The 106244-nt window shown below is 39.8% G+C and overlaps 4 protein-coding genes across 6 annotated transcripts; 2 read left to right on the top strand and 2 right to left on the bottom strand.

Moving 5' to 3' along the window:
• The first annotated feature begins 8718 nt into the window (after positions 1-8718).
• tal1 (T-cell acute lymphocytic leukemia 1) lies at positions 8719-20670 on the top strand. 2 transcript variants are annotated; one of them, NM_001141996.1, is given in 4 exon segments: positions 8819-8864; positions 12743-13458; positions 16028-16122; positions 17880-20668. In NM_001141996.1, coding segments are annotated over 3 exon segments (1167 nt in total). In that variant the 5' UTR covers positions 8819-8864; positions 12743-12805; the 3' UTR covers positions 18299-20668.
• A 16391-nt stretch (positions 20671-37061) lies between these two features.
• Positions 37062-45441, top strand: pdzk1ip1 (pdzk1 interacting protein 1). The gene is made up of 4 exons (XM_031900948.1): positions 37062-37161; positions 42871-42991; positions 44235-44318; positions 45130-45441. Exons 1-4 carry the CDS (start codon positions 37098-37100, stop codon positions 45200-45202), a joined length of 342 nt encoding a protein of 113 aa, XP_031756808.1. The 5' UTR covers positions 37062-37097; the 3' UTR covers positions 45203-45441.
• Positions 45442-60482: 15041 nt separating this feature from the next.
• Positions 60483-78721, bottom strand: LOC100488386 (cytochrome P450 4B1-like). 2 transcript variants are annotated; one of them, XM_002931449.5, is made up of 12 exons: positions 78347-78719; positions 78080-78224; positions 77131-77175; positions 73813-73940; positions 71658-71782; positions 68272-68423; positions 68092-68198; positions 67364-67554; positions 66342-66475; positions 64115-64179; positions 63224-63306; positions 60483-62419 (listed from the first exon to the last, which is right to left on the bottom strand). In XM_002931449.5, exons 1-12 carry the CDS (start codon positions 78539-78541, stop codon positions 62230-62232), a joined length of 1560 nt encoding a protein of 519 aa, XP_002931495.3. In that variant the 5' UTR covers positions 78542-78719; the 3' UTR covers positions 60483-62229. The 2 variants fall into 2 exon arrangements, with proteins under 2 accessions (XP_002931495.3, XP_012817052.2); XM_012961598.3 differs by lacking the exons at positions 60483-62419; positions 63224-63306 and adding an exon at positions 65125-65187 and having other exon boundaries at positions 78347-78721.
• A 7514-nt stretch (positions 78722-86235) lies between these two features.
• LOC100488227 (cytochrome P450 4B1-like) lies at positions 86236-103893 on the bottom strand. The gene is made up of 12 exons (XM_031900947.1): positions 103587-103893; positions 102575-102719; positions 100508-100552; positions 98941-99068; positions 97533-97657; positions 97228-97379; positions 96640-96746; positions 94300-94490; positions 92844-92977; positions 90945-91009; positions 88360-88442; positions 86236-87280 (listed from the first exon to the last, which is right to left on the bottom strand). The coding sequence occupies exons 1-12, from the start codon at positions 103767-103769 to the stop codon at positions 87088-87090; spliced, it is 1551 nt and encodes a 516-aa protein (XP_031756807.1). The 5' UTR covers positions 103770-103893; the 3' UTR covers positions 86236-87087.
• Positions 103894-106244: the final 2351 nt, after the last annotated feature.

Here is a 106244-nt window from a genome sequence, read left to right as displayed (position 1 = left end):
AAGTTTTTCGGCGTCTTTACGATTTTTGCGTAAAAACGAGAGTTTTTCGGCGTCTTTACGAAAGTTGCGCAAAGTCGCGATTTTTTCGTAGCGTTAAAACTTGCGCGAAATGTCGCGCCTTTTAAGTTTTAACGCTACGAAAAAGGCGCGACTTTGCACGCAAGTGTTAACGCTACGAAAAAATCGCAACTTTGCGCAACTTTCGTAAAGACGCCGAAAAACTCGCGTTTTTACGCAAAAATCGTAAAGACGCCGAAAAACTCGCGTTTTTACGCAAAAATCATAAAGACGCCGAAAAAATCGCAAAATGTTCGTTTCCAATCGGAATTTTTCCAATTCGGATTCGAAATCGTGTCTTAGTAAATCAGCCCCTAAATGTTAGCTTAAAGGTGAGCCATCCCTTTAATGAATTGGGGAAGGCAGAATACAGCTGATCCTGTTCTAGTTATTGTTTAGCTTGTGTTTACTTGAACATGTAACTAAAAGACACATTGATACAGAATATTGATTTTACATTTGTTTCTACTTTTGAATGAGAGCTGCCATATTGCTTGCCTCATCCAAGGCATTGACCGTAGGCTGCGTTTATAAAATCACAGAAAAGATGATGCTTGGCTCAGGTACAGGATCAATTATCAGGAATGCTTGGGACCAGGGGTTTTCTGGATAACTGATCTTTCGGTAATTTAGATCACCATAGTACAATGAGCAATGCCTTCAATGATCATTTACTTTTCCACATGATACCAGATGCACCGTATGCAAACAGTAATTTACTATTCTGCTTGCTTCATCCAGCCGTTATCCGTTCATCTAAAGTTCCCTATAACCTATCAAATATCTAAATGCTGGAGAATTCAAGGTACAGGTTGGGCCCCCCCCTATTTAGGCTGAAAATAATTGAGTGTTACAGTTCATTACTATTCATTGCTTTTGAGAGGAATATCTGCTGAGTTGGGATTACTAGAGGATGTCTCTTCATGTTTAATTTTCCCATAGCTGCCCAAGCAAGGAATGAAAGAAAATTGCATGGCACCCACCCATCTATAAGTAACCAAGGTCTGAGTTTTGCGTCTATACAAATTAGCTTAAATATACTGACCCCCATCTGTAGATCTCCTTATTGAACATACGCCAGGATATGTTTAAGAAAGGTTCTTGGCACACATTTTATATATATCTTGGTCATTGATTTGACCGTTGACTTCAGTTCTAACCCAGTTCAGTATGTAGCAGCAGTAGGATATGCATTTTTTTTTTTAATGGCAAAAAATAGAATGGGTTTATGTGCTGTTATTCAGCAATCTTGTTTCCCATTCACCAAGACAAACAGGCAAAATTTTGGATGTGATTTATCTAGTGGCCTGAAGGCTCCAAATGTATATAATTTTCTAGGGAACCACTTTTTAAAACCAGCCAATCTGGTCATATATCATGGCTACCAGCCCTGTTTCACTACTCTGCATTTTATGGTATCATTAGTAATCATGGGGCCCTGTTTTTCTAAGTTAGCAAGGCCCCAATTATTAGCCTGCCGTCATGCCCCTGATCTTCCCAGCCACTCCCCAATATACCAAAACTCTATGATCTACCCAAACCCCACCCATTCTTCAGAAGCCCCACCATATCAAAATCTGCAAATCATACTTTCTATCTCGAAGGGGCCTCTCTTTGCTACAGGGCTCCTGATTGCAGTATCCCCTGTACTATTTATAGTTTTGCACCAAAAAGGTGTAAAATGTGGTTATTTTGCATACTTTTGCATACAGTGTTACATTAGCATGAAATAATTGCACAGTTTGATAAATGTGTCATTTTACACAGTGTTCTGGGGTAATATTTGACCTCTTTACACCTATTTACCTAGTGTCTAGCTATGACTACATAGAACGCAGACTATCCATGCTCAAAAGCAGTTCAGTTAGGCAGCCTGTGACAACCACCCAGAAATATGGCAGTTCCCATTTACATGTATCCCTACCAATATGAAAAACAAGGAAGATTGTAGAGAAAATAAGATCTGCTGCAAATACTACTGGAAAATACATGATGTTTTGCTTTAACTCATTAAGTGCTTAGTTGGAAACTGAAATGAAATGAAACCTTTTATATAATGCTGAAATTGTATATGTATAGTCAGTATAGTGCAGTGCCCTTACCTAAATCATAATCCAGGGATGAATCTTGAAATGTGTATTTTTTTTCTTTTTCATCACTGGAAGGAAATGAAGAGTAGGGGAGTAATTATTCAAGGTCACTAAGGAAGCCAAAAGAAATCAGAGCCACAAGAGAGTAGCCAGACTATTCTGTTATTCTCTTTGTACAGGAAACAGGATATCATTCCTGAGGCATAGGCCATAGGTGGTCTTTAAAGTTTCCACAAACTTAGCCTGTAAAGGTATCGCCAAAAGCAGGAAGTTACTTCTTTCATGCCCAGATGCCATGCATTGTCATTGTATATCACAGACACCAAGGATGCCCCATATTTCTAAGGCTGGAAGGCTCATTTACAAACATAATGCAATTTTGCAAAATGTGGGTAAAAAAATTCCACTGCAACTTACACATGAACACCAAAGAAAATTAGAATTCATTTTGGGAAATTATTCATAAGTTGCTGCATCATTTCAGGCTATGGCATTAGCTTCCAATTTATATGGCACTAGTCAGTAAGCGGGGGGGTACCTCCCCCCCCCCACAAAAGGGCACATTAGCATTATCTGCAAGTTGCAACACAGAATGTTTTTTACTAAGAAACTCGAATAAACCTGAATGTCTGGCATTTACTAAAAAAGCTGAAATGAAAAAGCACTTGTAAAAGTCAAAAAAAAGTTACAGAAATTCGGAATTATCACACAAAAAAAAGTTTCAAAAATCCAAAACCTCTAAAAGTTGCAATGCAAAAGAAGGATCCTCAAGAGAAAGGAAGGGACATCTGCTATTGACTTCTACATGATCTTGGCAAGTTCTAGCTGGTGAATTGGTTCAGATTTTTATCCATTTTGGGGCATAGTAAATCTCGAGTCGTGAGCACTCATAAAACAGCTTAAAAGCAAGAGCTAACAAGTAAAAGAATAGTGGGTGCTAAAAGAAGCAGAATAGAGGGATATTGGGGGGAAACATGGTGGGTCTAAAATGGCCTGGGACTGGTGTGGGTCCTGGCAGATGCTCGGTTTCAAGACAAGTACAGAAAACCGTTTCCCACAGGTTTTAGGGATGGTGAGGCTCAAATGGATTTTGCTAAATAGCTTACACCACTGTTAAACCATTATTTTAGGAAATGTGAGTAGTTGACTCTATGCTCCAAATATGGCTTGAAGCATTCAATAAATGAGGGGCTTTTTGTCTGAATATGAAATGCCGCTTAATGCCAGCCAATTGGACCCAAATGGAGCATTAAACCTTCCATGGGTGTTTTTTTTTTTGCATTTGAGGCAAAAGACAGAACTACCCATGCATGACCAGCATTACCAGTAACAATGAAAATACAAAAAGGGCAACTCAATCTCTAATCATTGATGTAGATATCCTACTAATATAATGTTTTATACATAAGATATTACAAGCCACCTAGGGCTTCTATGACCAGTACAACAGCGTAGATTGTAAGCTCTTTTGGACAGGGCTCTCTTCACCTCTTGTATCAGTTATTGATTGCTTTATATGTTACTCTGTATGTCCAATGTATGAAACCCATTTATTGTACAGAGCTGTGGAATATGTTGGCGCTTTATAAATAAATGTTAATAATAATAATTCAGCCTGCAGTCTTGTGCTTTTATATAGTTATGGAAATTCTTGGTGACTTCTAACAAGAACACTTAGAATTTACAGCAGGAGGTGCATTAATTCCTAAATAATATTACACAATAGTATTATAACTTTCCTTTTACATCTAGGTGCGTAGCAGTCTCTGGTACAATAATTGCTGTTACATTGTCCCAAAGTGATAGAGATCAGTCAGCAGCCGGGTAATGGTGAGATAAAATAAGTATTGTGCAACAGGAGGACTCACGGCTACTTTCAGCAGAGACATGCTGTACTTTGCAATCCATTCTCAGTACTTATCACAAACAATTGAAGAATAGTCTCCATCTCTGCTAATAAAAATGACTGAGATGCCATTTAACTTTTGGGAGACATTGGAGGGCCTTATCCTGAAGGAATCACTAGAATAATACATTCAGCATAAAGACAGACAGGAAAGCGGCACTTGTGATGCCAGTTTTCCTATGGTCTATGGATGTGAAAATAGCATCATTTCATGGGTTAGAATTTAAAAAAATGACTCCTGCTGGGCTTAATTCACTGAAGGCAATAGTAATGGAGCTCATTTCAAGATCTGTATTAGTCACAATTGTTTTTATTAATTTATGAATTTATTGTGATATACTAAATTTGAATGTTTGTAAAAGGGTTATAAGGTCTCCCATACACTAACCCTTATACTAAAAATCCTCCCATTGCACTTATAGATACCCTTGTCCCATAATACAATTACTTTTGCTCCAAAAAGTTCATTACAGCACATTCAGGTTGAAAGGTGCCTGCACTATTACTGTCACGCATTTCCTATTGAATGGGAGGCTGTAGTGGAGATTCAGGTGGATTGGGTCTGTGGAATGGCCTTCAGCCTCACACTTTAAGGGGCAGATTTATCAAAACGCGAGTTCGAAAAATTCGGATTGGATACAATAATTTCTGATGATCGCAAATATCACGAATATGCTTATGAAAAAATCGTATTAGTCACAATAATATCGTATTGGCGATCCGAAAGTCACGGAATTTTCGTGTCTGAACGATCGTAAAATGCAGGAAAACCTTTCCGACTTTGATCCTTCTGTGCATGATTTTGGAAGCCTCCCATAGGAATCAATGGCACTCTGCAGCTCCAACCTGGCCCAAGGAAAGTCACGATAACAAAGCTTGAATGAATCCAAAACTTTCGTACTCGTTGCGACAATACGATTTTTACGTGTTTTTTTTACACACAGTATGAAAAAGTCGCGTTAAATAACGAAAAAATCGGCAAAAATACGCAAGGTACGAAAAAGTCACAGAAAACACGAACGGTCCGATCGAACAAACTATCGGCCTGTTCGTGGATTGATAAATCTCCCCCTAAAGGTGGCCATACACGTGGCGATCTGACGATGTTTCGTACGACCATTGGTCGCACGAAACATCGTAAGATCCGCCACACACCATTCAGGGCTGAATCGGCAGGTAAGGAGGTAGAAACAGGAAGAATATCCGACACCCAGGAAACAGGAAATACACTTCCTCTTCAATCATAAAGTTCATTTCTTTTTCCCAACACATCTCTTCTTTACTAGGCTCCAAGGAAATATATTCAATTAAGCTTGTAATGGGCTTCCTGGATAGGCAAACTGGTTCTTAATTACTATCAAATTCTATTTGACTGCAATGCCAAGATTTGGATACACTCTGCCCCAGGGATAAGACAGCTGCACAGGATCCTGGCCCTTTCTGAGGGAAGGGATGAGCAGCAAGAAACTAAACAAGTATGTGACAGCAGCAAAGTGAGGCTGGATTCTTAAACATAAGACTTTATTGGGGTTATGTAACAAAAGGCCCTATGTTTGTCAGGTGCAGTAACCTATAGTAACCAATCAGCATGAAGCATTTACTTGTCACCTGTTTAAAAGCAAACATCTTTTTAATTGCTATGGGTTACTGGACCTGTAAACTAAAAATGTCTTTCATTACATTTCCACCATATGCGAGGCTTTAGTTGCCCTGTAATCACTCCATATTAGGGAAATACATTTTATTTAAACTTTCAATAAAATTTATTTTCAATACTTCGACTTTTAAGATCAGTCTCAGCAGAGTTACAAAGGACAGTGTGGTCACAGACATGAGGGAAAAAAACATGTATTTCATGTATTAACTTTTCCTGACCTTAGTGTCTGCACGTGCAGAAGGTGATCAACAGGAAGTGGTAAAACCCATATATCTCTTCCATATCCTGTGGAATTTGATTAGTGGATTATCTATGGATGGACAGATCCAATGTCGGACTGAGATGGCAGGGCCCACCAGAAAACCATGGACAATAAGCCCACTCGCAAAACTTTAATTCCTCCTCTCCTCCTTCAAACTCTTTATTATCCTAGGCTCTTTTCTATCCATACTATACTCTATTCTTCCATATATCAAGCTTCCTTGTTCCCATACAGAAATAGGGAATGACCATGAAATAGGCTAAATAGTAAGAAGCAAGAGGGCCCACTGACACCTGGGCCCACCGGGAGTTTTCCTGGTATCCTGGTGGGCCAGTCCGACACTGGACAGATCATTGGCCAGTTTGGCTACAAACAATGGTAGTCAGATAGGTCAGTAAAGGTCCTGATGCCATCTTTTTTTCAGTTGTCTCAAAGGGGTTGTTCACCTAATTTTTAGAATGTTGTCGAGAGTGTTAGTGGGAGACAATTTGCAATTGGTTGTCATTTTTTATTATTTGCAGTTTTCAAATTATTTAGCTTTTTGTTTAGCAGCACTCAAGTATGGAATTTTAGCAGCTCTCTGGTTGCTGGTGGCCAAATTACCCTAGCAACCAGCCAGTGGTTTAAATGAGAAACTGAAATATGAATAGGAGAGAGTCTGAATAGAAATATAAGTTATAAAAAGTAGCAATGGCAATAAAATTGTAGCCTCACAAAGCAATAGTTTTTTGGCTGCTGGGGTCAGTGAACCCAATTCAAAAGGAGGGAAGAGTAAAAAAGGGACCAATTAAAAAGTTGCTAAGAACTGGCCATTCTATAACATACTAAAAGTTAACTTGTTATAATCGTTATAATATTAGAACATTAACTGACCAGGCCTTTAATAGCATGTCCCATTTACATTATTCCCAAATTACAATCACTTCTAGTGTCTTTGGATCTTAAGGGTAACTGGGAGATTAGTTGCCTGCGGGTAAATCTTCACTACCGTGGGTGACTTATCTCCCCCAAATGCCAGTGAATAGCTGGTGGGAAGACATACATGACAATTTGGTTTCCGAAAATGGGCGGTTTCCTCCTGCAGGAGGCTATTCTCCCTATGATTGTAGCTCTAACTGTGTTGTTACCTCTGAGTATTCTCTTTGAAGATTTTATATATATATATATATATATACATACAGTTACACGTGAGCATAACAGCACCAAAATACTCATTTTCTTTTGAGCCTTTATTTATTACCCTTTGATGTATGTGGAGAATAGAGCCTCAAAATAACAAGATTAGATTATGATCCTATATTGGTAGTAGCCCTGTCACTGTCCCAGAATTCCCAGAATTGCGTGATCCTGTCCCTGTGCTGTTCAGTATTGCTCAGTTTATTATGTGTTTTCAAACATTCCTACTGATGGGAGTCTACCAAATAATGTGAAATGCCCTTGTAGTGGCTGTGAGTGTTTCCTGTTCAACTCTTAACCTATTGTTTTCTTGGAATCAGAATGCTTGGACATGTCCAGTGAATAATTCCCAGATAGCCTTGTGGTGGGGGGGAGACGACTAGATTTTATCCTTCCCAATAAAAACTTCTGTTTCAGCAGGGTACAAGCAATTTCTATGTGCATGGAAGTTTGGTTAATGTTAACAACAACAAAAATGTTACTATCTTCTCAAATAATACACCCTCAGTTTGGGAGAGGGGCAAACAGAATGTCTCTATAGAGCATTTTACATTACATTAACATTTATTTATAAAGCGCCAACATATTCCGCAGCGCTGTACAATAAGTGGGTTACATACATTGGACATACAGAGTAACATATAAAGCAATCAATAACCGATACAAGGGGTGAAGAGGGCCCTGCCCAAAAGAGCTTACAATCTACAAGGAGAAAGGGTTGAGACACAAGGTTGTGTCTCAACCCTTTCTCCTTGTAGATTGTAAGCTCTTTTGGGCAGGGCCCTCTTCACCCCTTGTATCGGTTATTGATTGCTTTATATGTTACTCTGTATGTCCAATGTATGTAACCCACTTATTGTAGCACAAGTCAGGTGCGATTCATGGGGCTCCATCTAGCACCTTCCTACTACTGGCCTGCAGGTGACATAGCTGTCTCTATGGGTTATGAGTAGGTACAACCACAGGGGGCGCCCTTACCCGTAGAGTAGGCAGACCCACTCTGAGAGTTGTAGTGCAACAATTGTTGCAGACTAGACATCCTTATGGGTGCATTCTCTTCTTAGAGCAAGTCTACAAGGCTGAACAATAGGGGCACAATAATGCTGCGACCTAAAGGGTTAAAGCCCGCTTTCAGGGTTTTGGTATGGCGTGCCCACCTCTAACGACACCCGGCCAATTTACTGCAAGTCATTACATTTAATTAGGCGCTGAGTAGGTGTTCCCATTCTAATAAAAGGCGCAATATAATCACCTCCGTGAGAAATAAAGCCTAGAAATAGCAGTTTGTCACGGTGCGTTTATTGCTGCTATTCTGATGCTTCTCTCTCTCTGTATATATATGTGAGCATCTAAGCACAAGCTGAGAAATAAAACTCCTACAAGGCATCTATTCCTATGCATATTGCCCCGCCATATTTTTCCTCTTTCCCTCGATAAAATTGCCAAATAATAATGAATCATTTCATAAATAATGGGCTTAGGGGCTTATCAGGGCAGGCTGGCCAGTGCTGCCGCCTTATCTCTGTAGGACACATTGCTGAAGTGTTCCTCTCTCCATACTAAATAGGAAACGAGACAGGCAGGGGAATAGATCCAACTCTCCTACAGCAGCAGCAGCAGCAGCAGCCACCCAACTACTCCCCTAAAATCCACCCACTGCAGCCATGAATAGGCCACAAAATGGCTCCACTCACTTTTCCAAATGAAAGGCAAACGGTGAGTAAATCCTAACGTGACTTTTGTTTTCTGCAGACAGGGGTCGGGGGTGCATTATGTGGGGGGCGGAGGTGGGGGTCGCTCTATGCTGGGCTGCTTTGGGACCCCCAGGAACCCACAGAAATGCTTCACAAAATAGCATTTGACATTTCATTTTCGTTTGATGACATGTGGAGTGGAGCTTTAGGCAGAGAAATGAAGGGGGGCGCAGCCATTTATTTTCCTATAACTGTACCGTTAGAGAGCAGTGCGGCACAGGCTAACGAATGGCTGCTTACCTTCATTCGGGAATGTATATTTATGTTATATGCTATTATACATATGTATTTGTTACTTAAATATGAAGAATAGTATTGCCGAATTCCACATAACGTCATTTCTTCAAGCGTTTTATTCACAGCTTGGCCTTTCAATTTGTATATATATATACATATATATATCTTTATATATATATATATATATATATATATATATATATATATATATATATATATATTTACACACACACAATCAATATGTCTATCCATTACTTAAATCTGTTTTAGTTTTCAGTACAAAATAAAGCTACGATTAGAATTTACCAAGGAATCAAATAGTTGCAACCCGTTGTGTAATAAATAGAAATGTCTTCTGGTGAAATATATACCTAGACTTGGATCAGTTTCCCTTAACATTTACACAATTGCTTAAAGGGTTTGCCAAACTCGACACTAAATAATAATTCTTACTGTTCTATGTTATTTAGTCATATAATATTTCATCTCAATTTAGTAATTATTTTTGGCGCTAGAGCAGTAAACATATGAATGAATTTATTACATCTTCAAAGAAAAGGTCAAAAGTATTGAGAGATTTAAACCTTTTTTTAAAGTGATATACTAATAGTTTGTAATTGAGAAATTAATAAGATACAAATATCTGTTTATGCGCGCTGACTTTGTTTAAATAGATTTTGAATACGGAGATTTACTCAGCTGTACAGATGTTTTGGCTGTTTTTGCAATTATTTTGTTTTCGTTTTGGTGGAATGTATTCCTTTCCATAATCTTTTTCAATTGTTTTGTTGTTTACTTAAAACCTATTTATTTATGTAGAATTTACATAGGATACAGTTAAGCTTCACTTAACTTAATATTCATCGCTCTGTAATGTGAAATTATGAGTAAATTCGCTTGTAGTTAAGGACCAATCTTGCAGGCGGGTGTGGGTGACTGTACAAATATCAAGAGCGTATTTTTACTGAATAGCTCAGAATTCTATGCAGCTGGATTGGTATATTTTCTTCTTCCACGCCGTTCACTGATGTGAGGGGAACCGATCGATTTACAAAACGAATTATTTATACGATCTTCCATTGTCGGAACATGGTGTATTCACTCCTTTGTAGTGTCAGGCAAGGCTGATTGTGTGGCATTTAATGGAACATGTTCAATTGCATATTAAATGTTACCGTCTGTACAATGGAGAGCACCAAAGGTTTCCCTGCCCCCAGCTCACCGCAGTGTTGGCTAAAGCCAAGGTCAGTACCAACAGGCTACTATTGTGGACACGGCTCGCCCTGCACTGAAGCCGAGATATACTGTATGTAATACTGTATGTAATACTGTATGTTAGACAGATGATTGATATAGATTGATAGATTGATAGATGATAGATAGAATTTTTACTATATTAAAATACAGGAAAATCCAAATTTAAGAGAAACAGATTGTTTAATTTGTGTGTATGTATTATTAATTCGCTGGCATCGGGCTAGGGCTCAGAGCACTAGCATTATATATATTTATTATGTGCCTATAGATATACCAGACACACATACTGAATCAGCGCCATTCACTGTCACACACGGTAACATTAAGAAAAGCACACAGAGACTTTGCGGTTAAAGCTGCGACCATTGTGCAAATACTGACTTACACTATTACCAAGCGCACACAGTCTCTGTCTCCCCCTCACACACAGTCACACACACACTCACACACACACTCACACACACACGCATTTACACATACACACACGCAGTTACACACACACATACACACACATACACACACACACACATACACACACGCATTTACACATACACACACGCAGTTACACACACACATACACACACACGCTAGGAAAGACAGGAACACACAGTCACACAACTGAGATCCAGAGCGCATTGTTTGGGGATTGCTGCTAATGTTGCTAATCGCATTTCTACAATATTGACACTTGTGTAGCCGTCTTACCTATAGCAACATTCAAAATCCAGTTGAACAAAATGTAGCAAAATTGAACGTTTATGCCATTCATTTAGGAGAAAGGAAAGCAGCAGGCGAGGCCGAAGGAGAAAGCAAACTGTTACTTATTGTGCGCATTAAAGTCGCCAGTTTTTCGGCTGACAGTTGCTTGCCTAATTGTATTGGTGCCAGACAAGCTAGCATTTCAATAGGGTAGGCCCTTACTAGAAAGGCAATAGGTAACTGGAAAGTATTTCCTGTCCTGAGACAAAATGACGCAATGACTAAATATTGCTGTCTGATGGTGCGTTGCTGCTGCTTTACCCCCATTACCGCTTCTTTGGTTACTTAATTTATTTTTATCGTTTCTGTTCTAAGTATAACTGTTAGTTCAGACCCCATCCTGCTGCAGTGACCCCTCCACTCAATTTTTTGTACAAGGCGGATTGGGGAGTCCAAGTTCCCATCACCTGTGGGTGGTATTAGAGAAGGGAGAGAGGGTTCCGTAGGGGCAAAGGAAGGTTCACCCTAGTTGATATCACAATGGCTTCTTACCCCTGCCTGACTGTGTGCGCTCACTGCTATCAAATGCATCTTATTTGGGATTTAGCTGGTAACGTTTGGGCTCAATAACTTATAACTTAAATTCATGAGTGTGACAGTAATATTTGGATTCCTGGGTTTAACAACATTTAGGTTCATAGGTGTCAGTATTAGATATGTGCATGGGCGTGTGGCAGACATGTTTAGGTGCACAGATGAGTGACAGTTATATTTGGCTGTGTGGGTGTAACTAATATTTGGGTGCACGGATGTTTAACATTAGGGTGCGTGTATGGAGTTGGATACATGCAAGTGTGACAGGAATGTGTTGGTGTAAAGGTGTAAGTCATATATACGTGTAGGGGAGCATGGTGGTGTGACAGCTTTATTTTGTGTATGTGTGTTTAAATTATTATTGGGGTGCATGGATGTTTGTTTAATATTTATGTAATGAATGTGGCCGCAATATTTGGCTGCATGGATGTGCCAATAATATTTAGGTGATTGGGTGTAACCAAAGTATTTAAAGAGTGCAGCTAAAATGTGTGTGCATGTATCTACCAGTAATGTATAATGTATAGGTGCACATGTGTGATTAATATTCGGGTGCATGGGTGTGACATTTGGGTGTGTGGGTGAGAGATAAAGAAAACATGGGGGTGACTACTATTTACACATTTACCTGCATGAGTGTGACATTAACATTTGGCGGTATGTGCTGGAAACGTATGTTTAAATGGGGAGTGTTCCAGTAATTTTTGGGTATGGGGGGCTGGGGGGGTCTGGAGGCTATTGGATAACATGTACCGGGCTGCGTGAGCTGAATGTTTTGTGTGCATGGAAATGACAGTAATATCGGGGTGTATGCAGGTGTGTCTAATATTAAGGTGTGACGATACCAGTGAGTAGTGAGTACTTGTGCCTCAGACTGCTGTAGCCACAGACGCACAGGAGTAGACATACATCGCATACTATTGTGGGGCAGGTAGGATAAGATGGGACTGTGCTCGCTTGGGGAAGACAGAAATAAATGATAATGGAGACGAAGATGATGATGTACCCTCAGTTTTCACATTGCTGAACCTGTGTCTCATTTCCTGCCTCCAGGTAATGTATCTATAGGAGGGGAGAGCCGTGCTGTAAGCATTGTGTGTCCCTCTGTCCCTGAAGATGATGGAGAGGTTGGGGACAGACATCGATGGCACCCACGATGTTGCATCTCCCCCAGCACAACAAGACGCAGCAGAGCCAGAGAGAACTGTGGAGCTGAGTGGGGTGAAAGAAGGGGCGGCCCCCAACTCCCCCCCCAGAGCTGTCCCGGTGATTGAGTTGCACAGAAGGGGGGAGGGATCGGGGAATATAAAGGCCAGAGAGCAGGAGCTGAGGCTGCAGAGCATTAGGACCACTGAGCTGTGTAGAGCTCCCTTGACACTAGCCACAGAATTGTGCAGAGCCCCACTGACTCCGACCACAGAGCTTTGCAGAGCACCACTTACCCCAACTACAGAGCTGTGCAGAGCCCCACTAACCCCCACCACAGAGCTTTGCAGACCCCCACTTACCCCAGCTGCAGAACTCTGCAGAGCATCATTGACACCAGCTGCAGAGCTGTGCAGAGCCCCAAGCTCAGTGACTGGACCGCCTCTTACTGTCACCACCGAGCTTTGCAGACCCCCGATCCCCTTGCCGAGCACCGGACCCCCAGCTGAACAAGCTGTAGAAGCCCGGATGGTGCAGCTGAGTCCCACGGCTTCCCTCCCTTTGCAGGCGGCGGGCAGAACCATGCTGTATGGGCTCAATCAGACCCTGGCGTCGGGTAACAGGTCAGTAGGAACAGTTCTTGATTTGCATTACTAAATATAGTACCCCTCAGTTACTACAGCTAATGTCAGTCTCTGATACTCTCTGTAATGTCTATCATTAATTACATCCCACTATATACTCCATCTAATCTCTGTCTCTAATTCTAATACAGTTATTACATCCCATTGTACCCTCTCATTAATGCCCATCTCCAAAGGTTTCCCCACCGTGCTTTCTTACTAATGTGCACTTCTAATTATTACACCCCATAGTATTTTCTCATAAATGTTTATCTCTAATGCTGCATCTCAGTACACTGAGTCTGGTCAATCAAAGCCCCTCAGCCTGAATTGTGTAACCAGCATAGCATTTTTGCTGAGACAACTAATTCAATTAAACACTGCAGCATCCACTAGCTGACACCCACTAAATGGAACCCAAACAGCACAACATCCCAATATATCCCAGTTTATGTAACAACCAGCACAACATGGGCATCCAAACTCAATTCAAACACATTCCACATTATGGGGGCACAACCCAGGCCATGCATGTAGCTAGAATACAGTCCACCTTATTCACTAAATCTCTTCATCCAAAACAGTATTATAGCATATTGCATACAATGCATATAACTAGCAACCATATTCAATACATGTGACCCACATAGCATCTTAGTATATCCCATTAAAAGCATCCAACTGAAAAACCAACCAACCAACCCGGTATCCTAGTATGTTCCATACAGTGTGTTACCAAACAACATATTGTACATTACAGCCCTACAGCTTAACTTGCAGAACATCCTAATGCATTATACTCATTAAGGGTTGGATGATCGAGTGCACTCTGCTTACATTTAATAGAGCATCCTAGTACATTATACTCATATAATAACACATTCTAAAGAGCAATCTAGCACATCTCACTGACACCTCAGGGTGCATACCAATGCATAGTACACAGGAATGCCATCCTATGTATCACACACTGCTCAACTTGCAGATCATTTTTGTACATTTCATACCCACACTACCTTGCAGAGCACCTCAGTGCATTGCATGGAAATAATTCACTTTACAGAGTATCCCTTTGCAGTGTATGCAGATATCACATATAGCATGGCATGGTTGCTTGCAGAGCATTTCATAGCTTCCTAGCGACCTTCCTCTACAGATAATCCTTATACAGTACATCTCTACAGTGCTCTGTGCCCTTCACAACATCTTATAAGGTGCCAATCATGTCATGTCAAATTCTGTGAGATTTTAAAGAATGCTTTCAAATCCCTACCCCCATATCATTTCATCCTGCAGAGTTGTTTTTCTAATTTCCCACCAACAAAATCCATTTATACGCAGAGCAGATCTGTACATCTATAACATATTAACCCTTTGCTTGTTGATGTGGCTTCTTGTCTGGGGACAGTCCTGTCTCTGGCCAGCTGTATCATTTATATATTGCAATAGCATGAGATGCTTGCTGTGTCATTGTATTTTACCTTTAATACAGTAATTCCTATCAGACATACTTAAAAACAAATTTCTGTGCATTTTGCATAAAGGTTCTCTGAATTCTGAGTGAAGCCACACTTGAGTGATTACATCTGTGCATTTTAATAACACAAAAAAATTTAATTTTATACTATTTGTTATTTTCCATTTCCCATAGTTTCATTATTTTTTCCTCTAACATATAAAAACTTAATAAGTCAAAAAAGATGCAAATATTTTCTGTGAAACAAACTGCAGGTCAACAAATCTTTCCAGAGGTTTACCAACTTTAAATTATCATTATTGTTAATTATTATTACTTTTATCAATGTTTTTATAAGATTATAAGTGTTCCACAACCCTGAATAACATAAGGTTGTATACCCTACTTTTGACTAATGAAGGAGATAAACAGAGATCTGTTAAAGAGGTTAAAGAGAGATCTGCCTGTTTATAATTAATAAACTACTAATTTTACCTGCAACAGCTTGGGAGGCTTTATTATTATATGAGAAAATCTAGATGTATAGAATTTGTCAAGTATCTGTAATTTCCTTACCCTGTGTAGCAATCAATATTGATAAATAACCTATAGATATATCAGGTTTTTGCTGCTCATATGTAGCTGAATTTAAACACATTTAATATTTTTTTCCCCACATCTTCATTTCCCTATAACCCCCTACAATATGGATTATATCTACCACTTCCTGTATCCTGGTCATGATTTTAAGCCCTCTTCCTGTCTCCATTTCCTTTTCCTTGTCATAGCTATATAGCTAGCACTTATTACTTCCTTTATACAAGACAGCATTTTTCACCTCTTGCCCAAATACAAATACTGTGTGGTTTGGGGATTGAGCTAATAGTGCATTTTAGTATATAAGCTTATCAGGTAAAAAAATGATTATGATATTTATTATGTTTCAGAATTGAATATACAAAAAAATATATCTTCATGTTCTCCTTAATCTGAATTCTGATCCTTCTTCTTTATCATCTTTCTGTGCTATTGTGCTTATCATTGTATCATATGTATGCCATGAAATAAAAAGAAACACAAATATCATGGGTTTTTTTTGTTTTGTTTTTTTAGTGGTTACTTTGATGACCCAGAAGCCTACCCCATGTTCACAAACAATTCCAGAGTTAAGAGAAGACCTGGCCCCTATGAAGTGGAGATTTCTGAAGGTAAAGTATGTGTTTAGCGTGGTCTTACTAATGCAAGAATGAGAACTAGGGCAATCAGATGGGGCCCCATGCAGAAAGTAAATGTAGGAAAAAAAATTACAGAAGACCCATATTGTGTAGCATTTGTTAGCACGTTTACATTTATTTACTGATGTAGCCCACCAGCAATTGATAAACTGCAAGTCAGTATCCACTAGCCAAAAGTTTTAAGGGTTTCTGGGAGCTGTGGTTATAGAACAACTATTAACTAAAATATGTTGTACACTAATGCACATAAGATAGTATGAAATGCTTCTGATGGATTAGTGTTCCCTTATGGGAGAGATGTACAAGGGTTCCAAAGTGAGGCCAAGGAGAAGGAGAACCAAGACTTAACAAAGTCTGCTAGAAATGCCAGCCCAAGGCAGCCACAGCCCTTTAGCAGGGAAGATCTGTACCTCTAAAGATGCCCCCAGCAGCTCCCCATCTTCTTTTCTGCTGATTCACTGCACATGCTCTGTGCTGCTGTCAGTCACTGGGACCTACTCGCAATATTCTGTATTTATAAAATATATCTAAATTTGATGATACAAGGCTGATTAATAATTAATTCAGAGTCAAATTACATGGCATAGAAGTACTTTTATTGTAGTCTACACCAGTGCTGTCCAACTGGCGGCCCGCAGGCCAAATGCGGCCCGCGACCCCCCTCTGTGTGGCCCCCCCACCTGTCTGGCTGCTTTGATGGCTTACCTTTGAGTAAGCATTACATGGTATCAGTACTGAGATTAACTGCCCCCCTGCATGGTTCTCACCTCAGATTCAGGCTGTAATCCCTCTGTATTGTTTAAAAATGTAATCCCCTGTGTTTTTCACACCTTTTAATACCTGCATTGTTCAACCCCTGCATTGTTCACACCTCAGGCTCAGACTGTAATCACCCCCATTGTTCACTTGTTCACACCTCAGACATAGGTACTGTAGGCAGAGTATGGCACATACAGCCAGCATAGGGCAGGTAGAGTATGGCACACACAGGCAGCATAGGTCAGGGAGGGTATGGCACACACAGGAAGGGTAGGACAGGCAGAGTATGGCACACACAGTCAGGGTAGGGCAGGCAGAGTATGGCACACACAGGCAGGGTAGGGCAGGCAGAGTATGGCACACAGAGGCAGCATATGGAAGGCAGAGTATGGCACACACAGATAGCATAGGACAGGCAGAGTGCTGCCTGTGTGTACCATACTCTGCTTGCCCTATGCTGCCTGTGGGAGGTGAACCTGGCAGGGGTTTGTTGTGGGAGTTTGTTAGCAGTTGGAAATAGCCATTAAATGGTCCCTAAGGTGTGTAATTATGTACTGGGGGTTGCTCTGCTATCCACAGGGGAGGAGGAGGCATATGGAATTTAAGGGTATATCTTGATATGACATAATTTTCTTTCACATAAAAATGACTGTTGATATCCCCACAGTAAGGACCAAGCATTTGGGATTTTGCTGTGCTACCACTATTGTGATAAAATAGGTGTGGTTTGAAGTGGGTGTGGTTTTAAAAAGGGGAGTGGGCAAAACTGGCTTCCATTAGTGGCCCTCTACCATGTATGCTAGAGAAATTCCGGCCCTAGGCACCGTAGAAGTTGGACAGCACTGGTCTACACTATATTATACAATTGTTGTCTTTGTTTCATAATGATATGGATTACATTACAGTCATATCTAACAGGCCAAGTTGAAAAAAATAAAATAATAATGACAAGTAATCATTCCTTTTGACAGGTCCCCAAACAAAAGTGGTCAGACGCATCTTTACCAACAGCCGAGAGAGGTGGAGGCAACAGAACGTAAACGGGGCATTTGCTGAACTTCGCAAGCTCATCCCTACTCACCCTCCAGACAAGAAACTTAGCAAAAATGAAATTCTTCGTCTGGCAATGAAATACATCAACTTTCTGGCCAAACTTCTTGATGACCAGGAAGAAGAAGGCAACCAAAGGAATAAAGGAAATAAAGATAATGGGATGGTTCAGCAAGAACTTCTTCAAGACATGCTGTCCCCAAACTCTAGCTGTGGAAGTTCTTTAGATGGTGTGCCAAGCCCTGATAGTTACTCAGAGGAACATGATACACTGGACTCCAAGCACAGCAGAAATCTACATCAAGCTATGCTACCTGTAGATGGCAGTGGGCAGCGGTGATTAAATAAATATCAGCATCATTTCCAGTATTTCCTCATGGGTATGAACTATGACCCACTGGGTATGGACCATTGTTTTACTGGTATTGATGCACAATTTGGGATGAAGACAATATATGAATCTCTAAGGTACTCTATTTAAAATACAAAAAAAATCCATCTTTATAATGTACAGACCATCTCTTCAATGCAACAAAATCCGCTGTGCAAGAGGACTCTCATGTTTATAGATAAGGTATATTGTATTCCAGTGTAAGAGAGGTTCCTTCTATGTATATGTATTGAAACATGTAACCGTTTCATAGCTATATGCTTACTGGATACAAAGTTGACCAAGTTAAACATTTAGCATAATAATTTCTCTTGATAGAGCCTCAGGATGGATTTTGGAACCATTGAAAAAAAAAAAAAAAAAAAAACAAGCAGAAATTTTTTTACTTGGTACCTGTTGAAGAGAAGGTACATATCCATTCATTTATATTGCAGTTGTTAGGTTCACATCAGTATTATTTAATAAATGTTTGGCACATTATATATTATTTGCAAGTTGTAGTTAAAAATCTGCATTTATAATGTATTGATTTTTATATTTTAACTGTGTTTAAAGCTAAGAGAGAAGCCACAGTGTTCTGTTTTATCCATTGACTCTGTAAATGGGCTGTGGAGACTTTTGTGGGTCTTTATTTCCTGAAAAAAGTCTCTCTCATTATTCACAAGATCCTACATTCAGTAGTCCACAATTAGTGCCAAAGACCCTAAATTGATGCTATAGTTGCCATTTTGAGTGCAAACAGAAGTAGTCCTCCTATGGATCCAAATGTTTTTGAAGTATTGGTGTTGTTGTGTGGCCCTATCCTTCTTATAAGGCAGGATCTTGGCTGCATTGGCCTACGGTCCTATATGTTATTGTTCAACACCATAGATCACCTTCCCCCATGTATCATTCTTAGTTTCACTCAAACTTCAGCTTTTCTCTGCAAGGTTACAACTGTTTTTTCTTGGTTTAGGAACGCTGATAAATAATTTACCAAGTGTTAGTGTGTTACACTCCAAAACACTACTCAAAATGTTTCCATGCCTTGACAGACCTAGAATGACCAAGTAAAGAATATTATCTTTTTAAATTATACTTTCCATGGAGTGACTTATATCCTGCTAATCTCATGACGTCTTAAAAATATTTCCCAATCTTGTGTGATAATACTTCAAAACATAGTAACACATACCTGTACATACAACTGTAACTGATGGCACTCCAGTCCAGCAATTGTGCTAATAACTTTCTTGTTTATTGAGATCTCTGCACACAATGTTTCGAGGGATGCAGGTATATAAAGGGAAATCCTCTCCCCTTAATTTTGCAAATAAGTGCATATTAGTAAGAAAAAAATACTTGTCATAGACAAGTTCTGAGCAGGATCAAACAACTAGAATATTTGAATATTTAGATATAGTCCATTCTCAAAGAAAAAATCCCATTCGAGAAAATATAAAAGTGGCTGTAAGGGAAAAAACATGTGATCAGTGATTACCCGCATTTGCCAGAACCCACAGATTGCCAGTCTGGGCCTGGGAAGCAGTGTCCGATAAACAGGGGCATTGTGACTGCCACGATTCTACTCGAGTATGCAGAAGTCAATTGTTCCCTGTGCCATACGCTTAAGATTAAATGGGTGAATTTCCTGTGGTTTTTGTTTTAACTATGAGAAAGTCATTCATCACATAACCAATAGTTCCAAGGGAACACCAGAAAGCCTCAGTTGTGACATTTGCATTCTAGTGGGTATCGGTTTTTTTTGCGAGGGCAAACCAAAGTCATTATTTTTCTTTGCCAGCCGTGGGCCTAATTGACATAGGAATTCTGATTATTTATGGCACTTCAATGACAATACTATGAAAACCTTTTCATTGTGACATATAGGGCACATTTTGCTTTCCTACATACAGGTAGTTTTTGGTCATGCAATAAAAAAGGTACAGTGACCTTAATGGATTTATAAAATAATTATTGCCTTGTTACTTATGCAGATGAATGTTTTGAGATTTGCTTGGCTGTGCTCAGTTGGTCATTGGAAAGGTACATATATTTTCCCTCTTCTTTCGCTTATGCTAAATCTTGATGTTAATGACAGCACTTTTCATTAATGTTGTACTGTTAGAGTAAGTCTTGAGTTTGGTTTCTGCATTTTTTGCAGAATGTAAGTAACCAGGCCTGGTACCCATTTAACCCTTCCCTTGGTCCAAAGATATGGGAAGAGTTAACTTTGTAAAGCCGTTTAGGCAAACAGTCAATGTGCTATTTAGAAAAAAAACACATTTTTTGTTATATAATGTAATATTGAGAAAATTCCTAAATAAAATTTCTGAAACATATTTTTTTCTGTTGTAGTCTCCTGTTTTATCTCTAACCTTTGTGTATCTTTATGTCTATTCATGAAATATATGAGGATAATGCTTTAATTCATAAATTACTCCAAAAAAATTCCCAAGTAAAGAATATGCTGCATATGATGCTTCAATCGCATCCAGAAATTACATAATCTACAATGTCAGCAACATGTGGCAATAATATGCCTATTTTTATTTTAATCTTGTTTTACCACTTGATAGGAGATTCAAGAAAGGGGTTAAAATAGGGGGCTCAGGCCAATAAAGAAAGGCTGCAGCCCCTAACTTGAGAGAAAAAAAAGAATAATATCTGTTGGTGAACGGTGGAAGTTCAGCAGCAACTGGAGGTCCCCAGGTTGTTTATTCCAAATATAGATTCAAAAATATCAGTCAGTTAACAGATTTCATAATAACTAATTTGTACTTTTACCAAGTACACACAGACTGGACTGTCAAGACCCCACTGTGACCCCGATACTCATGAGCTTGCATAGTTCTTGCATTATATTTGTCCTTGCACATTATCTATCACCTGCTTTGCTGCAGGGTGTCACTAGGGGGCACATTAGAGGCATTGACCATTCATGAGAATCTACATATCATTCTATTCCTGCACATTGTCCATAATGCAAAACCAGACTGACAGCTATAGCTTGCACACAGAGAACCTTGGTATTACTGGCTGCCATAGGGCAGATGTTAGTTGCATGATGTGATAACCTAACCAAGTTGGTTCCAGGTTTAACTACTGCAAAATTGAGAATGAAGGGGGTACAGTTACACAGGATGGGTATATTAAAGAGGCAAAAGTAGCATTTGCTTAGGACCCAAATGCCAGTGGGGCACCATGAGCCAATGACATTGCATTAACATTTGAACACAGAGGCACCCAGAAATGCCAGCCCATGGTGGTTGGTGTAATGGGACAGCAATACTAAAAATTATAACAATAAACAAGCACAACAAGCATAGTTTTGATTCTGAAATAAGCTTTTGATACTAGAAGTCCTATTTTCTTCAGGGTACTCTGTTTTACTTACGCACCCCAAAGTAGTTATATTTCTACTGATGAAATTGACCACTGTGTGTGACTATGATTAGGGGCATTAGATTGTAAGATCCCCTGGGGCAGGGACTGTTGGTGTTGAACAATCTCTGTAAAGTGCTTAATAGGCAGGTCTCAATTAGACAGGTTGAACCTGGTGTCTTTTTTCAACCTAAGTTACTATGTTACATGTTGGCCCACCAGTGCCTAATAATAGCCTTGCAGCTATCCTCTGGCTTTTCACAATAAGGTCCTATTGGAATTCTAAACAAATTCTAAATTCTAAATAAATAAATTCCGGGAGGTACTTTTGTCAAAATAAAGTGTTGCCGAGTATAGGATTTTTGCTTTTAATATAGTAGCTTGCACCTTCTTCAGGTTGACTGGCTTTACCTTTTGCTTTTAACAAGGAATTATTTCTGCATTTGTACAAATATAGCCTTGCCTTGGAAATAAAATATTAAAGCATTGCAATGTTTAAGCAGAGGTCACCCCAAGTCCCCTGCTATTAATTTATCTTATTATTGACTAATTTGGGAATGTGGTGTCAAAAACTGGGGGAAATGGAAAGGATGAGCATTCCCAGCCATTGCTGACTATAGGCATACCTCCCACCCAACTTCATTAATACACGAAAAGCCAGTGGGAAAAGCTGTTTTATCCTTCCAATTCCCGACTGTAATCAATATGTCTTTCCTCCTGAACAGCTACTTATCTCTATTGCCTCCATATATTTTCACTCCATGACAATGAACAGGGAAGCTAGCTGGGCTCCAGGGAAATACCCTGGTAATTGTATGCTGCTCAGAGCAGCTCCTATAAACATCAGTATGCATATGAGCTCAGTGAGTTCACCCACTGCTTTTTATATGCACTGATAATAGCAGAACTGGGAATCAGAGATAACGGCAGTTCATTCACAGAGCTTCTTTAGCAGAAATACAAAATAAATGGAGGGGGGAGTGTCTGCACGCCAGGTAATCACACTCTCATAGGAAAATATTAAGCTATTGTTTATAATGTGTCATATGGAGGACTAATATCTTCATTTTTGTACATTTTAATGCACCAAAATTAGATTTTTTAAAGAGAAAGTCAAACTGCCCACTATGTGTGACGCCTCAGCATATTGTTTGTTATAAATTAGCTCTTGTGTATATATATATTACGTATAGCAGTGATGCAATATGTATCCAATACTTAAGTAACTTCTTGTTTACAGCTCCAGGTAGACTGAGCTACATCTGACCCAGACTGAACCCAAATCCCCCAGTGACATCTCAGGCGTACCTACACCCGGCGCAGCGTTGGTACACCACTGGCAGATAAGTGCATATTTGCTCCCATTGGCTGCTGAGGATTATATAATAAATGGTGCAAAGTTTGCTACAGGTCTAAATACCCACAGCAACCAATCAGCAGGTAGTTTAAAAGCAAACAACTTGTTACTTGCAATGGGTCAATGCACCTGGGCAAATTTTCTGCTTTTATTCCACAAGGGGTCATGCCCCTAATAAAACTCAGTTTCTGAGAATAGTGATTGTTATTGAGCCCCATACAATATTTTATTCTCTGCCTGTGCTATCATAAGGATTAACCAAATGACCAAGGCAAGAACAGCTTTTTTAATGGGCTGAATCAGTGATGTTACAAGAGTACTCACGAGTGCCAAACAAAAGACTTCTCCATAGTGTCAACCAAACATTTAATAGTCAGTGTGCATCTGCTGAATAGAAGACTCTGCTTATTTCCATAACACAGAGCTGGGATTTGGCAGAGCTCTTTAAAAGCTATTTGTAGCCCAAACCAATTTACAGTGCTCAATTAATTGTTGGCCTGTGACCAGCAGGACAGATGCAGGTATAGAAATCTGAAATCTGAAATCTGACTTGTGGTTTCAGATGAAAATTCTGCTTTCCATGACTGTTCTTTAAAAGGTGATATAAAGGTTCAGAAAATTCCCAGTCAGGCAGAGCTGAGAAAGGAGCAATGACTAGAGGGGTCTCAAAGGACCGGACTCTATTAAAGGAGCTAAAAGGTGGCCTTTTAACTGATTTTTTTCTATTTAGTGAGTCAGTTTTATGAAAGTAAAGCTGTTTTTGCAAGATAGAAAAATGAATTTTCTAGAAATGCACATTTCAATAAAAAGTTTAAAAAGAAAAAAATAAAAGGCAGGAAAAATTTGCAGACACCGCATTTCATCACATTAAAATAAAAATAGTTTACCTGCTGCATCCCCCAACCATTGCATATGAAGGCTTTTCTTTTGCACACTATTACAAAATGATAATTTGGCACCTGAGATGTAAATCCCAGCTTTCTAAAGCTAGGAGGGGCAGTTCAGGATTATGAGTGCTGTGGTCTGTGGAACAAGATGGCTTTAAAGTTTTTCTATTAAGTATTCAGTGTATCTGAGGATAATCCTTGCACTAGAATAAAATTAATCATCATTTTTCACCAGTAACTTGTAGGGCTCATTTGTAGTTTTTTAATCAAACTGGACAGTCAAGATCTGGGATCAGAAAGATTTTGATTGAGCAGTCTAATGATGGTATAGTAAATACACCATCCATAATATAAAGGGCTAGGTACAATTATTTTGTGACTACTTTACAACAGATAGCTATAGGTTCCCATCCAAATCCACTGGTAGAAACCACTTTTGGAACATAGGGGTATCAGACTTTCTGCTGCAACTAAATTATACATTCCTGGAATCCCAAAATTCCTAGGCTCAAAGTCAGAATAATAATATTGGCACTGTTCAATATATACACTAGTTGTACTCTATATAAGCAACTGGAATAGAACCCCAAGAATATGAGTAAATTAAATCAGATAATTAAGGTTATTAGGTCTCTCATGCAGATTACAGAAGGGTAAGGGATAACATCCTCCATGGATCTTGTTGTTTAGCTTTTAGATTTGGCTTGACCTTGGCTTTAACTGCTCTGTTGGCTTAATAGGGTTAATTTATGGTTAAAACCCTAAGGGAAGGCATAAAGTGCAAAAAATGGTCAAAAAGCACCATGATTATTTTCATAGTGTATCTTGCTCCATTCATATTTGCTGCGTGCATCCTGAGGAGAAACGTATTGAGTGCAGGAAAATGCCAAAACTGTAGACTTAATTGTTCCATGTATGGGCGCTGCTCCAGTATTCCCGCCTTTGGCATTGGTAAATGAACCGTGAGGTCTGCATTTATAACTGTGTCTTACCTTATATTCTTTTTTTCTTAAATATTCTTAGCTTATTTGCAGAACAAATGTTTTTTTTCTTAATATCAAATGGCATGACAGTTACAAACACAGTGTTTAATTAACTTAAAGTGCAAAAGACAGGTGCAATTCACCATGTTTTCTGCCCTGCTCTTTAAAAATTGCTGGAGCACAAAAACCTGTGTTCTCCCATGAATACAGCCCTACCTGCATTCAGCATTGCTGACAGGGTGGTGTTCTCCCACCTGCCTCCTTCCCATACCCTAACCTATGAGACACTGATCGAAAAAAGAGCCCTGTACTTACCACCTGCCCAATCCAGTTTTAGGTTCAAAGAGCAAATGACTAGTAAGTGACAAATAAATGTGACAAGTAAATGACCCCTACATTCTATACAGCATTTTTAATTTAGTATCCTCAACCCTCAGTATCTTGTGCGTCTCACTTTTTAAACGTGAACGTGAGCCAGATCCAAATTTTATGCAGGATAAAACAATTTAATTAAAGTTGCTAAGTTTGCACCAGAGGATATATTTATTAGGGATGCACTGAATCCAGAATTGAAGGATTGTTAGAATTCAAATCACTTTTGAATATACCACAAAAGATTTAGCCACATGCTAAACAGAACCTAAAAAATAATTTTCATTTTTAATTTTTTTAATCTGCTGTAGTGCAGGACCAAATATTTGCTGAATCCTGCAAAAGAGGCTTGTATTTGGCTGAATCCTGAACTGAATCTTGGATTTCAAGCAACCCCAAGACAGAAATCCCAAGTCCAGAGTACTGAAGGTGAATAACAAACTGTTCGCACCCACGTACCACTTGCATCTTAGGATCACAAGGAAACAAGGGCACCAAGGCCTGACACAAAGATCAGACAGTGTTATTCCTGCCTCTTTTGACTAAGCTGTTCAGACAATAATTGTTACTTAACAAGACATTTCAGAATCCTTCTAATTAAAATAGGTTAAAAAGACTCAAATGAGCATCTTGTGAGTTTAGCAAACTCCCCACTAGGGACATAGATGTCACACATGAGGAGGATGTGCTGAGAACAGTAGGGAAAACAATCAGCGCAGCTAGCCAGGCTTCCCTTGGGATTTGTGCAGAGAATAGCAGGAATGGAGAGTGGGTATTTGATTGTGTCACACAATGTCTGGGAAAAGACTTGCCCTTTAGCTACTGGTGTGAATTGACTTCAAGGACAGTACCAGCCCAATACCCTGGAGGAATGCCTGATCCTGAGAGCAGAGAGAGAAGCAAACCTCCAGGAACTGTTAATTAAAAATACCAAAGCACCCTCTGAATGATCCTGATTAGTGTACTGATACCACAAATTGAGGGTAATAAATTCAATGACTTTGACAAATAGCTTGTCAGCAGGAACTGGTCATTGTAAATTTTCTAGTAGACAAACAGAATTAAAAAAAAAGAAAAGAAAAAGATGAGAACAAAGCATGTGTACCCAGGCTTCTGTGTGTACCTGTGCATACACGTCTCTATATACTCTGTAAAGCTACAGAGCTTTAGTTATTTAATGATGTTTTATTTGTATTTGTCATGTTTCTCCTGTAACTAGCTATACATGGGAGATTTAAGCTACTGATTTGGCCCCTTCAGATTAAGGTATCCATGTATGGGCGATTCAAGCTGACAGTTTGGGCCCTTCATTCTGATTCCATGTATGGACCCTCTGATGGGCCTACCCAACTAATATCTAGCCGAAAATAGGGTAGATGTTGATGGGGCATGTTTGATTTTCCTGTTTGATCAAGGACTGCATTAGCTCATTGATGTGGTCCTGGCTCCTACGGCCCATATTCCCATAATTGTAATCTGATCTTTTGGCAAGAGGCAAGAACTGGATTGGCCTAATATCGCCTACCATAAGTGGTCATATTGATGAAAATATCTGCTCCTTTGTGACCTTGCCAAACGAGTAGATCTTATAGTGTATGGCCAACTTGAGTTGGCACCTTATCTGTCCAAATATGTCCTCCCCCCCACAATGAAAATAGTTACCTATGGGGCAGGTTTAAAAGTTCAGTTGTGTGGGGACCACATAGGCATATTTATGCAGTCCTCTCATGTTGGGCCTGCATAGGTGTCAATTATGATCCAATGGATCGGCACAGTCATGCCCAGCATGTAGGTGGCCAAATTATGCATTGGCCCACTAGTATGGCCACCTCATCAAGTGAGTGAATTTTTTTTGTAAAATAACAAGCAAATAACAGAGTAAACAGACAAACAGGATACAGCGAGTTTTTGTTAAAGAAAATAAATGATTGGCCACAGAATGGGAAAGCCTTGTCAATATCAAAATGATTATTACCATGTCTAAGCATTGTACTGAATGTTTCATAATATTTTCCATTATATTTTATGATAGTGAAATATATATAATATTATTAACAGTTTGTTGTAGCAGCTTTATGGTAGTTGTTCCCTCCTTGAACATAGCAACATAACAACCAAATTTAACAACCATATCACTTTGGGAGTTTCAGTTTTATCTGAAAATATAATGTAAATGAGTGAGGTTTATAGAGGGAGAGTTATTGGGAGCTGATGGGTGACATGTATGGGAGTGGGAGCAAGAGGACCCCGGACTGAATTCTAAACTTGACACCATTGACATATTTTTATACCACTGGGATATCCAGAAATGAAAGCTGGTCTATTTAAACAATACAGTGGTTTAAATAAGATGTGCTACTGAAACAATATTTTGTGTTTGCATATATTGAAGAGCACTTCAACAAACACATAGCACAATTCTGTAGTACAGCACTGCCCATGGAAACCAAAGTTTCATGGAAATGAATATCAGTTTACTGCTGATTTGACATCATTTCACCCAAGGGACCCATCTGCTAGAGGAATAAAGTTAAAACATTTACAACACATGTGTTTGTCTTTGTTTAATGGTTTGGCTCCATAAATTCTAGAATCTTCAATAGGGTGACCACCTGCTTGACAATGTGAAGAACAAGCTCAACTATTAGCTGTAGTGCAGGCTAATTAGTGCAGCGCTCCAGATGAGAGATGTGCCAACAAATAAACCTTCAAATCCTGTTTCCCAAATAATCTAAAAGATAAATATGATTAAGTAGGCAGTATATGGTTCACAAGATTATTCACTGTATGCAAAGAAGGCCATGGGGTAAAACTGAATTTCAAGGGACATTAAGCAGTGACTTGTGAAGCAGCCATGCTACTGTGCATTTACACAGGCATTTACAGTGTTTTTCTTGTTTCTTTTTACCCCAGGAAGAGCATCAACAGTTGTAAGTTTAGCTACATGATGCTTTGAATATGTCTGAACACACTGAGGCCAAATCTTGAGTCATTTATCTGCTGATCAAATATCACCCTCATAGTAGTATCCCTTTCAGAATAGGACAACAAATCCAAATGTTTAATGTTTGGCACCCACTTGTTAAGTCGCTGTGTCTCCATTTCAAACTGCAATCTACACACAGCAGGTTTAGAGGTTAGTGAGTGTGCTAAATCAGGGTGACTTCCCAGTCCTAAGGCAAGTCCTGGGCAAGTTTTGGCTAATACTGATGACCTTTCAGCATGTATGTAAACCTTTTCTATTTTAATAATTGTATCCATTGTAGAATTAGCTGTTGCCTTCCACTGCCCATCCAGCCATATAGGTGTTCGAGATGTAATTAGAAAATGCCACTTGGTAAATACAGCATACATCCCTGGCCAATGTACTTCTACCCATTTCTCTACAGCACATCTGCACTTTTAGAGGCTTTCAGAAGCTCACATTTGGTGCTGGTCAGAAGGTGTAAAGGAGAAAAGTCAGCCCAACTCCAATATTGACATATTGTTTTCATTGCTCTGTTTATAAAATTGCATGTTATAAGTCTTAAACTTTATTACTCATGCGCGTGTTCTCAAATTTGGGTTAAGTTGTGGCTAACATATGGATTGTATGTGTTCTGTGCTTGGCATAAAAACCTGCTGTGGACACCCTGAAATTACACCTATGTTCAGGGTGGCATCAGCTCTAGTGTTTTACCTCCATCAATAGGCACACTTGTGCACAATTCAGTGGATGAGTCAGGAACATGAGAAACATGTTTGGATGCTAATACTTTTAATAAATGCTGTCATACATTTGTTGCGTACATTTTAGCACACACCTCCATTCACAAATGAATTTTATTAAGTATCGCCAAATATGTATGTATGTATGTATACCTATGAAACCTACTTAGAGACAGTTATAAGAAATGGTCAGCATTGTCTATTTTAGTAGCCATGACAAGTTACTGCTGCTAGTAGCTCTGTGTGGCTTCACCCTAAGGGCAGGGTACACGGGGAGATCTCCATTGTAGCGGGCAACTAATCTCCCCGCAATGCCATCCCACCTGCTTGAATGTAAATCGCCAGTGGGTTGGCATACATGTCGCTGCAATGTCCCACAGATGCCCAAAGTTGTCTTCAGAGGAAACCTTGGGGCGACTGTGGGACATTGCAGCGACGTATATGCCATCCCACCGGTGATTTACATTCTAGCTGGTTGGATGGCATTGTGGGGAGATTAGTCACCCGCGACAATGGAGATTTGTCGCGGTGCGACTAATCTCCCCATGTACCCCTGCCCTTAAAGTGACCAGACATGGCAGATTTAAGCTGCCGATTCTGGTCCTTCAGACCTTTTAGTTATCTGCCTGTGTACTGGGACTCCCTACAGGCCTACCTGACCAATATCTTGCCTAAAATTGGCCAGATGTTGACCAGGTACATACGATACCTGTTGGATTGGAGACCACGTTGTCTCACTGATTCAGCCCTCGCTCTGACAAATCCTTTTCCCATCATTGTAATTCAATCGTTTGGCAACCTCTCCAAACAGGTGGATCTTATACTGTATGCCCACCTTTAGCCACAAGCAGAGCATAAGGAAGGGTATAACAAACAACATTTAAAAGGGTTGTTCACCTTTACATTAACTCTGAGCATCATTCTGAGACACTTTGCACTTGGTTTTAATTTTTCATTATGTGTGGTTTTTGAATTATTAATCTTTTGTTCAGCAGCTCTCCAATTTTAGCAGCTATCTGGTTGCTAGGGTCCAAATTACCCTCACAACAAAGCAGTTATGTGTATAAGCCATTAATATGAATAGGAAAGGCTTGAATAGAAAGAAAAGTAATTAAATATAACAATAACACTGTAGCTGCACAAAGCAACAGATTTTTAACTTCTGGGTAAGTGACCCCCATTTAAAAACTGGAAATAGTTGAAAGAAGGTGGCAAATAAATCAAAAACTATTAAAAATGAAGACCAATTGAAAAGTTGCTAAAAATTGCTCATTCTATTACAAATTAAAAGTTATTTTAAAGGTCAACCACCCCTTTAATACTATTCAATTGGAGTACTCCTACTATACATATATTTAATGTTCCATGTCAAGTTTTTGTTACCCTAGAAAAAAGTAAGGTTTCACAGTTATCTTTGTAAAATAAAAAATATGATGATTTTCCCTAATTTCTAGATATATCCAGTAGGCAGCATTCAAATCATCAAAATCTGATCTGGCTGCTTCGCTATAATACTGTTAAAGGAACAGTAACACCAAAAAATGTATATATTTTAAAGAAATTAAACTATAATGTACTGCTGCCCTGCACTGGTAAAAGTTTTGTGTTTGCTTCAGAAACATTACTAGAGTTTATATAAACCCTGGTGTGTAGCCATGGGGGCAGCCATTCAAAAGAAGAAAAGGCACAGGTTATATAGCAGCTAACAGATAAACCCTGTAGAATACAATGGTGTCTTATCTGTTATCTGCTATGTAACCTGTGCCTTTTCTCCTTTTTTCCAGCTTCAATGGCTGCCCCCACGGCTACACAGCAGCTTATTTATATAAACTATAGTAGTGTTCCTGAAGCAAACACCCCAGTTTTACCAGTGCAGGGCCACAATACGTTATATTTCAATTACTTTAAAATACTTTCATTTTTTGGTGTTACTGTTCCTTTAAGAGCTTCTTCCCTTAATTCTATTGTCCCATTGAATACTGCCAAGTCTTTTTAACCTTGAGATGAAATCTGGCACCTTAATTCCAACGAGTACTACATTTTTACTTGTCTTTGGCCCTCACTTTGGACATTTAATAAATCTTCAGGTCTGACCCATAGCTCAGCTGCCTAGGATTCATTAGCAGAGACAAACAAATTTGATCTGAGCTTGATCTGTTTGTCTCTGACTCAGTGCTTAAAGAAAGGCTTTTCAGACTCTTGCCATCCTATTCAGCAAATGTTGTATTGCCATCAGGCCTGCTATTCACCTTAGCTGTTCTTGGGTTAATAATGTGGCCCTTTGTTTCCTACTCAAATGTACAAGGGCATGTAATTGAGTGCAGTTGTTTGTAGTTGTTGGCCACGTGCTAAATAGTTTGATCTGTGACCAGAGCATTTTAGTAACAGTTTGAGAAACAGCAGATATAACACACATTAGCTGTTAACAACACTGACAGCGGGACTGCTCATAAAATACAATGAATACAAACTGTGGCTCTGTTTGCCTTGTCCGTGTCAGGTCCGACCTTAAAAGCAGAAACAAAAATACTCAGGGGCAATGTACAAAAGTGCACTTAGTGAAAGATACATGGTGCTCATTGCCACAGTATAAGGACTCAGTCCAGTTTTTTTATTATAAATCATAAAGGTGTTTCCCACTGCAGGGAGCCAAAGAACAAGAGAATTGAAGTGAGTCGAGGAACTACAAAATTACATTTCATTACAGCAGAGTTTATAATTTTCATCTGTAAAGCTGCCATTTTGACTGAAATGCCGTATAGGAGCATGCAAGAATCAATAAACAGGATTACATGATTAATAATCACCCTGTCCTGTAAATACATTTTAAATGTTGTAATATTTAGTTATTCTGGAATTTAATTAAATGTTTTTATTTGAAAGATTTAACAAATGCTTACAGACATGGGTACCACAGCAATCGTGCATAATGCAAAATTGTACAGCATACATTATTTAGATTTTATTGTGTCTTGAAATTGCAGAGGTTTTCAAAGTTCTCAGGGATCAGTTCCCAACCTGGTGCAAAGAGCAGGAATGTTTTGTTGTGCCTTACCTGTGCCCCATGGGTGGCACCCAAAGGTGCAGCTCTTTGCTCACCCCAGTGAATACATTAATGCAAGAATTCACCCACACTGTGGCCCACACCAGGCACCTCTTTGAAGTCTGTTGCATTTGGTGAAAGCCTAGCAAGAGTTTATTAGAGGGATGCCTTGCTCCCAACAACCATGTACTTTGCAACTTGAACCCGAATTTTATCCAGTACAACGTGCAGGGCACAGATTGCACAATCCATATGTTTTTTTTTCAGGCAATTTGCACCTGATAACTGCATGTATATGTGCCTGGCAAGTGATTTCAGTGTTAATCCATGGTGGTCTGCCTTGAGATCATAAATCCTGCATTTATGGACTACTTAAATATATGCTGTTTAAAGCCCCTGACATTGCCTTTACATTCCAACTGGAACAAGTTGCATGTTCTGCTAAAATGCTTTGCTTACAGATCATATTGCACATTATGTTTGGGTTAACAGAACACTTGAAAATTCATGGACACATTTAGAAAATCCAAAAAGATAAACATGCTAAATTGTTTGTATTTTTATTTTTGTCGTTCTACTTGAAAATAAATAAAAACAAAGATTAAAAAAAAAGAAAATCCAGCTAGAGGCCTGCAATGATTGCAATTTAATTTGTATGCAACATGTATTTAATAGATGTGTCCCTGCAATTCCAGGTGATCTTGTAACCCTAAAGCAGTGATCCCCAACCAGTGGCTTGTGAGCATCAAGCTGCTCACCAATCCCTTTTATGTTGGTCTCAGTGCCCCCAAACCAGCTAGCCCTTATTTGGCACCTCCATGAACTTTTATGATGCTTGTGTTGCTCTCCAAGTGGTTTTACATTTGACTGTGGCTTGTGTAATTCCCAATTCAAAATTCCATATTGAAAAAAGAATTCTGAAGCAACGCTGATCAGCAGGTAGCAGGGGAAGATATCTTCCATTAAATTACACAGTAATCTCCTTGTTGCAGTGACTTCACACAAGGTACACCACACAATCTTATACATGCACCTAATGTGGGTCACCTGCCTGGTGCCCCCCCAGCGTTGGGCCCTAAGCATGCCTCTTATTTCCCCTCTTCCACTGTGTTCACCCCTTATTAGTTCATAGCCCTATTACAACACTTCTCCTCAGCTTATATCCTGTGCATTCGATGTACATTTATTGGTCCCCCACATACATTTCTCAAGCTATTATTAAATGTTTTTTAAAAGGATCTTTTCCATGTTTACATAAAACAGCAGCATCTCATGTGGGAATGCTACAAAAGGTTCAATAAACCTTATCTATGAAAACATTAGGTTGTGAGAAAACAATCATCTGGCTGAAATGCATTATCTCCTCTTGTTGTGTTACAGAATTATTCCAATTAAACTCTCCCTGGAGGAGCTAGAGTCCTTCTCTATCTATTGTATATAGCTAATGAATCTTCATCAGCCCCCATCAATAAATTGCTAATAAGACCCCGTCTCAGGAGCTGCAGGCCACACATTTTATCTGGGAAAGTTGTTCTATGAATCTATAATTATAAATTATAAAGGAAACAACAATTTCATTTAGGAGGAGCCTAGAAACAAGCCCCGTTTTTGAAATGGTGAGGTATAGAAAGGCCTGGATACCGGGCATAGCATAGGAGGAGGGCCCACATGACGGGGCAGACAACTGGAACACCGATTGGGCAGCTTGGGCACAGGGCTAGCAAGGGTTAAAAGGGGGGGCTGAAGGAGGCGCCAAGCAGTTGCGCGGGAAGCCAGCTGGGAGATAGGATAGGGCAGCAGCGGCGCGAATCCCCACCCACCCTCCCCATTGGTCAATTTTTTCAGCCAAGGTAAGTATAGCAAGCTATGGGATAGGTTCAGGGCTGGTAGGAACCTTAGCAGGGCTCAACACAGGGAGGCTAGATGGGCTACCCATGGTAGCATTTTAGTCACAGCTTTGGCGGGTCCCTTGCCAGTCTGCCGGGTATGTTGGTGTGTTTTGGACAATACTGGACCCTTGGGGCAACCCCTAAGGTGGGTACCCACGGTGGGGTTGAATATGTTCAGTTAATTTCCCCAGGGCTTGGTCCCTTGTGGTTTGTTTCGGTTTAACAGCTATGGTGTGGATATTACAACGCTAGGCAATCTCACTGAGCTAGGGGCGGATAGTGAGCATTCCTGGCATCTGGAAGGGCAGACTGGCAGAGGGCTTTACCAAGGGCTACTGATTGTTACCAATTGTTGTCAATTATTACAAATCGTTACAAGTTTTGTACCATGTTGTTAATGGCGTTTTTTCTCTTCTGTACGTAAACAATAAAAGTATTGCTAAATGACTGTTGTACAAATAAAAGCTGTGGCCATATCATCCAACAAAGGTGATGTCACGCGTGTTTTCTTTATTAAGAACGGTTGGAGGGAGGAGTGAACAATGGGTCATGCCCCTAGTCATGTCTGCCCTAAATATATTAATGAAAGAAAAAAGCTCAGTTGTGAATCTTTTGATTTTTATGCCAGTTAGCCATAAATTCCCTGCTTTTAGGGTTGTATACAGTAAAACCTATATAATTTATAGTGACTAATGTACCACCTATTGTAGAATATTAGGATACTATGGGGCCGATTCACTAAAGGTCGATAAAACGAGCGCTAGCAGCATGCGTTAAAAATTTTATCACTTCTTAATTTTTGGGACTTAACGCTCGATTCACTAAAAGGACACTTGTCATAATTAAGAAGCGATGTTCTTTGTGTTATTTAAGTTGTGATGAGTGATTTTCTTATGTTTGAGTTACCCGTAAAATATATTCAATTGAACTTATTTGTTATTCATTTTGCAATCAGTTGTTGCGTATTTATTGTCACCTTTTGTTATATGAAAACCAGTTGCTGTCTGATGTGTTTATTTATACGGCTGTAATGCAATCCTTGCATGTGTAGCTCCCTCTGCTGGATTTAAACCTGAAAGAACTCCAGTGCAGCGCCATTGCACCAAATGAGCTTTCAATGTTAATACTAGGAGGATATTTTATAAACCTGCTGCACCATCCAATTCAATCACTGGCATATCATTTTTTTCCATCCCGCACAGCTGAATACTATTCAAATTTACATCATTTATATGTCAGAAATGTTGTTGTTTAGGGTCTTTCCCATACTGACCGTAACCCAATAGGATGGACAATATATACACAACAGCACAGCAAAGTAACCAGTTACTCATTAAAGTGGTTTGTAGAGAATGATTTGCATACAGATAGATTTGCCTGCTAAGACACAGAGAAATGGAAAAACAGAGATTATCTGTGGGATTGATGACCAACCTGGTTAAAAAAGTAACCTGGCTACTTATTAAATAGCTGTAACAAACAACTAAGCAATCTTTTAGCAGAAGTACTGAACTGACTGGCACACTGCATCCAAACAGGGAATTGTAGGAGACACATCTGATATACTGAGCAAATAGGAGACCAGTCAAAGGGTCATACTTAGTATGTCTTTTACGATTTCACTTAGTGAGTCTTTTAGGATTTCAGGTGGTGATGATGCTGAATATTTAGGAAAGAGAAAATGGGGGGTTTTAGGGTGTTTTAGAGACCCCCACATGATATGAAATTAGAATTAAATTGCCCAGGGGCCAATGATGATATTTACTAACCCTGCTCCAGAATGTCCATAATAACCAGCCATGTGTGTCCAAACCATATTTGCTCATTGCGCAATAAAACCAAATGTATTTCCTGCAATCCTGCAAGCTGTCTAAAATATCTATAAAACACATCAGTGTGGCCATCATTTTAAACCTACTGATAAAGAATGTTGTATTGAAAGTTAATAGATAATGCACATCAAATTATATACAGAAACATCATGCATGTTACACGTCATACATCTTAAACTGTTTAAATTGTAATCACAAAACAACATGATTCATGCTTAAGATGCAAGAAGCAAGGTCTCTATTAAACTGATGCGTTTTGAAAAAAACATGTTTTCCCATGACAGTATTCCTTTAAGTACACAGAGACCTAAACAGCCCCCCACCAGTCAACTAAATAGTGACTGCCTATAGCATCTTACAGCAGCCCCTCTGGCATTTGCCAGAATCCACAGATTGCCAGTCTGGGGCTGAATTCTAATATGCCAAAGTGTGCAAACCAAAAGGTAGAACCAGCATATCAGCACATTGCACATATAGACGAGCATCAGAAAGCACTTAATCAAATGATGGTTTGACTAGCACAATTCTGTGTAAATATTTGCACTTAGTGGTGCACCTCATGTTCTTAATTGAGCCATTTACCCTTGATTTGTGGCAGCACAGCTTTCTCAGCAGGAAGGGAATAGAAGTATAAAAGTCTCACTCAAAAAGGTTTTGGCCCTATTCTAGCCTTGACACTCAGAGGCATGCAGACAGGATCACTCTCACACATAAATTAGGCACAGTTGATACTTTAATGTATCAGCTGCTTTATATCGAAAATATATAATACATTGTCAAGATGTTTAACAGCATCTTAACAAGACATTTATGCATACAGGCAGATGCAGCACTTTCCTCATGGGAGTACAGGGCCTTCAAACTGGAGAACTGAGTTACAGGAAAGAATATAGCAATGGGTACAAATATGCCATAAATTTGCTAATTTTTCAAGGAACAGATTACAGTGATCTACAGGCATCTAACTAATCACTACTTATGCAGGTGACACAGAATTACAGGATTATAAAATGTATTTCCAACCCAACATAAGACTCCAGACTACAGTGTTTTCAGTAAAAGCCCACAAATGTGCTTCTTCATGGGATATTAGTGAATTCTGATACTTTTCCCCATTATCTCCTCAGGGAAGTGTTTGCTGAGTAAACTAGCACAGGAACTGTGCATGAAGTTAGGGAATCCAGGTCCCGCCCAGAGGTGTACCTTTCAGATTTGGCATTAACTATATCCGAAGATTCCTTGTTTTCCACAACAGTGTAATGTTACATTCCATTTCAGATCCAGGACAGGCAGCAGTGGGATCTATCGGCAACTATGTTATCCCTGCAACATTTGCTCCTTATTCTTTTTTCCTTGGGGCAGGTCTCTGCACAGCACGGTATGTTACATAGCTTTGCATCAGACTCTGTATATTGTTATCAGGTCATAACAAAATGATTGCACTGCATTTTATTGAAACTCTGGATAACCTATGAGAGTCCTTGCTAAACTCACTTGCTGTATGTTTCACTGGTACAATGGCATGTTGCTCCTACATATTAAGTAAAATGAATGTTCACCATAAACTTTGCTTTAGTAAGTTGTAGTTATATTCAGTGTCAAACACTCATATAGTCTTGTAGCTGAAATGGTCTTAATTCATTTATATTTAAATATATCCTTGTGTGAGGAGGGTAGGTCAGTGGTTTAAAAGAATTTAATAACACCTGTGCTATGGAGCACATGTTGTACAAATTTGGCCTTGCTAAATATTTTTTATTACAATTAGCCACACTGCACAGCAGTCAGTATTAGGAAATGTGATTTCTGGTACCAACTAATTATGGGATTTGAAAACAATGGGTGTTGCAAGATTTGTTTTGCTGGGTAAAAGTGGGTCACACCCATGTCTAAAGAAGTCTGATTACAATGAATCAGATGGGAAGCATTTGTTTATTAAAGAAACCCAAGCATTCTACCATATTAATGGACCATGTGGCCACTCTGGACACTGTTGAAGTCGAGGCCTGCACCTTTTGCATGTGCCCCTGATGAAAGCCCTTGGTTGTAAGTGCCAAAACATGTTGTGTGGTTTTTTTTTTATGTGTGCCAGTGAGGCGCGCAGTCAGAGATTAGAGTCATTGGAGGGTGGGAATAACAAATTGCCACCCCAGGGATTTTAAAGGAGACATATCCTATAAAAATTAAGAATGTACCAGTGAATTATACTTCTCTTGATATAGGAAGGAATGTGCTTAAAAAAGTTGTATTTCAGACTGATTTATTGAGAAATTCCACCACAACCCCACTAGTCCCGCCCATCTGTTCCACTTCCTGCTGGCTGAATCCTCTGGATGAGCTGGGGAGTCGGCGGCTCTCAGTACACTGCACTGTAGGATAGGAACCAATCAGCAGCTAGGCTGACCTGATAGGGAACTGAAGCCTGTCTTTGCTTGTGTGAGTGCAGGGCTGTGATTGGCTATCCCCCTCCTACTGTGTGTCTGGCAGTGACCATTAGGACACGCCCACTCTTCATTTCAAACTCAGACAGAGAAGTGATAGGATCTATAGGGAGCTCCAATAGGGGGCCATTTTTACAGATAGGATTAATTTTTAGCACAAAATGAAACCAGCACCGTATATTATTCATAATTGCCTACAAGATTAGGGGTTTTCCCATTTAGCCTATAGGTCCCCTTTAAATTCCTTGCCCTGGAAAGTGGCTTGGAATAAACTTTTACATCCTTAGTAACCTGTTCACTGTAATACTGCCAGTTCAGTTTCACTTATTATAATTATCCCTTTATCCTGCATGCCAAAATAACTACACAAGTCTGCCCAAAGCATACAGTCATCTGAGTTAGAACTCTAACTTAAAGTGATTCTGTCATGATTTTTATGGTGAACTTGTTATTTCTAAATTACACTGTTTACATAGCAAATAATTCACTTTATAATTTAAAATGTCATTCTTGAACCAACAAATGTACTTTTTTTTTAGCTGTGATATTGGTGTGTAGGCAGCCATCTCAATGCATTGTGTCTGAGTCTGAGCACATGGCTGTGGCACCCTGGGAAATGAAGGTTATGGCTAGCTCCATGTGAAATTTTAAAATTAAATTTTAAAAAATCTGTTTGTGTTTTTGAAAAATTTCAATGCAGGATTCTGCTGGACAAGTTATATTAACTGATGCATTTTTAAAAACACGTTTCCCATAACAGTATTCCTTTAAATATCTGTTAGCCGAGAGATCTAATTCTAAAAATTAGGGACTGGAGAGCAAGAATGGTGACTATCCTGGAGCATTTAATTGTGCCCATACAGACTTTTATTAACCCCATTCTTGGTGAGAATAACAAATAAAATGAGAGCATTATGCTAAAAGATAGGCTAAAAGAGTTTTTGTAGTTGCCTTGGCTGGATAATTAGCCAGTGACTCTAAAAGTGGCCATACACGGGCCAATTCTAGCTGCCAATATCAGTCCTTAAAAGGAGAAGGAAAGGCTAATAAAGAGTTCATCTCAAGCTGCAGGCATACCTTCAGTTGTCTCAATAGTGCCCTTAAGTCTCCCCATATTTCGCCTGTTCAGAAGATCTGAAGCCAAACAGGAAGAAAAAACACTGAGCCGTGTAAAAAAAGTTCCCATGATGCCCCACTCCTGCACAGACACCGAGACCAAGTGTACATGCTCAGTTAGTTAGACTATGAGTCAGCTTCCTGCTGATTGGCTCAGATCCACTTTCCTAAGTGGGGGAGTGAGTTCTTAGCATTCTTAAGGGAGGGGGGAGCAGGAGAGGGGACAGAGGAGAGAGCTGTGTGTCTGTGGCACAGGAATTACAGACACAGCTAATCTTTTTACAGAGAAGTCAGTGCAGCGTTTCTGTGAGTGCTTATGGCTGTATTTACATAGACCTTTCTGATAAAGCCTACTTAGTTTTTACCTTTCTTTCTCCTTTAAGCCAGCCATATACGCAAGGATGTTATCATACGAAACCTAGTTTCGTACAGTATTCGGTGTGTGTATGGCGGCTCGAAGAGGCAACTGAAATCGCAAAGGTTGCAGCTATCGGTTGTCTCATCGATCAGCCAGTTTAAAAGATTTTGATTGGGTGCCATTGAAGGTGCCCAAGCAAAATTTCTGTTTAGGGCTGAATTGGCAGGTAGAGGTAGAATTTCTATTGTTTCTACCTCCATATCTGACGATTCAGCCCTGAACGTCAGTGGAGGGTGGGAACGATCTTTTGTGTGACCAATGGTCGCACAAAAGATCGTTATTTCTACGTGTATGGCCACCTTTAGACCAAATCGGCAGCTTATTGGCACGTGTATGGGCAGGTATTTGTGCTGAACATATCACAATAATCACTCTTTAATATAGAATTAGAATATAAGGGTCATGTTTGCAGTAACTCAGTATGAGTAACATGCACTTTTGAGCCATGGTACCATCAGGGGAATCTAAGGAAAGGTTTTTGAACCTCTGCATCAGCTAAAGGGAATTAGCATTCCCTCAAAGCAGAAAGCATATGCAGCCAAAGCAGTTTGCCTAGAGCAGTGATCCCCAACCAGTGGCTCATGAAGCTCACTGGATATTGCTCCCAGTGGCCTCAAAGCAAGTATTTCTTTTTGGAAAGCAGAACCTCCTGTAGGCTACCACTCCACATAGGGGCTCCCAAATAGCCGATTATAGCCCATATTTGATACACTTTTTTTATGCCTGTAGCTCCCTAACTGGTTTCACATGTGAATGTGGCTCAAGGGTTAAAAAGGTTGGGGACCTCTGGCCTAGACCATGTCCAGGAGCTGGGAACACAATGCCCTTTTTGTAGGTTTCATTCTAAGAGAATAATTATCAAAGCTCAAAGTTCTTTCATGCATATTGGCTGCGATCACACTTTCAGCAAGGTTGTCCAGGTTCACTGATCTCACAGTCAAGTTTGCAGTTTGTTGCTTTTCTAATTTTGCTGACCTTGTCCATAGGAAATAATTATTTTTTTTCCCAATTATTCATCTTTTTATATTTTTGTGGGGTAGTGGAGAAGATTGGGATTGCCTTTGAGCAATTTGGGCAATTGGGAGTGCACATATAGTAAATAAGTACATTATAGGTAAGTCAGAACTTTCTGATAGTGGGATCTGCTTAAAAAAAGCACCTTTTGAATGAATGTACAACAAGAATAAAATCTGAAATGGTAGAGTAAATTATTTGCTATGTAAACAGTGTATTTAGAAATAAAAGTATACCCTAAATGGACAATGTAGGTTTCAAACCACAGTTGCAGGCAAGGATGTGTACTTCACATTTGATTCTTGCCTTTGAATGAGAACAAGCAGTCTACATGGGGTTATGTAATAAAAGGCATTAGGGGGCAATTCACTAAAGGTCGATAACGACAACATATTGCATGCTATTTTGTGGTAAAAAGCATGCAATAAATAAGTACCGATTCATCAAAGTCATTTACATGCATTAATCCGCATATCACATGTGCAAAAAAAGCATCATCGCAAAGTGTTATTTCTAACACATTGCGTTAATTAGCAAATAGAAATAATACTCGCATGATTCACAAACACATATGAAGCGTTAAACGCGCAAAATATCACATTAGTCTGTGCGAATATTAACACCAACTTGGGGTAGGCGGTACTTAAAGAAAATTGCGGTTCGTGAGCTTTTGGCAACACGACATGGACTTTGCAGTGGGATTTATTCAAGTCTGCGTTGGCCCTAGAATGATGCATCCTCCAGTTTTCAGGGAAATGGTAATTTTCAGAACAGTAGTTTTCAGGAAATTGCTCATCGTGAGTTAAATAACGCAAATAACATCGCTTCTTAGTGAATCGAGCGTTAAGTCGCGAAAAATAAGAAGTGATAAAAATTTTAACGCATTCTATAAATAGCGCTCGTTTTATTGACCGCTAGGGCTCTGGCACATGTGGAGATTAGTCGCCTTGAGAGGAAACTTCCGCGATTTCACTGAAATCGCGCCGCCGCGTATGGCATCCCACCGGCGATTTACATTTTCGCCGGTGGGATGGCATTTTAGGGAGATTAGTCGCCCGCGAACAGGGAGATTTGTCGCGGGCGACTAATCTCCCCGTGTGCCAGAGCCCTTAGTGAATCGGCCCCTAAGTTTGCCCAGGTGTAACCCATAGCAACCAATCAGCAGATAGCATTTACTGGTCACCTGTTTTAAAACAAACATCTTGTTGGTTGCTATGGGTTATTGCTCCTGGGCAAACTTAGTGCCTTTTATTACATATGGGGGTTAGAGTTGTGTATTCTTTATGCATATGTGCTTCATCATTCACCCAAGTTCTAGCAGAGATATCTAGAAATACAAGTCTTGCAGAGCTGTTCCAGTCACATCTGTTTCAAAAAGTTCCCTTGCTTCAATAAATGGTGCTTGTAGGTTGTACCTGTTATGTTAGTGCAATTGATAATTTGCAGGGCCATTAGCTGCAATAGTAAATAGATCATGCAATATACAAATGGATTTTTTTGGGATCTGTTGTGGTTCCCCCCAGTGCTGTAATCTTTTTCTTATTTATATTTACATAAGAATTACATATGTGGACATTTTACACCATTGTTTAGGCCACTTTGAGACCCTGATAGATAGCTGAATATTGTTGTTATGGCATAGGATACTGGGCGGGTGGCAGGACCACAGAGGCGGTGTGGGGCCCTGGGGGAAGCAGCTCCGGTGAGTCTTGCACACCCCAGTCTGACCCTGATTAATGCATTTGTTTGGAATGCACCCCAATTATTATTACTATCGAGATTAATGTGCTGGGAGGATTACCCCTAAATTTAGTATTCCATCAACTTTTTACCTGCCTTAGAATACCTACAGTCTACAGTACCCGACTTTCAGTGCCATAGAGCTTACATTTCTGGTTTCTTCCTTGATTTATGCTGTGCTATTTGTCATGTGTTGCTAAGTGCTTGTGCTGTGTTCTGTTTTATCTGACAATAGATGGCACGGCAAGATCAAAAAGGCTCTTTTAGTGAAATGGTTATTTTTTATTTTTATTTTTACTGAAATGAATATGGAAATAGTGGAACAGATTTCCCATCTAAACAAATGTCTCTCTTGCAGTTCATAATAATGTTGGCAGAAGATTTCCTCAGTGGTTAACAGGGCTTATCGCTATGACAGTCTTCCTCTTTCTCGTTCTTGTGGTATATGTAGCCAAGATGCTCTGGAAAAAGAGATCACAGTGAGTGTGCAAGCTGTTCTTCATCTTACATTCTTCAGCTATGTTTATTATATGTAAAACACACTAGATTTGTGCAATATGATTACAGGGGAGGATTCAGTAAAAGCTCAATCCAGTTTATAATTGTGATAAATAATAATAATATATTATAGCCAATGAAGACTGCTCTTTAGTTGGGGGTTACTGGAAATGGCCATTCGGCCCTACCCTAAATCAAGCCCTAAAACTGGATAACAGAAAATGTTATTTCCCAAGTGTTTGTAAAATAAAAAAAAATGATGGCTATTGTATTGCCAAACAGAAATCCATCACATCTTAATATGTTTTGCCAGTCTGTCTAAATGGGAATATAAATTAAAAGCAGCCCTGACTGCCTAAAGCACTGATACAGTCTAGCTAATATTTTAGCCCTGGTGTGTTATACCCACCAGGTCCTGGTGATGGACATTGGGGCTTGGTGATGGCACTGCTGCAGTATTTATTAACATTAAAAAGTGGAATCATTATCACCTTATGACCAAAGCAGATAATGTAATAAAAAATAAAAAGTGACCTGTGGAAACTAATTAGAAAATAGATTTACTGCTCTGCAGTTTAAAAGCAAAAGCCAGACCCAGGCTGGCAATCTGTGGATTTGCCAAATGCCAGAGGGGCTGTTGTACAATGTTATAGACAGTCACTAGTGGGTTGGTGGGGGGTTGATTGGGTCTCTGTGCCCTTGAAATGCAAGGGCCTATTTTGAATCCCAGTCTGGACATGGCAAACACAGTTTATTTGCTATGGGTTACTATGGCTTTTCTAATACATTATGAAATCAACATGGATCATTCAAGACACAAATAAACATTTACTGTAAGCACAATGGAAACAACTGGAGAGTGAAATTATGCAAGAATAGGCACATTGTACTAAATGCACTCATAGTTTCAGAAGCTCACCCCTCCCAGGGCTAAAGCTGGATTACCTTAGCTCTCTTGCTCAGCAGGTTCTTGCAACATCACCTCTATTCATTTTCTGTGCAAATAAAATCATGTGTGGCATATGTGGCTTGCTCTGCCTGCACTCATGTCATATCTCAGCCCAATCAACATGGCCACAGTGGTAGGTAAGAGGGTGCCCAATGTTGGAAATTAGATTAGAATTGCTGGAGAAAACACTTTGTAAAGCAGAACCACTTACTTGCCAATGTCTGAAATCTGCAGGCATCATTTTCTCTCATTTAAAAGACTGTATTTTACTCCAGGCAAGGCACAAACATGAAAGACTTTGAAGAAGTGGTCGCCAATGGCACCGGTGGATGTTATGAGACAAGAATAGAAAATATCTGGTTAGTAAATTCATGCAATATAAAGGATTTAAGGTAAGGGACTTTAGAGATCACATAGGGGGAGCTTTATCAATCCACGAACGCTTCGAATGCATCCGAATGCAGTTTTTTCATAATGATTGTTATTTTTTTTTTCTTGCGAAAATTTTCTCGTCGCCGTCGCAACAAATTCATATTGTTGCGCAGAGTACGAAAGTTTCGGATTAATTCGAGCTTCGGTATCGTGACTTTCCTTGGGCCAGGTGGGAGCTGCAGAGTGCCATTGAGTCCTATGGGAGGCTTCCAAAATCATGTACAGAAGGATCAAAGTCGGAAAGGTTTTCCCGCTGTTAATGATCGTTCAATATGAAAAATTCGCGGATATGGGATCCATTATCTGGAAACCCATTATCCAGAAAGTTCTGAATTACGGAAAGGCCATCTCCGATAGACTCCATTATAAGCAAATAATTCTATTTTTTAAAAATTATTTCCTTTTACTCTGTAAAAATAAAACAGTACCTTGTACTTGATCCCAACTAAGATATAATTAATCCTTACTGGAGGCAAAAAAGTCCTATTGGGCTTATTCAATATTTAAATGATGTTGAGCAGACTTAAGTTATGCTCAGGACCTGGGGTTTTATCTGGAAAACCCCAGGTTCTGAGCATTCTGGATAACAGGTTCCATACCTGTACAAATGTAGAAATTAATAAGATGAATAATACATATAAGATAAAGTGAAATTAAACTTTACTCCTATATAGGGTATATAGGGTATAAATTGAGTATTGGGTAGGATTTTTAATATGTTTTTCTTTCTAATTTTAGGTCCGGTGAAAACATTCATGCATATGAAAATCCCATTGAAGTCAATGACAATGTCCGTACTACAGCTATGTAACTGATCCTTGGATTTATGGCATGTAAACGATGTAAACAGTATATATAGAGCTGCAAAAGTTCTAACTGAGTAGCACAACGAGAAAGTGATTTTTATACATTTTTTTACTTGGTATTTTGTGTTCCATCTTAACTTCATCTACATGGAAACACAATATATTTATTGTGAATTGGTAAGGTATTAGAAATGTTTACTTTTAATTGTGTATACATTCAGTTTCTCCAGGATATTGTTACCTAGAACCTTAGCTAAGTTAATTTCAGCCTCCCTAAGGCCAGCTCTGCAGAGACCCAGAGCAAGACTGTTTCTTAATATTAATAGCAGAATTATGGACTCAGTTCTACATAACAGTTATAATAGTGGAAGAAAAGCCATGTTACTGTCTTATGGATATCATAGGTGAGTTAATTCATATAGATATTAGTGTCAAATTATTGTACCTCTGTAATGAAAAATTCTCCCAGTGTGGCTTAAAGTCCATTTCTCATGACCTTTCAACATATAACAAAGACAAGATAATCAGTATGCTAAGGACATTAAGGAGGCCATTTATGGCAGATGTCCCTTCACTTTCCTGAAACTTCCTTCTTTTGCCATGAAACTTTTAGATGTTTCAGATTTTTGACAGGTTTTTGTGTGACAATTTGAAAAAGTTACAGTTTCTGCGACCGCACAGACTTTTCCAGTTCAGACTTTTTTGTAAATGTCAGACATTCTTGGAAATGAGTTAAATTTTTAAAAATAAAAACACGAGAAATGTTAGAGTTTTACCAAATCTGCCCTAAGACATTTTGTGTATTAAGCTACCAAAACATGGAAGCTACAACATGGTGCTGGCTACCTCTCCTGGATAAACATATGACAGTTTGGTTCACGTTTAAGCAAGCAAGGTGTTGGGCTTCCCAGTGGCTGCAGAAAGTTAAGTCTACACCCTGGCAGGGGCGCTTCTGCCATTAGGCGAGTTGAGAAACTCGCTTCAGGCGGCAGAAGCGCCCCAGTTACCAGGGGCGGCAAAAAGCCGCTCCTGGTAACTTTAAGAGCCGAATTTCCGGTTTTTAAACCGGAAATTCGGCTCTTCTAGTGCAGAGAGCGCAATTGAGCTCTCTGCACTAGCGATCTTACCGCCCTCGGACCCGCTCCTGCGCTCAGAAGGTAAGCGCTGGGGAGCGGGGGGGGCGGCATCCAGGAGCCGCCTCAGGCGGCGATATGTCCAGAATCGCCCCTGCACCCTGGACATCTTGTTTTGTACAGATGCTAAATATCCCAGCACAGCTAGGTAGCCAAATAACTGTATTGCAAGGGGCAGTGGATGACTTAGGTTCCTTTCACTTATAATTTGGCAATGCAATGGAGGTCAGAGACTGACTTTTTGTAAGCAACGTTTTAAACAGTCTACATTTTTTAATACTTTATCCAAATATTAACCTTTTCTGCTCTCTCTCTTTCTGGCCTGCAACTGGAAATGCAATCTGCATTTAAAAGCTTGGGGCAAACTTCAGTCTAGATAAGAGATAACAAAAGATGGCTGGAAATTTAGATTGCTGATTGTGCTTCATTTGTCTATGTTCTCTTTTCTTAGTACAAATGTACAATACACAGGGTTCAAAGTTTTAAATATATATTGACATTTGTGCTCCACAGTATTGTGTCATTAACTACTGTACTGTAAATGTAAAAATCATCTGGCCCACTTATTATTTGTATATTATTAACCTCTGCATGAAATCATGTTAAAGCTGTATCAGTGTTTCTTTAGTTATGTCTTGTCATAATGAAAGTACCCATAAAATCAGAATGTGTAGTAAAATGTATTTTTTTTTCAAAGTTCCTCTGTTAAAAAAGCAAGTGGATCATTAATGGAATCATGGTTAATACGGTAGAAACTGTAAATATTTTGCATGGTGATCCCTTGAAATAGGTTAATGACAACCCTGCTACTCATCACATTTCAAGCACAGGGCTGAGATCAGCACATTGCTATATAACAGCCTATAACCCCTTCTCTGAACATGTCATATTATTTAGTAAACTCCTCATAGAGGGAGAAGAATGATCAGAGGGGTTACTGAGTTTCAAAGGATATCTCAGGGACTTGCCAGAACCAGCCTGAGGTGACATAGAACTTGATTGTCTATGGCAAAAATAATATATATTTGCTTGTTTTTGCACAAACATTTCTGAATAATAATAAATTGCACACCTTTTTCTTCATAAGGAAAGCATAGAAAAAGGATAAGAAACAGTAGTGTAACTACTGGGGGGAGTAGCGGGTGTAACTAAACCCTGGCCCATCCTCCCAGTAAAGCCTGCCAGAGTCATGGCATGTGCTAGAGCAAGTCTTATAGTAAGAGCATGAGTGCAATACTGCCCTGGTCGGGGAGGCAGATGGGGGGGGAGTTGCTGTTTTTGCACCCAGGCCCTTGGTCCACTGTGACAAATATATTCCAAATGTTACTGAATCTGCCATTTTATGCATAATTATAGACCATAAAGTATTTTCCCTCCAAAATGGAGCACTGCCTGCAGTGAGCAGTGCTGTATTCATAAAATTTGGGCTGGGGCTACATGTAGACATCCTCTATCCCACCCCTAATTTGTGTTTCTTTCAGACAAGGTAAGTTAGAGAGTGCTGGTAGGCACAGAATGCAGCCGGACCCTGTACTTGGTTCTTCCCTTTGGTGAGCACTAAGTACAGGGATGCTTTGTGCCTGCAGAGCTGCACTTTGCACTGGATTCAACACATGGTGTAGGCTACATTCTTTCGATAAATGACCCCTCTCATCAGGGACAGTTATCCAGTTTTTTATTATGTCTATGAAGATTCTCATTCATCTAGGTCTTCTTGAAAACTTTTTACCATAATTGTGGAGAAAGCACAAATCTGCTCCAATTCTTCCCATGGTCTGTGCACACTGACAGAAAGCGTATTCATGTTTTTGGAGTAGATTGACATTTTCTTGCCTGCCATTTTTCTGCCAGTAAAGGAAACGCTTAATCTGTATTTTAGTCTAAGGCCAGGGGCACATAGTGCATTTTCTATGCTGGTGTAGATACACCTTCTGTGGAAACTGCTTACAGAACGTATCCATTTTCGTACCAGAATCTGCCCCATGTATGGGCTAACAGGCTGATGCCATACCAGTTGCAGACACAGGCTAGAAGCCCTTGCATTTACTCTGCTGGAATAGTATACCATGTGTCCCTGGTCAAAAGGGTAGTTGCTTCTACTGATAAGTGGTCTGATCCTAGAAATGTGAATATCACTTCCCTAAGACTAATGGTTCATATAGCCATTCTCTGGTGGTGTATTTCAGTCAATGGAGACATTCTCAGTCAGTACAGACTTGAAACAGTGCTGCCTTGGTCTGTGCCACTTTGAGTAAAGGCATTTTACAATATGAGAAAGCTGCATTGAAGTGCTGTCCAAGACACAAAAATGTGAAGACTAACCCCTTGGATGTTGCTCTCAGTGCCCCCAAACCAGGTACTTATTTTTGAATTCCTGACTTGGTGGCAAGTTTCGGTTGAATAAAAACAAGATTTGCTACCAAATAAAGCCTCATGTAAGCTGATAGTGTGCATAGAGGCTACCTAATAGCTAATCTTAGCCCTTATTTGGCACCTCCATGAACTTTCATGATGCTTGTGTTGCTCTCCAAATCTCTCTGCATTTGACTGTGGCCCACGAGTAAGAAATGTTGGGGACCCCTGGCCTAAAGGACCACAGGACTATTACTTTTTGCCCTATAGAAAAAGGCACTTTTATGAAAAAGGTGGCATTTTTTACAGCTAGCTTTTAAAAACGTGGATTTCAGGGTAAATACCCGCAAATTGCAGCACTATAGGCAATGATGGAATACACAGCACTGTAATCCCAAAGGGCGCTTACAAGCTGACATCTGCCAGGCCACATCATCATATGCGTTTTTCTGCCGAAAAGCCAATATGCCAATCAACATGGGATCCGCATGGTAGCAGATACACTAAGCTGAAATATGCTGCATATTTACAAAATGGCACCCAAACTCTAGAAAGGTGCCTTGTGCCCTTACATATTAGCGGTGTAGCTTCTGTGTCTTAATTACATTACATAATGTTGCTGGGCCACCGTACCTCTCTACATTTGGCTAAGAAACGCACATCATCAGCTGCACATTATTTCATTAGTATATTTACGTTCAAACCCGCATTTTAAAAATTTGATGTAAAAATGTCCTTGCCCTAAAGGAAACTGAAATAGTTACACAAAATATACCCTTCCCTGTGCACCAAAAATTATAAGTAAAAAAAACATACTGCTTAAATTATTAGTAAAGACTTTTAATTCTGAGATAAGCTACCCCGTGGCAGACAGCTTGTAGTTTTTGGACACTGGGCACCAAACTATTTCATTTTCATTTTCTCCTCAAATTTGTCTCCCACTGTGCTAAGCTATACTCTAAATTATGAATTTGCAAGTAAATGAAACAATAATTTAGAATGTTTCAATGATAAATATACGACGTTTGGGGGTTGGGGGGTTCTTAAATTTACAGTATTTCCTACTGCCTCCCTCATGGGTTCTCTAGGCTGCATTTTTTTGAACTTTATTATACCCTCAGGCTTGTGGCTGCATAAAGGATTGCTACTAGCAAATCAAAGTCCACACTCTCCCCACTTGAACAAAAAAACAGGAAAGCACCATTGCAGCATGACTAATTCATGATGTTTTAGCATATTTTAAAGCAATATTACAGGTATAAATATAATGCATTACCACGACTTGTATTAATAAGCTTATTTGAAAGTGTCTTAGAACCCCTAGCTCTGAAAACATGTAGCTGATAAAACTCTCTATCAGATGAAGTGCATTGGAGCTGAGCCTACAGAACAACAGTGACAAAAGACACAGCTTCTGTTTGATGAGCAAGATATATGTTGTTATGAGTGAGGGGCATCTCGTACCTTTAGGGACACAATCCTGATGTCCTGCCAATGATAAGCAGCAACTGTATAGCCAAGAAGTAGAGTTTTTATAGACTAATTTGTAATACTCGGCGTGCTGCCATGTAGCTAGTAGCAATCAGCAGCATGTATCTTTACAATTACAGATGCATGTCATATGCAAAGTAATGATGGGGCTGGAGAGTGAAGACTCCAGGCAGGAAGATGGGTATTGGGAAAGTAACTTCTTGCTGAGCCAGACAGAGATATCATGTAATCCTGACTCTTGCGGGACTGCAGGGCCAGTAGATAAAATCAGGGGCTGATAACGTTCATGTTACACTGCAGCATTTTGCAACCTGATGAAACAGCACAAGGCTTTTAATTGAAAAAAGATAAAGAAGGCCCCAACTGTGAGATTTTGTGTTCAGTACCTGTACTGCAGGTTAGCTGCGGTAGCAGAACACTCATATAAGGAGCTTTCCTGTGATTTAGTTGATTTCTCTTTTTATACAAGAGGTAGCATACCATCTGCTGGGAAATTAAAGGGGTGGTTCACCCTTAAGTTAACTTTATTATGTTATAGCAGGGATCCCCAACCTTTTTTACCCGTGAGCAACATTCAAATGTAAAAAGAGTTGGGGAGCAACAAAAGCATGAAAAAGGTACCTGGAGGTGCCATATAAGGGCTATGATTGGCTATTTGGTAGCCCCTATGTGGACTGGCAGCATATAGAAGGCTCTGTTTGGCTTTACACTGGGTTTATGCAACCAAAACTTGCCTCCAAGCTAGTATTTAAAAAATGAGCACCTGCTTTGATGCCACTGGGAGCAACGTCCAAGGGGTTGGTGAGCAACATGTTGCTCACGAGCTACTGGTTGGGGATCACTGTGTTATAGAATGGACAGTTCTTAGCAAGTTTTCAATTGGTCTTTATTTTATTTGTTATAGTTTTGGAATTATTTGCTTTCCCCTTCTGACACTTTCCAGCTTTCAACTATTGCTCTGTGAGGCTGCACTTTCATTGTTACTGTTACTTCTTATTACTTGCCTTTCTATTCAGACCCACTCCTATTGATATTCCAGTTTCTCATTTAAACCACTGCCTGGTCGCTAAGGTAACCATATATCTGCTAAAATACCAAACTAGAGAGTTGCTGAATGTAAATTTAAGATAAATAATTTAATTAATAATTTATTTTAAGCACAAATATTAAAAAATGAAGACCAGTTGCATATTGTTTTAGAATATCACTCTCTACAACATACTAAAATTTATTTTAAAAGTGAACAGAGAAACCTGGCAGGGAGTGAAGCAGGCAGCATATCCTGATTTATTATATCTAGCCACAGCTCTACTCTGCTGTACAATGGCAGCCTAGCAAGTTTGCTATGAGATCAGTAGGGATGCAGGTAACATGTAGGTCAGAGCTATATTAGTGCCGCACAAGGCCACAATGCCTAGATGTATATTAAAATGCAATAACCCACAGAAACCATAATGTGTTTACTTTTGAAGTGTTGACCAATTAATGCTCCCTGCTGGTTGGTTGCTATAGGTGATTAAACCTGTAGCAAACTTTGCTCCTTTTATTATATAATCCCACTAGTCTCCTGTGTGGCCACAGCACTCTTATGCTAAATACAGCACATTGGCTCTACTGTAGTCTCCTAGCTGTCTGCATCTCCAGTGCCACTAATGGCCCCGTATAGGGAAGGAAAATCTTTCATCTTGTGTTATCTTCCAGTTAAGTATATTGTTTGCCTACTTCTAGCATATTCCTTATCTTAATGCATAGTTGATCTCTGTATTGTGGTTTGTACATAAACAAAAATGAGACATCTGTCACCCTTAAGAAATGGATAGGACTGAGTGGTAGAATTATAATATTATATTGTTAATAACTAAATGTAAAACATTTGTAATTAACTAGGAAAAGCACTAGCTAGGGAATCTAGACAAAACATATATCTGAATTACCAGATAGCCTTATTTTAGTATCACTTATTTTTATTGCAACACAGCTAGGGGATCCATTATCCAGAAAGCTCAAAATTATAGGACGCCTTCTCTCATAGACTCCATTATAAGCAAATAATTAAAAACATTTCTCTGCAATAATGAAACAGTACATTTTATTTGATCCCAATTAACATATAATAAATCCTTACAGTAGGCAAAACAATCCTATTGTGTTTAAAGGATTTTTTAGTAGACTTAAGGTACACGTACCACATGCAGTGCAGACCTGGAGGGGGGGAAAAGAGTTGGCATATAAAAACCAATATCCCCAGGAAGTCACCCAAGATTTCGGGGTGATTGTAGCTGCCGATATCGGTCCCTTGGACAGATTCGGCAGCTTATCGGCGTATGAAGGGGAAACAACGACTGGCTTGCTTGACTGATAATCTGGCCTGAAATCGGGCCGATTCGGTCCCCGATCCGACTGGATTTTCTAACCTGGCCAATTGATATCTGCCCAATTTCAGGCCAGATATCTGTCGGCCAGGCCCCTCGGTTCTGCCCCTACACGGGCTGATAAGCTGCCGAATTGGTCCAAGGGACCGATATCGGCAGCTATAATCAGCCCGTGTATGGGGACCTTAAGGTGTCTATAAATCTTGCGGATTGCCCACATAGATAAAATGTTACTAAATTTTCAGTCCCCTACATTTAAGTTGGCCATACATGAGCAGATTTCAGTTGCTGATTGGCAGCTTATCTGCCTGTATATGGGCACCCCCGATGGGCCTACCTGACAGATATCTGGCCTGAAATTGCCAAGATCTAGATGAGGCAGGTTTGATTTTCCTGTTGGATCGGTCTGATGGCCCATATACACGCCATTTTAATTTGATCATTCGACCCCAGGTCCAAACAATCGAATTAGCCCAATAGAGGGCATATCGGGAGAGAATCCGCTCATTTGGTGGCCTCGCCAAACAAGCGGATCACATGTCGCCAAATGAGTGGATCGCGCCGCATATGCCCACCTTTAGAAGAAAGCAAAGTTGAACACACTAGTCACCTGTCATGTAAAATGGCTATTCACTCCAAAAAATCACCTTGTTACTATTACCAAAGAAACCATCCCATTCTAGCAGCAACAAAACACCACATTGGAAGTTATAAAGTGACTTTCAGATAATGATGTGACAAATATTAATGGTAACAATTTCTAAATAATGTATGCCTTTATCATGTTCTTTCTTTCAGTTTGTTAATTACATTTTTTCCACTACTTCTGTTATGTTTTACGACAGAACTAATTTTCTCATTCATCTGTTCATCATCAGTCCACAGGGACTATATTATCAGAATCTCATAAAAATGGGTGTCTCCTGTCTGAGATCTTGTCAGTAGAAAGTGATTTTCTTGGTTCTTGTGTATACACTCATGTGATATAGAGTTTGCAGGCAGCCAGCCTGCAGATAATGCCCCACATCAGAAGAGAAATAGATCTCTAGATAAATTCTGTTATGGGCCAGAGAGCTATTTTTCAATGGTTGCATCTGGTTCCTGAGTCTTTCATATAATAATAATAAAATAATTAATGTAAAACTGTATCCACACATTTTTGGCACCATTTGTAAACATGGGGCAGAAGGCAGCAGATCTCAATTGAAAAGGCATTGTCTGAAAATTGCTGAGCTGTGTAACTACTTATCATTCCATTAGCAATCGATAGGCATTAGAACTTTTGCATTTCAAATGCAGGGTCAATCTGGGCCGGTAGGACACCGGGAAAAAACCTGCTGGGCCCCACTAACCCAGACCCAATCCAAAGCACTGGCACTCCCTTGCTGACTTCCCTCCCCCAATTGCAGCAAAGTATAAGGTATGTGCACTCGAAGGGGGTTGACCAGTCAGTCAGTCAGTCGGCAGGGGCCCCTGGAGTGGCAGCCCCAGTGGGCATACTACAGTCTGACGCTGTCTGAAACCACAATAAGCAATGTTTCTTACTTCTAACTTGTTATAAAATAAGCAATGTTGTATATAAAATATGTTAAAAACATAAAAATGAATAGAAAATTGCCAAAAGTGGCCAAATCCTAACCAGTTTGCTTTTTGGCCTGTGCATTCACTTATACTATGAACAGTATTATTGGCTCACGATGTAAAGATGTGCCCCAAATATCTTTTATAGTGTAATTACTGACTGAATTAACCCTTTGCATGCACTACCTTCACATACAGAGGGACTTGTAGTTTCACACTAAAGCTGGCCATACACGCACCGATACTATCGTACGAAACCTCGTTTCGTACGATATTCGGTGCGTGTATGGCATGTCGGCGAGTCGACCGATATCGCAGGAAGCTGCTGATATCGGACGACTCGCCGATCTGCCAGGTTAGAAAATTTTGATCGGGCGCCATGGAAGGCACCTGACCAAAATCTGCTGTCAGGGCTGAATCGGCAGAAGGAGGTAGAAATCCTATTGTTTCTACCTCCTTATCTGCTGTTTCAGCCCTGATTGTGTGTGGCGGATCTGACGTCAGATCGCCACGTGTATGGCCAGCTTAAGATGAGAATAAACTGGAGGTCTGCACAGTCTTGCAGATGAACACAAGGAACAATGCAAGGACAACACAGTCACCAGTATCACTTTATTAGCAATTATTGACCTTACAGACTCAAGGCATAGGAGTCAACCTTGTACCCAAGTACTAGTCTCAGGATCTCTGGTGTCTTTGACTCTTATTCTCACATAAGCCAAAGACAGAATGGCACACTATTCTCTCCCTTATATAGCCTCTATCTAACACTATTTACACAAACTATTTCTACTCCTTACAAGCATGCAGATCTGGACAAGCAAACTGTTGATTCAGCCAAATGCCAGAGTAGCTGCTGGAAGTTGCTATAGACATAGCCATAGTGAGCTGTTTGATCTAGGGTTGCTACATTCTGACTGTAGCAAGTCTGGGCTGGCGGAGACATCACAGGATGGACGGTGCTGCCAGGGCTGTGCCGGTGCCATCAGGGGCAGGGCCAGTGGGGTTATGATGGGTTGATCGGCAATTGGCTTTCGCTGTGTCAGTCTAATAGGGTTCTGCTCGGTTACCCTAGTTTAGTCCTCTGTGTATCTGAAATGCCAGGGCCTTTCCACAGAACCAGATTTAGTGTGGGTAGGGTTTCCACCTCACCCATTTAACATCAGTCATGTAGCGAACCTCAAAAAAAAAGTTTGCGAACCTGTTTGCGAACTTCCGCCGAAAATTTGCGAACCCCATAGACTTCAATGGGAAGGCGAACTTTAAAAAATAGAAAAGCCATTTCTGCCCAGAAAACTGATTTTAAAGTTGTTTAAAGGGTGCCACGACCTGGACAGTGGCATGCAGGAGGGGGATCAAGGGCAAAAACCTCTGAAAAATTGACACACGCCGTTTTTCGAAATGATCGGTAATTTTGCGACTTTTTCGTATTTTCCGGCGCTTTCGTAAAGTTATCGTAAGTTTTGCGACTTTTTCGGAGCTTTCGTAACGTTATCGTATGTTTTGCGACTTTTTCGGAGCTTTCGTAACGTTATCGTATGTTTTGCGACTTTTTCGGAGCTTTCGTAACGTTATCGTAAGTTTTGCGACTTTTTCGGATCATTCGTACCGTTATCGTAAGTTTTGCGACTTTTTCGGATCATTCGTACCGTTATCGTAAGTTTTGCGACTTTTTCGGATCATTCGTAACGTTATCGTAAGTTTTGCGACTTTTTCGGATCATTCGTAACGTTATCGTAAGTTTTGCGACTTTTTCGTACCGTTATCGTAAGTTTTGCGATTTTTTCGGAGCATTCGTACCGTTATCGTAACTTTTTGCGATTTTTTCGGTGCCGGCGAACCCAAATTGCGAACATCACGAAAAGTTCGCGAATTTGCGGACTTGCGAACACCCGATGTTCGCGCGAATTAGTTCGCCGGCGAACAGTTCGCTACATCTCTAATAGTGAATCCATATCCTGCATGGCTAGTTAGCAATTAGTATGGGGTGGAATAAACAGCAATCTGACACCAAACAGCTAATATTGAGGATAAAATGTGTTCTCAGGAGCTGTTATAACACCTGCAAGAGTGAGTGAGTGCATGCATGAGATGCTGTATAACAGAACATCCTTGCTGATTATCTGAGTTCAGGACTCAAGGAAAACTAATAATGATTATGTTAAATTCTGGCTATTATCAGTTCTCAAAAGAGAGGGTCTTATGCTTTATTAAGAACCATAGCTAATTAAGAACCAACAAATAGCTTTATTCCATGATGATTTGGCCAACTTAGTTTGTGCAAAGAAGCAGTATGGTGTATACCAATTTAACCAATAGACAAACTTACAAATACAATAAATCCATTGTTAATGCCCCTGTGCCAGCTTTCTCCATTCCACTAAAGCACGGAAGTGGCACTGATTATTAAAGAATTACCATTCTGTTACAGCATTGAATTGCCAGCAGAGGAAAGGCAGATTTGCTCCTGTTGTGTGCACATTGACACACACAGCATTGGCATGTGAGCACAAACACAGTGGGTGGATTTTGGCACAAAAATGCATTATCTTGGTCCTGTTTTCTCAGGAATGTTAAGTCTACATCTATCCAGCAGTTGGTAAACTACACCTCCCAGAATCCTCTGAGCTCTTCTGGCAACAAGTTGGACATAAATGTTTGTGACATAAAATGATTTATTGCTGCACTGAAAACATCCATATGAATTTTCTTCTATAAATGAAGCGCCCACTATACCCTATTGCTTTATACAGGTATGTTTGTCACCGGCAGGTAATAATGCCAGCGTTACTAGTAGGAAAGAAAGCTAAAAAGATAGGAAGGGCAGTATTTTGTCAAAGTGCCAATCATCATCATCATAAGGCAGGCAGTGGCTCATCAGGATATTGTTTATTCAGCACTGCATAGAGCAAGGCCTTGGTGGTCTTTCCTTAGCTTACTGCTGATACGGGGGATGACAGGTTTGATCATGTTCCCCTCTGCTGTTTCCTCACAATGACATGCCTGTACCTAGCTAGCAGCTCTTCTCAGTGACCAGTTGGGGCAGCCCCTGTACTGATACAGCGCTCTCACAACAGGGTAGCTTGCTGCTTGCAATGCTTTAGAGCAGAGTCATATTTGCTTTGGTCGCCATTGTACACAATACCTAAAAAAAAGCAAATATCCCAGGAGCTTCTGTTATCTGCCTATTCCACCTGCTACAACTAAACCATCACACTGAAATATTTTTCATAAAACTGGGTTTTTGGATTGTTAATTATTCTCATGGGGACCCTAATCTTTAACTGGCAAACGGCATCGCTTAACTGTCTGAATCCTCCTCCTGCGAGAGCTGATAATACACCATCTGCATGAATAAACTCAATTATCTGGCCCTGTGCAGCCACAGTGACATGACTGTAGGAGCAGATAATAAATGCGCAGTGTGTAGTAATGACAAGCCACTCTTGATTATCTGCCTGATATATAGCCTTTCAGCTCAATTGTTTAGCTAGTTAGAAATGAATCATGATAAATGTGTGTTTACACCTTTAGCACCCCCTGCTTTTATATGCACCCAGCTAAGGCATTTTCATGGAATTCTTCACAGCTGTTTAACCTCCTAAGTGTTTCTTACCCTTTAAGTCGCCGTGCTTCTGCCTAATTTTATTTGACAGAAAAGCCCTTTATCACGCAGAAAAAAACAGCAGTTTTACTGGACATTCTTGTTTTTGATATTGTGCTATGCTGTATAAAATATAAATGGAATACAGGTATAGGATCCCTTATCTGGAAACCCATTATCCAGAAAGTTCTGAATTACAGAAAGGCCATCTCCCATATACTCCATTATAAGCAAATAATTGAGATTTTTAAAAATGATTTCCCTTTTCTCTGTAATTATAAAACAGTACATTGTACTTGATCCCAACTAAGATATAATTAATCCTTATTGGAGGCAAAACAAGCCTATTGGGTTTATTCAATATTTAAATGATTTTTAGCAGACTTAAGTTATGGAGATCCAAATTACGAATCCCTTATCCAGAAAACACCAGGTCCTGCGCATTCTGGATAACAGGTCCCATACCTGTACTAGCAAATGTGTTACTCTGCCTGGTCATTAGCTAAAGATTTCTTATACATGTTTCTGTAAATGGATGCAATGGAAGTCACCCTCTGAATGTAAAGAATAAGGCTAATGCCAGACGAGGCGCAGGGCGGACATTTTTGGCAAGCGGAAAAGCGCTTGCTGAAATTCCGCCCTACGCCTCCTATACATTCCTGCACCGGTATGAATGAGATACGCTCGGGTGCAGGCACATGTAGCCAATATACGCAGAAAAACGTGAAACTTTGCATTCTCTCGCGTTTTTATACATATTTCGGCTACATGTGCCTGCACCCGGGCATATCTCATTCATTTGGGTGCAGGTACATGTAGGAGGCGTAGGGCGGAATTTTCAGCAATCGCTTTTCCGCTTGCCGAAAATATCCGCCCTACATCTCATCTAGCATTAGCCTAAAGGTTCTGTTAAAGGAAAGACCAACTGAAAATGAACCCCATCCCATTTCAAAGGCTAGGATCTCTACTACTGAATACATTTACTTCACTGACTCTGGAGTGGGTCTTGGTGCTATTAATGGGGCAGAACCGACAGTCTGGCTTTTTTTAAAGGTTTAAAAAAAAAAAAATTGGAGCTGGATTCTAAGTGAAATCTGTATTGCACTGAACAGCCCTGTGTGAAAAAATGTGTCCTCTCTTACTGAAATGTTGGCTAGAACTCAATTGTTTTAATATTGTAGATAGTATATTTCTTTGAAAAGAGGAAGCAACACGGTAGCCCCCCACTGCGCATGTTTTCTGCAAAATAATTTCTCCTCCAATTTTTTAAATTTTGGATTTTCTAGTGCAGAGAGTGCAACTGCGCTTTCTGCACTAGCAATGCAGCCCCCTCCCTAAGCATGAGGGGTGGCATTAGGGGCCAAAAAGCCCCTGAGTAAATGCAGCCCATATTGAGGTCTGTTCTTTCTGCCTGCCTTAGGGCTTCAAACAGGTATAGCTGCGCTCCTCATTGTCTGCAGTGCAGGGAGTCGTAAGTGCCCAGTTTTAAGGGGCTTTTGCACCCCTTAGATTATATAATAATATTAATCTTTTTTTGGAGTTCATATGACATCTCATAGTAGTATTAGTGCATCCTGGCATTTCCTATTCTAATTAATGGAATATGCAGGACATGATTTTGAGTACTTTTCACCTGCCTGAAAACTAACACTAAAATTTGTATTAACCCATAGAAAGTAATTCAGCAATTCATTTTGATAAGTCTACTAATTATATGTTACTGCAGCGGGCCAGATATGCCCAGTGTCAGTAAATAAGCCACATTCTTAGTTTCTTCTGACACAACTTTGTCAGCAGTTACCAACAATGCATTAGCTCAACTACCTCTCCTTAAAGGAGAAAGAAAGGTAAAAACTAAGTAAGCTTTATCAGAAAGGTCTATGTAAATACAGCCATAAGCACTCACATAAACGCTGCACTGACTTCTCTGTAAAAAGATTAGTTGTGTCTGTTTTCCTGTGCCAGAGACACGCAGCTCTCTGCTCTCTGCTGTCTCCTCTCTCCTGCTCCCCCCTCCCTCAAGAATGCTAAGAACTCACTCCCCACCCCTTAGGAATGTGGATCTAAGCCAATCAGCATGAAGCTGACTCATAGTCTTACTAACTGAGCATGTTCATTTGGTCTGGGTGTCTGTGCAGGAGTGAGGCATTATGGGAACTTTCTTTACACAGCTCAGGGTTTTTCTTCCTGTTTGGCTTCTGATCATCTGAACAGGAGAAATATGGGGAGACTTAAGGGCACTATTGAGACAATTAAAGGTATGCCTGCAGCTTGAGATTAACTCTTAGCCTTTCCTTCTCCTTTAAGGGAAAAAATCAGTGATCTGCAATTTGGCAGTGGAGAGGTTTATCATCAATTTAATAACAAATGCTTGATTGGAGACCTGTTCCGGTAAGCTGCTCGCGTATTCTGGCCACTGCAAGGAGAAATTATAATTTTAGCACCACCCACATGCCTAAAAACAGAATGAACTGTGTCATATACGATTTCCTTTAGAAATAATTTGTTTCTAGAGGTTTTTTTTTTAGAACAGCAGCCCAAGCAATTGTGACTTACCCCCATATGTAATAAAAGGCACCCAGTTTGCCCAGGAGCAGTAACTCATAGCAACCACTAAGATGTTTGCTATTAAACAGGTGACCAGTAAATTCTACCTGCTGATTGGCTGCTATGGGTTACTGCTCCTGGACAAATTTAGTGCCTTTTATTACCTAACCCCCATAACGTAGCTTTAGATAACAAGTCCAGAATATAACAGTATAGTTCTCATGGTGTATTAATTGATTTTGGGGTGGGGGTATAAAATATCAATATCAAACAAATATATTTACATTTTCTGCAGAACAAAACCAGCACCATAGGATACAAATACAATATAGTTGGGGAAGGAATTCACAAAATTATGTCAGAATATCATCTAATCATCTAATCACCTAATCACAAATGTCTTAACTCAGTTAATATTTTTACATAACGCAAAATGTGATGTTTTTCTTCATTAATACTTCTCGGTTCTTTTTTCTTTCACCTTTGTAATGAATCCCCTTGGTGTCAGATTATCAGATATTCATCTTGCTGTTGCTTGCTGCCACCTGCTGGTGTATTATTTTGCATCTCTTTACAACATATATTTCTCTAGCGTCTGCTCCTATTGCCAAACCCCAGTGCAACTCTGAGGGGTACGTTTAGTATGCTGAGACTTTCCATAGCATTTGATCATACTGTTTGTTTGATTAGGTTTCCACTGACAAATTGGGCATTAAATTGCTGATATTTAAATAACTGTGGAAATGTCAGTAAAAGCGAATATTCATGTGAAATTGCCTGCTGATGTCTTGCCAAACATAGACATTATATTTACTTTTAATATTATTTATTTTCCAGTTGGCTGCTTTTAGTGTTATATATTCTACATAAATATGTGTTATTATTATTAATAATAATAACACACATTATAAAACGCAGCCTTGTACAATAAATACATTAGTATTAATGACTGCTGTAACGTTCAAGTTAGATAGGAACCAGTGTGCGACCGCTAGATACAAAGTCTGACTCTTACGGTATAACAGGAACTCCCAGCCCTTCCCGGTCTTCACCGACGCCCTTTTGGGGCCCCGGAGCTTTCTGCTGCGGTCCAAGCTGGGGTCCTGCAAACTTTCAGAGTTAAGACGAAAATACGAGGTACCGGCAAGGCAAAGGCAAATTGTAGTCGGGGTTCAGGCAAAGGTCTAGGCAGGTAGCAAGAATCGTAGTCGGGGTACAGGCAAAGGTCGAGGCAGGTAGCAAGAATCATAATCAGGGTGCAGGCAAAGGTCAAACCGGAAAAACAATCAAACACTTGAGCAGGTACTGATAGAAAACCAGAAGCCAGCTTGGGCAAGGAGAGAATGTGAAATCAGTTTAAATAGCCGGGTTTTGGCGCCAAAACAGCAAGGAAATGAGGCAATAGCAAATTCAAAAAACCTTTACAAAGATGGCGTCAACCGGCTTCATGTGCGCAACCGCGCATGCGCAGTTGCGCGTCGGCGCGAACCCGGAAGAACAGACGGCCGTAGGCGAGGGGGGTGAGTAACGCGCGTCTGCCGACCGGCGCGACCCAGAACAGGGGATCGGCCCGGACCGGCAGAGCGCCTCACAACTGCTTTATAATAAGATCTTAGTCATTGGTTATAATGGGTCTGTTATTATGGAGGTAGTTGTGCCTTCAGCTGTAACCTACGAGGATGGAGAGAATTTTATGGCCATGTGGGGAAGAAATAGAAATAAAAATAACTTGCACCTTAGCAAATGAGCAGAAGTTGCTGTTAAGTACTACATTAGAGATACAGTAATTAGATAATGTTAAAAACAGGCTAGAATGGTATAAAGTCTTTCATTATCATTTTCCTATGTCACCAATACAAGTTTTGCATCCCTCCCAAGAAGTTGCATTTCCAAGAATCAAAAGGGATGCAAAATGAACTCCCTTGTTTGATGTTATGTGACTGCTTTTTATTTCACATTGCCACTTTGTTTTTCTTCTCTATTTTTCTGAGCTTGACATGAATTCCATTTAGGGATCGTAGGACTATCTGGGGGACTTTTTGCGGTTCATTGTCAGGGTCAGGAAACAGTTCATATCTCTGTAAGGTCAGTGCAACAGCCACTTTCATCTCATTCATTGCAAAGTTCTGTCCGATGCAGTTCCTGGTAAAGCAGAATTGAGAGGTTTTTAGGGCATTAAAGATAAGAAGCCCGTCTAAGGGTGAAGACACACAGGCGATTAGTCATCACAATGTTTTAGAAAAGTCGCTGAGGCTAATCGGCATTGCACAAATGGTGTGCAGTTAGTTGCGGCAACCTATGGCAGCAAAATTGCAGCGATTAGTCACCACGGCCGAGTTTTTTTTTTAAACCATTTATCTTGGGTGGACTATAAGTTCTATTAAGCTTCACATTAACTCTTAATGGGATATGTATATTGAGTTTAAATATTAAATATTGAGTTTGCCTATACAGCTGCAAAGTCAGGCACTTAGAATGAAAGAGGTACCTTCCCTGTTGCACTTACAATCTGTGTCTGTGTAAATTGCCATCTATATATACTGGATAAAGAAAAACTCACCAGCACACCCTTGCTCCTCCAAAAGAAAAAACTTTAGCCTGGTGCCCGGTATCAAGAGGGAACGGCACCCTCCAATCCAATCTCGAACAGCATAGATACTGGCACAGCAAGGCAATTATAAGCAAGTAAAACCTGCACCTTTATTTAGTGCAACACAGTAATGTTTCGGGGTGAACCCGGGTGCCTGACGAAGGGGTTCACCCCAAAATGTTACTGTGTTGCACTAAATAAACGTGCAGGTTTTACCATCTATATATACTGCCTTGTTCAGTGACCTGTACTGTAAAGGTGCCACTGATGGTTATTACAGATATACATTTAACATTTCTAACAGGGGGGAGTACTTTGTAAAAATCAAAGGGAAAGGAGTTCTTATACTGCCTTACCTTGGACCAGCAGAAAAGGGAAGAAAGGCATGGGGATGTCTGTTGTCTGAATTCTCTGGTAAAAACCTCAAAGGATCAAACACCTAGAAATAAAATGACAAAATAAGGCATACATAACCAATGGCAATCAGAAATGGAATGCTATGGGGATGCCCTGGGCCACGGCTCCTCTTTGCTAAATATGCTCCAGCCCTGGGTACTACTCTAGGGAGTGCTATGCCGCTGTCTTATTTATGGGAGCTGCGATTTTTTCTACTACTCTGGGTTAAGCGTATGTGCAAAAGAGCAGAAACTTTCATTTTCCGTATTTCAAGTCCTGATTTTGCCCTACTGCACATGCACAATGCCCAGGGCAGCAGAAAGTATTGCAGTGACCAGAAGCAAAAGCTCCCTTCAATAGTACCCTGAGCTATTGCAGTTTCCAGTAAAAATTAGACATTATAATCACCAGTGGTTGATGCCCTCCAAGCAATTAGGCCTTTCCTTGTCCTTTCATTGCTTATTGTGTAACATGCAAAAATAAAACATAATATAACACCCAAATAACTGCTATGCATAAAGGATTTGCCAAACGGTAAGTAGTGCTTTATGTCAATCTTGCTGCAACTGCATTTTGTGTATTAATATTAAACCATTATGGACAAAATAAAGCTTGCATTTTCGAATAAACCATTGTTCAGCAGAAACAGTGGGTCTTGACTGATTTCAAATTATATGTATACACTTTAAAAATAGGTAATTATGTGGTAGATTTTGGAGGCCCTAAACAGATTTTGCTAAGGGTCCTGGTACCTGAGTTACAATTCTACACTATAGCAACACAGTAGGGCAGGCATTCAATTTTTCACAATTAGCTGCTGCATTTTAAAGAAAATTTAGCAACTTATTTACCTCTGGGTCTTTCCATAAGCTTGGAGATCGGTTTATTGAATAGATGCTCAAAATTATTGATGCACCTGTGTGGAAGATCATAAATACACCTTCAGAGTCATGTTTAGAGTGGGGACTTAAACAGGTCATCCCACAATCCTATAAGATCACAGCTGATGTCCATAATAAAAATTCAATATGCCGATGCCAGTGCATATGAGAGTAGGTAGGGCAATAGCAGACCTGGAATTGTTTCTTTTTTTAAGCTTAGTTTATTCAAATCCAAAGGTCCTTGCTTTCCAAAATCAACCAGCACACACTAGTGATGAGCGAATCTGTTTTTCTTTGCCAAAAAATGTGAGAGCAAAAATTCCAAAAACACTATGCGCCTACAGTACTTCCAAAATTGAAAAAAGTGCAAGTGATAAACAGAAAAAGGTGACAAAAAAAAAAAGTGCCCTGTATATGGAACCAACCTCTGGTTGGTATTATTCAAATTGTCCTGTCCACCCAGAGAAATCAAAGTGCCTCTGGAAAGTGACATACAGTGCTACATGCTGTATTCAAACCCTCAGGTTGCCAGTACACATCACACCACAGGCTTTCTTTTTGGCCACAGAATTAGGCAGACTGCCTACTATCAGAAGAGCCCCTGCATACTACAACAGATACTACCCTTAATATTAGCCAAAACACCCAGGCCATTAGCAAAACCGCATTAGCAAACTGGCCATTAGCAAAACAGCAACCATGCCAACTAGCAATTCATGTGAATTACCAAATGGATAGCCTATGTATACCTGTGGCCATTTTTATTATACAAGAATAGTGAATATACTGATCTCTAGATGGATTACCCCCTAGGACCGTTTGGCAATTAAAGGGGTTGTTCACCTTTAAATTAAATACATTTTCTGTATAATGTAGTACAGTGTGCTTTTTTTAAAATAATTTGCAGTTGTTCTCACATTGTGTCAATCACTGCAGCATAGTTGCGCCAAAAAATATAGAATGCCAGAAATGACACCTACCAAAAAAATTGCGTCTGGTTTACAACTGTGTAAAGTGTAGCTTCTGTGGTGAGTCCAATAATGCTGAAGTTGTGGGGAAAAAATTACTCATTGTGAGAAAAAACATGTAGCAGAAAAGTTTACTTTGCACACTGCGGTGCGAAATGTAAATGAGCCCTAGTGTGTGCCATTGGTAAAGAGGTGCTTGCATACTTACATAGCAATGCAACATTTGTATTGTGTTGGATGTGTTAAGCAAACAAAGTAAAAGCTGCTACACAGCAGAGGTGTAATAATATATACAGCAGCAAATGAAACAAAGTAAAACATTTATGAAACACAGTCCCATGTTTCATTTGTGCAGTGCTGATTGAAAGTCCCATACCTCTAGTGCTCCCCCATTTGCAAACACTTGCCTAAAATGTAAGGTTCCTGGTAAAAATGTATTTCCAGTAGGTAAATTCAGCTGTATATATAAAATATGCCTATTGGCAAGACATTACAGTGGTGACTGTGAATTGTGCTGCACAAAATTGATACTTAGCTTTATGCATGAGGCACTCTAACCAAAATAGCCAAAGATTCTATATATTCAGAACAGTTCAATGATGTGTACCCCCACATATGTGGGGGGTCTATAATCAAACGTTGAGCATTTGCATCTGGGTGCACCCTTGTCTCTCTCCTTAACCACTCCCACAGCTTGTTGGAGATGCAACGGTTTTGCGCTCCAGTTCGAGCTGCTCTATGGCCTATGCAAACTTAGATAGAAGGGTGAGCATCTCCTCCCAAACCTCTATGGAAGCCTTAACAGGCATTTTGCTACAATGGTGGCTTTTTCCTTTAAGGGAGAACAAAAGCCTAGGCTTTCTCCAGGGGGTAGGGGGAGTGATTTCTTATGAGTGTGGGAGCAAAAAAGGGAGGGGGAGTGGAAGAGAGGAGAGAGCTGCACAGACTTGTGTCCCAAACCTGAAGGAGCCCTAAAGGAGAGGAAGTCTGATACCGAAGAACATGTTCACAAAAAAAGAGACAAGTAATCCTGTGTTTCTTTTGATAGCTTTTCTGTGAGTGCTTATGGTTGTATTTACATAGACCTTTTTGATAAAGCTTACTTAGTTTTTACCTTTAGTTGAACTACACCCTTAATGATGTATACAGTAATGTTTCACATACAATGATATTTGCACAGAAATAAGCTAAGTCAAGCAAACCTATGAATACAGAACAAGTAAGCTGACCTTCAGGAAGACTCCGTCCATCACAGAAAGTTATGGGTTTGCTTAGTCGCCGTCCTATTCCTGGTACTGGGGGGTAGAGTCTAAGACTTTCTTTAATGCACAAAGTAGTATAAGGTATCTTCCCTAAGTCATCCCTGTGAATATTTAGTAGAAAGAAAATAGGTATTGAGAAATTCATATAACAAAACTTTGTGATGTATTTAAAAAAATTATATATATATATATATATATATATATATATATATATATATATATATATACATACTGTAAAATCAAATATTGTAAAAATGAACTACATATATTTTTCTCAAATTCAACTGTATAGTTGCATAGACATAACTTTACCAAGAGCAGACCCAGCGACTCTTAAGATCTTGTGTTTGTGGAACTGGCCGTCTTCATCAAGTCTGAAGGTAGGTAAAAACCTACTATAATGTGTCCGTAAACTAGAGTCCTGAAAATTAGAGTCCGGTTGGGAACCTGTGTCTGACTGGGTTCCCCCCTTCCCACACCTGCAAGTGGGTTATATTCACCCCTACCTGAGTAACACATAAACCAGAAATGACATTGTTGTGGACCAGGAGTGACATCACTTTTTTGTTCCTGGACAAGGGGTGTTCCAGCTTAGAGCCTTCACTCTCCCAGGGGACCGGGCACCAGCTGACTGCCTGTATAGTCAGGGACAGGCCCTGATTTGTGGGCAGGCCACAAAGGCCCGGGTCTTGGGCAGCAAAGGTGGAGCGGCATGGGTGCATCTCCTGGGTACTGGGCAGGAGATCCACTCCCCAGTGGAAGTGATCGCAAGGATCTGCAAGCAGCCGATGGGTGACAAGGGGGTGACCACGACTGAGGGGAGGAGGCACGAGCGGCAAGTGGGGTACAGAAACTTTAGATCCTGTCAGGGAACTGTGGATTTTCCATCCAAAACTGGAAGAGTCTACCATAAAATCTTCTGCTGTGTTGTATACTTTAAGGGTTTAGGCTGTGCAAATCAGCATTAAAACAAAGGTATAAGTTCTCACCATCCCATGGTCTCTCTTTCCCCAAGCAACTCTGTGATCTCCTCCCGGCATTTCTGCTGGTGCTCTGGATATTTGGCTATACAGTATAAGATCCAAGAGATCCCACTGGCTGTTGTGTCATGGCCTTCAAACATGAATGTATCCACCTCTGCACGGAGATCCTCATCAGATAGACCCTTCCCATTTTCATCCTAAAACATAGGTATTGTGACATGGAGTCTGCAGTAGAAGAGCTGGGATTCAGGCAACTTTTCTAAATATGCTAGAATTTAAATTCTATACCATTTCTGAAAAAATCTGCCCTCAGCTACCTTTAGCGCATCAAGTAGGAATCAAGATTAGCCAGATTTTTAAAAGGCAGTTAGGTCAAATACAGTACATTGCTCTGTGCTCACTTTGACTATAAATCAGTGCTAATGGTATTTCAGAATAACTGACTTCAACACAAAGTCACATGTAGAGAAAGAGACTCCTGATAGGGGGAAAGCAAAGTGCAACGTAATAATTTCATGAATGGTATAAATGTTTATACGGTATTCAGAAATTTTCACATGTAAATTCCCCAAGTGTTTATTACGTTATAATTACTGTATGTTCCCTTTAACACTTGCTTCATGTTTAGGAAATGGTTAACTATTTCTAGTTTTTTTATAAATCCATAACTTGCCAGTGTTATACCTCTATGATGTATCCCCCTCAAAACTGTTTCATTAATACAGTTAGTGTACCTTTGCACAAAGAAGAATATCAAGAAAGTCCAAGTGCCTTTTCTGTCTGATTTTGTCCAGTTCAGTCTCGTGCATGAGTGATTCCTTTCTTTGTTTAATCACTTTATCTGGAACAATACACAAGATCTAGCAACTCTATCAACAACACCATGTTCCAAAATTCTTTAAAAGACAAGGTACCTGTATGTTGATGTGCTGTACTAAGTGCTTTACGGAAACGAAACCCAAGAGGGCTCAGATGAAAAATCAGCTTATTGTGGTACGGGAAGAAGCGAAATCTTTGATCCACCAGGTAAGAAAGTTCATATACAGCATTGATGTAGGCATTATCTCTGCAGCAAAAGACATGAAGAAAAGACAATGTACAGCAAATAAAAAATATAGTTTGTACAATAAACTAAAGCAGTAATGGACAGAGAAGTGTAAACATGGCAAAGGTTAAAAGCTGTTCTCCACTATAATGCTTATAACTTGTCCCTCCCTGGGCATGCAATAGATGAAGAACAGGGCATACATTATTTCAAGATAAATCATGAGAATATCAAAGTGCAGAAAAGTGATTATTATTAGATTTATCAAAATGTGTGATTAGAGCTCACCACAGAAAAATTCACCCACTTTCTATTCATTACTATGGGAGTTTTAGAAGCGTATTTATCAAATAATAAATGCTAACTTTTAACCACTGATAAATACACATCTAAAAATCCTACAGAAAGTAGGTGAATATTTGGTTAGTAAGCTCTAATCTCAATTTTAATAAACCTGCCCCTAAAAGAAAGGGGGGCTGATTTACAAATGTAGGTGTTAAATTGTACCAGTGCGCTAAAGGTCCCCATACAAGTTGAGATTCGCTCGATTGGCGAGATCGCCAAGCGAGCGGATCTTCACACGGAATCCCCACCTATGGGTGGGCGATATCGGGGAGCGTGTAGGTAAAAAAAAAATTATTCGATCGAATTATATTGGCGGCAGTCGGTTCGGGGACCGCATCAACCAGCCGCTGCGGTCCCCGATCTGACTGAATTTTCTAACCTGGCCGATCGATATCTGGCTAATTTTAGGCCAGATATCGGTCAGGCAGGCCCCTCCTTTCAGCCCCTACACGGGCCTATAAGCTGCCGAATCAGTCCAAGGGACCGATATCGGCAGCTACTATCGGCCTGTGTATGGGGGCCTTTACTCACAGAAAGCAACCAAGTCTTTGCTTCCTTTTTTTCTAAAGCTGGCCATACACTCACTGATAATATCACAATATTCAATGCATGTATGGTGGATCAATGAGACAGACGTTATTGGCAAAAGCCTTGGATATTAGTCATCTCCTGGATTGGGCGGGACAAAAGCAAAAGCTGCATTTAGGGCTGAATTGTCAAATACGGTTAGAATTCAAATTGTTTCAACCTCCATACTGAATGTCAATAGAGGGTACGAATGACCTTTCCTGAGACCAATGGTCGAGAGAAAGATTGTGATTGTAACATGTATGGCCAGCTTAACTTGTAGTATGTTTTTCAATGCAAACTTTTGATTGTTTGTTACTGGCTATTGCTGGCTAACTTCTCTGACAACTATGTTACTAAATGAGCACTAGCGTGTGTTTACATATTTCGAATATGCTTGAATTTATATAGTCCTCGACTTAAAAAGAATCACTTATTACTGCACGTGTCAATGTAATATTATAATGAAATATTGAGCAGTATTACTACTATAAACAAACAAGTATAGTGTGCTAAAATGGACACATAATTGCACATGTATTATTGCCATACATACGTACTTGATCCCACACATGATCTTTGCACTTCTGAAAAGTTTCAGGGAAACCCACAGCACCTCACAGGCATCCTTTTGATGAATACTGCACAAACTCATTGACATTGCTCATTTACAGACAAACTCATCGACTCATTGCTTATTGACAGGACCCTGACATAAGAACCATTTAATTACTATCAGCCATCTTGCGGTATTTCCAAAGTTCCACTAGGCTAGGGCATTGCATGAATAGACCCTACACTTCCTTTGTATCCATATTAGTGCATTGGCCACAATTGTGACACACGCTAAAAATTCTAAAAAAACAAAAAACCACTGACTCTGGTAATAAAAAAAAAATTGTAATTTCTGCTCAAAAAGTAAAGTTCTACCCATGTATAGGTTTCTTCTGAGTACTCTAGTTTCCTAACACTCTAAAAATATACAGACAGGTTATTTTGCTTCTGATTAAACTAACCATAGTGGTAAGGACCTTAAGGTCCCCATACACTATAAGATCCGCTCGCTTGTCGATGTCGCCAAGCAAGCGGATCTTTACCCAATATCCCCACCTACGGGTGGGCGATATCGGGTAACAAGCTGCTTTAAAAAAAAATAATCCGATCGTTTGGCCCTGGGGCCAAACGATCGGATTACATTTGCGGCCATGGGCAGTCGGTTCGGGGACCGCATCAACGAGCCGATGCGGTCCCTGATCCGACTGGATTTTCTAACCTGGCCAATCGATATCTGGCCAATTTCAGGCCAGATATCGGTCGGCCAGGCCGCTCGTTTCTGCCCATACACGGGCCGATTAGCTACCGAATCGGTCCAAGGGACCGATATCGGCAGCTTCTATCGGCCCGTGTATCGGGGCCTTTAGACTGTAAGGGCAGTGACAGACGGGGAGATTAGTTGCCCCGTGACAAATATTCTTTGCCTAATCTCCTTGCAATGATTTCCGGAAGTTGCCTGAAGTTTCCTCTCAAATCATAGCAACGCGTAAGCCATCCCACCGGCGATTTACATTCTTGCTGGTGGGGTGGAATTGCGGGGAGATTAGTCGCCCGCGGTAACGAAGATTTTTCGCGGGGCGACTAATCTCCCTGGCAAGCTAAAAACTGTAATAACTTTATTGTGCATATGTTAAAAAATGGAAGGTACATGTCCCCTTCAAGGAGGATGGAATACGGGTGCTTTGTTGCCCAAACAAAATAAACACTTGTATGGGTAACAAAACACCCAAAAATAGCTAATCATTGCTGATCATGGGAATCATTGTGTGCACACCACCCCAAAAAATAGAGGAAGATGCATTTTGTGAAATACATGTAGCATCAGGTCTCTGTGCTCCGCCACATGTGTCAAACAAAAGGCCACGGGCTGAATACGGCCCTTCTGGCTGTTTTATGTGGCCCCTGGTGACTGTCAAGTGCAGCACCAATCATCCTGATTGCATTGTGACTGTGCCTGGCCGTACAGTATCTTAATAAAAAATTTGGCCGGCGACTTAGCCTGTGTTTTAGATTTCGGCCCCCTTATGTGATATTGAATTTGACACCAATCTGTGAAAATGTATTTTCAAAATAATAAATATATATATAGCATATAATATATATATATATATATATTTTTTTTTTCCGAGAAATAAAAAAAAATGGTAGACTCGTCTCTACAAAACTAAATGCTCATTGGCTACCATGGGTAACTAAATTTCACTACACTTGTGTAATTTAGCCTGTATATGTAAACACATAATTTGTTAATATCCCAAAATGAAGCATTAAACTTAAACTGTAATCAACCTGTTATTTTGGCAACTGGTGTTGTAGCTAAAGGCACATTTCATGATAGTGTCCAGCGTCATCAGGCTGACATAGTGGAAAAGCTCAACTGACTTCTCATTTGGCATCAGCTTGTCCCATTTGTCCTAAAACAATCAATAAACATCAAAGAAAACACTCATCATAAAAGTACAGAAAATGATTCAAGCAAGTTCAAAAGCTAAGTAAGAACAACAGCATGCAATCCTCTGTTTTTTTTCAACCCAACTTACTATGTGTTGTACACACTGCAGCTTAATTCCTGCATTATTCTGACACCGATCCACATTAATAAAACTCACACAGGTTGCATCAGTCTTTTGCTGGCATCAGTGTGAATGCCTGAACTATGTCATTTTTAGCATGACAATGCTTATTACAGAAAAGACTTTAACATGGAATTTAATATGCGAACATAATTTTTTTATAGTCTGTAATTATTGTGTAAACTGCAGCCAATGAAATAACATATATCATGGAGCACCAGAGAGAGAACTAAGTTTAAAAAATTAAGCTTAAAGGAAAACTATACCCCCACAAACAATGTAGGTCTCTATAATAATATATTACAAAAACAAGCTCATATGTAAAACCCTGATTCATCTAAATCAGTGCTGTCCAACTTCTGCGGTGCCGAGGGCCGGAATTTCTCACGCATCCATGGTGGAGGGCCGCTAATGGAAGCCAGTTTTGACCACTCCCCCTTTAAACCACACCCACTTCAAACCACACCCATTTTATCACAATGGTAGTAGTGCAGCAAAAACCCAAATGCTTGGTCCTCACTGCAGGGATATCAACCATCATTCATATGTGAAAGAATTATATTATGTCATATTAAGACATACCCTAAAATCCATATGACTCCTCCTCCCCTGTGGATAGCATAGCAACCCCCAGCATATAATTACACACCTTAGGGACCATTTAATGGCTATTTCCAACTGCTAACAAACTCCCAGAACAAACCCCTGCCAGGTTCACCTCCCACAGGCACCTACTTGTGTGTGCCATACTCTGCCTGCCCTATGATGTCTGTGTCTGCCATACTCTGCCTGTCCTATGATGCCTGTGTGTGCCATATGCTGCCTGTGTGTGCCATACTCTGCCCTACCCTGCCTGTGTGTGCCATACTCTCCCTGCCCTATGCTGCCTGTGTGTTCAATAACCCTCCCTGTCCTATGCTGCCTGTTTGTGCCATACCCTCCCTGCCCTATGCTGCCTATGTGCCATACTCTGCCTACCCTATGCTGCCTACACACAGGCAGCATAGTCCAGGCAGTACATACAATGTCTGAGGTGTGAACAGACAAACAATGAGGGTGATTACAGCCTGAGTCTGAGGTGTGAACACTGCAGGGGGTGAACAATGCATAGATTAAAAGGTGTGAACAGTACAGGGGATTACATATTTAAACAATACAGAGGGATTACAGCCTGAATCTGAAGTGAGAACCATGCAGGGGGGCAGTTAATCTCAGTACTGAAACCATTTAAATTTACACAAGGGTAAACCATCAAAGCAGCCAGACACGTGGGGGGCCACACAGAGGGTGGTCGTGGGCCGCATGAGGCCCGTGGGCCGCCAGTTGGACAGCACTGATCTAAATAAACCATTTTCTTAAAAATATACTTTTTCAGTAGTATGCGCTATTGGGTACTCCTAAATAGAAAATTGCCATTTAAGAATTAAGGGCAGCCCCCTGGGATCATAGGATTCACAGTGCACACAAACAAGCCAAGGCGCACATACATGCTAGGTCACATCAGCCAATTAATGGGCAGAGTTCTGTCTTTTACTCCCACACTACTTACTGTTACAGCCCATCACTAAATGGTGGATCAAGGGAAAGGATGTAAAATGGCAATATATACTGATATATATATATTCTGTTTTGGCAGGATTCTTTAATAGGTCACTTAACATAATTTAAACAATCTCTTTGGCTAACCATTCTGGGGGTATAGTTTTTCTTTAACTAGCAATACTGTACCCACATAATGTCCACATACACAAATTAAAAAAGACTAAATGCTAGTTATTTGTAACTCGTAATGACCAATTACCAGTTTCAAAAAATTTAGCAGTGAGCCTTTTTAAAAACAGCAAGTATAAACCATTCAGCATAATAATTACCAGCATGACTCTTGTGCAATCTGACATTAATGTGACATATGGCTTCAACACATCATAATGAAATCCTGGAGTTAATAATCTTCTGTGTTGAAACCACTTAGGCCCTGAAAGCACCAATAATCCTTCACCTGTGGAAAGGCAAACAAAGCAGGTTATAATGTAGGGATCTCCAAAATTGGGCCCCTAGGATGGGTTCTCCTTTGACAGGCACTAGAGGGTGGCCTTAGGAAATTGGACACCTAAAGGTGGTCCTAGTTGTTTTTGTGTTAAGAAAGGGAGTATCCCTGCAGTTCAGGGTTATGGCCACAGGGTGGTACACTTAGTATATAAGGCTGTGCAGCCATGTGCTGCCAGGTCTTCCTGCCTGGGACCCCTCTTGGTATAGAGGTTAATAACAGGTCAGGGCATAGTGAGAGAGTTAACTGTTATAGGCCGCTCTAGGAGTGGTAGATAGGTTATTTAGCTGGGCAGCTTGGCCCCTACAGGAGATTATATGAGATTAAGATCTCCCAGCACTCATTGCTCGAGTCAGGGAACTAAGTGGAAGGAATAGGAGGTTTGCCTAATCCAAAGGATAGCCGGTGGATATTACCGGGGTGAGGTCTCAAGGGGGTGTCCGCTTGGCGGGAGTACCGGGAAGTGCCCTAGAGAGGGGTTTCTGGCGAGAAGTACCGGAGGGAACCCCAAGGAGGGTCGCCTGGCAGGGGTATTGATGGTATCTCAATGAGAGAGGGCCTCTTAAGGAAAGAAAGTGTTCCCTGACTGTTCTGTGACTTCTGCAATGCCTATCTGTCAAGCTACAATAAAAGATATCACTTGGTTCATCATAACATCTGAGTGCAGTGTCTTACTATCAGGAGGATCCACTCTGCCTGGTAAGAATCTACCCCAGGGAGGGGGCAAGGTGCCAGGAGGGCTGGGAGTCCCCAAGTAGAAGCATAATATCAAGTTCTCAGGAAGGGAGTTACAGTTCAGTCTGTCCCTATACTGGGTGGAGGCACGCCAAATAACACAGCAACATCTGTTCCCCAAAGTAAGCGGGGCTCAGGATCCTGTTAGCGCCACTAGATCTCAGCAGGAAGCAGCACATTCTCTAAAGTGGGCTACATAACATTATCAATATAATGGAAAGGCAGACAGACTGAAATTGCTAGATAGAGTCTACATAACAAATAATTACATTTTTATCATAACATCTGAATGATACTGACTGATAACAATACAGGCAGAGGACAAAACAACATTTCACATAGTATAAGGCTAATGCTACATGGTTGACTTTCAGCCTGCGGAAAGAAGCAGGCCGAGAATCAGCCCTTACGCTAGCATCAGCCTTCTTGGCAGATATTGGTGATGAAATGCATGAGCTTGCAGTTCAAAGCCGATATCCACCATACCCAGGCAAATTTAATGGTTCCAGGGTGCAGGCAAAGTAGAAGGCTGATACCAGAGCAGGGTTTGATTCTTAGCCTGTGGTTTTCACAGGCAGAGAATCAGCTCCGTATGGCATTAGCCTAAGATTTGTTACAATAAAAATATGATATTCATGGCCTGACAAAGGGACCTTAGAGCTCCGAAAGCTTGCAATGCATTTTTATTGTTAGCCAATATAGGTATCATTTTGACACTGGCTAACACGGTACTACAGTTTTTGTTTTGTAATAAAAATATGAAAACTGATTGGGATAACTGTAGTTTTAAAAGGTTTCAAAACAATTTGCTTTTGTCAACCTTTTTCAGAAAATGTTTATGGATTTCTATATTGAGAACTTTTTTTCAGTACCTGCATGACATTTCTCTTAACTTTCATAACTGGGCCTTCACTCTGAGGCAGTTTTCAGAAATATAGTTTCAAAAGAGTTTTTTTAATTTTTTTGTCAGAATGTGTATTTTGTAAAAATATATTGTTTTCTGGGGTCATCTTTGTGCCCCTAACACAAGGCACTACTGTTGTTATAATGTCAGCCACAAAAATGCATAAGTACTGTTATCATTTTATGGTTTTAGCAGCTAAAAGGGGAGCAGACAAACTTTCTAATTTCAATTTGAAACGAACTTAGAGGTGGAATTGGAACAATACCCACAGCTACCATGGGGGGAAGGATTGAGTTGATTGTGACATAATTGGGATGTGGATGTACGTGGGACCTTTTTTTTTTATCATTGGGCCCTCATTTTACTTGTTGGCAGGGTCCACAACCTGGGACTTAATAGTGTGGGGCCCTATGATAGTGATGATGGCCCTGCCAAGACCGACCTGATTTTTTTTTTTTTTTTTTTTTAAACAAAAAGACATTTGTCCTGGAGAAGTTTAGTTGCATTTGGTCACAGAATGTCCAACACCAAAAATAATACCAAACAAAGCTAAAAACAGACATACTGTCATCTTTATATATACACAGAAATTGTAGTGCTGTGCAGGTCAGGAAAACGTAGCCTGTACCGAACCCTAACCTGCAAAACCTTAAAGTGGACCTGTCACCCAGGCATAAAAATCCATATAATAAAAGCCCATTTCAAATTCAATATGAACCCCAAACTCATTTTTTTATTAACACATCCATACCCGTTAGAAAAGCATTTAAAAATCCCAACTGTCAATCATATATTGCCTGACCCGCCTCTATGCCTTAGGCATAGAGGTGGGGCAGACTGTTACTTTCACTTTCAATTCAGAACTTCTTAGATGTTGCTGCACTCCTCACTAGTATCTGCATTTTTCCGCTCTTTCTGCTACTTCTGTGCTTGCAGAGTGTACTTCCCCAGTCTGACCATCACCCAACCAGAACCTGCAATGGTCACCAAATTTCAACCCGAACTAAGGGTCCCGCAGGTTGCAAGTCTAGCTGCACATTTCTAGCTCACTAGTCTCATACTAGGGACATTTACTTAAAGGAAGGCAGTGTGTAAAGTGCAAAAATGGCTACAATTGGCCATTTTTGCACTTTGCACACTACCTATCTCTCGCAAAATTGCTGCAGGTATTTGCATTGTTTTTGGGCACAAAGACCTTCAGCAGGCCCCATGAAAACAGAGCTGCCATTAAGCGACACCACTGTATTCATAAAGTGCGGAGGCCCTAGCAGTAAGAACTGCTGATGTTAAGCTTTACAACTCAAGCTGAATTTTTTAACTGTTCTGAGGTGCAGGGCACAGCCATTCTCAAAAGTGCTCCGCGCATAGTACTGCTAGGGGATAGGAAATGCTCTCTACTGAGCCCAAAAGTATAAAGAAAAAACAAATCCACCCAACACCTCTTTTTGTATATTAAACTGTATTTATAATGTATTATATTGCATAATTCATTTATATACATACCAATCCAGGGAACAATAAATTTGTAAGCCATGTCGTCTTTTGGATCTGTAACAAAGCAATAAAATATTATCAGGATTGAGTAGAGTCCAAAGTATTATTTATAAATGGTGTTAGGTTTATTTGTACAGATCAGTAAACAGTCAAATGCTACTGTGTGTAAGATACAAAACTAGTGCAGAGATGCCTAAAAGTGCTGTTCTTACATGTATGGGAAATTAATTTTATTTATTATCATTATATTTAGTCTTTGTATATCTGAACTGTTCCAGTTTCAATATGGCCTGGTAGATTCTAAATTCTGAATATAACCTTTTGAGTAGTTCAGCTGCTAATCAAATTTCTCAGTTGTAAGGTGCTGTTATGGCTACTGATCCTAAACCTTCCCCTCCATGAGCCTATCTGATTTTTCATGTACTTCAAGTTCTGGACAAGTGTTATACAAATATATTTTAAAACTTGCTTGGGGCTGTTTTCTTTGCTTTTCTAAGCTAAATTATCTAGGTTACCCTTGACTCAAATAGCTGTAGTTATAGTGATATAACAAGCTGGTTCAGGACAGAGGGGTTGCTTTGTCACCTGCAGGGGAGATTTTGCTGTGAGTAACAAAGCACCCCTTCTGTTGCCCTTAGAGAGGATTTCTGGGGACTCTGTACTGTGTTTTACTGTGAGCTCCTGTTGGTGTGAATTAGAAGGGGTTTTCTGTGAGGAGCAGGCTCTTTAACAAATAAAAGCAATTAAGTTATTCAATTTGCAAATGAATTATTAGATTGAAAGTTCTTTAGGGTAGTCGCTCTTTACCTCATATCAGTTATTGGTTGCCTTTTACCCCATGCACATATATTTATAAATATGTGATAATAATGAATAAATAACTGAATAAAGATGTCCATAGACACATATATTTGGTAGAAGCTTAGTGCACACAATCCTGGCAAAATAAGAGCCTTACCCTGCCTGGCCAGGACAGCCTTGGCATAGTCCGGGTGCGTGATGATAAGCGTGGCATAGAAATTTCCCAGCCACAATGGCATGCCATAGGGAAAGACCTGAGCCCAGCCTAGAACAAGGTCCAAATCCTTCCCAATCTGGAGAAACTGTGAGAAAAAAAAATAATTTTTGCAAACATTTTCATTTCCGCCATGGGTTACAGGGTGTATTGTAAGAGCTGTCAGCCTCGGCTGTTCCGCAGGTATCCAACAAGCGCACACAGACCTACCTCGTAAGTGTTTCCGTACAGCCAGTGGCACTTAGGACCTGGGAAAGGACTGAATGCGGCGACGAGCTTCCTCCGCCAAACATACAGCTGAGCTGCTTTGTACAGTACTAGCAAGAGGCAAAGCCAGGCAGCCCAGGAGCACAGCTGAGCTGGGACACCGAAGGAAAACAACCCGAAAAAAACATCGGGCACCATGTCTAAGGTTCTACTGGAGCCGACTGTCACAGAGTTGCATGCAGAGTCAGCTGCACCGCTGGGCTGGCGGGAATGTTATTCAATAATCTCGGCTCCGATGGGAAGAGTATTGGAAAGAAGAGCAAGGCATGCTGGGGAGAGCTCATACACATATAAAGGCACATCGAGCTGCAATGGTAGGGGCGGAGTTAGTGCGGGGCCAGAAACTGAAGGGTTGTTTGTTGTTATATCAGGTATCATAGGAATTGGAAGAAAGGTGAGTTTGGGCCGGTCTTCGTGGCAGTACAGTATTTTGTTTTAAAACATGTTTGTGCGTGTTTCTAGGCCTGTCCAGTAGGTGTCAGCCAGTGATTTAATATCATATCACGTATTTACTAAAAAGTACATTTTTTTCAGTGGGACCATGGCATAATAAATAATACAATACTGATTTTCTTTTCTGCAGGGCATTGTGGCAATGACTGGGCCCCCTGCAGTGAAACCACACTGATGACCAATTTGGCAGCAAAATGGTTGAGTCAGGAGTAAGTAGCAGCTATGCTGAGAAGAGGGGTAGTCTAATTCCTCTCCTCTGGTACACTTAACCCTTTCACTGCCAGCCGTTTTGAACAAAGCAGAACTTCTACTGGCAGACAGTTTTTGAACATTTTGCATTGTTTCACTTTAGGGGCCTTTCCTTGGGGGGACTTTTAGTTTACCCAGGAAAACAATATATTGTTTTTTTCAGGACATCCTAAGCTTTTAAAATATGGTAGAATTTTTGTGTAATTCCAATTTTGTAACAAGATATAGGCTTCTAAATGTCTAAAAAATGAAAAAAAAAATAATATTTTCCATAATATAAACACATATACCAGAAACAAAAATTATTTTATGCATGAAAATACACCTGATTTGGAAAGTCCCATGTCTCCTGAACGTGCCAATACCAAATATATATAGTTTTATGGAGATTTCTCACTTGTATAGGTCAAAAACCTCCAGCAGTACACTACCTAATTTCCAAAGCACTGCTCCAGAAAGCTGCATACTTTAGATTTTAAGGCCAAAAATTCCACTAACAGAAAGTTTATCCCAGAAAATTTTACATTTTTAGAAAGAACAGATTCTGGGGAATCGAGAATATGCGCAACTGTCTGTCTACTCCAAACTATCAAGTTGCAATGCTTTCCTAAAGTTATTGGTTTTTATCAAAATTTGTGAAATTTTTTAAAAAATCGCTTCAAAGCTTCCAGTCTATAGTATCTTAACTCCTAAAGGTCATAAAGTAACCAAATAAAACACTCTGAATATGCATGCCAGGGGTCCACTGAACAGTTTGATGCCCAATATGTATAGGTGTACTTAAATATGTGGCATGTAGGGGCCCAAATGTGAACATACCCCCATATGATCTATCATTTCTGTCATTTCAGCTTCTGCAAAATCAACATTTACATCATTAGATGTGGGATAACACTAGTAAAAAGTACATTCACCCCAGAAAGCCATATATTTTTGGAAAGTACACATTCCCCCGAATCTAAAATGGGTACCCATGTCTTTCTACTCCAAAGTACCAAGCCGCAAAGCTTTCCTAAAGTTGGCAATTTTGATAACATTTCCAAAAATCCACTCAAAGCTTCCAGTTTCCAGCATCTTATCTCCCACATAGCATTAGGTACCAAGATAAAACACCCTAAATATGAACGCCAGGGACCCACTGAACAGTTTGAGGCCCAATATGTATAGGTTTACCTAAGTATGTGGCATGTAGGGGCCCCAATGGGAACATACCCCCATATGATCTATCATTTCTGTCATTTCAGCTTCTGCAAAATCAACACATTTACATCATTATATGTGGGATAATGCTAGTAAAAAGTACATTCACCCCAGAAAGTCATATATTTTTGGAAAGTACACATTCCCCCGGATCTAAAATGGGTACCCATGTCTTTCTACTCCACAGTACCAAGCCATAAAGCTTTCCTAAGTTTGAAGATTTTTATGGCATTTCCAAAAATCACCTCAAAACTTCCACTATACAGCATCTTATTTTCTACAGGTCATTAGGTACCAAGATAAAACACCCTAAATATGAACCCCAGAGGTCTACTGAACAGTTTGATGCCCACTGTACATAGGTTTATCAAAGCACATGGCACTTAGAGACCCCCAAATATACCTTGTGCACACTAATTTCATGGCTTATCTTTACCTAATTCATAAACACATGGCAGTTTTATGAGGGGTAGAAGCTGCAAAAATGTAAGGTGACTCCTAAAAACCCTATATTTTTGGAAAGTACACATTCTGAAAAATCTAACATGGGTAAAGAGTCCTTTCTACACCAAAGTACCAATCTGCAAAGCTTTCCTAAAGTTAGTGGTTTTTATGACATTTCAGCAAATCACATAAAAATATTGCAGTTTGCCGCATTTATCTCACACAGTTCCTTGCGTACAAAGGCAAGTCACCCCAAATAGGAACACCAGAGGCCTACTGAACAGTTTGATGCCCAATATGCATAGATATACCAAAGTCTGTGGTGTGTACTGAACCCAAGATGAAAATAGCGCATATGGATTTCTCGCCAACTCAGCTTTTGCACACAGAGCCCCCTGACAGCGTATTATGTACCGTAACCCCCCTAACTATACAGAGACCCCCAGAAAACCATATATTTTTGGAAAGTACACATTCTGGCAAATCCAACATGGGTAAAGAGTCCTTTCTACACCAAAGTACCAATCTGCAAAGCTTTCCTAAAGCTAGTGGTTTTTATGACATTTCAGCAAATCACATAAAAATATTGCAGTTTGCCGCATTTATCTCACACAGTTCCTTGCGTACAAAGGCAAGTCACCCCAAATACGAACACCAGAGGCCTACTGAACAGTTTGATGCCCAATATGCATAGATATACCAAAGTTTGTGGTGTGTACTGAACCCAAAATGAAAATAGCTCATATGGATTTCTCGCCTGCCAACTCAGCTTTTGCACACAGAGCCCCCTGACAGCCTATTATATGCCGTAAGACCCCCAAACTACACAGGGACCCCCAGAAAACCATATATTTTTGGAAAGTACACATTCTGATGAATTCAAAATAAGTAAAGTTATTTTTGTACACCAAAGTTACACATGGCAAAGCTATGCTAAAAACAGATCAGGAATACTAATATAGGGATAAAAATGCAATAAAACCACAAAAATTGTGCAAATCAATGAAACAACAAAATGAGTCACATGACAGCATAATTAGTGGTCAGAATATCTGATCCAATAGTCACGCTGTCAAAATAAACAGTTTTTGGGGAAAAAAAAAAAAAGTAAAATGAAGAAAAAAAAAATTTTTTTTAAAGTTTTTGTGAGTTTGTGTATACATGTGCACATGTAAAAGTTGTGTGACAGTGTGTATATGAGTGTATATAAGTGTGCAAAGTGGAAAAAAAAAACCTGTGCTAAATTGTGTTGTATGTGTGTATAAATGTATATAAATGTATGTAAGTGTGTGTAAAAGTGTGTATAAATAAAAATAAAGTCACACTTACCTGTCCTGAAGGTCAGATCGGTTCCCTGCTCCTCCATGCTGCAGTCGACGGGAGGAAGTAGGTGGGAGGCCGCGCTGGGGGGAAGCAGGAAGCACTACAAGCAGCAGATGCGATGCGACAATCGCATCGCAGGACCATCCCCCCAACCCCCTCAGCTCATTGCCGAAGAGGTTTGGGGCACATCTGTCTCTCTGCATCGGCGGCAAAAAAACGTAGGTACTACGGTGTTGGCAGGAAACTGCCTTTTTTAAAACAACGTAGTACCTACGTGCGTGGCAGGGAAAGGGTTAAAGGTTACATAGTTACATAGGGTTGAAATGTTGAAAAAAGACCAGAGTTCAACTCTTCCAAGTAAACCCAGCACACACAACCTATACTTACCAATCTATACACTCATGTACATAAATTACATATACAAACATTAATACTAACTGTAGATTTTAGTATCACAATAGCCTTGGATATTCTGCTTGTTCAAGAACTCATCCAGGCCCCTCTTAAAGGCATTAACAGAATCTGCCATTACAACATCACTAGGAAGGGCATTCCCCAACCTCACTGCCCTCACCCTGAAAAACCACCTACGCTGCTTCAGATGGAAGCTCCGTTCCTCTAATCTAAAGGGGAGGCCTCTGTTGCGTTGATCGTTTTTATGGGAAAAAAGAACATCCCCCATCTGCCTATAATCCCCTCTAATGTACTTGTACAGAGTAATCGTGTCCCCTCGCAAGCGCCTCTTTTCCAGAGAAAACAACCCCAACCTTGACAGTCTAAAGGTGTTGTATATTTAAAAACGAATTCACAATAAAGGAATTTTCAGTTCAAGCAGTCCTGTGCTCCTGTCACAGCACAATAGTAGCAAATCAAGAAGAAATTATGGAGGATGCAGAGGAGCAGAACTTAGCTGCAATATACATGCATACATGGTTTTGCATCACACTTTTTTTTTTTTGTGGTGCAAAACCAGTAAAGTAAATTGCAGCTAAGTTCTGCTCCTCTGCTACCTCCAACATTTATTCTTGTATATTAAAAAGCTGTTTTTTCACAATGCCAAAAAAGAGATTTCACAGCTATTAACTTGTGGAGGGTTTTAGAGGCATATTTATCAAAGGGTGAAAGTTTACCCTTTGATAAATACACCTCTGATGATTGTGTATAGCCATAAGCAGCATGACTTTAAAGTCAACAATTGCATTAACACAGCTTCGGACTGGGCCCCGGTGGCCCAGACCCGATCCCACAGGGTGCTCCACTGATCCGCCAGTGTCCCTCCCCCAACGTGCTTCAGGTAAGTTTAATTTAGGCATGCTTGGGGGACGGGGTTGGACAGGTGTTGGGGGCCTCTGCGGGATGGGGGTGAAGGTGGCAGGGGCCATTGGGGAGTGCAGGGGCCCTGAGACAGAAGTCCTGGTGGGCCCTGTACCCCCCAGTCTGACCCTGCATTGACACAATGGCTTTGGTTGCAGGTGCAACTATCTGATTATTTAAGCGTAGGGGCGGATTCTCGACCTGTTCTTATCCACAGGCCAAGAATCCACCCCACGTCGCATTAGCCCAACTGTGCATGTTTTCAAGATATATCTCTTTGGTATAACACCCAAATGCAGGTATGAAAAAACTGATTGTGCAAATATTTTTTTAAAAAAAGGGGTGTTATGAAGAAGTTATGAGGGAATAACAACATAATTTACATAGACAGAAATGATGGTCCTCTGCATCCACCCATATCAATGTAATAAGGACATTATGACATTTTGTGGGATCACCTACAAAGAAAACACCCTTCCTTTAATATAGGGATTATTTGTCAATGCATTGCAATATATTCAAGATGGAGTCTTCCTTAACCTGACCAGTGTTAAACTCACTTTCATTTCATTCAGTATATTCCTATTGGGGCTACATTTTGCTTGCAACTTGTTTCCCCAGCTTAACACTTCCAAATGTAAAAAGACTTGGAGAGCAAGTATAAAAGTTCATGGAGGTGCCAAATAAGGGCTAAGATTGGCTATTAGGTAGCCTCTATGCATACTATCAGCTTACAGGAGGCTTTATTTGGAAGAAAGTCTGGTTTTTATTCAACCGAAACTTGCCACCAAGTCAGGAATTCAAAAATAACTACCTGGTTTGGGGGCACTGAGAGCAACATCCAAGGGTTTGGTGAGCAACATGTTGCCTCCGAGCCACTGGTTGGGGATCCCTGTTTTATATGATGCATTATTGCAAAGGTGTGCGGTGGCTATACAAAGGGGGACATTCATCAAAGTACGAGTTTGAATTCCGAAATGGGTAAAATTCAGATTAAATACGATAACTTCTGATGATCAGAAATGTCACGAAAATGCTTACGAAAAAATCATAATAGTCACGATAATATCTCAATGGCGTTCCGAAAGTCAAAATTTTTATAATCAAACGATCGTACACAGCAGGAAAAACTTTCTGACTTCTGAATCTTCAGTGCATGATTTTGGAAGCCTCCTACAGGACTCAATGGCACTCTGCAGCTCCAACCTGACCCAAGGAAAGTCACGATACCGAAGCTTGAATGAATCCACAACTTTCGTACTCGTTGCGTCAAATACGATTTTGTCGCATAAATTTTGTCGTAAAATACAAAAAAGTTGCGCAGCTTAACGAAAAAATTGAAGAAAATATGTACAGTTCTATAAATTGGAAAAAATACTTATTTTTTGTATTCGGACTCAATCGTACTTTGATAAATGTGCCCCTAAGAGTTCTGGTAAATATGGCAATATACATCTAATTGAAAAGTGATTAGTCACCACATTTTGCTCCCATTTATTTGAATAGTAAATGGCTGAATAGTCAGAAATGATGATCACTAGAGCTGAAAAGCATTGGTGCATTCTGGGAGTTCTTTGTAATGAAATCTAAAGGGTGTGATTTTGAGTGCTGTTCACCTGGAAATTTATACTAGTGCCTTAACCACATAAATTATTCAGTAATTAGTTTTCTTTCTTTCTTCTGCTGATTATGGTTACTGCACTGGCACAAATGAGCCCCATTGCATTACTTTCTTCCCACATCTTTAACATCCCTTGCCAACAACACATTAGGGTACATTGGGTAGTATTTGTATGTAATGTGTAGGCTGAACGCGAGAATTCTTGTCAATATTTTTTATTTTTGATTGACTGAAAATATGACGCATTGGTCATAGGGTAGAACTGTACAGATGAATCTCCTAGAGTGGACAGATAATTTTGCATCCTACAACATTACATTATTGTATGGAGGATCAGATTTTTTGGCATCCCAAAAATTATCATGCATTTTCATGCAGTTACATGACTAGATCTGACAAAAGTGTTATAAATGTATTTTTTTTTTGTTTTTAACTTTTTTATTGGTGAGTAAAATAAAGTTTACAACAACATTGGTACAGTTGTTTTAAATTGTACATGGAGTATAAAAAATAAAACAAACAGTAAAAAAAAAAGGGAAACATTGTATCACTTATTGTGCAAGTGGTTTAGTGTTGGTTAGAGATTCATAAATGTATTTTTTAACAGCTGACCAGTAAAAGCTATGTCAGCTGTAGACTATTTATTACATAAAATCCAGCATGTAACAGTACAGCGTTCATGATGTGTGTATTTGCACATATGATGAATGAATACAAAAGATTTCATAACATTTTGTGCAGAACAAAGGAAGAAATATAGGATAACATTATAGCTGCATAGAGATATTTTGGGGGAAATGTAAAGTAATATGTCAGTTTATCAAATTACACCAGAATCAAATAACACCCAATTCACAAATGTCTTAACTCCAGTTTAAAATTTAGATCTCCTTAGATCTATAGTTTTTGCCAATTTAACACCATTTTTCTGAATCTGGTGTTTTTAATTCAAACACAGTGGGGGTTATGTAATAAAAGGCACTAAGTTTTCCCAGGAGCAGAAACCCATAGCAACCAATCAGCAGGAAGCATGGGTGCTTTGGGTTACTGCTGCTGGGAAACTTAGTGCCTTTTATTACATATGAGGGAATGTAGTTAATAAAGGCAAAAAAGTGCAACAGTTACTAAACTACAACTTTCCTTAGCAACTAAATAGAGTATATAGAGTATTTATGTTTTATCTGTATTTCATCTGTATTTGTAAATAAGATAAATTACAACGCCAATATAAGCTAAGGGAGATTTTATAGATACATATACAAGTGCTTACAATTTGTTTGACAAATCATTACTTTATTCCCACCTTAAATATTGTTTGTTTATTTTACAACTGACTGCTGTTCGTTTTAAAAAGTATTATTAGTATTAAAGGATAAGGAAACCGGGGAGGGGTATTTTGTTATATCCCAGAGACTCTAAATTGCTTACTCTGGGCTGACTTTTGAAAAGGTGTCAACAGGCCCAGACTGAGATTCAAATAGGATCTGGCTATGTTTTAAATACATAGAGGCCCAAGCAGCCCCCACCAGCTCACGAAATAGTGACTGTCTATGGCATATTATGGCAGCCTCTCTGGCATTTGCCAGGATCCACAGATTGCCAGTCTGGGCCTGGGCATCAGCATTTTCCGTGGTATGTCTTGTGTCTGTTCAGACGTTCAGACAGGCAGTCTGATATGCTAATAAGTAAGCAATTTGTAAGTCACCTGCCAGTGATTGAGGTTTTCCTTGTCCATTAATGACTGCTTTATAACTAGAGCTCAGCCAATGGTTACAATGGGTTTGTTAAATGAAGCACAGGTAAGTATTAAATCAGCTACAGGAGAGCTGCACTGCCATCTGTCGCATGATAGGATTCTATGTACTCAGGAGCCAATATTCTGTTTATGGTGATATGAGTTAGGATTGGAAAAGATGCTAGAAGATGGATAACTTGCTAAAAGTCCTCAAATAGAGAAAGCAATACATTATTTTTCTGTCATTATTTTTCCTAGGCTCCCAGCATCCTCATAGTGTCTTGAAACCACATTTCCCAAAATCCAGAGGGCTGCCTCTCTTTAATTTATTGATGAACTGCTTTTTCACATCCCCTCTTTGTTCTTCTTTTTTTCCACTCTTCTGATCTTGACATTAATTCCATTTAGGGATCGTAGGACTATCTGGGGGACTTTTTGGGGTTTATTGTCAGGGTCGGGAAACAGTTCATATCTCTGTAAGGTCAGTGCAACAACCACTTTCATCTCATTCATTGCAAAGTTCTGTCCGATGCAGTTCCTGGAAAAAGCAAAATTAAAAATTCTGTAGTGCACTGAGGTAAAATACTTTGTATCAAACTCATGGGTCTTTGTCTTGTGTGGACTGTAACTGGTATTATACCCAAGCAGCTGATGGCTGGCACAGAGGGATCTCTCTGTGTTGGGTGATTAAGGTGGCTGACTGTAATGCATATGGTACTGCTTCAGATGTAGTCAAGTGTAAGTACTAGAAGGATTTTACTAAGAACTCTGTGCCCGTGCTGGCCCCCTCTCCATATAATTTCAGGGCCCCAACCCTAAGCCATAACCTTAAGCCACGACGCCCCAGTGCATGCATGCTCCCTGTCGCTGGCTGCGAGACAGGAAAGTGACACTATACAGCAGACCCTGACACCAGTCCCGGCCATCACTCTTCTACTATAGTAAGGCCACAGTTTTTTTGGAATACATATTTGACATTCTAACTTAACACAAACCGTTAAGGGGTATGGTCCTCCCTGAATTCCCTAGGTAGCAAATTATTTTGACTTTAAGCAAATTTAGCCACACCAAATTTTTTACTGAGATTAAAGAAATTTGTGACCTTAAAGGCAATCTGCAAAGTGTAAAAAAAACTGGATCAGTGCTCCTGTTTCTTGGGCCTTTACAAACTGTCTCCCTGCTTTGCAAAGTTGCTGCAGCTTTCTACGCTTTGTTTGGAGCAGTTGCCCTAAAGAATATATTGTTGACTGTGCAGGTTAGGGAACAGCAGGAGACGCAGGCACACAGGGCCCTGTAAGGGCAGGATTGGACTGTGCCTTCCAAGACTGCGGCTTTCTCCTCGTGCTGGATGGAACAGTATGCAGCATTCCTGGGGCCACAAGTACATATAGATGAACACTGAGGGGCATGCTGTTGCACACCTTTATGCTCTAACACAGCGCTGCAAGAAAAGTAAATGACCCCCAAAGTGTTTCCATCTTTATCAACTGCCTTTCTCAGTGACCTGTACTGTAAAGCCGCAGCTGATGGTAATTACAGATATACAGTTAATATTTCTCAGAGGTTAAGATTATTTTGTAAAAATGGCAGAGAATGTTCCTATTCATACTGACTTACCTTGGACCAGCAGAAAAGGGAATAAAGGCATGGGGATGTCTGCTGTCTGAATTCTCTGGTGAAAACCTTGAAGGATCAAACACCTAGTAGTAAGATAACAAAAATTAAGTATTCATTTATGAAGGCAATGAGAACTGACATGTTATTTCTGTGGTTTTTAGAATTTTTCAGTTAAATGCTGGTTCAAAACTTGGTCATTGCCCCCTTAGTTAACAAGGGTATAGATAAAGGAAAAAAACATTGGTGTATCAGCCATTCCCCCATATTTTTAAGAATTTCTATGACAGCAGATCAGTTATCACCACAAACCTCACTTCATTTTAAAGGAGAAGGAAAGGTAAAAACTAAGTAAGCTTTATCAGAAAGGTCTATGTAAATACAGCCATAAGCACTCACAGAGTCATCTGTCAAAAGATTTGTTGTCTTTGTTTTCCTGCGCCAGAGACCCACAGCTCTCTCCTCTCTCCTAAGATCCCCCCCCCCCTCTTATGAATGTTGATCTGAGCCAATCAGCAGGAAACTTCCTTACAGTGTATCAGGACCGTAGAGAGTCGTTAGAGAAATTCGTAGGGGAAGGACCTCTCCTACACCTCCCACTGAAGCGACAGCCGCTGATGGTGGAGACAGGACTGGGCTTAGTGGAGGAGTGGCAGGAGTGCCAAACCGGAGCGTCGGAACCAATTCAGAAGGCAGGAGCGAGGTCAGGCGGGCAGAGGGTCAGTGCAGGCAGCAAGGGTTCAAAGTCAAGTCAGGCCGGGTCAAAAATCAGAATCTTGGTAGCAGAAAATAGAGCTTGGTGTTTTCAAACAGAAATGATCACTTAGCAGTGATCCTAGGCCTCAGCGTCTCTTTATACATTGTGCGCATGCGCAGGGCGCCGGAAGCGCGTTCCCGAGCGCGTGCGAACGTGCGCGCCTCCATGCGCGTCATTCTGGCGCGTGCGCATATTTGCCGGCGCCATGACAGGCGCGCGCATGCGCAGAAGGGCGCGCCGCGCGCCTGCATCAATCGGCGGCGGCGCCGCTTCGGGACCCGGCGGTTGGAGGCAACGGGCAGCCCCAGGTACCCTACACAGTGTTACTAACTGAGCATGTACACTGGTCTGGGTCTCAGTGCAGGAGCGAGGCATTATGGGAACTTTCTTTACACAGATCTGTTCCCTATGAGGCTTCTGATCATCTGTATGGGAGAAATGTGCGGAGACTTAAGGGCACTATTGAGAGAACTGAAGGTATGTCTGCAGCTTGATATTAACTCTTTATTTGGCTTATTTGGGGCAAAACACTCCTATTGGATTTTATTTCATGTTTGAATGATTTTTTAGTAGACAAAGTATGGAAATCCAAATTATGGAAAGACCGCCTATCTGGAAAAGCCTAGGCTCCAAGCATTTTGGATATAAGGTCTCATGCCTGTATAATGTATAATTGTTGCCTTACATTGGTTAAAATGAAATCGTTTATATAAATAAGATTCTGTGTAGCCATGGGAGTATGAATGTTTATTTAAATTGAAAAAGGGAAAAAAGGCGCAGGTTAAATAGGAGGTAGCAGATGTGCTCTGTAGAATACAATGGGTTTAGATTCCTGTGAACCAATTGTATTCTACAAAGCTTATCTGTTATTGGCTTTATTTTTTCTTAAATGGTTACCCCCATGGCTACACAGCTTTTTATATAAACTGTAGTAAGGTTTCTGTAACAAACACACTAGTTTTACTGGTTTAGGGCAACAGTACATAATATTTTAATTAAAACACCATGAAAAGAAGGAAATTACCAACTGCCCAAAATTCCCTTAGGGAATTAATGGTTGTGAAATATTATTGCAAAACCATGACATTCGGTGGACATTCGGTGGTTGTTTTCCCAGAGGGAACCTTAAATATCTTTCAAGCAGAGATGGAGTGCTTCTCTGTGTAGTTTTTTTTATGGCTAAGAGGGTAGTTTACAGGATGATTAAATGTGCCAGTGTTTATGATGTTTGCATGCAGACAGTGTGGGACTGGGAATCCAGGGGCCCACCGGGAAAACTTTAGACCATTGGCCCCATTCCAAATAATTTTCCCTCCTTTCCCCACCCAGCCTCTTTCTTCTCCTTGTCTCTTTTATTTACATGCTAGTATCTTTTCTTCCATCTGTTCTCCTCTATTTTCCCATTCAGAATTAGGGAATCACCATGAAACAGGCCAAATTGTCAGGAGCAGGAGGGCCCACTGACACCTGGGCCCACTGGGAGTTTTCCTGGTATCCTGGTGGGCCAGTCCGACACTGCATGCAGATTATCACTGTGACTGAAGAGCCTAGCTCAGGTTTGCTATGCACTATATTTGAACTATATTATATTGTAACAAGAGAACACGCAGTAACAGCAAGGGCAGGGAGCAGCATTATTGAAGAACCATTGGGTTGTAACTGATGCCAAACTTGGGTATATGTTTGTAAAACAGATAACTGGGGCCTCTAAAAAAGATTATTCTGTGAGCCCTAATAGCTATGAGTTACACTTCAGCACTTTAGCAACATGATAGGGCAGACATTGAGATGTTCAACCTTAGCTGCTGCTTTAAAATGTAAATTAATTTACCTCTGGGTCTTTCCAAACACTTGGAGATCTGTTTATTGCATAGATGCTCGTAATTACCTCTGTACCTGTGAGCAAGAACAGAAATAAACCTTTATTCACACAAACAGTTCAAAGTGGGCAACAAAAAACAACTTCAGGGTAAATTCTGTGATAAAAGGTGCATAACACAGTGGCAGATACAGATATATTAATTTTCAATTTTGTTTTCCTAAATTGCTGGAAATTAATCACAATTAAACTCAAACAAGTTTGTTTTTAACAATCACTTTTTTCTCAATTACTATCAATTACTATTGATGAATAAACTTGAATCACAAAAACATAGCAAAAATCATTTTTTCATTCAAATTTATAAATTTGTAAAACAGAATTTGGGAAAACTCAAATCTGAGATTTATTTTCTGCAATTTTCTCAAATCACTAAAAATACAAGATCTCACAATTTAATTTGATATTGAATATTGATAAATTTAAGGCACTTGGGAAGATGCTAACTAGGTGTAAATTAATCCTTCATGGTGAAGGACCTAGGGGTACTTGTGGATTATGAAGTTAGCCGAAGAAAGCAATGCCAGTTAGCAGCTAGACGGGTCAACAAGGTATTGTCCTGTATAAAAAGGGGCATAGATTTAAGGGAGGAATGGATAATTCTCCACCTTTAAAAGGTACTGGTAATTGCCAACTAGAGTATGCAGTGCAGTTTTGGTTTCCAATGCTTAAAAGGTATATTAGTATTTTTAGAAAGTGAGGAAATAAAAAGTTACAGAAATTAACTCTAAGGCTAATGCCACAACAGGCTGATTCTCGGCCTGTGGATAAAAATACGCAGAGAATCAAAACCTACTCTCCAATAAGCCTACCCCCGTGCCCGCACCAAGAGCCGCTGTGCAGACACAAGTTACACCAAGACACGTCAGTGTTCATTTCAGCGCCGAAAACCACTCTGTATGCCTGCATCCAGGCCTGATATATTGGTTCCAATTTCAGGCACAGGGTAGGCTCATCAGAGCATCGGGGCTGATTAAGTCAGCCTTGTGTGGCTGTAACCTTATTGCATTTGATCCATGTACTGGTCCTCTTGGGGTGCGACAGAGGCTTTAATTTGATAAACTTTTTTACTTTTCTTTGCATCAACCAGCAGTCAAACAAGTTTGAGTCAAAAAGGTTGAATTTCATGGACACATATCTTATTCAACCTCATCTACTTTGTAAATATGTTACCATTATTGTAAAGGGCTGCACAACATGTCAGATTTCTATATAAATGCTGGTCTGTAAATAACTTACTATTATTGTAAAGGGCTGCACAACATGTCCGAACTATACATAAATGATGGTCTACTGTAAATATCAGCACTATTACAACTAGTTAAACAAAATGAACCACATTATTAAAAACGGGATAATTAATGATGGTATACCTTTAAAGAGAGAGTTACCCATTAAATAAATTAAAATAAACTAATTATACACATTGTTGGTTGTCATATTTTATGGTTTTTAGATTATTAGCTAATTCTGCATATTTCTGCCTTGCAACTGAAAATGTTAATTGTCAGGGATACTGACCCCAGTAACCAAAAAATAAATTAACCATTGAGCTTCAATTTATTGTTGTTCTTATTATAAATGCTTATATTTCTGGCCCTCTACTATTCTTTTTCTATTTTGACTTTCTAACTGCTGGGGTAAATATGCCCTAGCAGTTACAATTTCAATCAAATGCATAAGAAAAAAATAAAATAAGAAAAGTATAAATCATCATAGATTACCACTGTTTAAATCATACTAAAAGTTAACTTTAACTACACCTTTAATGTTGTATACAGTAATGTTTTAAATGTAGTTTTAATTTCAAAAGAAATATTTCACCTAACAATACAAAAATAGTTAGCTGACCTTCTGGGAGACTTCTCCCATCGGAGAAGGTTATTGATTTGCTCAGTCGACGTCCAATTATTGGTACTGGTGGGTAGAGCCTAAGGCTTTCTTTAATGCACGAAGTAGTGTAAGGTATCTGCCCCAAGTCACCCCTAGGAATATTTAGTAGAAAAGACATATTAATAAATGTAACTAATTGACCAAATCATATGTTAAAATACTCAAATATGCAGGACGTCACACATTTTTTAAAATTTCCATACCTGTTATAAATGTCATGAAAAATCTAAGCTGTCAATCATATATTGCTTTCCCCATCTCTATGCCTCAGACATTACTTTCACTTTACATTTTTCACTCCTAGATGTCTCTGCTCTCCTCACATTTCCTCTCTCTACTTATTGTCTATAATTGTGAAGTCTGTCCATGTGCTTCAGATCCCTCATTCTAGTTAGGGATGCCACCTGTCTATTTTTCACAGACAGTGTGGTTTTCAGAAGGGCAGTCTGGTCAAAACTGCCTGGCTGTATTTCCAAATTAGGAGATCAGGACTTTAAAGTAAATGACACAGTGATTAAACAATTATCGCAGAGTCAGAGCCCTGCTCCATGATATTAATGGCCTGCCCCCAAATTATCACCGCCTACCCCCTGGCATCTCTGAGCTACCCTCCAAATATCACCCCGTGCCCAGACTACAGCAATTAAAATGGGGGCAACCCTAGTTCTTGCACATACAAAAGATTTTGGGATAATACAAAGCTTTGTCTTTATAACAGTGACAAAACAGTGCCTGCCTGTATGCTGTGATTGTAAATTCCAAGACTCAAGGAAACAAGATTCAAATTATTTGTATAGTATAGATAACGTAAATGTATCTCAACTAATGCAAAAATTATTTGGAATAATTTCTTAGGGTGACAGGTCCCATTGAAAATGTATCTAGTTCTTAAATGTGATTTAAAAAAACAAAAGAAAAAAAATATTATAAAATTTAATTTTGGATTGTAAGTGCTTTTTGGCAGGGCCCTATTTACCTCTTGTATCAGTTATTGGTTGTTTTTAAATCTGTATGTTCAATGTATGTACCCATTTAACAGCACTGCAGAATACATTGGCACTTTATAATAAATGTTAAAGATAATAATAATAGTATTCTCTGTTTGCAAAACTGCCTACATAGTGCCATAAAAAATTGCCATGGTCTTTAGGCAAACATCTCACAACTCACCATTAACTAATGCATTCTGCACAAAGTACATTGTGGTATCATTCATGCAGTACTGGTCATATTTGCAATTGTGGCATGGATTAACCATATTGATAGCAACTCTGCCCCTGGTGTATCATTTTATTATATATGGGTATGAAACAGACCATCTTAATCAAGATTTGAGGATGGTTGAAAGCTGTAGGGTAGTAAAGGGTTGGTGTGGTGGTTGGTTGTCCAAAAAAAAAAAGGTGTTGGTCCTCACCATTCCATGGTCTCTCTATCCCCAAGCAACTCTGTAATCTCCTCCCGGCATTTTTGCTGGTGCTCTGGGTATTTGGCTATACAATATAAGATCCAGGAGATCCCACTGGCTGTTGTGTCATGGCCTGCAAACATGAATGTGTCCACCTCTGCACGGAGATCCTCATCAGATAGACCCTTCCCATTTTCATCCTTAAACATAGGTATTAAGACATGGAGTCAGCAGCAGAAAGGCTGAGATTTAATATTTTATTGCATACATGCTTATAATAAATAACCACCGTATTACATACAATTTCCTAATGACTTCAAGTGACCAAAATATTAAGTATGAGGTGCTGAGAGACACAAGAATATGAATACCTTCCTGAATTCATATACTGTGCTAGTACTCCAAGATAGATGTTTTGAGTATTCTTTAGGAAAAGATTCAGGGACTATGCATTTTGTTTTAATGGAAAAAAAATGAAGGGGGGGGGGGGGTGCCTAACATTTTTACAACCCCAGTAAATCCACTTCAGAGTGCAATTTCAGATGAAATCACCTTCTTTTTCACCACAATGCACCTTTTTTCCCCAGAATTTCAGCATTATTAGATTCTCCGGGAGTAGTTTCACCTGATGCAGTTGTGGGCAATGCTGATGTAGCTGCACTTGCACTTTAAAGGGAAATGGATACAATTGCCCTAATATCCACTTCACATCACACACTTGTGAGTTCAACTATACAGAAGCGCACAGAGCGCATGTTGATGCAAGTAACTATAATGAATGGAGTTTTTAGTGCAACTGACTGTGGTTCTGGAACTGCTTTTGTGGTCTTAAATAACCCTTTATATGAACATGGTCATGGCTCATATGGCTATATATATATATATATATATATATATATATATATGTAAAAAGGGATGCAGAAATCCAATTTTTCTGCTTCAATAGCATAAACACTTTTATAAATAGTGCATCTTAAGCCATTATAAATGGAATGTGGGAAGTGTGTTAGCATAAATACCCCAGCAGTACAAATAAGTTTAACTTCAAATGTTACAATTTTTTTGTGGGAAAAAATTAAATTCACACTTTAAAGGAGAAGGAAAGGCAAAGTCACTTGGGGGTGCCAAAATGTTAGGCACCCCCAAGTGACTTAAATCGCCTACCTTTTACCCCGGGCTGGTGCCCCTGTTCAGAGAGAACTGCACCAGCCCGGGGTACCTGCAGTGATTCCTTCTTTCTCGTGCGCACGCATGCGCAGTAGAGTGAAAAGCCAAACTTTAACAGAAAAGTTAGCTTTTCACTCTACTGTGCATGTGCCGACCGCTGGCATTTTAGGAAAAGGAAGCAGGAAGGAGGAAGCACTCCGCTACAGGTACCCCGGGCTGGTGCTGTTTTCTCCAAACAGGGGCACCAGCCCGGGATACAAGGTAAGCAATTAAAGTCACTTAAAGTGACTTTGCCTTTCCTTCTCCTTTAAGAAATATTCCACTGGCCCAGCTGTTGTATATATTTTAATTTGCTTACCACAAGAAAATTGGGGCTCTGGGCCAAGATAGAAAGGAATAAAAAGCTCTAAATAGGTGTATTAACCTACAACACACAATCTACAACTAGACCTGCAATGCTTGAGTTTAGGTTATAGAAAAGTTGATAAAAATGGATACGAGTCGTAGTAGATTCAGTAAGTGTTCAGAGTGAATGCAGCAGTGGGTCAAGTGACTTGAAGAAAATGGCCAATATTTTAAACAGTCTAGAGCTGCAAAAATACAGACCTAAGGTGGCCATGCACGGGCCAATTCTAGCTGCCGATATCGGTCCTTTAGTATGGCCATTAAGAACGGGCCTGCCCAATTTAGTCGGATCGGGGACTGTATTGCTGCCCCCTGTTTGTCTCATTGAAATCTCTTTGTCTCCCAATATGCTGTGTCTTTTTTTTGGGAGGGGGCTAAACTTTCAGAAAAACACATACGGCACAAAGGAAATAAAAGGTTTTGTGGATGGACAGATACCACAGAGAGAAGGTGACAGTGAAAATTAAAAACTCTTCTCAAGGAGAAGAAGAAGAACTCAAGAACTCAACTAAAGAAGAACTCTTGCTCAAGGAGAAATATTAAAAAAGACATAAGCCAATTAAAAAAGACAAATGAAAAATAAAAGAACACATTAGGAAATAGGCTAAATTTCACGAAAAACAAAAATGGGCAAATGCCATTGTTCCTACCTCACCCTCCCTTTCTATTCAAGAAATGAGTTACTATTTCTAGTTCTTTTCTAAATCCATAACTTGACAGTATAATACCCCTTAAATAAACCCCATCGCAACTGTTTCATGAATACACTGAATGTACCTTTGCAAAAAGAAGAATATCAAGAAAGTCCAAGTGCCTTTTCTGGCTGATTTTGTCCAGTTCGGTTTCATTAATGAGTGATTCTTTTCTGTGTTTTATGACTTTATCTGGAACAGTACACAGGGTCTAATCAATTAATGGCAGAACTATTCAGTCAGGTTTCATAAGTCAGAAATAATTTCTGCAGTATCAGTATGGGATCTGTTATCTGGAAACCCATTATCCAGAAAGTTCTGAATTACAGAAAGGCCATCTTCCATAGACTTCCTTATAAGCAAATAATTCCAATTTTTAAAAATGTAATAATAAAACAGTACCTTGTACGTCATCCCAACTAAGATATACAGTAATTAATCCTTATTGGAGGCAAAAAAATCCTATTGGGTTTTATTAATGTTTAAATGATTTTTTTAGTAGACTAGGTACTGAAATCTATTATGGAAAGACCCCTTATCCAGAAAACCCCAGGTCCCAAGCATTCTGGATAACAGATCCCATACCAGTAGCAACAGAAAGATTGTAATAATCATGTAGGTCAAGGGAAAAAGTATTGCATCATATTTGAAAACTCTTTTGTAGACACAGTACCTGTATGTTGGTGCGCTATTGAGAGTGCTTTACGGAAACGAAACCCAAGAGGGCTCAGACTGAAAATCACATCATTGTGATACGGGAAGAAGCTAGATCTTTCATACACCAGGTAAGAGAGTTCATACACAGCTTTGATGTATTCATTATCTCTGCAAAAGTGAAAAAGTCAGGAGACAATGTATTGTAAATAAAAATACTATATAAACTGGTGCAACTTAGCACCTATGTCAGTAAATCAGCCTGTATATTTAAAAATGTTGTTAATATGTTAAAACATGAAACTCCTCCAGTGTATAATAAACCTGTTATTTTGGCAGCTGCTGTTGTAGCTGAAGGCACATTTCATGATAGTGTCCAGCGTCATCAGGCTGACATGGTGGAAAAGCTCAATTGACTTCTCATTTGGCATCAGCTTGTCCCATTTGTCCTGAAACAATAAAAATACCAAGGGAAAAGCATTGCACACAAATCTGTTTTACCCATAATGCAGCTTAATTTCCCAGAATCCCGGCTTAATTGTGGAACTTGACTTTGTACCTGTAATTATGTGCATGTTGCATTTGTGCTTTGCTGGTGTCAGTGTGATGTACAAACTGCAGTATTTTCAGTATGGTGAAGCTTATGGCAGTAGAAAAGGTATGAACATGCATTTTGTTAGGTGCAAGTCAGAGGAAGTAAAACTTTCTCAAGGCAAGTCTTAATTCCATGGCTTCATTACATGCATGTCTCTTGCCACACGTGGCGTTTTTCCGCTGCGTATTTTCTAATTCTCTCGGCGGCTGAAAAACGCCTGATATCATCATCCATAGAAATAGCTTGAAAATACGCGAAGCAAACCGCGGAAATAAGCTGGAAAACGCCGAAATACGCCAGTATTTGCAAAGCAAGCTATTCCTATGTATACGCAAAGGCAGCTGCCAGACCTAGCAGAAATACCCAGCGTTTTTTGCTATTTCGCACTATTAGCACCATGGAAACGGGATTTGCTTACATCACCAGTACTAGGCTGAAAAACGCCATGTGTGGCTTGTGCGGCATTTAAGGCAGAGAAAAAACGCAGCGGAAAAACGCCACGTGTGGCATCAGCCTAATACCTTAAAGTATATATAGTTCATACTGTCTTAAAGGAAATGTAACACAAAATTTTTACATTCAATATATCCTTTATACATACTTTTATTAGCAAATATAGCATACAAAGATTGCAATAGTATATGTGGTTTTTTAAAAAAAATTACTTTACCATTGATTTATTGAGCTCAGGCAGCACATCTCTCCCAAGTCTCGCAGCCTGCTTCCGTTCCTATCCCCCTACACCCCCTCCCTTTCCCAGTGCAGGCTCAGGCAGCGCTCCTCGTAACAGACACGCAGACCCAGCGAATGAGGTGAAAAGGTCCGTCTCCTGTCCCTCTCCTTACCCTCTCTGTGCCAGATCAGTAGAAGCCTATAAATCACTTCAAAAAGGACTCCGAAGAATGCACTCAATCAACTTCCGGATTAAACCGGAAGTCTACCCCATCGCCGTATCGCCTTTTGAGCTTGGTCCAGTAAGTCAGTGGCAATGTAATTTATTAAAAAACTATTTACAATATTGCATTTTTTTAATGTTACATAGCTTTAAAAAAGTATTTAGAATTGATCTCTTTAAAGTGAAAATTTTGTGTTACTGTTCCTTTAAACAGCTTTACACCTTTCATTAAAAGACATTACCAGCATGACTCTGGTGCAGTCTGACATTAAAGACACGTATTGCTTGAGTACATCATAATGAAATCCTGGAGTTAATAATCTTCTGTGTTGGAACCATTTGGGCCCTGATAGCACCAATAATCCTTTACCTGTGGAAAGGCAAACAAAACAGATTAAAAAAATCAATATACCCGTATATACTCGAGTATAAGCCGATCCGAATATAAGCCAAGGTACCTAATTTTACCTAAGAAAACTGGAAAAACTTATTGACTCGAGTATAAGCCTAGGGTGGGAAATGAAGCGGCTATTGAAAAGTTTCAATAATCAAAATAAATACCAATACAATTACATTAAATGAGGCATCAGTGGGGTATATGTTTTTAAATATTTATTTCAAAGAAAAACAGTAAATTAGCTCTGTAAGTGGAGAAGAGGGTCAACAAAAACAATATGGTATCAACAATGATACCTTAAAGGAGAAGGAAAGTCAAAATCTATTAAGCACACTATTAAATAGCACTACTATTGCTGTGTAAAAATGCTATATTCCTGGCTTGCCTAATGAAAGATTTACAGAGATACTAGAACTTACATACTTGTTTCAGTGAACGGCGCCGCCATCTTGTCCAGCGTGTCTGTATGGGCTGAAAAGCACAAACCAGCTCCCCGCTCCTGTACAAAGATTCTGCAGCTCCCCGCTCCTGCCATAAACCCCCCCAAGCTCCACAAACCCCCTCAAGCTCCACAAACCCCCCGGCTCCTGCCACAAACCCTTCTGAACGGGTGAAGTATGGGGAGACTTAAGGGCACTATTGAGACAACTGAAGGTATGCCTGCATCTTGGGATTAACTCTTTACTAGCCTTTCCTTCTCCTTTAAGAGTACTACCCCTTAGCTCAATCAGCAACCCAGCTAAAACACAGAATCATTCAAAACTATATATAGATTATACAGAATATAAAGTGCAATGTCTAGTGCAGAATGGGGCAGATGAGGATGCTAGATGGAGATGAATTGGGAGCGGGCCAGGGCAATGGAGCGTCTTGCGGGTGGCCTAATTTGCACACAAAGGATCACAGGGTGCTAATCTGGAGGGACCCATGGCACCCGACACGAGTATAAGCCGAGGGTGACTTTTTCAGCACATTTTGGGTGCTGAAAAACTAGGCTTATACTCGAGTATATACAGTAATAGAAAGCCAGATAGACAAGTCTATATAAAACTTAATTAAACATTTATCATAATACAGGCAGAGGACAACAAACATTACTCATGGTAAGACTTGCTACAATATGAACAAAAATATTATTAAAAGTTTATAAAACAATAGTGGTCTGTAATATGCTTGTTAACCATAGAGGTTTCTGAGGATCTGATTTTCTGATGTCTGCATGTATGGTTCAAATTACAGGATTTCTAAATTTTGAGGGGAAAATATATATATTGGACTAGACAGAACTTTCTGGGGAAAACTCTGCAGTAAAGACAGGCAGATTTTGGACTGGTATAGCAATGACAAGTTTCATTTTAGATTTAATTTTCTACAGGTACATTACATACTTTACAGTTTATTGGTTTACATACCAATCCACGGAACTAAATATTTGTATGCTGTGTCATCTTTTGGCTCTAAAACAATGAAATAGGATAATATTAGAGTTCAGCAAAGTCCAAGTTAATGTGTAAAATTATTTGTACAGGTCACCAAGATATTAATGAACATTTCATTAGCCATATGCTAATATGTGTCAGAAATCTGTTTCACAGACAGGACATAGTACTGTTGCTATGATCTTGGTTTTCAGTTATGTAGAATTTTGACTGTAGTAGTGAATCTAAATTAAAAACTGTAAAGAGTTGGAAGAAGAAGGCAAATAATTCAAAAACTATAAAGATCATCTGAAAAGTATCTTAAAATGGGCCATTCTACAACATATGAAAAGTTAACTGAAAGGTGAACTACCCCTTTAATATGTGCAGAGTTCACCAAATTTTAGGAAGGAAATTGGTATGTTATGTTCTTCATTAAAAACACCAATAATCTGCTTTTGTTTAACAGACCAGGTCAGAAACACAGTTATACTACATCAGTACATTAAGACTGTTATTATTTATGGAAAATACAATGAACATTAATATTTTTCTAACAGTGCAATACAAGAAAACCTTTATTCCAAATAAACATAACCTTATCTCTAGCAAAGTGTGTGGTTGGTAGGGTTGCCATTGTACTGGCCTCTCTGCCCCTTTTAGCATCACTCCACCCCTTTCATTGTGGCCTTGCCCCTTTTACTAATAGTGATAATGTAAAGGTGGCCATACATTATGATTCCCTCCTTTGGCAAAAACAGCAAACAAGCAGATCTTGTCCTGCTATGGCCACCTAAGCTAGCAGATATCCCCTAATTTCGTTTTTCATTTTTGGCCAGATATCGTTTGGGTAGGGCCATCAAAGCTGCCAAAATGTTCTAAAGGGCTTGAATAGGCAGCTTAAATCTGCCCATGTATGGCCACCTTTAGACAGGTGAAAAAGACATATGTGCAGGGAACAAGGAAAAAGTCTGATTATGTGTAACAGATTATGTCACCCAGGCATAAAAAGCAGTTTTTTCTTTTTTTATGAAAACATCTATACCTGTTATATACTTATTTAAAAATCTAATGTGTCAGTCATGTATTGCCTGCCCAGTCTAGATATCACTGCATTACTCACATCCCCCTTCCTCCTCACCGCCTATAACTGTGTAGACTGTACATGGGCATCAGGTCCTCCTTTTTGGTGTCTGTGTTTGATACTGGGATAATGCAAAGCTTGCCGTAATAACAGTTACCACAGGTTGCGCCCTAGGCAACCTGGTCGGTATGGCCCACCCCCCCCCCCCCATTCCCCACCGTGTGCGCATGCGCAGATGAGAGCACGCAGGGTGGCGGAGTTGCCAGGGCCTCTGCATTGGGGGGAAAGAGTCTGGAACTAGAGGTAGGTAAAAGAAGAGGTACCTGCCTGGCATCCCCCACTGTTGCCCCCTAGGCAGGTGCCTCTTCTGCCTACCCCTAGTTCTGGCCCTGGCTTTCATTGTGGATTTCCAAAAGAATGAAGGAAACAAAATTCAAATAATTTATATAGTATAATTAAAGTTTATTTTGATTGACTAACACAATAAAATAGAATTTGGAATTAGTTTTTAGGGTGACAGGTCCCTTTAAGAAAATTACATTTGAGCTAAAACAGTAAAGTGTGTATCCCCTTTAACAAAATTACATTTGAGCTAAAACAGTAAAGTGTGCATCTTTACATAGTTGGAAAATAGTAGAGATTAGTAGTGCTGAGCTTGATCTAGGGAGCCCATGTGAGAACCCCTTTCTACAACTGTCGATTATTATAGTCACTCAATATCCTACTCTCAATATAGGCAATGTGTAAAAAACTGTAAAGCATGTTCAATCCCACAAACCCCTGGGGAGGCAAGTGTTATAAATGCCTCTCCATCTTTCAGTAAAAAAGTATTGGAGGAAACAAAGCAAAAGCATAATAATGCAATAAACATAAACCAGAGAGCACAGCGATTACAACAATACAGAATTATTAGGCATCCCTAGAGACATATTTGGTAGAAGCTCAGTGCACATACCCCAGTAGAATAACAGCCTTACCTTGCCTTCCCAGGATAGCCTTAGCATAGTCAGGGTGTGTTACAAAAAGGGCAGCATGGAAATTTCCCAGCCACATGGAAACTCCATATGGATAAACCTGAGCCCAGCGAAGAATAAGGTCCAGTTCTTTCCCAACCTGGAAAAACTGTAATGACAAATACATATAAAAGTCAGTTTCAGCAAACATTCTAATTTACCACAGACTGACCTAGCATGTAAAGGTATAATATCTGTTACCTGGAATGCTTGGGACCTGGAGTTTTTTGGATAAGGGATCTTTCCATAGTTTGGATAACTAGACTTTAAGGCTATTACAAAACATGTCCACATAGAATAAAAAACTTAACAGGATTGTTTACTATTATGAATTTATACAGTTTAATGTGACCATACACAGACAGATTTATGCTGTCAATACAGCTCATAGAGACAGAGTTAGCATCATATCTACCCATGAATGGTACCCTCTGACATGCCTGCCTGACCGATGCCTGGCCAAAAATCAAGATGTTAAATGGGCAGGTTTAAAAATCCTGTCAGTGTCCTTGTACCAGTGGCCTGCAAACTTTTGTGATCCGATCGTTTGTGCTTGGGTCAAACAATCAGATCAGCCTAATATGGAGCACCTTGATTATATAGTATATTATGTACAGGTATTATATACAGGTATGGTATCTGTTATCTGGAAACCAATTATCCAGAAAGCTCTGAATTACAGAAGGGCCTTCTCCCATAGACTCCATTATAATAAATTAATTCACATTTTTAAAATGATTTCCTTTTTCTCTATAATAATAAAACAGTACCTTGTACTTGATCCCAACTAAAATATAATTAATCCTTTTTGGACACCAAACAATCCTATTGGGTTACATTATTTTTTAGTAGACTTAAGGAAAGACCCCAGATCCCAAGCATTCTGGATAACAGGTCCCATACCTGTACTTAAATATCACCCAAGCATGGCAGAGTTCATCTGTAACTTATTAAATAATTTCACACACAGACCTACCTCATGTGCGTTCCCATACAGCCAGTGGCTTTTAGGACCTGGGAAAGGGCTTAATGCTGCAACCAGAAACCTCCGTTTCAGATAAAGCTGAGTGGCTTTATACAGTACTAGCAGGAGGCAGAGAGAGGCAGCCCACGAGTACAGCTGGGCAGGGAAAAGCCCAAACAGTATGTTGGATGCCATAACGAAGATGCTAGAGGTGCAGACTGTCACAGATTAGTAGTCAAAGTCAGCGACACTGCTGAGCATGCAGATATTTCATTCTACAATCTTCGCCCAGGTATTTATAAGAATTTGTAGGGGTGGAAACATGGAAATATGAACGGTCTGCGTCATAATAATGATTTGGGCTGAGTCATTGTGGGGGCAGGAAAAGACCAATCATTTGCTATCATAAGGTCATAAGAGTTGACAGGGTGCGTTTGGGCTGGTCCTGGTGTTGTTCTCTGTGCTTGCTGCCCAGTAGGTGGCAGCAAATGATGTTACACCATGCTACAGATTACTTGTTGAACTTGAAACTGTATTCTTGTAAACAATTAATAATGCTCTTTGCACATCCTACAGAACCATGTCCACTCAACTGGGAACTTTAGTCCAAGAACAGTTGGGGTGGTGCAGTTTGCACATACCTTATAAACTTATATATTGATATACAGCTGTACAAATGTTCACATATTATGCTAATTTTGGTCACTATGCCGCAGACACAAAATTTGCTATAAAAGAGTCTTAAAGAGCATAGTATGTATTCACCTACTTGCTGCCATCACCTTCTTACTGGTTTAAGTAACAATCCAATGCAGGCAGGATTGTTTAAATAAATGGGCAAAAGGGACATTTGTCCAGGATAGGGGACCCTCAGTCAGACCTTTGTTTGGTATCTGAGTGCATGAGAACTAGGTAAATGGGGGGGGGGGGGGGGGGGACAAAAAGCCTAGCAGCGCCCTTGATAACAAGTATAAAGAGCTTGACTGTACAACATAATGAATGGATTTGTAATGTACTTTTAGATAAGGAGATGCTAGATGCATAAAATAAGAAATATAAAATAAGGTATAGGACTGAAAGGTAACATTCAGTCCTATATTAACTGAAATACACATAATGCAGTCTAGCTGAATGCTCATTTGGTAGGCACTTGGTGAGTAACACATTGAAGTGTTATAATGATAGACTGCTGGTGCATGTGGCATGTAAAGGCAAAGAACATAATAGTATTGTAGGGATATGTAACCTTTCAAGGTGTAAAGAGAGTAAGCCTAGGGCCAGGGAGTGGAGATTTGAGTAGGTTATTATCTAGGATCAAGGCATTACGGATTTTAACTCTGATATACTGACATATTCTGTAAAAAAACACGAATGTGCTAGTGCATAATATTCTTTAAAATAAAGAGGAAATGTGCATTAAACAAGATGTGTTTTGGGCTGATTTAATTAAAATTTCCCAAAAATCCTACTAGTCCCACCCATCTACTCTACTTCCTGTTGCCTCCTTTCTAAGGCTGTGCAGGGGAGCCTGTACACACTGCACTCTGCACTTTAAGATAGGAACCAGTGGACTTAATAGGGAACCGAAGCCTGGCTTTGCTTGTGTGACTGCAGGGCTGTGATTGGCTATCACCGTCCTACTGTGCTTCTGACAGGTACTGTTAGGACACGCCCATCCCTCGATTGAAACACGGACAGGAAGTAACAGATCTATAGGGAACTCCAATAAAGGGGACATTTTTAAAGATAATATGAAGATAATATTCATTTTAAGCCCAGAGTGAAACCAGCACCATATTCCATATTATTCATTATTGCCTACAAGATATATCTTTCAGTGCATAGGAGGCCAAGATGTCACCACTAACTCCTCACTATAATGCGAAGGATAAGGAGGACATATTTATATACTTTATATATTCCTTAATGGGTGGGTGCTCTTATGTAAGGATGAATATCTTGCTTCAGTTTTCATTTACCCTAAACCAGGATTCAGTGGACACTATACTCAAGAAGTGTATTCCCTAAAGGTGAGCGTAGATTTGTCTCTATTTACTTGGACCCCAAAAGCCATACAAATTAATTGAACTGCAGAGTATTTTTTTTTTTATCTTTCTTTTATACCCAGGGGATATTGGGTCAAAGAATGACACCCCAGGGCATTAAATCTTTTTTTCGGAAGAACCATATCAGTTGAATTTCCCCCATCCACCTGCACATTGACAACATAGATTTGCACCAAATTCCTCTATTGGGTACACTAAAAAAGCAGCAGAAAGGCAGATCTTCTGGGATAAACATTTACTTTTATATACTTGAAGCAGCTACTGCTTTTTTTTTTTTTTTTTTTTAAATTCTACCCTTGCCTGTTTATAAATAATCCCCAATGTGTCTATCATCAAGACTTAAATCTTCATAGCTCATAGCAAGGAGGGGCGGCTAGTGAGGCACTGACTAATAAATAGTCTCAAAATATAAGTGTATTAAAAAATATCCTTATTTCCAAAGTTTAGAGGAGCATGGGAACTTCACAGTGTGGATAAAGATGCAGGGAACGCCCTGCTGGATGATGTTGTTTTGGCAGATTCTGTGAAATGCCTTTAGGAGTGGCTTGGATGGTATATCAAACAAGCATAATATCCAAGGCTATTGGGATCTTAAAAGTTACAG

This window comes from Xenopus tropicalis, chromosome 4, assembly GCF_000004195.4.
Source record: "Xenopus tropicalis strain Nigerian chromosome 4, UCB_Xtro_10.0, whole genome shotgun sequence".
Taxonomy (NCBI): Eukaryota; Metazoa; Chordata; class Amphibia; order Anura; family Pipidae; genus Xenopus; species Xenopus tropicalis.
Note: the sequence above shows the minus strand (reverse complement) of the source record. Positions and strands in the feature narration are given on the sequence as shown.

Coding starts and splice junctions, on each gene's coding strand:
- tal1 (XM_018092943.2), top strand. Junction 16,123..17,879: donor TGAAGTGGAGATTTCTGAAG/GTAAAGTATGTG, acceptor TCCTTTTGACAG/GTCCCCAAACAAAAGTGGTC.
- pdzk1ip1 (XM_031900948.1), top strand. CDS start 37,098: ATGTTATCCCTGCAACATTTGCTCCTTATTCTTTTTTCCTTGGGGCAG. Junction 37,162..42,870: donor GCAGGTCTCTGCACAGCACG/GTATGTTACATA, acceptor TCTCTCTTGCAG/TTCATAATAATGTTGGCAGA. Junction 42,992..44,234: donor CTCTGGAAAAAGAGATCACA/GTGAGTGTGCAA, acceptor ATTTTACTCCAG/GCAAGGCACAAACATGAAAG.
- LOC100488386 (XM_002931449.5), bottom strand. CDS start 78,541: ATGGTGCCCGATGTTTTTTTCGGGTTGTTTTCCTTCGGTGTCCCAGCT. Junction 64,180..66,341: donor TGGACGGAGTCTTCCTGAAG/GTCAGCTTACTT, acceptor TCTTCCACACAG/GTGCATCAATAATTTTGAGC. Junction 62,420..63,223: donor CCCTTTTCTGCTGGTCCAAG/GTAAGGCAGTAT, acceptor CTGCTTTACCAG/GAACTGCATCGGACAGAACT.
- LOC100488227 (XM_031900947.1), bottom strand. CDS start 103,769: ATGGCATCCAACATACTGTTTGGGCTTTTCCCTGCCCAGCTGTACTCG. Junction 97,658..98,940: donor ACTGCACCAGAGTCATGCTG/GTAATGTCTTTT, acceptor TTATTGTTTCAG/GACAAATGGGACAAGCTGAT. Junction 87,281..88,359: donor CCCTTTTCTGCTGGTCCAAG/GTAAGTCAGTAT, acceptor TGCTTTTTCCAG/GAACTGCATCGGACAGAACT.